The 144,179-nt window shown below is 29.3% G+C and overlaps 2 protein-coding genes across 2 annotated transcripts in view; one reads left to right on the plus strand and one right to left on the minus strand.

Annotated features, from left to right (window-relative positions):
• The first annotated feature begins 12,059 nt into the window (after nt 1-12,059).
• Nucleotides 12,060-92,520, plus strand: LOC129964294 (corticotropin-releasing factor-binding protein-like). Its single transcript, XM_056079066.1, has 8 exons — nt 12,060-12,372; nt 62,851-62,923; nt 71,843-72,003; nt 74,754-74,964; nt 76,908-77,089; nt 85,682-85,790; nt 89,041-89,200; nt 91,925-92,520. The coding sequence occupies exons 1-7, from the start codon at nt 12,304-12,306 to the stop codon at nt 89,190-89,192; spliced, it is 957 nt and encodes a 318-aa protein (XP_055935041.1). The 5' UTR covers nt 12,060-12,303; the 3' UTR covers nt 89,193-89,200; nt 91,925-92,520.
• A 3,757-nt stretch (nt 92,521-96,277) lies between these two features.
• Nucleotides 96,278-144,179, minus strand: part of LOC129963851 (mucin-17-like) — a 155,218-nt gene continuing 107,316 nt past the window's right edge. Inside the window, exons 3-16 of the mRNA XM_056078427.1 lie at nt 139,580-139,684; nt 136,880-136,972; nt 135,469-135,710; nt 118,997-133,205; nt 117,791-118,171; nt 116,449-116,577; nt 111,920-115,774; nt 110,649-110,776; nt 108,608-108,890; nt 108,072-108,212; nt 107,110-107,185; nt 106,941-106,987; nt 99,659-99,906; nt 96,278-97,751 (exon numbers count right to left, since the gene is read on the minus strand). Coding sequence (XP_055934402.1) covers nt 97,578-97,751; nt 99,659-99,906; nt 106,941-106,987; nt 107,110-107,185; nt 108,072-108,212; nt 108,608-108,890; nt 110,649-110,776; nt 111,920-115,774; nt 116,449-116,577; nt 117,791-118,171; nt 118,997-133,205; nt 135,469-135,710; nt 136,880-136,972; nt 139,580-139,684 — 20,111 coding nt within the window. The 3' untranslated portion in view covers nt 96,278-97,577. The remainder of the gene's footprint in view (nt 97,752-99,658; nt 99,907-106,940; nt 106,988-107,109; nt 107,186-108,071; nt 108,213-108,607; nt 108,891-110,648; nt 110,777-111,919; nt 115,775-116,448; nt 116,578-117,790; nt 118,172-118,996; nt 133,206-135,468; nt 135,711-136,879; nt 136,973-139,579; nt 139,685-144,179) is intronic.

Genomic DNA, 144,179 nt, shown 5'->3' on the forward strand with positions numbered 1-144,179 from the left:
TAAAAAGTTAGAGAAAAATTTTAATATTAAAAAATAATGAAATAGAATAAAAAAGAATATTAGATTGAGATAAATTAATGTTTAATACCGAATCTACTAACGATATATCAGGAAAATATTATATAGATAAAGATACAAAAGTTTTATTGCCTTTTCTCTATTCTAACACCTTTTTATTAACTCTCGTTCTTTTTTTTTTTGTCTGTCTGTTTGATACAAGTTTTGCAAAGGATTTTAAACTAACTTACCGATAAACGAGAGATCTGATATTTTAAACATAGCACAAAACGAATGGCATTAACGAGCTGTCTAATGAATTTTTTAAAATGACAATTACAAATTTACAGTACAATTTATATGGAGTTATATATTTATATGAGACTAGGATAAATTATTTTATGCTTGTTAGTCCCTTTAAAGATGTGATATATATATATTCATAGGTCATTGTGTTTTTGAGTCATCTCAATTTACATACTTCTGAAAGTACAGACCGACAAACGGTCAACCTGTCTTTGGATTTGGTTTAAAATATGATAGGTGTTTTCATTATAGATGTTAAATCTATGATACCTTGTTTTAATCGTCGGCTTTTCCTCGTTTAATAATTATCGTGTTAACTTAAATTCGAAAAATAGACAGACGCACTTCCTCTGAAATAGATTTTGCTCAAATTTGTCTTAAGTGTATTTTATAAATTTGTTGTAAAACTATATTTATGCTAAATTTCATCCGTCTAGCTGGCTCAAAGCGCTTTTGTGTTAGCTTTGTCACAGAAAAACAGGCAGATGTACGGGCACTTGCATACAAACATAATAGCAAAAATGTGTTATTCGAACTCAGAGAGATCTGAAAAGAAGAGATTCGTCGAAATCTAGAGTTTAAATATTTGATGATTACAATATTATCTCTATAATTCGTATGCCAAAATTAAAATTATAAAGTTGTGTCAATCAGGGTTCAACCTATGCTTCGTGAAAATTTATCGCTTTTGGTGAGAGCGCATTATATTTAAATCCAGCCTTAAAGAGTTTAAATAGCCTATATGTGCATTTGTATTAGAATTACTTGGTAAACCACATGTGAGAAAACAAATCCCACTGAGATATATTGTGATTGTCATAATCACTCTAACATCTAAGAGCTCTAGCTAAACAGAAGAATTTCAGTTGTAACCTCAAAATCCTCAAATTAAAATTGGATATAATGGTATATTCTTGAAATTTCAATGTTTTGTTGTATTTTGAAATTATAAGCTAAAATTTGCAAATTATAAAAAAAGAATGTAGATGAATTGACATATAGCTATAAATAACACGTGCTTATTGCAATTATTACTTTTATATTTTTACCTTTACAACAAAAAAGCATTTTTATTTTAACAATCGCTGGATGGGGTAGGTTACCGCTGGTCTGTTTGGAAAATCCCAGAAAGCCAGAACACGTAAAGAAATCCAATGTGCACTTTACTTCCATAATTAGTTACATAATTATTTTTAAATACCATTCAAAATTAAGTTTCTGATTTCAGAACTCTAAAATGAATAATTGTTTCTTAAAAGGTATTACAAACGCCAAAAAAAAGCGACTGTGTCACTTATAGGTATTAATTAAAATGATAGGTTAGATAAACATTGTGTTTTATATTTCAGATTCCGTGGGAAACGTTTGGTCGAAAATATAGATAACTTTTTTAAACAGCGTATAAATATCGGTCAATCGAAGCTTCGAAATATTACGTAAGTAATTTTTATCAACTTTCGGAATGTGCTTAAGCTATGAAAATCTATCTCTCATTATGCGCCAAATGTAGAAGAATAAGCCAGCTTAAATATTTGTTAAAAAGAAAAATTTAAGCTTTCATTGCCCCTCTGAGCTCCAAAAGCAAAGCAATTGTAAGGTAAAGTGGTATAGTGGCTCCATGTCGCAGTAAAAATTTACCAGCGAAAACATTATGAATAAAAAAATTACCAAGTAAAATAAAAGTATGAATTTTTAATTATACTATATAATTAAGGCAGTTTGCAATGGCTTTCGTTTTCTATTTTTTTCTGTTTTTATTGCTGTAGTTTTTCTAATTTTGTGGTAACAAAAATATATATAGGAACAGTTTTGTTATAATTGTTTACTCTTTTCCTCCAATACACAAGTTAACATCGAATAACCATACTGCGAAGATCAGAGCATTCAAATACATACATATATATACATACATATATATATATATATATATATATATATATATATATATATATATATATATATATATATATATATATATATATATATATATATATATATATATATATATATATATATATATATTTGTAGAAAAAGCACGGGCCTTTATCCAACTCTTCAAAAATTCTTTCAGTGCGTTTGAACTGTATAAAAATACGATGTATCGGTAGAAGTCACGGAATATTTCAGACAAGTTTCATGATCAGTTCAAAATATTTTCTTACCGTTTGACGTTCTGTTCGAGGGTAAAAAGTATGCTCGATTTTCTTTCATAAATATCCTGAGCGTGATTAAATATCGCATACTTTAAATTTATAAATAGAAAGTTATGCATTAAAATTTGTAAATAGAAAGTTCTTCACTCAAATTTGTAAATAGAAAGCCGTTCAATCAAATTTCTAGATAGAAAGCCCTTTATACAAATTTGTAAATAAAAAGTTATTCGTTGAAAATTTCAAATCAATCTTATTCAAATCTGTAAATAGAACACTCTTCATTCAAATTTGTAAATAAAAAGCTTGCAAATAAATAGTGCGAAAATGAAATCAACGCATGTAACGTCACAGCCGTGTGACAAATTGAGGCTCATATATTATCTACTGTCAAAATGCATTCCATTTTAATGATGCTTTATAACATCGGGTCCTTTTCTTCCAAACAAATATCAGGTGGATTTCAAAATTACTTTGTTTTGGCGCATTCATCAGAAATAAAAAAAAAGAAGAATTGAGTTAATCCAAGAGAAAATAAAATAATAAAAAAAATTTACATATTAGAAAATGTTTTTAATGGGATTTGCCATCATATTAATTTTAAAAAGCAAATTAATACATTGTAAAGTATTTTCATACATTCAAATAAGCATTTTGCTTTTAAATTTAGCAACTGAGCATAGTATTTTATCAAAATCACATTTAGTTAAAAAAAAGTTCGTAATATTTTTCACGTATGGTATTCATTAAAGACTTTTAAACTCTCACTTTTTTTAACGGTTTGATACTCTTTCATTCAGAAGATAGTCGATCTCTGTATTACATAACAATAATAATGAAATAAATATTAATTATTATTCTCATAAAAATGATATATAATTAAATCAAAATTTTCAAAAATTATTTTACTAAGAATTTTTTTTCTAATTTTTTAAATCTTATTCATTTAACTCACCTTTATGTAGCTGCTGCGTTTATGTAAAAGGAAGAGCAAATATTGGATTTCGTCTTCGAAACAAAGCTTGCAAATCTCACTTTGTAAACAAGCAAAAATTATTTTCCGATGGCCAGTCTTCGGCTTTCATATTTTTGTAGGCTCTTAATAAAATTATAACCTTCCTAACAAATTCTTTGCACATACCATTATGCGAAACAAATATTTAAGGACTTTGTTCTTGAAGTTTCTCCTGCGGTTTCTTTAAAAATTTGTAGAACCAGACAAGTATCTGCACATGTTAGATTTTAAGAATTTTTAGTTCCTAGTTCTACCCAGTTTTCTAATTCTCAGTTTAAAAAAAGAGTATTTCCAGTACTCATAAAAATAATTCAGAAAAAGAATATAATGTATGTTAAATAGTGGATAAAATATGGGATGTCGTTTTAACTAAATTTCAATAAAAATTAAATAATATATCAAATACATTGGTACATGCTTATTTTTTATTGTTTTATGCCACAGTAGATACAATTAGAGTTAAATAACATGTATCTTCAACTCTATTTCGAACCACGGATCATTAATCTGGTTTTATAAAATGGTACATAAAAAGCGTCTCAAGATTAAAATTTTCCAATTCATTATTATGAAGGTAAAATAATTCAATGAAGTGTTTTTCTTCTAGATAATAATTAAAATTCTTTTATGAAACAATAAGTAAATAAATAAAACTTATGCAAGGGGATCATTATGTTGATTTTCCCTAACTATTTTCCATGACTAGTTTGGACATGTTTCATTGGCTATATAATGGTTAATTTTATTTCATTTTAGAATATTACTTCTTTTATGTGTATTGAATGTCGAAATTTGTTTAAAAAGGAAATCTATAATTCGCATAATTTTACTTGTTTTTCATTACTTTTTTTAAAAATGACGTTTTCCAAATGAAAATGAAGACAAATATATCTAATTAAGGGGAAATTTGATGAATTAAGTTTTTTACTAAACATTAACCAAATTTCTTGTCAGTGCGTGAGCTTTCCAGAGACATATGTAAAATGCTTTTCTTCAGACATGCATTTGCTTGGAAAAGTGAGAAGCAGTAAATATATTTCATTTCTATGAAGGAAATAATGAATGTTAGCTGTTTCATAATCGTAAGTGAACTGAAAATTCCCAAACAATTACATTTTGTATGTATGTAGCATGCACGATGATGAGAAATATTCGCTTATATTTCCAGATTAACGTGCAGTTGGTCAGATATACGTAACGTATATTAACGAGCATCAATGCTCGCAATAAGAGCCATCTAGCGGATCATCGAGGCAAACAGTGTAAGCGTGGACCGTTTGCAAAAGAAGATTTATAAATCTGATTTCAAAGAATCAAAATTCTTCGAAAACTGCAAATTGTTAAATAAACCACATATTATTTCACGTGTCTAACCATGATACCTGGAGAAAGTTATATATATATATATATGTTCATAATAAGGAATAAGTTACTATTGTTTTGTGCCGTTAAATCTGCAGTTGATAACATGTGAAGTGCCTTTATTTCTTAGTCAATTCGACTACAGCCATATGAAAATAGGTTGCCTAGTACGAGTTAGTTAGGAAAGCGTAATACATCCTTGTAATTCTTATTCAAACTGATGAAAAGCATAAAAAAGTATTAATTTATATGCATAGAATCTGTCCAAAAATATCTTTATTTTCACAGCGTGTTTTATTTTATTGCAAAAATTAATAGTCTAGATATCAAATGAATCGTGAATAAAAAATAACAATTGCAAGTAATGCAATTGTTCCACCCTACAAGTAATGCAATTATCCACCCTCTTTGAAATAATGCAAAGAGGGTGGATATAAAAGATCCAATAAGAAAACGCTCCTCAAAATTGTATTCTTAAAATCCAGAATTGTATAGATGAAAAGCTATTCGAACTACTTTTAAAGTTTACATTTTATGTAGATATATATGTACTGGAAAAAAAGATATCTAAATCATTAAATTGGGTTATTTTTTATGTACATGAAACCTGGTATATCTTCATTTTGTAAACTTGTAAATTAATAAGTTTTGGAATTTTTAACATTACATTTGCTGGTTATTTCTTCAGAAAAGCAACTCAATCCTGTAGAGAACTTGAATACGTAGAATGAAATAGCATTACAGTTTATAAAAAATATCCTGATAGTAGTAATTTAATTTTAGCAAATATGAAATGTCCATCGACACACTTTTTAATAAATTACTCTTTTATCAATATCTTGTCTATAAAAATGAGATATTTTTTTTATAATTCTGTCGTTAAATATATGAAAAAATATTATTAATCAGTGCTTTGTAAAAAAATTACTAAATGATCCCTCTTGGACTTAGCATATTTTTTGAGCACTGAAAGCTTTAGAAAATTTAAAATTGTTCGGTTTACAAAGTCATGATTTTATAAAAGAAATAATTTCAAACAAAATTATAATTGTTATCAAAGCATAATAAATTTAAAAATTTTATTATCTTTAATATACACAGATCAGTATCATTCAGATTCATATATTTGAATTTTCATTATAAATATTTAATCCATAATATGTAAATACATTGATGCAATGACTTTTAATTGTTGATTTATAAAGATTTAAAATGTAATATTGAAAAGAATGCAAGTACCATAAATATACTAAGTCTAATTTGGCAAGAAAAATTTACATATTATTTCCTACATCGAATGACACTTTATGCAGAAAAAATTTTATTATGCAGCAATAAATTTTCTCAAATAAAGTCTCTTTTCTGTTTTACATTTCTCTTTTTTTATTTTATTAAACAACAAAGTCTCATAAATTAATCTTTTCGAAAGAAAAAAAAATAATTCTATCCACTCTGCACTGGCACAAATTTATAAAGTCGATTCTCAAGCATGCTGTCAAACTACCAACCTATTTATTAATTTAATAAAAAGAAATCTAATTTTGCTTTAAAAATTAGAAAAAAAATTAGTTCGTTAAAATTCGTGTAGAAAAATGCTTATTTTCGTGCATTTTTCTATAGAATTAAAAATATATAGTTATTTTAACATAATCACACCTTATTACATTAGGATATAAAAAATTGAATTCTGGTCATCTTGGAAGGGAATGTTATTTTTTTATTTCCTATGAAATTGATATTAATTATAAAATTTGAAATCAAAAGTTTGTTTTTCTGCAAAAGGAATAAATAGTTTAAAAGAAGTTAAATATTTTAATAGAATAGTTAAAATAAACAGTCTAAACAAAATAAAATGCAGTATTCAGTTTTGCGCGAAATCTGGTATCTCTTTTATTCTCAGTAATATATAATGTTACAAAGGACTAGTTACAGTATGAAAGCAAATGACAGCAGGATTTATGCTCATTTCTTTTGCCGAAACTTTAAACATTAAGTAGAAACTCTGTATTACCGTTTGAAAGCAATTTCTAAAATCTTTATGAACATTAAAAAAACATTTTCAAATCATAGCATCTAAAAAACGTTTTTGAAACAATATACCACATACTGCATATTTTAAAGGAACGAACAAAACCATTTTAAAAACATGATCCCCTGGTTTTCTGCTTAATCTTCAGCAAAATGACGCCACTTACTTGTGCAATGCACGTGCTCTCCAAATTCGTTGCTCCCCTACATAAGCACAGATGCTGTTGACACTAATAACATAATCTATATTAGGAAGAGACGAAGGAATTAATAGGAAGAAAGAATGCTGAAGTGGAGGCTAAAATCAATTTCAAATCCCTCTCTCGCTTCCCCACAGTAAATGAAGCTTTCCTTTTTCGGAAATGAAGACCTTAACATTTAGGAATATTTGCTTCTTATTTGTTATGCCTGAATCAAAATTATACGTCATTTCATAGATAAAATATTCTTAATCAAAAATATAATCAAGTACTTTTAGCCACATCATCTTACATGCAAATTTTACGTGAATATCCTTTATGCATAACATAACTTAGATTTATTCTGTATATATTCGTCATGAAATATATACATGGTGCATTTTGACATGTGAAAATTCAATACTGATATTTTAGCAGCTCTCATAGAGTTAGACACAAGAATACGTCATTTTTTTTTGCGTTAAATTTGCTCTGCGTTCATTTCATGGGAACAATTCCTATTATTTAATCTTAATTTTGTGCGATTTTCATGCTATTTGTGTAACTTAGTTATATCAGTTTTGACTTTTTCTTATACAAAGCACAGAGAAAGTACTAGAATCGACAAAAAATTCGAAATGGAAATTGTCTTGAATCTCCACGTTTCAGCGCCTTCTGAGTTCGAAAAACACGATTTTGGTATTGTGCTTACCTTTGAACATAATAACTCAATAACCTTTTGATCAAGCTGGTTGAGATATGTATTATGGTATTACATGACCCTATTTGTAGATTTCATATTTGGAAGAAAGTTCTGTCATAGGAAGTCTGTCTGGCTGGCTGTTCGAGTACATGTGAATTCGATAAATACAAAACGCAAATACTGTCCAAAAACATTTGGACACAAATGTATCATCTAAAAGATAGATACTTGTTAAATATTGAGTCAAATCCATCAAAAGATTGACCGTTTACCTATCTATACTTTACATGCATGCGAACGCAATAATTCAGAAGCGCAACGACTTAAATCAATGAGATTCAGTATGATATCCTGTGACTACATCTAAAGTTTCGGGTCAACTTTTGGTCTCAATTTGCCGGAAAAAGTTATCCAAGATTTATATTCTCGAGATAGATCCAATAAAAATGCTATATTTGCGCCAAAAATCAATATTTTGTAACTATCATTCGCCAATTCCATGCAAGATATTTGCGGTTTTAATCCAGATCGCAATTTATGCAGGGACAGGGGAATATTACCTTTATTAGAAATATGTCAGAAAGCTGCGGAAAGACCATTTTCGCTGATTTTTTAAAAACAATATATTGAAAGAATGGGAAACAACTGTCTTCAAGAAAAAACACGCTACCTTTCGTAAATTACTTACTGTACAGCAATCTCCTGAAAGGAATTTAAGATAGAAATCAGGAAAGCTAAATCGTCAGTGTATGGCTTTGACTTATGAATGATATTGGCAGAAGAGAATATTTGCATGCGTATTTCCAATCATTTGCCCATCTAGTGAAGAAAGGGTAGAGTATAGAAAACAGCCTGACTTAGCTTTTTTGTATGCAGCATGTTAATTACCAATTATTTTTTGCTAATTGTTATTATTAGCATATTTCATGACGAATATGTACAGAATAAATCTAAGTTATGTTATGCATAATTTAAACAATAAATTAAAAAACTTATTTCTTATCAAATCAATAAACAAAAAATATCTTTAAAAAAATCAATAAACGAGAACAATATTGAAACAAATTAAACGTTTAACGTTAAGGTCTAAGACATTCCTTCATAAATTATCGAGTAAATAAATAATCTGATTTAAAAATAATCTAATTTAGATAAAATAATCTAAAATAAAAAAAAATCGGTACTTGGGAAACAAATAAAGAAAAAGAAATTTCGTTTGCACACGATGGTTAGAAATGAAGCGGGATCTTCTTTCGAGATCAGAATGTATTATTGAAGCAGTGAAATCATCTTAAAGACAGCTTTGTAAATGGCGTTGCTTTGATAAAATAGGACATTGAATAGGTAACAGTTTATTATGATCAATTTTTGGTCCTCAATTTAGGAGCACAATTACATAATAAGGACAAACCCCTTTTATGTAACATTTAGTAACACTTAAGTTGGCATGCTTTTTGATAGAAAATGAAATATCGCTAATTGTGAGTAATGAAGTATTGCAATAAATGCGTAATAAGTGAGACATTTGGCAACCAGAATAGTGGATGAGCATTTATAAACCTCAACACAATCCTCTTGTCTATATAATTAACCATTCTGTCACTAAGATAATTATCTCCTGGATTGAACTGTAAATTAATATATCACTGTATTTGAAAGCCATAAAAAGTATACGTACAAAACATTTTATTTATATTATTCCAAGGCAAATGACAACTTTCCACTTTCTTCCATTTAAGATCATTTTTTTTTTCTTCAATCACGTATTTGTATCGAGTATCTTGTATACAGACAAACGATTCTATATTTATGAAGTCAGGAATATTTCAAATTACAATAAGAGAAAATAAATTTCTAAAATCAAAAATGCGAGATATATAGAATCCCAGTATACAAGCCATAAATTTTTAACTATTTCCTACATGAAATTTTCAATTTTTCATTCATATGTCTAGTTATACTGGGTAAGGTTAAATGCATAATGGGATACCGGAAAAGTTTTGAATAAAAGTTTATGAAATAACCAGCAAGAAATGACCTTTAAATCATTTATAGTTGAATTAGTTTAGTCGAGGTAGTATTACAAAGCAACCAAAAAAATAAATAAATAAGGGGATAAAAAAAGAATTGGTTGACATGATGCTGATGCAAAATTATTTAAAAGCTGTTTTCATGGTTGCAATAATTCAAGAAGTCGAAATCTGAACTCTTCCGACTGAAAAATTCGAGATTTAACAAGAAAGAAATTCAAGATTTCACATTTTGATTTCAATCCTTTCGCATTTTGTTTCATCTCATTTCAAGAACAGGAATAGTTTCGTTAACTATCGTTTCGAAGGCAGACTAATTGGGGCACATTTACCACTGGTTCATTTCTACCGTCACAGCTGTCATCGGGACAAGCATCTACATCTTAAGTTGCAACTTATTATTAAAAAAAATATTATATCTTAAGTTTTGATGGAATATAATCATAGAAGAGCATTCTGATGAGCTAACCAAGCTTGCAAATTGGCCTAATTAATTGACGAAATCAGCCTAGCTGATGAGTTTGAAGTTCTGTCAAAGCTTTATTCTATAATACATCCCAAAATCAAAAAAAAGGAGAGACAGGGCCATTGATAATTCATCTATTGTTATGAAATAAAGTGCTATAAAAACAGTACAATGTTTGTGGATGGGGAAACTCTGTCATGGGTTTTCCCCATACAGCATGCACAGAAAAGAAGCTTTTTTTTTTTAAGCATTAAAAAATATTCAAGCAAATAAAAGTTGGAAAAAATTGAAGAAGGCAGGCAGTCATTGATGATGCAACTAGAAGTCATCAATTTTAGTATGAATTAAGCCAGCGTCCTAACATAGGGGTAGTGCGCCTTCATCTTGATCTATGCGTCCTGTTTCGAGTCCGGGTTCGGGCATGGCTGCTCTTCTTCTGTGCTCCATCTGAGTGGTGTGTAAATGTGTGTAAATGTAAAAAGGGGTTGTGCAAGCGAATGTGATGCATGAAGTAGCTAAGTTCTACACATGACTTTAGTTGGCGCTACTGAAAAAATAAGAGACGCTCACTAGACTTAAATCGCTGACAGATAACTTGTCAGCGGGCTTGTAAAGTGCCATAAGTCACAACACAATAGTATGAATTAAAAATTGACTAAAATGGATCATTGGTTGGAGCTTAATGAATAGCTCTTAGATCCCCTATTTTTTTTTTAAAAAAATGCATTCATTATACTTAATTACTATACATAATAAATTACTGCTTCCCCGAATTTCGATAATTATGTACTTTTCGAGGGGAAATGATGACCGTTTTGTGCACAGCCATTTGATAGTTTAAGAATACATTATAATTAAGAATCTCTGCTCATATGGAGATGTTCAAAAACATCAAAATACGTTGTCTATGTATAAATAATATTCAATACATAAGTAGAAAAGGCTGTTTTTGCCAACAGCTTAATCCATTTTATAATAAATTATTACTGTATCTTTAAATGTTGGATTATATAAATATAAAAGTCAACTATAGGAAAGCAGGTTATATAATTCATTAATACATTTTGCAAATTTCATGCTTCTTGTTCTTCTATTTCGAAATATGTATTGATCATAGATTTGAAACAAAAATATTCTAATTTTCCTGAAATTCACTGTATTTCATTTCCCTCCATTTAATATAATATTAATGTGGCAAAAATTTCAATTTAAAAATATATGAAAAATAGTACGGGTGAGGTAAGAAATCCAATGAAAAAGATTTTATCATTTGAGGTTGCAACCGTGAATGCATTTTCTAAATGAACAAACCCCCATCTTTTGCCAAAAATAACATCATATTTGTTGGAATATTGTTTTTACAGAAATAATGTTAGAAATTTTAATAAATTGAAACAAAAAAAATGAAATAATTTTTATCGTTTTTTTAGATTGATTAAATAAACTTTAAAGGGAATTTATGATTCCAGCATTATTATGTTTTCTTAAAATAGAACAGAAAATCACCAAGTAAAAAAAATCAGGAGTCAAATTTTAAACCTTAGAAATAACATCTATCCGTTAGGAAACTTATGATTCTTAATTTAAATATCAAATCTCAAAATAACTTTTTTTTGGGAACCAATTTGGCTATTTATTTGACACAGGAGCCCATCCATGAAAAGTACCTTTTCGCGAAATGACAATTTGTGAAGGCGCATTCTATTTTTAGAATCACACTCCCCCCATTGGAAAAGTAGTGGGTGGTGGTAGAAGTTCATCGCGATTCGACAATCCACAGGTTGCGCGCACTCTTTGATAGGGTATAAAAGCCGCTACACGCAGGCTCAGCCCTCCTATCTCGATTGCATCCGACGAACCCGGTGGAGAAGAAAAAGTTCCAAAGACGAACGTTCGAACATTCGAAAAGGGAAGAAAGTTCATGGGGACATTCCATCGTTTGCAGTAAATTAAAAAAAAGGAGAAAGGAAAGATTTCGAAATTATTTCCTAAATTTAATATTTATTCACAGAAAGTGCAGTTCGCAATCTTTTAATTTCTCTCTCTTTTGGAAGAGCGATTTTCGTCATGAAAGTTCTTGTTTTTGCGCTCCTTTTCTGCCTGGCAATCATGGCTTCGACAACGCCGATTTCTCAGGTAAAAATTCTTCAATATTCATTTAACTCTCAAATGTATTTGCTTATAAGTATTTTTTATTTGTTATTGGAAGAATTATTTTTAAGAATGATTAATTAATTCAGTCCAGATTGACTGAAGTATGTTCATATATTTAATTCTTTAGTGTTTATTCGATTTCAATTGTTTTTGAAAGAAATTATTTTTTATGATATGCGAATTTAAAAGTATATGTAAGTTCAATAACTAAACCATAGCTCAGTTTTAATTTTTTATCCTTTAATAACAATTTAATATTAAACATTTTATAGAGATACGACTGAATGAAATATATTTAAAAGAATTTTGAAATTTATCGAAGATTTTTGTGTAATTGCTTATTTAATTGGCTTGTATTTTATTTAACGTTTTCTATAAGTATTTATAAGCCTTTAATTTTATATATTTTTCTTTTTCTTATCCATAGATCTTCATAGATTCGATTAAGGTTAATTTGATTTGGTAAAATAGTTTCTTTTTAACTTTCTTTTTACTCTTTCACTAAATTTGAATTGCAGATCGCTAAGATTATAAAAACAATTAAAACCTTCCTCTTTTCCTTTGAGGTTTATTAAATATGCGATCGATTGAATTATTTTAAAATAGAATCTGAAATTTATCCACTGGTTTTTGAGCGATTTCATACTTAATTCACTTTCCTTATATTCATTCAAAGTAACTATGTATGCATGCTTAAACTTCTAGATATTTTTGAAAGAAAACTACATTTTTTTAATTAAGCAAATTGAAATCTTACAAAAAGTTAATAAAAATAAATTAATGTCTTTAAAATAAAAAAAAATTAAGCTAGATATTAGCTTGCTTTGACTAATGTAAGAGCTCATTTAGAGTTATAAACTAAAAATTAGAGATTTTAATATTTTTTTTTGTAAACTAAAAATATGTAAAATTTCGTGGATGAAACTAAAAATCACTTTTAAAATAAAACGTTTTTTTTTAAAATTTAATATTACAAAAATATATTTTTTACTCTAACTGCTTTATCCGTGCGTTTTCACAACGCATCAAATGCATTCGGTCAAATACTCAGAGTATATAATTCAAAATTAGCTGAAAAGGAAATTGTCATTCTAACATGTCTCGCTTAAAAATTATAGACTATTATGTAAAAACTTATTTAAAATTATTAAAAATACCCGATAATTTAAAAAATTATTTATAAGTGAAGAAACTCCATAATTTTTCTGAAAAGAATATAAGAAGCATGAAATTAAAAAAAAAATTGAAGATATTACCCGTTTCAAATTTTATTTAAATAATAAAATATAGAAATCTATCATTTTATTTTCAGATGATTTTTTTAACTTTTTCTAATTAAAATCAAGCGAAAGTGTTAGTTTGAATTTATACCATGTAAATAACGTCAAAAATTTACCAAGGAAAGAATCGTTGCTTATATGCAATGTAATTATAACGCAGACCATAAAATTTTGGAATTATGAAAATTTTGTTTCTACTAGTTAAACTAGTTTGAAGCAAAAGAGTTCATTCGAGAGCTAGGAGCCCAAATTCCTAAAAAGGCTTATCATTAATCGATTGTAGACCTAAGAGCCTCATATTAATACCGTGAATAACGTCAGCTGAAAAGGAAACGTTAGCTGAATTATTTTATTTATTTAAAGGATTGCGATTTTGATTATCATTTATATGTATGAGAAAGTACAAACTGAAAAACAGTCAATCACTTAACGAATTTTATTACAAATTTGAAACAAATCAACATTTGAGGTGCCAAACCTATGCTTTAGGTTTATTTATCTAGTTTTTTATTTTTTGTAGTCATGTTCAGTTGTATTCGGACAACCGTGCAGACAAAATTCCTCTAAATAGAATTCGTTAAAAACTGTATAGAAATCCAGATATCTGGAGTAAAACCAATGGACCACATTTCATCCATTTAACCCAAAGCAATTTTGAAAAATCGTGTTCACAGACAGATAGACGTGATTTTAAAAATGCGCTTTTTGAATTCAGAGAAATCTAAAACCCGGAGATACGTCAAAATCTTTAGTTCAAATTTTGGATGCGTATTATATATCATTTTCATGTATTTCGTATACTGGAAAGTAAAAAAGAAAACTAGATGAAGATGTCTTCCCAAAACTATCACGTATATTCTCCAATAAAGAATTTCCACAACATAAAATTGTGGGCCTTGGGTAAGTTCACGAATATTTTGCAAGACATTGGTGAATGATAGTTACAAAATATAGATATTTGGTGTAAAGTTAGAATAAAAAATCTTGCAAATATATATCTTAGATGCCTTTTGCAGTTCGATATACATCAAAAGGTGATAGAAAGCAGTTGTAGTCACAAGAAAACATACCGAATCTTACTGATTTGAGTTGCTGCGTTTAAGAATTATTGTTTTTTCATTCACACGAAAATATTGATCGACAAATGGTTGATGCTTTGATGACTTAGTACAAAATGTGTTAAGTATCTGTATTTTAGATGTTAAACATGCGTATCTGATTTCATTTCTCTTCTTTTTGTTATCACGTTAACATATTCGGATAGATAATCGTGTTAAATTAAATCCTCTGAATGGATTTTATTCAAAATTTTATAGAAATCTACATCTTTAACGTATTAGCCGTATACCAAATTTCATCTGTCTACATGAAAGCGTTTTTTAGCAATCTTTTTTACAGATAGAGTAACAGGCAAACATACAGACATAATACCAGAAACAAGTTTTCCCAAATTCTAGGAAGACTGAAATGTGGACATTCGTCAAAATTTCGAATTCGACTTTTTCGAAGATTGCAGTATTTTCTTTACATTTCATATACTAGAATCGAACCTCATTAATTTTAACCTAATTAATTGACTTTGCTTCATTAAACTTTTACAGCATCCTGCACATATTTGGAAATAATATTTCTTTATATCCGTTGCACAAAGTACTTTTAAATAATTGATGCAAGTTGCATCAAAAGACACTTTGTTAAAGAAACAAAAGCCTTTTCTTTGCTAATCCATTTATTAAAGATTAATTGTATTAATTGTCTGCGAACGAAAAGCATTTTTTAAATGAAATAAGTATCTCCCATTATCATTTACGCCTTATAGAATTCAATGCTACAAAAAATTTGATTTTTATTCATAGCGATGCACCGGTAACAAAGATTTTCAATAATATTTAATCATGTGATTATATTAGACACTGCTTTTTGTAAATTGGAGCGCAGAATATAATTTTTTATTTAACATTTCTTTCTTTTGAAGTTTTTTTATATCCATAAAACTCTATTTCTTTATTAGCTGTATTCAACTTTGGCCATTTGGTTTTTTTTTCTCTTCTTTCAGTTACTGAACTATTTAGGAAATACTTTTGGTGCAAAATGTTTATAGCTCGACTTTTTAAATCGTAATTTAATTTCTCTATATTTAAATTTATTTTAGCTTATTGGCTCATAATAAAAGACTTCCAATATACAAGAATATATTTTTGAATAAAGTTAAACTTTAATCTTTTCTTTAACAATATTTTCATCATATTTTTTTCTTTCTTTTTTGGTGCACTATTTTTTATCGATTTCTATTGCTTTCAATTAATCATAGGTCTTTTAAAATTTTCTTCCTTTTTCTCCTTTTCCCTGCTATATGTCTAAATGTTTTCAATGTTAATTAGGTGAAAACTGTTGAAACTAAAACTTTCATGCCTACTTAAAACAAGAATAGAAGAATAACAAAGTTGTGATTGATCTTCACAACAGCCATACCCAATTTATGTTTTATCAAAAAAATAATAATAATAATAATTGAAGTAAAGGAATAAATTCCTTTATCCGTTTGAATCATTTAAATATTTAATATTTGGTAATCTTGGGGGGAGGGGGGGTTGAATCATTTATAGTTTTATCAAAAATTATTATTGATAGATTACAAGGTCTTAATTTGCAACAAATTGGTGACGAATTTCATAGAAAATTTAACTTTAAACATTCTTTTTTCATTCTACCATTAATTAAGTGATTTTACTGGTGATACGGGGCGTATTCAACAGTTAAATTCATTAAAGAACAGCCCAGTTACTTTGCTTAAATCCTAAATCAATAGCTGTAATCTCTGGAAAGGTCTGTAAATATTATGCGTAAAATATGCATGGAAACCAAAGTTTCCATAGCTGTGCCATTGGAATGCTAAAAGGAAGCTAGAAATTTTGCAGAATGTTTAATTAATATCCTCAGGCGAGATAAGTCTAAATTATTTTAAATAAATATTTATTTGATCAGTTTTTTCGTAAATTTTTAATGGATTGAAATGGAAATCTTTGAAGTTAAAATAAAATATAACATATAAACGTCCAGTTGAGATATTATAATTAATTATTACGATATTAAACATTCCCAAATTGCTTAATCTTTTTAAGTATTCAATTAATTTAAATGCAGTTTTATATATCATCACTAATAGAGTCTCCGAATTTTTACCTGAAGATGTCTAAGACTTTGTGATTTGGGAATGTAAAATTTGATACCGATTCTATGCAAGATTATCCATACATACAAGACTGATGCAGACCTTCATCATAAATGAAAATTGTGTAAAGCGTTCCAGATAACTCACCTATCATATGAAAAACTGACATTAATTTAAAGACAAAATTACATAATCAATAACATTGGTTGAAATTCAATTTAGAGAGCAGATGTTACACATTTTTTTGAATACTGTATTTTACTATGAATCTTCAGTAATATGAAATTGCAATTAATAAAACTGTCAGTTGCATGACATATGGTAGCCTAATTCTTTGGAAAAATCATAGAAATGCATGAACATGTGTTTCATGTCAAAAAGATGATTCAGTCAACTGATATCGTTGAAGCATTAAACTTGATCTTCAAGTGACTTTTCTAGATAATTCGAAAATAAACTTTTACTCGAACGGGGATGCAAAACATTTTGCCATGTACTTTTTCGTTCAACTTCATATAAGAAAAACACCCATGAAGATAAAAAACATATATAATATTTTTGAATAGATAAGTTTTCTATTCCCTTCCTTACTTGAGGTATAAATCTGAATCGTAGAAACTTTTCATATTTAAAGACAATATAATGATCTTGCCGTTTAATATTAAAAAGAAAAATTCAGATGTTTCATCTATTGAGTTTGCCCTTTTGAGTACCATCTGGTGCAGACGCTTCATCATTAAGCCATATGATTTATTTATCGAGGTTCAATTTATTCCTAGCAAAGTGAAATGTACTCCATGGGTATTCAATAGTTACATATACCTTTATTTAAAAAAAAAATATTTTTAAAAGAGAGTACAAGTATTTTCTTATATTAGGAGGGGGGAAGATTTCTTTTTCATGCAGATATTTTAAAATTTAATCCTACCACAGTTTAAAGATTAAAATAATGCAACATTTCATTCAGGAACAGTTTATTTGAAATATCAAACCACTTTAAAATTGATCGCATTTGCACATGATATTTCATTGGTGATGGACAAAAAACATGATTTATTTTGAAAATGTTACGTATTCGGCAGAGAAACCGTCATTCGTTATATCGTCGAATTAAATATTCAAAAATGTTACTATGGCAGACTGGTCATTTTGTTTAAGTTAGCGATATCACTTGTGACAGTTTGCTCAACAATCGTTAATATGGATCTTGTTTATTTCCTATAGGTCAAAAATATTTTTAAGTTTCAAAGCTGACTGATAAAAAATTATATTGTAAAACAGTATTGTTTTATGCTTATTACCTTTATTAAATATTAGTATCTTTACATTTATAAAAATTAAAAATACTAATGGAAGTAGGCTCACTTATAGAAACTTCAAAAGATTTTGTATATTCAATATAAAAATAAAATTTCTAAAAATACAAACATCGCGTTTACTTAACGCGTGGCTGAAACTCAGAGAATTGTTGATTGACTCAAGCTCAGAGTAAATTAAAAACTAAAAATTTCAAAAACGCATTATCAAAGGTTCTTATTTTACTTTCAAGCAACAGAATTTGTAAGTAGCAAAATTATTTATTTTAGAGTGCATGGCCTCTATGCACGCAACTCCGTTGCTACGAGTTTTAAAACCCTAGATCCTATTTAACCTCGTAACCGTTCAGCTTTTTTTATTATATAATTAGGTGATAACCAATTCCTTTCAGAAATGTGTTATCTTGCTGATTCAGTTAAGAATCCATAGAATATTTGTGTATAATGCCTAAATTTTGTATGAAATTGTCAATGATATATAAATTTGTGTTTTATTTAAGTTTTTGATTTTGATTTAATTTCAACTTGTATGTTTGAGAAGCGGCAATTCGATACTTTTATGACTCACGGCTACGATAATTGAGGAGTGAATTTCGGAAAAGATTAAAAGATTTCGGAAATATTTTGGGCTTGGTGCAGATTTTATGTTCCGCATTCGTGCCCATACTATTTTAAAAGCCTTTATATTGCAAATACCTCTTATTCAAAATCCAGTATTTTAATTTGAACTTATAAACAAACTAATCAAATGAAATAAAATCTTATTCAATGAACTCAAGTTAAAAAACAAGAATATAAAGACATATAAAAAATGCAGCTTCAAAATAATTTTTGTCTAATGATAAATCCTAAAGTCATAGTGGAAAAATAAATAATTTTTTTACATCCATCCCAATACTTTAGAAGAGCGTAAGCCATCATTAATAGCACAGTTAATCTTTCCAAGTGTGCTAAATTTCTTTCAAAATCCGTCAGAAAATATGGAATTATAAAATTGAAACAAACAGATATAAGTTATCAGTTTTCTAAATTTAGATTTTACTGAAAATATTTTGACAAAATGAGAATGAATCTTAAGAGGTTGTATATAAAAGATGCACGATGTAAAAATATTTATGCTTGTTTTTTCTTACATACATATAAAATAATTCAATGCAGTGGTGCTGCGGATTTAGAGCCCAGTAGGCTCTAAAATAAATAATTTTGCTCTTATTACAAATTATGTCCTTGTACGTAAAGTAAGAAATCTCTGCATATCCTTTTTTGCGATTTTTAGCTTTCAATTTCTATAGAGTTTGAGTCAATCCCAAATCCTTTGAGTTAGGAAGCACGTTAATTAACGATGTTTATATTTTTAGAAATTTTATTTTCCAAATAAAATTATTGTATTTGTTCGAATTGACAACAATGTATATACAGAACAGTGTATAAACGTTTTAAAATAATGTTTGTTCTTTCTCGAACAAATCGGTTATGTTGTAATGACGATCCTTTCTGAGGATGTTGTCAATGTGCCCATGGGCTTGAACAAGAAAGTTAAGTCAACCTTAAAGTAAAAATTGTAAGGAATTAAAATATCGCATGCACTACAAAGGATGAATTTTTTTTTTTTTTTTTTTGAAGATATTCTATTTGGCAACAGAAAATTGTTGGATATTCTGTATGCCTGAATTCCGGAGGATGGAAAAACGATTTTATTATCGCATGACAAATGAAAAATGGTTCTCTCAGGGTTTTCTATGAGCGATTAAAAATCATTTGAATATTCTACCCTTCAGTATTAAGCTGTTTCTTTCTTTCTTTCTTTTTTTTTTGATAAATTTTATAAATTATTTCAATCTTTTTAGGGTTATATTTTATAAAAAAGTAAATATTTTAACATTCTGCAAAAAAAAATGTGGAAAGTATGAGAAGTTACTCTTAAAACATTTGATTTATCAATCTTAATCATATTAAGTACAATATAAAGCAGGAAATCGAGACACAGCACATGTACTTAGCTTACTTCGTTAAAACATATCACATAGACAACTTTCTTTCGCTTTAGCAATGATTTTCTAAAATCAATATCGTAATAAAAGTTTCATTATGGAGTGAAGGAATGAAAACTCCTGCACGTGTATTATTTTGTTTTGTTTACTTATAATGTAAAAGCTTTTAGCTCTCACGAAATCAGTTTTCCTCTTTTTCTCCTGACTGATGCAATTAAAGCCATTGGATAAAAGGAATGGGTTTTAAAGGTACTATTACTTGTTGCAATCGAATTATTTGGTGGATGAAGGACTCTTTTTGTATACGTCACCAACACTTTACGAACAAACTCGCACCGCAAATGTTTGAATAATGAAGGAATATTGTTTCATTATGGGCAGATTAAAACTGTTTATGTATTTCCCTTTGATCTTTTGTCTACTATCATGGAATAGAGTTTTAGAGAAACAGTAAAAGGTTCTATTTTAAATTTTTATTTTCAGCACAGTTTTCTCACTAAATTTATATTACTATACACAAATTGATTTTTAGCATAAGACTGCTATTGACTGAATAGATTCTTATGAAGATAGATTTCTCTAATAGTATTCATTGAAATTTGATTCTGAAAAATGAAAAAAAAATCTACTTTATTTCATAAAATGAGATAAATTAATTAACTGTTCAGAAACTGCATTAAGAAAACTAATGATTGCTAATATATAATGTTCATCAGAACCTAAAGTTTCATTATTTTAAACATGGACAGCTAAATAATTATTTCATTTGATATTAAATCGCTAAACCTACCTTTTAATTTTCAGACGACGTTATACCATTTGGAAAAAAAATTAATTGATATAAGAAAAAAGTGATGAAATAGTCGTAGGAAGCAATTATTTATTTTTCATGTTATTTTATTAAGTTAAATGCATTTAAAATTAAATAAAGGATAAGACAGGAAGATCTTATTAAAATTTATATAAAACATTTTGCATCGTTATTTCAAGTTATTTGACTTTGAATTATTAAAATAGCGTACCTAATTCGCAAGTAATAGGAGTACAAATGTTTATTAGATAAACTGATAAAATGAAAAAAATTTCCCAAATTTTGTTGATGGTAAAGCAAATCGTTTGGTGATTTTATGTATAAATTTGTTACAATAATAAATAGTTAAAGTGGAAATAAAATGTGAAGCAAAGAGTGAAGCAGCAATCAATGCATAAATTGATTAACAGGAGATAAAACTGGTATGGAACACAAAAGGAATTATATCATTTTCAGCCAACAACTTCAGACAATTAAGTTAAAAGACATTATATTCATCTCAAATGCTATAATGTATGTATGAATTCTAAAAATCTGAAACTCTGGAATGGAAATTATAATGAATATCATAAGACAGAAAATTTTAAATTTTATAATTGCAAATAAATGTGATTAAAATTCCAATTAAAAATTGTTTTTAATGGTTTACACTTTCACTTTTGTATTAAAAGCAAAAGTGTAAGCCGATTTTCGGGAGCTTAAAATTTACAAAAGTATAAATTTTAAAATATTGGGAAAGTTTTAAACTTTTAAAAAACGAAATGGGCCTTTTTTAAAAAAAAGTTTATGTTTTCATTTTATTAGGAATGAAAAGAAATTGCATTTTTTATTCCCAATAAAAAGATGTATTTTCTACTGAGTAGTAACATTATAACATCGTGTTCTTAAAAGATTTTTTTTTTATTTCCTTTTTATGTCATTCATACATTTTAATTCCTAAATATCCATTATTTATCTAAAACCTGTGGGAGTTTTCCCACAGGTCCCACTTACATCAAGTTTCATGTTTCTTACATCACTTACATCACTCACGATTTCATGTTTCTCATTTGTCAATAATATGTAAAAGACATAGTACGTTCCATTATTTCAATTATAATAAGGAGCACAATGTTTAACGTAGAAAACTTTTAACTACTTTTTATACCACTTTACTTTTTACTTGTTACAATGAAAATACAGTACGTGTTGAAAATAATAAGAGCAACCAAAAGGGCTAATTTTTTTAACAATGTAATTTTAAAATTAAAAAGAATGAGCTTAACACATATTACGTTGTAACATGCATCATTAAGTTCCTTTTTTACAGTGCAGTTACTAAAAAAAGAATAAAGCAGAGGTTCAAGATTTTTTTCTTTCATTTTCTACGTCATAAAGAATTCAGACAATTCGTTGAGTAACAAGTAGAAAATAATATTCAGAATGAAATACCATGAATAGTAATTTAAGACACAGAAAGTCTTTATTTTTATAATTGCTGCTGATGTTTACTGAAATGTAATTATTTATTTCAAAATATTTACAAAACAATAGTTTATATATCTCAAGACGTTTTTTGTCTGAAGAGTAACTTTGCTATTTCTGACGATTTCAAAGCACATTTTTAAGTAGTTTCTACAATCTTATTTGAAATAAAAATTAAAACAGATTTATAATTTCAATTTATTTTGGACAATTGAAAGTAAAAATATAAAGCTGTAAAAATTTGTCTTCATATATAATTTTTTTTCTTTTTGAAATGAAGCTATCCAGACATTTCATCAATCGTGTTTGTATTTGTTTTCATGGCGTCAAATGATTTGCTTTTTATTTTGAAGATTGTAATGTTTCGTAGTGTTATTGTTAAAATGCGGTTTATTGTTCTTCATGTTTTTCTTCAAACAACAAATAAAAAATCCAAACTCTACATATTGTCACTTTATTTATTACAATTATTCATTCTTTATGTGTTTAGGATTAAAACTCTTAAATATTAACCATAAGTTATTTTTTAGAAAAAAATGATCCTTGTTTCTTTCATTCGAATATTTAGATAATCTTCTGTATTTGCATTGTAATCCCATGAACTTCGAAGTAAAGAAGCTTCTTTGTGTATTTTTTTATTTGATTCATTTCAAAATGTAAGAGCCCTACGAAGTGAGGTGAATACATATCTAATGGTTCGCCTAATTTTATAGAAAGATCCAAAGATGAAGGCTATATTTGATTCATAACATTTTACCTGAAATTACATACTCTATATAAGTGTGAGAATTTGAGCTTTAGTGAGATGAATCATATATGACACACGTCAAATGGGATTCGTTTATTTAACGAAGAAAATCGCATGTTTGTGTAAAGAAAAAACGATTTAACGCCATAGCAACAGGACATTGAAAACGGTTCGGAAGGTCGGTCTTTTAAAGAATCATGAACTATAAATATTATTCCTGAATTTATGATTTAAAAATCTTGTAAATGTATACATCCAATTGACAAAGAACCTGGTAGCCTAATTATTTCTAGATTATGGCATGAGATTTTATTTTGTACTTTTCTTTACCCTCTATATTTTTATAGACAAAGAAGAGTAGTAAAGTCTTAGGTTAAATAATTCTAAACATTTATTTTTAAAGTGCAAAAGGTTAAATACTAGGCAATGAGGAAAAAGTCCGATGTGGATATGGATTTCGTATTTTGAATAACAGCGAAATTCGCTGATTCAAATAAGAACCAATAAAATGTGTCTTTCAATCAGCGTCTCTTTTAAGACATTGTGTACGGTTTATTATGGGTCACTGGAATGATTTTTCGGTAAAATTTGGCTATTTGGAAAAGCGGCTTTCGATACTGAAGTATTGTTTCTCGCTAAAATGAATGGAATCAAATGTTAAAAATTTTTTGTACCTTATTACTATCCTTGGATGAATTTTAAAATAAAAATGATGGATTAATGGCTTTAAGAACTGATAAGTCAGGAAATTGCATTTTCATGAATTATTACATTAGCTTTCAAGTAATACAGATTAGTAGGAAATGTTTCGGTTATAAAGCAAAGAAACATAGAAACGCTTTAATATTTTAATCACTGAACCTTTAGATTATGGCTTAGAGGAAATCGGGAAAAATCTTCTTACAAGGAGAAATTTGATGAATGAAACAAAAGCTGTTTCCCTCTCTTTTCAAATAAGAATAAGAAAAGTCAGAGATTTCCGTTGGCCGACTAACAAGTTTAGTTTTCCCCCTTTGGAAATTTAACTGTTTTTACACAATAGGATTATCAAACAGGACAAGCGATTAAACGATTAGATATGTGATTATACTCTAAGACTAACAATTGAAACCAAAAGGAAAAATAAGTATTTTGGTTATATGTACATAACATACGTTTGAAAAATATTGAAATGTATGGCACAAATTATTTCCGATCTGCAAATAATGTATTTCTTTGATTTTGATCTATCCATTTCTAAATTTTAAAATAACTTCTGTTAAAAAAGGATTGGTGACAAATATTATTTAACTTGTTTCCCTATTCAGTTTTTTTCTTTTTGAACTGTGCATCCTAGGTAACCGAGAGTAGTGCACAATATTATACAATATTCACCGATATTACACAATATTAAACAGTATTCTAAATATTGTATGATAGCATATAATATTGTGTAATATATGCGTGGTACTGGGGATATACTGTATCAGAATTAATTCCTCCCTCCCCCCTCTCTCAACAATCTTCACACTTGTACTAGTTTACATTTTGTATTTGTAAATGGTTAAGACATTATTCTTTCAGCTACACAATTAATTTTCAATTGATTTAATTGAAATACATGAGACCATTAGTTTTCGAAAATATTTAAATTTAGTTCATTAACAATAAATATTCAGCACAAACATTTAAAAGAGATAAACTTTCAAATTATATTATATAGGAAACTGGTGCACTTTAGAATGTCAGAATAACCAACCACAATTCTCTCCTCAAGATGACACTTTTTTTTATGATTATGAGTGTGCATTTGTCAATGATGCGAATGATTAAGTTAATTTGTTTTCACATACGACAATTTTCATCTCCATCTTATTTCATCACCCCACCTGGGAAAGGGCAAGAAATATTTCTAATGGGTGAAAGGTAGCACATTCGATGGTAGAATTATCGATGATAATTTTCTGTAACAACGTAACCGGAGGAAGTGTTTTGATGCTATGCAGCGAGAATCACTATTTTAATGAGGCATCGTGAGATTTCTTTTTCTAACAAATTAAAGATTCTTTACAGAATAATAATAATTTTCATTCTGGATTTTCACTTATCGACTTACAACATAACTTAGAATTATTAATAACTAGCCGCCTTTGGCGACCAGCCGGTTCGCCAATCTTAATGTTCGTTAAAATTTTCATAATTAAATATTTTATGCAATTCCTACTTTAATAGCTTCTTCATCCAAATATTTTAAAACTTCAAATTTTGATAGGCATATAATTCACTCATAATATTATAAACGCCTTCAGTCATAACGTAATATGTATCTCTCTCATTTTCTGTTGGCTCCCATAGAATTTATACTTTAAATTAAAGTGGAAAGGATTAATCTGCAATTAATGTAATAATATTTTTTACTGAAACAAAATATTTTTTTTGTAATATGATTATTGAAAACAGTCACTGAGTGTTTAAACTTTATGGGCACTAAAGAATATCTTTCTTAATTTATGTAATATTTCAAAAATTTGTCAACAAAATTTTCTCAGATTCATCATGACCAGATTGATTAATTAACAATGTTTAATTTTAAATGCATCAAACACTAGAAAAAAAATAATAAAACGAATCGTTTAAAATAATCGGTTGAAAGCAGGTTAAAAAAAACTACTTAAAAGACGATGGTCTTAAAACTATAAGCATACACAAAAAATATATAACTAACATGAATACACTTTAATTACAAAAGCATGCAACTAATCTAAAAATAATTTAAATCGTCAGTTGATATTGGTTGTCATGTCAACAATCAGAACACAATGCGCATGCGTGAATTTACAACGCTAGTTACGGTAACGCAAATGCGTGAGTTTTTCTAAGCCAGTTGGGGTAACGCTATGCAGAGTAGAAATTTTTATTTCCTTTATTCTGTTTTATTTTAATTCAAAAGTATTTCAGAATTAATCTGAAAGATCGATTAATTAATAATGTTTAATTTTAAATGCATCAAACATTACGAAAATAAACAGAATCCTTTGAAATAATCAGCCGAAAAATCTTAAGCCTAGCCTCATTACTGTTGGGAAAAAAAACTGAAGCCGTACTCATTTGGTGGTAGGGAAAATGAATAATTTTTTGTCGAGAAAGTTAGCTTTTAATTAATAATTAAAACTCTAATTAAAAATTCAAAAAAGGGACCCCAGGTGCACATTCCCGACCTCTAAGGTATACATGTACCAAATTTGGTAGCTGTAGGTCAAATGGTCTTTTCTGTGGAGCGCCAACACACACACACACACATTGAACTTTATATATAAGTATAGATGTTTTTTTAAAGCAAGCGAAGAGGGGAAAAAAACTATTCTAAAAAATTGGGTAAAGCAGGTGTTCTTATTAAGTAAGTAATTTTTTAAAAAAATGAAACGAAAAAGGGGAAAAGTTATTCTATAAAATTGTGTAAAGCAGATGTTCTCTCTTAGAAACTTCTTTTCCCTTTCCAGCTGTGTCCATAGAAACCGGCGCTCAGCTGTTTACACGTTTATGTTTATCTATTCAGATTTTATAACATCTAATCAGAGTAACGGTGAATATCAGTGTGTTCGTGTTCGTCAATAAATGTTAATTTTTTTAATAACATGATTAACGAAAACAGAGTCAAGGAGCATTTAAACCTTATGGGAACTAAAAAATATCTTTCTTAATTTATGTAATATCTCAAGAATTTGTCTACCAGCCGGTTCGCCAATCTTAATGTTCGTTAAAATTTTTATATTTAAATATTTTATGCAATTCCTACTTAATAGCTTCTTTATCAATATATTTTAAAACTTCTAATTTTGATAGTCATATAATTCACTCATAATATTATAAAGGCCTTCAGTCATAACGTAATATGTATCTCTCTCATTTTCTGTTAGCACCCGTAGAATTTATGCTTTAAATTAAAGTGGAAAGAATTAATCTGCAATTAATATAATAATATTTTTTACTGAAACAAAGAATTTTTTTATAATCTGATTAATGAAAATAGAGTCACTCAGCGTTTAAACTTTATGGGCACTAAAGAATATCTTTTTCAATTTACGTATTATCTCAAGAATTTGTCAACAAAATTTTCTTAGATTCATCATGAGCAGATCGATTCATTAACAATGTTTACTTTTAAATGCATCAAACACTAAGAAAATGAAACGAATCGTTTAAAATAGACGGTTTAAAACAGGTTTTAAAAAAACTACTTAAAAAACGATGCACTTAAAACTATAAGCATATACAAAAAATATATAACTAACATAAATACATTTTAATTACAAAAGCATGCAACGAACCTAAAAAAATTTTAATCCAGTCCGCATCCGTTGATAATAATTCGTCAACACAATGCGGAATTCAGAACACAAAGCGCATGCGTGAATTTTCAACGCCAGTTACGTAACGCAAATACGTGATTTTTTTTTCTACGCCAGTTGGGGTAACGCTATGCGGATTAGAAATTTTTAATTTCCTTTATTCTGTTTTATTTTAATTCAAAAGTACTTCAGAATGAATCTGAAGGATCGATTAATTAACAATGTTTAATTTTAAATGCATCAAACATTAAGAAAATAAACAGAATCGTTTGAAATAATCCGCCGAAAAATACTAACCCTAGCCTCATTACTGTTGGGAGAAAAAACAAACGGAAGCCTTACTCATTTGGCGGTGGCAAAAATGGAAGATTTTTTTGGCGGAAAAGTTGGCGGTGGGGAAAATGGAAGATTTTTTTGGCGGGAAAGTTAGTTTTTAATTAATAATTAAAATTTCAAAAAAAGGGACCCCAGGTGCACATTCCCGACCTCTAAGGTATACATGTACCAAATTTGATAGCTGTATGTCAAATTACCTGGCCTGTAGAGGGCCAACACACACACACACATTGAGCTTTATTATAAGTATATAGATAATAATTCTAAGTTATGTTCGAAAAAGTAGTGTAGCGATGGCGAGGAGTATCCTAAGCATTTCTAGCCTCATTTGATATCAGTTTTTTTTTTTCTGTTTGTAAAATGTAAAAGTCGCCAAGTTGTCAAGTAAGTATTATTACGATGGCGAGTAGTATTCTAAGCATAATTTTATATTTTCGAGTCATCTGATATCAGTGGTTTGAAAAGTATAGATCTCGCCAAGGATGTGGTATTAATTTTTTTTTTACTTTATTATATTTAACCTTAAAAAGTCACACACATATGCTAATATCTTGTTTTCATGCCATCCTTAAGATTATTGCCCCAAGTATCTGCATTCTTTTCCCTCGATCTCTATGCCATTCATTCATGGTTATACAAGGAAGATATTTCCCTTTAGTGTAATGAAGAACCTTGATAATTCTATTATTTTCTTGTTAAGAACCACTGGTATGAACGAACGCATCATCTCATAACTTTCCAGAGCTGGATTCCAATCCGCAATTCAATAAGACAGATTGGCTGGAGAATGGACAACTTTCATTTTAATGTCATGCCATTAAAACAAAAGTTGGGGAAATCAGTCCAACTTTTCTCAGTTCTCCATTTCCTTAAAAGTCAATACTGCGAAGGGGCGATTATGTTGTTTACGAGATAAAAGATATGATTATGTCTCAGAGAGCGGAGTCGGTAACCGGAGAGCACTTCGACCTAATGAGTCATAAAAATAGCTTCTATATCAACCGATTCAACAGCAGAGAACGGAAGAAATCTCTTTTATTGATGATGATAGTGAGTTATAAAACTGGCAATAGAGAAAAAGCTGACTCTCTTAGAGATACCACACGTGCAGGCTGTTGAGCTATCTCAACTACTGGCGGAATTCTACTGAATTGCTTGGTAACGATCTTGTTAAGAACAAATTTCAAAAGATAGTTAGCTCAGTTTATATTGGAAATTTTTATGAAATAGTCGATACGTGTTATTGATGTAAGAAATCTATATTTTCTGATCTCATATATTGACTTTCCTTTTAGTGCAATAAGGCCATTAGGAAAGAAATTTTTTTCCAATATTATAGATAAAATTTTCGAAAACTATTTGCTTTTTATTTTTAACCTACCTTTGATGGGTGACACCAGCAGCTTTTTTTTCTTCTGTGAACTATTTGGCAAGCAATTGCACTATCATATAATAATTTCTTTTTACTCGCTTGACTGATCTGAGGAAATATTTTACTTTGCTGTCGATAATATTTGTCTATATTTGTAATAATTAGATTGTTGAGAATTGTAACCATGGAAAAAAAAGAGAACGCATTTTGATTCTCGGTAAATTAACATTTTTTAACTAAAAAAAACTTTAAAACTTTTTAAAAATTGACTATTCTACTTTTTTTCGATTTATTTATTTATTAATGTATTTTGCTCTACAACATAACTAAACCGTCCTCCATAAGTAGTATAAATCATTTTTTTTCGATTTATTTATCTATTATTATCGATTTATTTATCTATGTATTTTGCTCTAAAACATATTTAAACTTTCCTCTATAAGTATAAATCACAGAATACCCGGAAGAACGATCTTTGTCCATTTAGGAAGCAGAACACAAAAGACATGATTGAAAATAAAATTAAAAGATTATTTTTTGGCAGCTTTATGTTTCACATACGTAGGAAGTTACAATAAAAACAGATTCTAAAAAAATTAAATTCTCGCGATTAGACGTCAGATTTTAATTTTTCAGCAATTGTTAAGCCGTTAGATGTAGAGTTTATAGACAATAAATGTAATTCATATTTGCTACTATTTAAACTCCTTAGTCATGTGCAAAGGACTGTATAAAGATGTCATATGTTTCGAAAAAATTATTTTTCCAATCTAATTTTGCTCACTAAATTCTGAAAATTTTAAAAAATATTATTATATTTATTCTTTAGTACAAAATTCTTGAGATAAAATGGAGTAGAATTCCTAAACCTTTGAAGTCTGTCAAATATCAGATGTTTAAAGCGAACTGTCAGAAAATTCACTCCATAGAATTTATTTTAGATTGATTGAATGAATTCTCCTTTAAAGAGTTCTATTGTATTTTTTTTTTTTTGACTTTAAAGAACTGATTTCAAATTTCGTGAAGTTCTATTGTAATTTGAAACTAAAATGTACAAATGATGGAAATTATAGAGAGTTTATTTATATTTTTATAATAGTAGTGTGGAAAAAATATATATGTCCTCTTTATGGCAGAATTTGAGAAAAAAAACACATCTAGATTGTATAAAAAAAATAACTAGTAGTAACTGAAAAATTCTTTAAATGAGCTCGAGATTCTTTGGCTGAACAGTACATAATTTTAGTAAATGTTATAAAAAATTTGAAAAATAAAGGAAGAACCGGCATCTTCAAGCATGTAAGGAAAAAGAAGAGAAGCTAAGCCTTAAACCAATTTGATACTTTTTTGAAAAAAATCAGTATAATTTTTAACTAACTATTAATGCTAAGTAATTCCTGTTATATCAGGTAATTATTATTATTAATACTTTATTATATTTTGTTTCGTTCCTCCAGCAAATGTACTATAATTTTGCAAAGTAAAAATTCTTTCTAAGCATAAAAAAGATTCGTTCGATCCTTAATATCATGACTAATTCTTATTTATCGTACTTCCGCTCAGAAGCGATTAGAATCAAATAATTAAAACTTAGAATGACTTTCCAAGGCATTATTTAATTAAATAATCCTTTGATTAAGTCATTTGATTGAGTTTGAAATCATCCATCGAATATCCAAAGACAGTTTGACTAGAATCAATTAAAATATATTTTAAGTGCTAATTAATTCAATCTAATGGATATTCAAAGGATAAATTAGATAATGATTTTGTTATCAATCATTCAAAACTTTCTAATGAAAACGTAATACCCGTTCCAATTGAGAAGGGCCAAATGAAAGAAGAAACTAGCTTTTTTGGATAAAAGTATAGATTACCTGTATCAATTATATATTTAAATTCATGAGACTCTACTATTACTTTAGATATCGGAATTCAAGTAATGGCTTCATACGCTGCAATAAATTTTGTAAAAACATAATTAATTTGTTAAATAATCGTTGTTATTAAATAAAAATTGTGACTTATTAATATTAATTCGTGAATAATTTTCCAATTACTTACTAAAAATTTCAGTAACACTTTAGTAAATTTCCGGGATCAAAAAATCAGACGTTCGTGATTTCATTGTACACAAAAATTTTGTAAATCATTTAACAGTATAATTTGAATAGCATTTGTAATGCATATTGAACACAAAAAAATTCAATGCGGTATATATAGTTGTATTTCCTTCTTAATATTCAACAGAAAAATATAGATTACATAAAATATCAAGCTGTTCATTTCTCTTAAAATGTATTCATATTATTTATATATCTTATCTTTATTATATTTTATATAAATATGGAAATGGAATACCTCAAAATGTCAATAAAAAGTGTAATTTAAAATTTAGAACACAAATGATTTACTATTTCCCCAATCATACTGATGTGATAAAGCTATTAAATGCATTAACGACAAACATTTTTCAAAATTGTCTTTCGAAATTTTAAATCTGTGAAAAAACTAATTCTTATTCATCATGCACCAAGTATAAATCTGCAGTTCACTTTCATTTTGAGTATGAAGTTGATTCTAATATTTCTTTCACATACATTTTCAATAGTTTAAAATTTTCTATAAAGTTCAATCCATGATTAATCTCTTGAGTATCATGATGTTCTATGCACGAATTGGATATGCTCTTTCCCCAACTAATATATAGCGCAAGAGGTTTAGTGAACAACATTTTATTGAAATTTGTCTTTTCCTGTTATTATTCTGTCAACCAGAATATCAGAATAACGTTTTTCTTTTCATTTCATTCTTTTTCCCAAATCAGCATTTCCTGTTCGAACGATATCTAGTTATACGTAGAACAATTGGTTTTAACAATACTTCAAAAATGAAAACTTTTATTTTCTCTTTTTGACATATGATTTTAAATACGTTTTTACCAGTATAACTTATCACTTTTTTTTAAACTTCTTTTTCATTTGTAAAATTTGAATAGTATGATTAATTTTTCACTATATTCCTGGAATTATGCACTTTTTGGTGCTCTCCTTGAATATATTGCTATTATTTTAGTAATTTAATCAAATAATTCTAATTATATTTTTATTCTAGATTAATATTTTTACAGAATTTAATAGTTACTGAATTCTGATTTATAGGAGAAAAATACATGAGCAAATATTAAATAATTTATATAATGGTATTAATGTATATTTTGTATTTTTGTCCTATAAAATAAATAAGTGACATTTAAATGTAAAATTTTAAAAAGTTGTATTTTTAAATCTGATTTAAGAATTGTACTTCTTGTCAAACAACGTGTTTTAAAGGAAATTCAATCAAAACGCTTCATAACACTTCGAGATCATTTCATTTATTCTAGTTTTAATTTGATATTAAAATATCCTTTCAACAGAAAAATAATTCGAGATTAGTAGACAGCTTGAAGGAAGTAAAAATGTATATTTATCATTTTGTTTCTTTTCGTGTTAAAAAAATTGATTGAATTGTCATATTTTTATTAATTTAAATTCTTTTCCAATAATTAAAGGATAAAGCATATCTATTATTTACTTTTTCCTTCTTTTGTACTTGAGTTCTGCTGTTTTCCTATTCTCGTTGAATTTTCCGGTTTCGTATGGTAATATCAAGAATAGAAAATGCTCACCATTAACTGCGAAATGCAAGTTTTTTCTATATCAAGCTCTTTTTTTTTCCCTTCAAGGCAAGTTTCTAAAAAATCATGCAAGAAAGCTATCTAGTCTTATAAACTTCAAGATAAGTCAAACTTATACTTTGGATAATATATAGTCGCTTTGAACAACAAACAGGTGCTAAACGACTGTGCCACGTTTTTCCCTTTATCATATGTCCGTCTTCAAAGACAATCCTAGACATGTGAGATGTATTAATATTAACAAATGCAGAGCATCTGTAACTTCTTTAGGAATAAAATTTAAATTTTGATTTAGAATAAAACAATTGTTGTGTACAAAATATACATGTAAGCAAATGAATATAAAAAAATCTTGAATGGTTTTTTATCTCTCTAATGTAAAAAAATATATATATTCACTTGATTTCGATGAAGAATGCTTTCATTCAAACGTTAACAAGAGCCAACGAACGGCAAGAAATGAGTTTCCTACTCGCAATATCAGAGATTCGATTTTTGCGATGTCAAACTGTTTTGTAGATAGATATTGACGACAAAGTAATTTATATTGTCATCGACTATCAGTTCTTCTGTTCGAGAATGGTTTTTCACAGTGACATATCTGACAGCTCTGGAAAAGTTATTATATCTTTTGCAACATTTTATTATTATTATTCGGGCAGTTCTTTTCTCCAGGTGGCGAATGTCAGAAGCGTCAAAAAGTATTTCTCGATTCTCTATTACAACCATGAGTCTTTGTTTTTACTACCTTCTTGTAAGAAATTGATTGACAGATTTTGAAACTGTCGATATTAGAGTGTAATGATATATGACATCGAACTGAAAATTGTGGACTTATATTTGTGCGTATGTCATGTGGGTCAATTGTACTGAGAAGTGGAAATGAGAATAAATAAAAAAGGGAATATTTTTATGATTGGTTTGGAGTACAGGAAAAAAACTAGTATATACTGCATCCTTGAAACACATAATTTTTTTACCTCCATTAGTGCATAAATAATTGAATTCAGAAATAGTACGAGTTAATTTCTTTTCAAAAATGGCTTTAATACTAATTTTGTATTCTAAATATTAAATATTTAAGTAAAGTCTTGTAAGTATTTAATTTCCATTTGGTAAGAGAATTTAATGATTTATTTTTTTTAAAAAATTACTTGGTTTTTAATTTTTCACCATTTTAATATTTTTGCCTTATTTGACTGCGACATTGAACGATTCACTTATACATTTATTCGTTCAATAAATGAGTTCATTCAGTCATGAAATATATTTATTTAACAAATTATTCTTGTTTAACTATAGTTTTTGCGTTGACAATTAATATTCCTACGATGCGTTTAATAGATATTAATGAAGAATATGGAATAATTCCTCTTGAGAAATATATGGTATGAGTGCTAGTAAAATTGATTTGAGCCACGCTGGTTTAGTGTTAAATCTTCATTACGTACATCTTTCAGTTATAAATCGAATTAAGAGAGTTGCTTGGTTTTGCGAGTGCACTTAACGAACTTATCGAACTCTTATGAAGAAATAATATGCAGGTGTTTTAAATAGATCTTTCATACATTGTTAAAGTGTTCTAAACTATGTATAAAAATATTCTATAATACATATAAAACTTCAAGGGTGAAAGATAATATTTCCTATATTCATATTTTTAAAAAATCATGTTTTTTTTCAGCGAAAAAAAAAGGTTTTGCAATAGCTGAAGTTTAATCATTTGTTACAAATTAATGTTAAACTTTTAGAGGTGGTGCCAAAACAATTAGGAAAATGCAACGCAAAATGAACAGAACTGTGTAAAGCTTTTAAAATAATGTTATGACTTTTGAGTTATATGACTATTAAAGTCTGGTGCTTAAAAATATTTTGCTGAAGAAGCCGTTCGGATCAAGTTACAGAAAATATTTAATTGAAACTTTAACAAATACTAATCAGGGTGAACCAGCTGGCCGTCAAAAGCGACAATCTTTATTAAATAAGCACAACAAGAAATATAATTAAGGTAAAATTAAGATTATACTTAGTTTTTGAAAATTATCTTATTCAAGATAGAGTATTTATAAGGAATTTTTTTTCCTTCTAGATATCTAAATAATATCTGAATTAAAGTGAGAGTAAAACACTTCTGATTCTATGAAACAGACATGATGAATTCCATATTGCCTTATTTGAAATTTTGCATTTGAATTTGAATATCTCATCATATTTTGGACCTAACTATATTCGTGTGCGAATCTTGAGCTGCGACTAAATTTCATATCACTTTGGTTCATAAGAATTCCACCTTGAGCCACAAGGCAAATCCTGCAATGAATATTTAAATGTTGAAATATTCTAGGCAGTGCTCATGCTTGGATCTCTTGAGATCTCTTTAAACTCTCTTATTAAAATAGTGACGTTTGATGAAAATTCTTAACGAACTATGCAACTTGAGATTATTCGTAAATTTTGCATTTCTATACTTCATGCTTTATTTGAAATGCTATTTTTATTAATCATTTGTAGACTGACTCTACTTATAGTAGTGAAAAGAATTATTTTATCTCACTTATATATAATTTCATTTGAAGGGTGTTTTCGCTAAATATTTATAAGGTTAAAATTTTGTAACTGAATTTTTTACTCACTTTTTTAATATAAAATTTAACAAATTTTGCCCAGTTGCATATTTCTTACAATAATATGATGTATTCAAATTTTTTGATAATTCAATTTTTATTACATGCAAATTAATTAAATTAAAATTATTTTTCAAGTAGAAGACAATATTTGGTTTGAAAAATGATTAATATCTTTAAAACATTATTATTAATATTTGAAATTTATTATAGTTTTAAATGTATTAATGTTTCTAAAAAATTAAATTTTGATTTCATTAATATTTAATTTTTATTATTTGTATTTTGAAAAATTAAGGATATATAATAATATTATTTTTAATAGTTCTGAAATATATTTAAATAAAAGCAATTATGAATACAGAAAATAGAAAAAATAAGTTCAAACATACTCTTTTGATAATATACCAAAAATGGAAAATAATTTTCTTTTATCCAAAATATGGATATTAAAGTAAAATAGTGAAAAGGAAGGGCTCAAAAAACAATACTTTAAAGAAATTCCCCAACAATACGTGCTCTGAAATTAAAATATATTATAAATGTAAAAAGTCATATTATATTACAGGATGTCCTCATCTAAAGCACCCGATTCAGGGTCACATGCAACCACATCAATTCATCGAAAAAGAGCAAAACTATATAATTTACTTTAAGAAAACATTGGTAAAACAGTCAGCAAATGAAAATAAAAAGATTCAAATTTGCTCACCAGAAGGAGTGTTACCTGGTCACCCTAATGCATATCTACAAACATTAGCAGAAGATCACAGGTATTCCTCTCTATCATATCAATGGAAATCTTTGCTTTTCAAATGACTTCGAAGACGTCCAGTCGAGGATAAATGATGTTGAAATATGGTAATGAAAATTAAAGAAACGAACGGTTTTCAGTCATCCTGTGTGAAAGAAATCCCGTTTGCACAAAGGTTGCAGAGACAGTTGCCATTCTTAAAGGATCTCTCAAGAATATTAACCGTCAACTGATACCAACTTATCAATGCTGACCAGTTTTATAATTGCGATATCACGGCTGAAGAAAAAGTGTGTATGTGTGTTACGGTGTTGCCTCCTCATATACGAAGTATATAAAAAGTATTATAATCGTGAAAAAATTTGAATTCCAGATTTTGACGAATGTCCAGGTTTTAGACCACACCGAGTTCGAAAAACGACATTTTTGGCATTCTGTCTGTCTATTCACCTGTCTATTTATCTGGCACAAATATAACTCAAGAACTGCACTGACTTGATAGCATGAAAAGTGATATATGGTCTTTACAGCGTATTTGTAAATTTTAATAATATTTTGAGCTAAATCATTTATAGGAAATTAGTCTGTTCGACTGCTCGAATATAAATTAAGGTGGCAACTACAAAATGAAGATAGCTGGAGGGAAAAAATTCGGTACTCAAATTTAATATCTATAAAGTAGATACCTTCTAAATTATGAACTAAATCCCACTAGGGATTGATGATCTGTCTGTCTGTATTTTCAGAAGTCTGGAAATGCGATAACTCGAAAACGGAACGATTTAAATATATCAAATTTGGTATGTAATTTTTTGACTACAATTATAGTTCTATGTCAATGTTTGGTTTCATTCAGTAAGGAAGAAACGCGCCTAAAAGAAAAAATCGATTTTCATTAATCGCCAGAAAACTCGCTTAGGATAAAACAATCGATTCGGTGAAAAAGAAAAATTCGCATCATAGGTTAATGTCGCATGTCAGTTATACATCAATGCTGTTCAAGGCGTTCTCTATTCAGACCCAAGAAACTCAATACACTAATAAAAGAAGAATTTAATTGTTTATTTTTATTGATTACATAGACATTTGAAATTTAATTTTTTCTTTGAAGTTAGCATTCATTTACGCAAATTATATAATACCTGTTATGTCGATTTCAAATGTGCTATTTATTTTCTGTATCACATAGGAATTATTTAGAACTGTGAAACTAAATATTACGAATTTGAAAATTATTTTAAAATATTCCATTGATATGCATTAATATACATCGTACAAAATGTTCGTTCATTTATTCATCATTTTAATAAAAATTGACTTCTAAACTTTCTTATGGTAATTAGTTTATCAAAATTAGATAAATTTATTTTACCTTCATTCAAGGGAGTGCTTACGCTCTACAGATATTAAAACTAAGTTTATGTATCTTTCAAACCCTCGATAATAATTTTCAGTCATTTTCAAATTCCAATTTTCGTACTATGGTTTTTCAGGACTTTACTAGTTTCATTCATTATTCATTTCATTATTCCTCTTTCAACACACCAAAAGTTTCAGAAAAATATTCAAGATGGGGATATAAAAAGTGCATTATTAAATTCGTGTTAAAATTCAATCATTTTCCTGGTTTTGTTGTTTTTCTTCCCCCTATCATTTGCTTTGTTTTAACAGCATAATACTCAATGCAACCAGCTGGCTGCTGGAATAAAACCTAAAAAAATCCAGCTATCTTTTTCATGATAACTTACGAGTCAGTAGCTAACTCAAGTCAGATCTTTACCTCAGGTGACTTTAATGAATCATGACTAGATATCCTATAAAAGATACGATCAATGACATAAAATAATATTTTTTCTTAAATAAATTAAACTAATTAAGCTAAGAATATTGTCTTTCTTTCCCCAGAATTCCACACCACACAAACAAGATGTTTTTGGGCTCACGACACCTTAAAAATATACATTTGCATTGTTCTTCAAAACGATCTGATTTGAAATTCTCAGCGCAGATATCTTTAAGGTACAACTGACAAATTCGTTTAATAGGTTATTATTTTAATAAATTTATTATGAACATTGTAGAAGAATATTTTTACTCCTTTAAGTGCACGTATTTGCTGATATTCACTGCATGTATCATCTGCTGCAATAGTCTTCAAAATTCTTGCTTTCCTGTCAGACATTAAATACTGATGAATTGAAGAACAATGTATATAAATAACTTCCTACAAAATACGCCAATAGCGGAAAACGATTATCATCCGTTTTCGTCTGGAAGTCTCGCTTTCTAACAGCCTGTTTATCGTTTGAGACCACTTCTCTACAGCCGATTTACTCTACCTGTTACATTATCCGGATCAATTTTCGATTCAGAAGTACAGGGAGAAGGGTTGTTTCAGTGGGCGATATTGCTCCGGAAAAAAGAGATTTAGATTTCACTGGAGCAGGAAATAACCATTTTTTTATTTTTTATGCGGGATTTGAGACGAGATGATCGCTGGGACAGACTTGTCAAGAAGAAAAAGTGATATTTTGAAGTCTGAAACGGCCTCATATTTTCAAACAAAAGAAGAAAATGGGGATTTCTCTTCAGTTTGGAATCGTCTGAAAAGAGAAATTTCGTTTCATATTCAAATTCGATTATTCTCTGGCGTAAGATGTTATTCGAGAGATTCCGTTGAAATTGATTTAAGAATGAATGGTATTAAATGCAATTTGAATATATTTTATAGATTAAATTTTTATATCTTTTTGTATTCAGAGAGATTCAAAATGAAAATGGTTCCGAAACTGATTGAAACATTAATCGATTGCGTCTACCTCAATTTGCTATGTCTGATTTTATTTTTTGTTCGCTGTCTAAAGAAAATGATGGTGTATACTAAATTATTTAAGCGAGCAATTGAAAGAGAAAAATGTAGGAAAAAAATTTAAAATATCATTACAACTTTATTATTAACTCAAATAATCTACAGAAAAATATAAAACAAATTTTCAACTTTTATGCAAAAAATTAAAAACAGCAGAGCGTGTGCGTCAACAGCATGATGAACAGAACTAAATCAATTTTTAAAATAAATGAAATAATTTACTTTAAATATGATTGCATTAAATAATTTAATAATCTTGAAATAAATGCCATTTTATCGTAATATTTGCTTAAATTGATTTCCTTCTTCAAAATTACAAAAAAAAAAAAGCATATCATGTAACAGCACCTGGAAGACCGAGTTTCGCTGGCAATTTTTTTTTTTATGCAGATCATATATAAACCCATATTTAGTTTTAAAATATAATAATATTAATTATAAAAAGAGTGTTTTTTGTGTGTAAAATCGCGTTGTTTCAAAAATAATACCTATATAGAGAAACTTAAAAAGCAAAACCCTATCTAAATACATATCATGTAATATTATAGTGTAGTAAATTTATATGGTGTGGTAATATGGTTTCTGAAATCTACTTTACTCGTGACTTTTATTTAAGTAATTCCTAAGTAAACCAAATGAAGTAATCTAATGGACTTATATCTGGGGATTACGGGGACCACTCCGATGACATTACTTCTAAATGTACTTATGTCTGGGAAAATGTGTGGGTGAAAAGCTTTGTGAGTTAATACCACCACTTACTTGCCCCGTAATCAGCTAGCCCCTGCTTCAAATAATTGGATAAAAGTACAGATAAAATAGCGGTATGTATGGCAAACGTTAAAGCATCATCTAAGAAAAATGATTCAAATATTCTTACAAATTCTGTACCAACTATTCGCAATATAAATCACTTGGGACCAATTTTGTAGTATGCTAATATAATTTTCTAGCTGCCAGGGATGTATAATTTTTTTTAAATTTCAAATCAAGATCTCCTTAATAAAAAAAAGAATGTGTATTGGTTCCTTATACCTGAAATATTATTGCATCTAATTAGAGCTGTCACGTAGTTATACTCTATAAAGTGTTAAATAAAAGGGTAAATAAAGCAGACGTATTATATTTGATCCAAGAAAATATTTTATTATAAAAGGTTTTTACGAAGATAGTAGTAATACTTTCTCTTCAAAAGTAATCGAAACAATTCTGAACCTAATAATTCTTTAATGCGAAATTTCAATTTGCATACTAATCTCTGATAGAGTTCTTGGGATCTCAGAATTTAATTGTACAAATCTTGATATCAAAACTTCCTAACATAGTGAATTTATTTGCAGAGGGAGGAACTTAGACTAATGACTAAAAGACTGATTTAACTTATGAATGACTAATTAATTTAATCAAATATAACAAATAGAAACAGATGACTATATAAAAATTTAATTTTTGTATTTATTTCAGAATAACATTTATTGTCCCTAAATAATATAAAATAAATTTCTTTGCTTGGTTTATAGCCTTTTTTCCAATAAGATGTCTGTGCCTATTACCATTTGTTAAGAAATTAGCAACTGGGCACAATTAGATTATTCACTCTGTGTGAATATATTTGAAACAGAAACATCTAATATAATATGGCTATATCTATCTCAAATTAAAATTTCAATGAAATTAAAAAATGATTTTTTTCGAAAAAATTGAAAAATGCATGGTTATTAATGCTTCAGTTTTAAAAAGAGATTCTTTTTTAATTTTTGACTTTCATTATCAAATTTAAAATTTCATGGAAAATATTTTTTTAACGGAATATGACAAGCAAATATAAATCGAATATTTTTCAGTTTTTCTGAATAAATCCATTTCTGTTGAGTTTTTTTTCCAAATAAGTAAGAAAAGAGACAGCATTATTTTTTTCATAAAAAGGACTTACTCATTTTTATTTGAAATAATTCAAATCTAAATAAAAAATATACCCCCCCAATAAAAAATTTAAATTTTCTTAACTGCTGCTGAAAGTTCAAATAATCAAAAATTTGTAACCATCATCAGAAATCGAAATCGATATGAATAGGAATATAAACATAACTCTCTTCAAGTTTGAACCGTATGTCTAAGCAACAATTATAGCTAGATGTGGCAAGATTGTTGTGATCCATGTTTGAACCATAACTCTTTTGAGAAAATTCCTCGAATACTACTTTAAAGTGGGTCAGACTAATTTATTTACCAAATTAATTTTTAGATTTAATTCTACATTATATTACTTAAATACAATAAATAAACGAAAAAGGAGTAAAATTAAGCTAAATTTATTACGAAAGAAAAAAAAATGCAGTATTCTGCAATTACTTGAAAAGTTTCTTTATTAAAGTTATAAAAAGTTTTTTTACAAAGTTATTAAAGTTATTTTAAAGGTTATTGATGCTCTATAGTAGAATATTTTTACTTCTCAAGATAATTTTTCTAAAAGTTTTAAGTAATGTTGAAACCACCAAGAGGCTGTTTTACCTTTTCTTATAAAATGCTAGGAAACGTGTAAACACACGAACTGCAGCATCAATCAGAAGAATAAATATCAGACAAATATCGCTTAATGAACATTTCGCACAAGCAGTGATTAGCATAACTAGCAAAACAAAATGTAAAAAAGTGGCTAGCTTAACGAGCGTTGTTTCGCAGAACGAGTGACGAGAAGACATAGTGATGTCACATGCAGAATTGTCTTGTATCAGTCTGTGTTGAGCACTTTTTTGAAAAGAAACCTTTTACTGACATGGAAGAAGTTTTGGCCGGATAGCACGTCAAAAACGACTCTGAAGGGTTTGAGAAATCACCTGTGAAGATTTAATCGAGGAAATTGTGTGTCTAGTCAAGATTATGGAACTAGATGGTATAGCAACAATATCGATAATTCGGTGAAAGAATATAGCCAGAATTTCCAAAGAGAGTATGGGGTTGCATTCTATGTCACAGTAAAAAGCTTCGGAGGAGACTGGTAAAGAGGAGAAAAAATAATAGATGCAACAAAACAAATTTATTGTAAAATAAAGGTGATACTGAAAACATGGGAAATCATCGCATCGCATGTTGAAAAGCCTCTCTTTGATAAGGCAATAACTATACATTCTACAAATCCATTTAACGATAAAACTATAATAAAATAGATTATATATAACGATAATTTAGGCAAATTTTAAATCTTAGCCAAAGATAAATGTGTTTAAATGATTTTTTATTAGAAAGCATGAATTATAAACAATAAATTGCAATATTATAAACTTGTTTGAGTATATTATTCGGAATGCAAACGTTTTATTCTTTTTTACATGGATTCTATATAAAAAATTGTTTCACATTACGAGGAACAAATGCATTATCATGGTAAGTTTTAGTTGAACATTCTTTATTTCCACGCTATACGTGCTTTGTCTCTAGTGTTTTGTTACGTAGGTTGTGTGAGGCGTCATATTAAAACATCCAACTTTTACTATCAGAAACAGCTATTAAATATTATAGCAGGAATCTAACAACGATGCGATAAAATAGGATCAAATTGTAGGTTCCAATCTTCTCTTCTTTCAAGTTATCCATCTATTATCCTTCTACGGAAAGACTGCCATGAATGACAGAGCACAAATATTTAATAATGCATGCTCTACGCGGAAGTAGCCATGCTGTATAGCAGCAGAAAGAGCGTTTATTTATTCCGGACAGCCTTTTTGTGCGCTGTCTACTTACTATGTAGGTGTAACATTTCAACAGTTGATGGAGTAGCTAACTATTCCAGTTTCCCTGTAAGGTTGAAATAAACTAGTTGTAAGGTTTCTGTAATGTCGTATCTACTATGAGAAACTTTTTTTTTCTTAAGTTCTATACATCAAAGAATGCTGTGAATGTTTTATTACAGAAAAGTATTTTCTTTTATTGCATCACGATTTAGAGAACGCTTTTTCTTTTTCTTTTGCATGACAGATTTGCTATAGGTGGCTAAAATTTTGTTTTAGCTCTTTCAAGATAGGAAAAAGGCTGAAAATAATATTTATTCTATCTTTAAGGATATTTTACTCAAAAACAATTTGCTTCCTTGAACGAAAAACTTCTATGGAATTAAATTCTTTTTGAAAGATTATTATCACAAAGATATGTATGACTTGATACGTTTAGAGAAAATGTTAAAAAAAATGAGAAGAAAAAAGAAAATTGCATGTTTTTATTTAATGAATTACGTCTAGAGAAAATGTTTTTTTTTTTAATTACTCATCCATAATGGAGTAGAAAGTTGTGTGTTTTTACTCAATAAATTATGTCTAAAGTAGAATTTAAAAAAAAAAACGACACATGAGAACAAAGAAGAATATTAAGTGTTTTTATTCAATTAATTACGTCTAGAGAAAAAAATTTTAAATAATGACCCATGCAGAATGTAAAGAAGAAAATTGAATGCTTTTACTCAATGAATTATTTCTCTCCACGCATCAACTATTTTTTCATTTTTTTTAAAACAAATACATCTACAATAAAATATTCTTTTTTTTCTTATGATAAACCTTTTAACGTTCATGCATAATTTTTTTTCCTCTTCCATTTGGGTTCCAAAATTTACAATTATTCTCAGAAGATTCGACCGTTGCGAAATTGTTTCCTTGTTTTAGAAAGTGATTTTTGAATTGCATCGAGTGTTTTAAAGAAAAATTATGTGCGAAATGTCCGGCTCCCAAAATTACAGTATATACTGTCAGTTTTCGTGTGAAGGTGTAGCATTTAGCAAATAACAAGATTTTATATAAATTAAATATATGCATTTCATGCTAATCAAGTGCTATTTGCTGTATTTTCATAAAAGAAAGAAAATTTTCGCTTTTCTGCTATAAAGCATTACGTCATTGATATTAGTAATATATTGTTGTTGTTTCTAATAGCACTTGCCATGGACAAGCTCGCTAACGAAATCAGCGATTTTAAGCCGCGGATGCGTCTCTTGTTTTTTTAGCAGCGCCAATTAGGGCCAAGAATACGTCTTAGCTAATCACGCATCACATTCGCTTGCATAGCCCCTTTTTACAGGGGGGGGGGGCACATTCACACATCGCACAGAGAGAACAGATGAAGAATAACCATGCCCGAACCGGGACTCGAATCCAGGATACCCAGATAACGGGGAAGACGCGCTACTCCTATGCCAGGATGCCGGCTAACAGCATACTAATTTCTTATTTTTAAAAAATTATGCTCAAAAGTATAAAAATAATTCAGTGCAGAATACCTGAAAAATTGAAATGATTTAAGTATAGAGCCATATGCATGAAAATAAAATAATGCTACGAGCAATGAAAGAAATGATTCATTTTTAGTGCAGCAACATATCCGAGAAATGTAAAATATAAAATAGTCAGAATAAAGTGTCAATGATTTAGTTATAGGAAATCCGTATGCATATTATTAAAATAATGTAATGATTGAGATTAATTTATTACATTTTATGAATTGTATAATTAAATTGTATGAATTGTAGATTAATGAAACCGAAAGTATGCATTTTAGTATAGAAAGATATAAATAAAATTCATTTGCTGTACCAATACAAAATGTCAAGGTTGCCAATTTAGTATAATAGAATATCATATAACTGTTATACAAAATCGATGTCTTAAAATCAGAAATATTGTGAATGTTAAAAATTCTTAATAGAGATGGTACTATATTTGTATTTACATTAAATGCATGCTATCATCAAGTTGAATTTCGTACTAAAATATTTTTAATGATATTTTAATAGGAATATTAAGTTAACTTTTCATAGAAAGCAAAAACCTAGGATAACATTTCTGACCATCTCTGTTTACTGAATGCAACATGGTTGCTAGTCAAATACAATAAGATGTCGATGTGTTGTTTTATAAGAACATAATCAATGCATTAAATTTATATTTTTTATGGGGATTGAAAATTCTTTAGTTAAACTTAAATTGTATATCATATATACTGAAACAAATCCTTTTTTACTATAGACCTTTTGGTCACAAACACAGAAAGACGAAAATACAGTAGTTCTTTGTAATAAAAACAAGGGAAAAGAATGCGCAACCGATATTTGGTAAAATTACAATATATATTGTATATGGTAATTCAATGCATAATAATGTTACTGAATATTTGTATATGTTATTATATATACATATTAGAATATATATTAAAAGCATACAATACCATGAATAATAACATTACAATATTACAATAGTAAGTAGTACACAATATTAATTGCAAACTTTTAATAATTCAATGTAATTTCTGTCCAGAGCAATATATGCCTCATATGTTGTTATTCGCCGGGATCCTGGCATAGGGGTAGTGCGTCTTAGTTCGAATCCCGGTTCGGGCATAATTGTTCTTCTTCTGTGTTCTATCTGAGAGATGTGTGAATATGTCCCCCTGTTAAAAGGTTTGTGCTAGCGAATGTGACGCTTGAAGTAGCTAAGTCGTACTCTTGGACCTGGTTGGCGCTACTGAAAAGATGCTCATTCGGCTTAAATCGCTGACAGTTATCTGTCAGCGCGCTTTTAAAATATCATAAATCACAACACAACACAACATGTTATTCAAGCAACTGTTTTAGTTATTTTAGAAGCGAGGATTTTGAATTTATATCCCATTAAATATATTTCTAAGATTTATCTGCAGCATACGTTTCCTTTGTTAGAGCGTCTGTCTTTTCATGTTTTGATATAAAAATTATTTATTTTTAATGTGTGTCCTACCCTCCGAATTTGTCTAAGGACTTTTTAATCGTGTGATATGTAAAACTCAATGTGTGTTAGTCTTTATGTTTATTGTATCTGCATTACTTTTAGATGGCTGCTGCGTTTTTGATGGAATTTGTTACGAACTTTCTACGTTCACGAACTAAAAATATGATAGAGTTAAACGAACTCAACTCTATTAGCATTAGATATTGTGAAATATCTTCACAATTTCGAACCATATCGTGAAGATATCCAAACAAGTTTATTGGGCATTTTATGCTAAAAGGGAATTTATCCCTTCCTGAAAATAATGAAGAGTCTCTAACGCTTATAACAAACGAATCATTTCCCACAAAACTTATTTCAATATCAAAGCAGCCGAATTCAAAACTATAATGGAGTTAAACCAACCGTCAATGTTGGTGACATCCTCTCCCTTTTGTGTAGAGATAAAGTGAATCGTATTAATGCATATGACATTATATAATTATATTGTATAATGAAGTTTAGGTCGTGTGTTCTAATCAGTCAAACTAAAAATATGACAAAGTTGAATTTCCTATAATGAATACCTTAGGATGATAACTGCCCTCAAGTTATGTAAAAATGTTTCTCAGAATGGCTAGAGCAATTTTGATGAAATTTATTTCGAATACACAATGTACGACTAAGTGTACTGTAAGGGTAACTGATCCTTAACTAAGGCCTCACTGGTGAACGCAAGATAGAAAAAGAATTTAATAAATGAATATTAGCATGAAATATTATATTTCTTGTTTTTATGTGGTTTTTTTTAAAAAAAATTAGACCTAAGAATGCAAGAAAATTCTGAATTGATTTACTCTATATTAGCAAATGAAAAAATTATTCTCTTTTTTATTTATGAATTATTTTATAGAATTTAAGGAATATTCCATCCATGAAATAATATAAATTATATCCAAGTATTTATATTAATATATAATTATCCTCCTATCTCTCACAAATTATTGAAAAGAAAAACATCGAATCATCTGCTGGTAGTTAATATTGTGTTTTTAACGATATGAAAATTTCGTAGAGGAAAAAAATAGTTATAACTATAACGTTAATAAAACCAAATTAGATAATAAATATAACTTGGAGAGAAAAAGGAGAATAATAAAATAAGTTTGTTTTTGGAAAAATAAAGTAGCTAAATATATTAGTCAAAATGTTTATGCTACAAATGCAAATTTATTACTTGCTTGTAGGTACTTTGAAAAAAATTATTTATACTTCGAAAAAAATTGTTGCTCAAAAAAAAGAGCAAAACTCCGTGATAAACATCACAATACTCTGTTGTTGTTTTTTTGTTTGCTTTTTTTTTGTTTTTTTTTTTTTTTCAATAAGTTTGACAGTCATTTCCTTGTTTTGCTTGACAGTATAAAAAACAAGGATGAAAAAAAAGAGTATTAAGAAAAGGAAGTCGTAGTTCTTAATGTTGTTTTTCCCATGTCTTCGAATTCCTTTTTTTTTAATTCTTTGGTACTTTGGAAGCCTGGATATTCTATCTAATTGTTTTTCTTTTGTTGTAGTCGATATTTTTTCCAATTTATTTACATGCATGTATATTTCAAACGAGAATGTTATTATGATTTTTATTTTTTTAATAATTACTATCTTGTCAGGAACTAAATAAAGAATAGAAGTTCGTTTGCCAAATAAATTGGATAAATTCATTAGTATCTGGTAAGGATGAGATTCCGTCACTTTTTAAAATAAACTATGATTATGTAAATTACATAAATAATTTGTGTGCCAAATTATTTCTTTTCTTTAATTTACAAATAAAAATGAATAAAATAAATATTTCTTTATTTTTAATTCTTTGTTACGAAGGGGATAGGGGATCCAGACAGAGACGAGCCTTTAGAATCAACAAGCTAAGAATTCAAGTTTAGATTAGATTAGCCTAGTATAGATTAAATGTATCTGCGTGAAATATTCTTTTTAAATATCCTATAAAAATATATAATTTTTTATCAGTTTTTGTGTATTTTTATTTGGTTTTGCTTGTTTCATTTTTTAAAAAAATTGGAACTTACCAATCGTTTGTCAGTGCCCATTATAATGCGTTAAAATTTGTAAATTCTTTACAATTATTTGTTTTCGAAGACAGTATAATATCAAAATATTTTTAGATTAAAGTTATATGTTAAACAGTTGAATTATTTTAATACTATTCTATACGTGTGTGTCATCTAATAATGATTTAATAAAAAAAAATTTCAAAAATTCGTTAATGTTTATTATAGTATTTATTATTTAAACGCTATAATAAAGACTAAAAAAGAAAGAAAATTTTTAAAAATGTCTACTTTTTACTACACAATTAAAAAATGGGATTTTTAAAAAGCATTTATTGAACTCTAAAAGCATTTGTTGCCTCTGTGGTAGGCAATTTAAAAAAAAGTTGGAAAGGCGGTATGCATTTTAGAATCCCTATTATTGGAAATATCATGTAAGCAGTTGTTAGAAATGCTTACGGATTGTCTGTCCTTTTATTTTTCAGCGGAGTCTGTTATTTTTTTCCAACATTTTTCAGAGTCGTCATGACAAATTTCAACGCCTTATCATTAGTTTGTCATCATGCTGTAAAATTTTTAATTTGGCATATATTAAATGCTATACCATGTCAAAACCATAACAAAGACATTGAGAGGACATATGACGCAATGGAATTGATTCTAAAATGAAGAAGGTCATCTTTCTTCTGATCAACGTCTTACAGCTTTCAAAATCAGTGGCTTTGGAAATGCGGATTTTGCAAACCAATCTCGACTTCCCTGATTCTTTTCATGTGTAATTTGAGCTGGCATATAATAAATAAATATATTTTTCTATTTTAATCTGTATATTTTTTTTAATGTAAAATTTGATAATTTGCTTAATATTCAAGTTATTACCTCAAAACGTGTAAAAACTTTGAGTTTTACTGTCCACGTTAAGAATTATTTATTTGGAGATTAAAAAGAAATATGCATTTTATTTTATAGTATAAAAGTAATGTTAATCCAAGTAATTTTATTTATCTGTAAATTTTATACATATGAATAATAGTAATCACAAATTATATCAATGATATATGCCTTTAAATCTTTATCTATGTATACAGTGAAATTCTCAAAAGCGACCTTTTTTACGTAACTGTTACTTTTCTTAATAGATGCTTTATTTGGCTTAGAATTTTCGGCGCATAAACATAATGTAATAGGTAGACACCCGTCCGGCTGCTTTGAAATCTAATTCTTTCATCTCCTTGACCTCTTTTTTTTTTATTGAGAGAACACAAAAGAAATAAAAGGGAACAAAAAATAGATACAATCAGAAGTAACACTGGAAATCAAATGGAAATTGATCATTTTTCCTCGAAAGTGTAGGAAACTGCAAATTAGAATCTAAACCATCGCCTAGAAATTCTGCTTCAGCATGACAGCGGCAGATTGGTAACAAAATTTGCCAGATCTTTCAATTGCCAAAGAAAAAAAATCATAGCAAAAAATGTGATTTTAAAATGGTATTAAAATTTTGTTTCGTGGTTTTATGCAAATGCGACATGAAAAGTTTATTAAAAAAAGCTCAGGTTTCATAATGCTTTATAAGTGCTAGATCCCAGAAAATTCATGTTAATGGATTTAGGCTCCCTAATATAAAATTATTCTCGAATACTTTGAATAATGAAAATTTTCCAACCAGCTATGAATTAATAGATTAATAGGCTACTTCATTCTACAAAGTAAACGAAGTTAAATTCATTATGCAGCCAATTAGCAGGTTAATGGCGAAATTACTGAAAATGAATATTATGACACATTCTTGTGCTTAATGAAGAGAGATTAAAATTATTCGATAATTGCTTTTCTTATTAAATAATAAAATTTCAGAAATTTGTTTAGGGGAAAAAAGTTAAAAATCAAGGCAATTCAAATCCTATCGTTTTACAAAAAAAGTTTAAAAGTTTGAAATAACTGTCTTTCTATTTGGTACGTTGCGCAGTACTCTTGTCATGGCTTGAACAAAGAATCTTAATACCGTGTAAAACTGGACGATTTCCTTGAAATTATGAAGATTAAAAACTGTTAAAGAAATCTACGGCTGCATCTTCAAATCATGTTTTACATATATTTATACAGAAACGTTAAATAAGAAAATAAGGACATATTATTTTAATTTTAGTATCAAATTATTCAAATTATCTTAAAATCCATCTTAAATTAATGAAAGAATTTCTATTTTTAAGAGCGAATTATTTTAAAACCGATTATATATATATATATATATATATATATATATATATATATATATATAATTTCGAGAAGGCAGTTGTAAAATTCAGAATTTACTTGCAAAAAAGATAGACTCAGAGAAATTAAATATACAATATTTCGAAATGCAATGTCAACTTCTATTTCCTATTATTCGGACTGATAAATACCGTGTTATGCTTAAAAATGCATTAAATGCTTTTTTCGATCTAACAATAAGAAACTGTAAAAACATTTTTTAAAAATATTTATGCTGTATACTATTATATTTATTCAAATGAAATAAGAAAATTTCACGTCAACTAAGAATTTTCATTTGTTCTGAAAAAAAATGTGACTGTACTTTTAGATGCTTTATATATTTTTTAAACAATAATTGTATATAGCAATTTGCAGAAATGCTTTAATATATTTAAAAAATATATTGCATTGCTGAAAGTCAATTCTTGTAATATATTTTTGTGTATTATTAGATGCATATTTCACAAACTCGTTACGAAGTGCAATGAATTATATGATTCAGCAGCTATCAGACCAACAAATTGCCAGACAAACAATAGCGCTGCTTTATTGAAGGATCATTCAAGATAAACGCATCTTTATACCAAAACCATTATTTATTGGATTATATATTAAAATATTATATTGTCTATAATAAATAGTACAAAAATATAATTCGAAGTCCGAGCTTTTTCATTCATGCCTCGCCAAGTTCATTATCATCTGTTTTGGTTTTTTTCCTTGATGTTCCCACTCTTCCTTCGGAAAATATTGGACTATTGGAGAAATTTGATTGGTTGGAGAGAGAACTTTGTTATTATAACAAATATTTGGACAATAACCAAAGATTTACGAAACGCAGAATTGTTCACGTGTTTAAAATTTCAATAGTATGATTAAAAATCAGATAACTAATATTAATCATTTCTATTAATAGTAATAATTTATTGAGCTCTTTTATATATCTTGCGATTCATATATCAAATATCTATTTATCTGTATATACCAATATACAGATAATGCTCTTTTAGTGTATTTACATGTATTGATTTTTTTCATATATCAAATATTGTTCACTCTTTCTTTTTAAAATGCACTTAACAGCTAAAAGGACACAGAATTTCGCAGATTTTTCCTTTTCCCTTTCTTGAATTAGCAAAATGTCTGTTTGTTAAGCTTAATGTATTCTTGCTTAATGCGCCATCAGTACTACGTATCAAATGAAAGAGATATCTTCTGTACCCTTTAAAATAATGACTATCAAAATTTGAAGCTTTAAAATATTTGATGAAGAAGCTATTAAAGTAGGAATTACATAAAATAGTTAATTATTAAAATTTTAACGAGCATTAAGATTGGCGAACCGTCTGGTCGCCAAAGGCGGCTAGCTTATAATAAAGCTCAATGTGTGTATGTGTGTGTGTGTGTGTGTGTGTGTGTTGGCGCTCTACAGGCCAGGTCATTTGACATACAGCTATCAAATTTGGTACATGTATACCTTAGAGGTCGGGAATGTGCACCTGGGGTCCCTTTTTTTGAAATTTTAATTATTAATTAAAAACTAACTTTCCCGCCAAAAGAATCTTCCATTTTCCCCACCGCCAACTTTTCCGCCAAAAAAAATCTTCCATTTTCGCCACCGCCAAATGAGTAAGGCTTCCGGGTTTTTTTTCTCCCAACATTTATGAGGCTAGGGTTAGTATTTTTCGGCGGATTATTTCAAACGATTCTGTTTATTTTCTTAATGTTTGATGCATTTAAAATTAAACATTGTTAATGAATCGATCCTTCAGATTCATTCTGAAGTACTTTTGAATTAAAATAAAACAGAATAAAGGAAATTAAAAATTTCTAATCCGCATAGCGTTACCCCAACTGGCGTAGAAAAAAAATCACGTATTTGCGTTACGTAACTTGCGTTGAAAAGTAACGCATGCGCTTTGTGTTCTGAATTCCGCATTGTGTTGACAAATTATTATCAACGGATGCGGACTGGATTTAAAATTTTTTTAGGTTCGTTGCATGCTTTTGTTATTAAAATGTATTTATGTTAGTTATATATTTTTTGTATATGCTTATAGTTTTAAGTGCATCGTTTTTTAAGTAGTTTTTTTAAAACCTGTTTTCAACCGTTTATTTTAAACGATTCGTTTTATTTTCTTAGTGTTTGATGCATTTAAAAGTAAACATTGTTAATGAATCGATCTGCTCATGATGAATCTAAGAAAATTTTGTTGACAAATTCTTGAGATAATACGTAAATTGAAAAAGATATTCTTTAGTGCCCATAAAGTTTAAACGCTGAGTGACTCTATTTTCATTAATCAGATTATAAAAAAATTCTTTGTTTCAGTAAAAAATATTATTATATTAATTGCAGATTAATTCTTTCCACTTTAATTTAAAGCATAAATTCTACGGGTGCTAACAGAAAATGAGAGAGATACATATTACGTTATGACTGAAGGCCTTTATAATATTATGAGTGAATTATATGCCTATCAAAATTTGAAGTTTTAAAATATTTTGATGAAGAAGCTATTAAAATAGGAATTGCATAAAATATTTAAATATAAAAATTTTAACGAACATTAAGATTGGCGAACCGGCTGGTCGACCAATTCTTGAGATATTACATAAATTAAGAAAGATATTTTTTAGTTCCCATAAGGTTTAAATGCTCCTTGACTCTGTTTTCGTTAATCATGTTATTAAAAAAAATAACATTTATTGACGAACACGAACACACTGATATTCACCGTTACTCTGATTAGATGTTATAAAATCTGAATAGATAAACATAAACGTGTAAGCAGCTGTGCGCCGGTTTCCATGGCAACACAGCTGGAAAGGGAAAAGAAGTTTCTAAGCAGAACATCTGCTTTACACAATTTTATAGAATAACTTTTCCCCTTTTTCGTTTCATTTTTTAAAAAAATTACTTACTTAATAAGAACACCTGCTTTACCCAATTTTTTAGAATAGTTTTTTTCCCCTCTTCGCTTGCTTTAAAAAAAGATCTATACTTATATATAAAGTTCAATGTGTGTGTGTGTGTGTGTGTGTGTGTGTGTGTGTGTGTGTGTGTGTGTGTGTGTGTGTGGCGCTCCACAGAAAAGACCATTTGACCTACAGACCATTAGAATTTTAATTATTAATTAAAAGCTAACTTTCTCGACAAAAAATTATTCATTTTCCCTACCACCAGATGAGTAAGAGTTCAGTTTTTTTTCCCCAACAGTAATGAGGCTAGGCTTAAGATTTTTCGGCTGATTATTTCAAAGGATTCTGTTTATTTTCGCAATGTTTGATGCATTTAAAATTAAACATTGTTAATTAATCGATCTTTCAGATTAATTCTGAAATACTTTTGAATTAAAGTAAAATAAAGGAAATAAAAATAATACAGAATAAAGGAAATAAAAATGTCTCATCTGCATAGCATTACCCAACTGGTTTAGAAAAACTCATGCATTTGCGTTACCGTAACTAGCGTTGTAAATTCACGCATGCGCATTGTGTTCTGATTGTTGACATGACAACCAATATCAACGGACGATTTAAATTATTTTTAGATTAGTTGCATGCTTTTGTAATTAAAGTGTATTTATGTTAGTTATATATTTTTTGTGTATGCTTATAGTTTTAAGACCATCGTCTTTTAAGTAGTTTTTTTTAACCTGTTTTCAACCGATTATTTTAAACGATTCATTTTATTTTTATTTTTTTAGTGTTTGACGCATTTAAAATTAAACATTGTTAATTAATCAATCTGGTCATGATGAATCTGAGAAAATTTTGTTGACAAATTTTTGAAATATTACATAAATTAAGAAAGATATTCTTTAGTGCCCATAAAGTTTAAACACTCAGTGACTGTTTTCAATAATCATATTACAAAAAAAAAAATACTTTGTTTCAGTAAAAAATATTATTATAATAATTGCAGATTAATCCTTTCCACTTTAATTTAAAGTATAAATTGTATGGGAGCCAACAGAAAATGAGAGAGATACATATTACGTTATGACTGATGGCGTTTATAATATTATGAGTGAATTATATGCCTATCAAAATTTGAAGTTTTAAAATATTTTGATGAAGAAGCTATTAAAGTAGGAATTGCATAAAATATTTAATTATGAAAATTTTAACGAACATTAAGATTGGCGAACCGGCTGGTCGCCAAAGGCGGCTAGTAGCAAATAAATGTTCAATGCTTTGCCTTCTAATAATAGGAGCTTTGTTGTTGCTTTTGTACTTAAACTGTCAAGAGATTTTATCCGAATTATTAGTTGATTAGCTTCAAAAAAGAATATATTTAAAAAGAATTAAGGAGAATATAACTGAGTTGAAATTAGTTTTCCCTTAAAAGTATTATTGAATAATGTTGATTTGAATAAATCATAACTTGTGTTTTTGGAGGTTTTTTTTGTTCAAATTTCTTTAAAGTTTGAAGAATTCTTTTTATAAAAATGACATTATTATGGCACCAGTTTATTTACTTGTCTAATTTCTGAGATCGCTTTCAATGAATACCGAAATTGAATTGATTTTCACTATTTTTCATTTGTCATTCTTTCCATTTATATAAGTAACTTTATTTTCAGAAAAAAATTTGAATTTTTTGCATTTCTTTTTTTTTTAATATTCTTGAAATAAACATGTTTAAAAATAGCTGAAATGGAAATAAAAAACTCAGATATCCATTGAATATATTTAACGAATTCTATTGTAAACTCAGATGACTGTTTCTGACACTTAAATGCACTGATAATTGTTATAGAACAAGCATGATTTTATGCTTATCAGCCATTTAACGCATTCATTTTTTTATTCCAGTGCTTATAAATATTTGCTGTGAATCTTATTTACTACAAACATTATGTTAATGGATGTCATGAAAGGAAAATTAAAAAATGTAAATCGAATGACATAGGGTTACAATCAAAGTATTCTTCTTTAGAACACCGTTGAGATAAAATCTCCAAGCTTTGCTGATGCATTTCAGAATACAGATTACGCACAGTTATATGGATAAATAAAAATATATGAATGTTAATGACAGAATCTTTTGCACTCCTGTAGCATTTACAATTCGTAAATAATGTGCACTGTGTAATTATGGGTACCATAGGCCCGAAATATTATGCAACTACTAAACTAGGTAACTAGGGACGAAATATTTTACAACGGTATAAGAAATTATTTATTTTCTATAGCAGTCTTCGCTTAGGAGCACCGCGAGTACATGAAAAGGAAGTCACTATTCTCATATCATTGGTAAATTCTCTCATATGACGAGACGGACATTTTATAAGAAGTGATATGTATCGGCCGGTGATGGCCCTTAGGACTTAATTACAGGTCGCCCCCAAGCAAGAAAAAAATATTAGCTTAGTTTAGTCACTATAATGTCCCGTTTTAAATCCACACTTGAACTATTTTGAACTCGATCAGATGACGAGGGCGATACCTGAGCTGGCACCTCCATCTCCAAATGTCCGCACTACACCAATGGCAGAATTTTTAGCCACCTGTACGTTTAACGTGCTCCAGACCCGCTTACATTGTGATTCATCGGTGGAATCGAATTTCGAACTTGACACTCGCCGGTTCCGAAGTCGAAACTTACCACCAGATCATCACCCCCCCCCCAAAAAAAAGGATAAGAGATGATTAGCAGTGCTTATAAGAAATGTTGGATATGCCGATGAGTTTATGTATTATTATTATTCTTAAATGATTTAACTCATAGTCAATTTTTTGTGGTTTTATAATGAATAGTTTTAGTTACTGATTTTATAATGGCTACTGATTCGATTTGCAGTGTTTTTCAGTTTTTTATTAGGTATATTAATTTCATTGTAAATGCCAATATTAAATGCAAAAAAAAATTTACTATTTTTTTTCCCAAGTGAGAATTACGACTTCTAAATGATTTTCTACCTCCAATATTACCATGGTAGTTGAAGTATTGCTAATTTAAATGTCTACCTCCATTTATCAATTGAAGTACTCGGAGACGTTAGATCTGTGGATGTTTAATTATATATGTTTAGTTACATCAACGTGATATGATAACAGATATGATAACAACAATATGATAATTATTTTGAAGAGGACCTTATAATTGTGAGGCTCCATCAGACGATGAAACCTGACGCGGCTCCTCCTCCCCGAGCGCCCTCCCCTTTATGAACGTTAGCTCAAAGTCAGATTTAATATGTTCTGAGTCCACACACATGATGGATGTTCCTGGATTGGAATTCTCTGAGGACGTAAGAGCAAGAATAATGAGAATTCAGCAATAGTTTTATATTATGAATTTCATTCACATCAGATCCATAATTAATAAGAAATAGAGGATGGTTAATATTATTTAATAAGGAAATAATAAAGAAAAATATTACTATAAGGAAGCAAACAAACAAGTAGTGTACAAAAATAAGGTTTCTATATTCAATAAAATTATCACCTTTATTTTGCTGAAATTATTCAGAATATTTTAATTTGTTCATCCTGTTCTTCTCTTGTTTTTAAGCTTTTATTTATTTAATTTTTTACTTTCTTTTAAAAGTACAAAAGTTATCCCAAGAAAAATATTAAAAATGACTATTTATCATATATTTAACTTTGAATTTTTATTTTTTATTATTTATTCAAATAATTAAGCTGAATTTTCAATTTATTTTAAAAGTTTATTCGATCTTTCTTCTCTTAAATATTATTTATTAAATAAAATCAATTTACTGTGCTATTAAAAGTACATTAAAACATAATTTTATCAGCGGTTTTCTAAAAGCCAAAACAAATTTTGTTATAAAAAGTGCGTTAAACGCAAATTTTATGCAAAAAAAAAAAATAAATAAATAAATAAATAAAATAAAAAATATCCTTTCAAGGGTAATTATATTCATTTACAGCTTTCAGCTTTGAATACATGATAGTAAAATAAAATAAAATGAAATTTTCATCATCTGATTTTATTTTGAGATCTAACTAAAATTATTTCTGAAAAATTCCATTTAAACATAAGATACATTTTTTATTCATATCGGAATCATATATTGAATTTCGGCACGTTTATAAAGGAGGTAAAAATAATATAAAAGAAAGGAACCATCGCTGTGAGATTAGAAATGCTAAAAGTAACTGACAAAACACCTGGATATTGGATAAGAGGAATTTATTAGTCACGTATTCTTCCTTGATTCGAAATCTCTTTTTGGTGTGGAGAGGAAAAGATTGCGTCATCTATCTATTTTGTTCTCTGTTTCTTTCAATCGTAAACAACGTTTGTCCTACTGAACTTCCCAAGGGATACTTTCCTGATAAAATGAAAAAACGAGTTTCAATCTATTAGACAGAAGACAGCGTTTATCGAAAGGAATAAATTGCGTTTGTATTTTTCCAGCATGGTTAATTTCTATTCCATATTACTCTACTTTCATTTGTCTCAAAAAAGAAAAAAAAGTCATACAGCGATACATAAATGAACTTGTTGAGAGAAATATAATTGAAACTGAATGTTTTATAGCACAAGCAAAATAGAAGCCTTATTATTTTGTGAAATGTCTGCTTACGACTATGAAATAATTGTATTAATAAGCAGCCTGGAGATTTGAAAGATTGTTTCGGTCATATTTTATATCATAGCATATCAATTTTTATAGCATAGCATATTTTTATATCAGTGCGTTTAGTTCATTCTACAATTCAAAGTAAAATCTACGCTAATTTGCACTATATGTAATTATGTTGATAAATTTTAAAAAATCTTTATTTCAGGCAAGAAAAACGTGCAACAATTACTATTATTAATTAAACTATTGTGAAAATAAATAAATAAATGTACAGTTTGGTATCCTCTTTCGGTTTCGCTCTTTCTTTAAACCTGTGGAATTAGTAGTTAATTCAACTATAAAAGATTATGTTTTACAGATATTTGTAGTTGCTTCCTGCGCATTAATCATCAAGTGAATCTTTTCATTTTTTCTAATGCAGCAGAATAATTAATTATTTCAGTTAACGTTTCATTTTTATCGGTGTAACAAAAATATAAAAATATTCTCATTTCGAAAGAGATTTATAGAATAAAGATATATACGCAGTCTAAGTGTGAAGACTCGGGTAAAAAACGCTTTGCAATTACCTTTCGCGTCAAAATTAATTATCTTTAAAGGTAATCCATTTTACTTCTTATCTAAGGGAAGTTCACTTTCTACATCATCATTAAACTTTAATAGAGCATGTCTTATTTGATTAAAAGCTGATGGTATCTTATTCGTACTAGTTAAGTGTTAATAAATTAATTTTTATCGCTACTGCTGTGAGAATAAAAATGCCACTAAATTAGCAGGTATACATAAAATGAATAATTAATGTAACTTGCTAATACGACTAAAATCTATAGAAGAAATTATGGCAAAAATTTTAAAGGCTTCATGAATATTCTTTTTAATTGACATACTTACATGAGTATAAAAGCGGAAAAGCGGTTATATACATAAAAGCGATAATTATTATTACGTTTATATTTTCAGTATGTTATTTTTAAAATAAATTGTTTACCACACACTTCAGATTTATGTTTATTATTTTTGAATTTCACCATTTTCAAAGAAAAATGCATAACTCCAAGATTGATTTATATTAAAAGAATTTAATTCCAAGGAATTGCAAAAATATACAGGTAATAATAATATGAAAAATCGCTTATAGGCTTCACATAATGGGATTTTGAAATTAAATTCAAAAATGTAAAAATTTGGAGCTGAATTTTCAAAAATAAGAAAATTATCTTAGTTTTCTTGCTAATTAAAATTGTTTAGAAACCATTTTAGTAAATAAGTGAATTTGTATGTAACGATCCGTTATAACCATAAAGAAGCTGCTCAACCGGATACCACCATTAAACAGCTTTTAAGAAATGAATTTTATTGATATCTTTTAATGAATTGCAATATTCGCACCAATGTTATTTGAATCGCGAAGAAGTAAAGTATATATATATATATTTAAAATTATTTATTTTGTTTCTTCGAATTTTCGTTTTTAGTTCTTTTAATTTTAAGTAAAGATGAGCAATTATTTTAATATATTCATAAAAAAGTAATAAACTATTTTCTTATGTGAGGTACTGGAGCTTTAGCAGTAAATTATTTACTCATTTATGCAAGAAATATCGAAAGAAAAAGATATTTCGACGTTGAGATTTTGATGAATTTCCACATTTTTGATTTGAATTTCTGAAACATCATTTAGACATAAAAATACATTTCTGAATTTTTATTTACTTATCTTTATTGTCTGAAAAAGGGAGAAACTGGGTACGCGTACTTTAGTATAATGTCTTCAAATTAAATCTGTAGCTTTGAATCAAATTATGAATGAAATCTTATTACCTATTCGTACATTTACATGAGAATAGAATAGAATATCTCAAAAACACATTTCATTAGATGGATAAAATTTGATATAGCTGTTTAATGACGTAAAGTGTAAGCATACATAAATATTTACAAAGAATCTAAATATAATTTAGCTGTCCATTGGGGATTAAATTCATGTGTTATGTTTGAATGTTAAAATTTAAAAATATAAATAATTAAGGAAATAAAAATGGATATCTGTATTGGACATTAATAGCATAAACCTCTATCAAATTTTTGTCGCAGTCCTGCAATGGAAAAAAAATCAAAAGCAGATAAACTGTTTTCTTTATACCAAATATTCAATATTGCCGAAGTATACAATAAAGCCGAATGGAGAACTTTCCTGCTGGTAACTTATGCTGTACCTCTAGCACACTTGGATTTTATTAATTCCCAGTCTTCTAGTCACCTGCAAATAGTTTTACTTTTCTGACGCACTGGTTCGTTACGAATTTTCAAGGTTTTAACTTCTAATACCTTTAAAAGCAAGAAATCTTTTTTTTTTCTAGCAGCTTTCCTATTTTAAAACGATATTTTGTGACTTCATTCATCCGTGTCTGTAATTCATTACCTAAAGTACATTATTAACTTTCCTTAAAAGGTAGAGAAATATTTCTTTCAATCCCTTCTCTGTAAACAATGGAATACAGTAAATAAAATATTTTAATTAATACAAATAAAATGATCTGCATCATTACTTTGGAGCAAAAGTATGGAAATAAAAGAGGAACCCTTCACTTAGAAACGAATCTCTAATTAATTGGTTTCCATTGATCGAAAACATTGGCTAAAAAGGAAAAAAAAAACTCAGTTTAAAGGAGTTCTTTATTTCGATAAATTAAATCACTTTTGCTTACAGACTACTCGCAATTCTACTTTTTTTAAAAAAATCATTTCATTTAACAGATTAAAAAACAATTAGATATTTATTTGTACATTATCGTTCAAGATAATACAAATGCACTAAATTATTTCCCTTTTTGTTTAAAAAATGCATTATTTAAATGATAAATGCAGCACTGCATGGCCGCTTTTCTCTATAATAAATTGTTTCTCTTTTACTTCTAAGTATGCTGATTTTTCTTATTATTTGAAAGCTTGTTCACGGTTTTTTTTAAATTTCAAAATATTTCAAAGCATAGGAATGATCAAAGTATTTTTACTTTTCTGGATAATTCTAAAAATATTTTTTATTATTAATTGGAAAGAACTATCGTTTAGATATATTTATAATAATCTTCTATTTTCCAAAATATTGTATTTGATAAATTATCTAAAGTTTTGCAAAATAGTTGAAACTTTATATTGTATATTTTTATGAAGGGTGCAATTATTTATTTTTGCACATTATTTATTTTCCGTTAAATTTATCCAGTGAAATTTTCCTAAATAAATAAATTTATATCTAGGTATTTTAATCATCCTACTTAGAGATGGAAAATAAATAAATGAATAAAAAGAAAAGAGTTCTTCATTTAAAAATATCATTATATCCGACACTGAGCTCTTAAAGTTAATATGAACTGTGGCGTTCCTTCCATTCGATTCTTCTCTTACAAAAAGTAATGTATGCTAAAAGTGGCTGACTATGCAGCTAAATCATTCTGATAGGCAGCTGCCTAAGACCACTAAACTAATAGGAAACTGAAAGCTGCCTGAAAGAAAAAATTTTAAAGTTAATTTTCTCATTCACAAATAAATAAATTTATAATAAAAAAATACAAATTCTATAAATGATAAAATAATAGAATAATGGTAACACGTTCACTGCCACGGTCTAGCCTGATATTTTGACCATTTATCGAATAAGATGATTCGCCATCTCTTAATTATACTAGAGAAGGAGGTCATCTAATTAGATACATGGTACAGAAAGCAGGTGTAACCCACGGGTGATGCGCATGGGTCAGCTTCGTCATCGTTAGCATGCGTCAGCTTCAACTAAACCATTTTCAAATGTGAATGGTGTATTGGCCCATGTAAATATATGAAAAAAAAATAAAGTTTCACACAATTAATAAAATAAAATCATTAAAAAGTAATAATTAAATAATAATGAATCAATATGCTGATTAAGCTAAAACTGTGTTGAAATATGAAACTAGATTGAACTGTTTATGAAAAGATGTATCACATAATAAAATTTCGAGGCCACAAAATACCTAAATCCATAAATGAAACGCAGGATTAATAAAAAAATTTTAAAAAATATAATTTATCAATTTTATTACACCCTCCACCTAACTTAAGAAATTTGACTTACAATTTTCCATCAGATTAGAAATGGCCCAAAGATTAAATTGAAAATGCGGTTATGAGAGTTGGCCATGCGGCTTTGAAAGTAGTACTTAGAACCGTTTATCGTTTTCTGCGTTTCCTGGTTGGAAATAGATAATTAAAATACCTTACTCCATTAATTTATTCCTCGTTTTTCGAACACGCATGAAAGGCATTTTACAATACTACTCTTTTAAAAACAATTAAAAATTTAAGTAAAAAAATAAAAAAATGAAAATTGCTGAAATAATTATTGATAACATTTTAGAAACAATTTAGCAATGTGAAGTTCACATTGAATATTTCTTTCATATATTCTGAAAGTGTTAAGGTAACAGATTGTAAAGTATCGTGAGATATCTTTTTTATGAACTGAAAACAAGCTTTCATATTTTGCTATTGTTACGTGATATGGTTGTTGTATTATAGATTTAAAATCTGAAACAGATGAATATTAAAAATCAATCAGTTTTAAATGAACTATTTTGTTTCGTTATTTTATTATTAACAATGTTTCATGTTATTATTAACCATCTTTAGTGAAAATTACAGACCATTGGGTACACGCTTTCAGCAATGTCTATAAGCAATTAAATTATGTTATTACAAATTAGAATTATTAAGTGAACAATTTTTATGGAAATTCAGGTTATCTATAATTTTTATTGAATCAATATTAAACTGCATTATCATTTTGTATTTCATTTTTATGTATATATTTTGCTCCTTTATATGCTAAAGGCGAAAAGATGCAGTGCACATTGTATTAAATTCTTCCATTCATGCATTGTTTATCAGGATGATTTAAGAATTATTTTTTAGGAATTAACTGTATATTCAAAAATAAAAGAAGATTACTTGTGAAAGATTGCACATATTTTCAGATGTGATAAAAATATTTTGATAAATAATATTTGTAAAAATTGCTAAAAATACAGATTTGCTAAAGCATTTATTTATTTTTTATTTTCAGTTTGAAGATCCAAGAATAGAGGATGACATAAATTTACTTGAATCTGTGCCACTGGAAGTAGATGAAGAAGGCCGTAAGTGGAATTTGAATTGTTATTGCAATTAGAAAACTCAATAAGTTAAGATTTCAATAAAGATAATAAATACGATATTAAAACCATAAGCAGCAATAGATTTGTTTTGGTTTGTCCTTATAAAAAACATTAAATTTTTTTTTGTACATTAGATTACATTTTTCATTTATTGTACAAGGTGAACGCAAAAATTTTTTTCAAGTTTAACAGGCACAGAATTAATATTTATTTGCATATTTTGATACAGTTTATATCTATAGCTCACGCAGCTTAAAATACTTTTTTGTGGGTGAATTCGATTTCTAGATAACAATGGTGACAAAACTAACCCCCAAGCAAAGGCACTGGTAAGGGTTAGAACAAGTAAATTTTAGTGTACATCAGGCAGATAAAGGGAAGTTTTATGCCGATGCATTCATTCCCCAATCCCTTTACAAGTGGTTTAAATATTTACTGAGACAGGGTGCATACGTAGTCAAAGGAAAGGATATTCCTATCAAATAGTTGTATCCGAAAACATTTTAGAAAATGTGAGAGAAGTACTTCAGAAGAAAATATCCCATATTCTGTAACATTCACGACTTAACGTACTTCATGCCTAATTAGTTTTATAATACGAAAACATTCTTCTAGAGCAAAAATTTTCTTTCTTAAAGAATTTTATTTTTATCTGAAGAATTTTGTTTTGATCCTTTTATGCTAAATAATTCTTGCACATAATTTTCTGCTTTTGAAATTGAATAAACAATTTATAAAAGTGGTTTATCATAGCAATATACTAAAAATATTTTATAACTATCTAAAACCAATGGCTTGTAAAGATTGAAGAGAACTGGAACGTTCTCAATGAAAATTGCCAAATTTCAGTTATTAATAAAGGGGATTTTTTCGCAAGTAAAGCTCGATATCTGATGGAAATTTTAGGACATAATAAATAATGATTTATTTTAATTATAGAACAGTAGAAAATATTTTTTGCTTGAAGCATCTGCTTTTTAATCGATGATATTTTATGTATTGTGATGCGATAGTTTTCGTGATTTTAACTATGAATCGGTACGCTCAGAAAAGGTAATTCTGAATAAAATCACTCCAATTTAGCCTAATATATAAGTATAGGTTTTAGAATTATCGTGAATTTTTTTTTGCATTAAAAATTCTATTAATAAGAATTTCAAAAATAATAATGATAAATATCGCGTAACTTGAAAATATAAAAAAATATATGATACTTATGCTTTCTATGCTTCCTGAAACTTGAAGAAATTGAATAAAACGCGCTTCAGGAAAAAAGCAAAAAAAAAAAAAAAAAAAGAGAGAGAGAGAAACTGAAGTTAGAATCAGTGTTAAAGGATAATTTATAAACTTTCAACTTTTGACTTTTCAAAACTATCCAAATTACAACATTTCTGCAATCAGCGAAATGCCCCATCTACAAATAAGAACCATCATCGGTTGAGACTCAATCGTTCGAGTGCAAAGCACATCCTGTCAGGGGATAGTCGATCCCACACCATTTCTGTACCAACTCGGATTGGTGAGAACCAAACACCATGTCTGAAGCTTATCATACTCACATCTAAGGTGCCTCTATGGGAACTCTATTAACATAAAACATAATTTTTTAGATTATTTAAAGCATTTTGCCAGTTGCAAGAATATGCTTATCTCTAACAGTTTTGAAATTCACTGTTATGCATAATTAAAGTGGATAACTTGTATAATGCCAACTAAAAATTAAATTTCCAAAAATGATTCTCTCTTGATCTTGAAATGTAAATGCTTATAAGTTGCCACATAAACAATTAATAAAGATAAAAATTAAAGACAAAATAATTTCATAAACAATTAATTTCAAGCAATTAAACATAACAATATCAATTAATAAATAAACAATTAATCTCATGCTTTAATATGGTTTCTTCGAAGTGAGCTATGCGAAAGCTTAATACATCTTCTGCCAAGCTCTTTAATCCTTGAAAACGAATAGAATAAGAAATAAAATTTTAAAAAAATCAATCAGAGAGATGGCGTATGTATTTAAGTTTCCAAGCATAGATTCTCAATCTTGGATAAAAAGTAATTCATTTTGATTGCTCCAATACGTTAAGAAAAGGAAGAAAATTCCATCACATCTTGCTTGATATGAAATCTGAGTAACTTCAGGTGGGGATTTAGAACATGTACGTGGAAATACTGTTTTATTGTAAAAATGATTTGGAATACCGCTTTCTGTCGGATCCTGAATGACGGCAAACGTTAGCTTGGAAAATTGAATCTGGAAATCTGTTTATTCGGAAGTAAAGAAAAGAAAGTGTTATTTCTATTGGAAACAAATTTCAGATATTTCGTTTTCCTTGTATCCGTATTCCCACTGGCGCAAATTACTTGAAGAATTCGATACAATTTCCCATTAGATTGGGCTGAAAGGCTGTTACTATTTTTGGAAATGGTAATCTGAATCAATTTTCGTTTTTCATTCAATAAATTTCAAAATGTTTCTGAATACAAATTTGTCTTTTGTATAGATTTCAGAGCGACATTTACATATAACTTTAAAACATAATAAATATATTTATTATTTAAAGAAAATGTCATAAATATAGAATATTTATCCGAAAATTCAATCTTGATTGAATGACCTAAAATGATAGAAAATATTTATTTTAGATTTCTTCGAAATTTTAATGTAATTGCTTTGACATAAAAATGAAACGTTGTTGAATATATATAAGAACCTATATTTTTCTGAAAATGCTGTTTCCTTCTAACATACTTTAAGAGCTGTAAGAACCCACTTTTTTAGTTAGAGCCTACTAGAGCATTTTTTTGTAAATATTGATTCCAATGTTTTTCTTCAGTACGGCATTCGATCAATATAATTTTAAGTTTTACATAACGAAAAAACTATAATTTACTGTAAAATTAAGCATTCTATGAATGCAAATTCCATAAACATGGTGTAGAAACGACGATTCGACACATAAAAATATGTGCTACAGAGCAAACACAAAAATACATGATTTCTATATAAGATCAAACGAATTAACTGTGTTATATGAGAAATAAACGAATCTTATTCATTCCTATTGATTTATCTTTCGTATAAAAATTTTTAGCGCATTATTATGTAGAAGCCGCAAAAATAAATAAATAAAGAGATAAAAAAAATTTACATTTTTAATTTAAAAAATTTTTTCGACTCATTTCTTGATATTTTTAAAAAATAAAACTAGCATTTTTAGTTTCTCACATATGAAGTACCAGCCTTTACCCGCCATTTCGTACGTGTGAAAATAGATTGGAATTTATAGCATCAATAGCTTTATTTTTTGTTACTCCTGCTCATGCGTGAATTTTCGACGCCAATTGGGGCAACACAAATGTATGAATTTTCTACGCCAATTGGGGTAACGCAATATAGATTATAAATTTTTAATTTCCTTTATTCTGTTTTATTTTAATTCAAAAATACTTCAGAATGAATCCGAAAGATCGATTAATTAACAATTTTTTTATTTTAAATGCATCAAACACTAAGAAAATGAATAGAATCATTTGAAATAATCGATCGAAAACATGTTAAACCTAACCTTTTTAGCGTGGGAAAAAAAACTGAAGCCATACTCATTTGGCGGTGGGGAAATGAAGACTTTTAGCGGGAAAGTTAGTTTTTAATTAATAAAATATTAACCACTCAATTAACCGGAATAAATAGTAGCTTATGTCCTATTCCAGACTATAATCTATCTCTGTGCTAAATTTCATCCAATTCCGTTCAGCCGTTCTGGCGTGATTGACTAACAAACATCCATCCATCCATCCAAACTTTCACATTTTTAATAGTAGTATAGATAGAGGAAGTACTGCAATCGTCAAAAAATTTGAACTCGAAATTTGGACGAATCTCCACTTTTCAGAACTCCCCGAGCCCGAAAAACACATTTTCAGCATTATTTCTGTCTGTCTGTGAATACGATAGTTTAAAAACGCTTTGAGCTGAAAGGTTGAAATTTGGTTACTGATCACATTAGTAGATTTCTATCAAATTTTGAATGCAATCCATTCACATGAATTCCGTCCACCCGGCACTTTTTTTTTGCAAGTGAATTCGACACTACAAAAAGCAATGAGAAGGTTGATAAAATTTGGCGCATAAATTTAACATCTAAAATACATATATTTATAAAATTTTGTATACCACAGCCATCAAGTGGTTGACTGTCTATCGACTTGTACTTTCCCAAGCATGTAAATGCAATGACTTAAATCAATGAAATTAGGCATGTTATCTTGTGACCTACCATTGTAATTTTGCATCAAATTTAATTTAAATACACATTTTCAGAATAAATTTAATATTCATATCAAAGATCTATATTCCACCAAAATACAAGGTGAAAAGATAAAAAAGGTGAACGATTTTATCAATGCCATTCAAAATATTCGCGATTTTACCAAAGGTCCCCAATTTTATACAGAGATAGGGAAGAAAAGACTTTTATTGGAGAATATATGAGAGAGTTTAGGGGACAACACTCTCGTGGTTAAATGGATATGACATCTACAAGTTTAAAGAATACAGAGTTCAGACCTCACGACAACTTATATTCATGTTTTTCATAATCATATAATTGTTTGAATATTTTGGATTTGGTATGTTTCATTTAAGCATGAATTATTTAAAATTACAAAAAATAAAATTGTTACATCAGAATGCATTTCACTAAAAGGAATGAGATACTAAAAGCTCAAAAATTTTATTATAGTGCTTAAATGAAACAAATTTTCAACTTAACAAAAATCAAGAAATTTCATCAACAGTTTATTACATTAGATTATTTATACTTCCAAAGATATACTAAGAAATTAAAGAGGTTAATTAAAATGACTGACTGCATTGTTGCAAGCTTTAATTTAAATTAAATTAAATACGGTTTTTAAAAATAAGGAAGTGTCGCATGAAATTGATTTTTCAGTTCTTGATGTACTTGAATTCTGAAGTTTTAGACAATATGTTTTCAGTAACAGTATATTTATTTATTTTTTAAATTAATTATCGGTTAATCGATTAAATTTGATTTAAAATCAGTTATGCTATTAGTTATTTGAAGTGAGAAAAATAATCCTTAAGAGGAAATAGTTGTAAAGAAAAGATTTTATGAATCGTAAATAATAATGAAAACCAAAGTAGTTGTAAAAATATTTTCATTATTAAAACTGATACTCATTCTAAAATATTGACATTAAAATAGTAAAACCATGAGTTGCCAAAATAAATACTTTAAAAATTCAATTTGATGAATGTTAGAAGCAATGAAATATTAATAACAAGGAATAGAAATGAAATAGAAAGAAAATTCTTAAGTATTGAGTTGAAGTGAAAATTTAATTTCGATTAAAATTCTAATTTGTTTGGCGTGTTTATAAGATTCTATTTATTTTGATTCTGTTTTTTGTAAGATTATATTTATTTAGTGCATATCCGAGCCTAATCTTTTATGGCTTTGTTCAGAAGTCCGTGTTTTCACAAAAGGGACGACATTTCAACTTTTTTCGCTAATTAAAGTGTGCTTATAAAAATTTTATTTTTGTTATTTTCTAATATCATGAAATCTGGCACAGACAAGTAAAAAACATTACAGCTATGTATCCAACTTTCATGGTAATGTTTTAAACCTTTTCTTTAAGACTCATTCTTCGCAAATTAAATTAGCAATAGACGCTTCATAATATGATTTCAATCGTTAAAGCTACTAAAGCCGAAGATAACGATTTGTACTGCTGTAGAAACATTTGCTGAGAACTTTCACAGATATTTGGAAACTTGCCTCGTTTTAATTCTGTTTCAAATAAAAGCCTTTCAGAAAGTAACTATCTAATAATTGAAATCGACTTAATCTGATTTCGCTTGTGAAATCCCCCGTTTTCTCTGTCTTTGCAACTGAAAATTCCTCGCTCGTTTCGAGTTGAATTTAATTATCTGAGCACCGTTTTCTTCCTTCGAAACAAAAGAATTGAATAGAGTAGATTCTTGTTTATTTAGCGAAACAATGGTTTATAGATAATTAGCAGCTGTTTAACGGCATTCACGAGTCTTCCTGAGCTCAGCATTCGGAATTGATACGGAATACGGGAAATGAATTAATCGCCCCTGTCGCTCATCAACGTCGCATTCTGGTTATTCAATTAAATAGACTGCATGTATTATTATTTTATGTTTTCTGATAATTAATATTCTAAAATGGTGTATTTGTCAGTAACAAATAATTCCGACAGATTTACATTCATATGACTAAGCCTAGTGATATCCATTTTATATCAATGTCACGAGAGTTTTAAGGGAATTGAAAATTCTAAAATCAAATCTTTCGGTGAAGTTTCATCCGCATTAATTTAATTTCTGTCGCATTTTAAATTTTTCATTTGTAAATATCAAATCTTATAATTGAGTTTTTATACATTCTCGATGTGTTAGAGTATTGTGATTTGTTCGCCATAGCGATATAAAAAGTTCAACATTCGATATATATTTATTTATTCATGTATAGTCATTATTTGTAATTAAAAGATCAATCAGTAGATTCATTTAATTACCAATTCAATTAATGAATTTAATTTAGTTCATTTGCGAAATGCATTCTGGCAAAGAAAAGGAAAACGTAACTTCAAATTATTATAATTAGAAATAGAAGTTGCCTTAAAAACAAAAAACAAAAAAACAAAAGAAAGAAAGAAAGAAAAAAATTACCTTAAAAGAATTTTTCGAAAAAGAACAGTCTTTATCAATGTACCAAAATGTAAAATTATATTTTTATTTAAAATCTGAAGTCAGATAAAAATAATAAAGACGTGAACAAAGCCTGTAGGCGAAGAGTTAAGAAAATAAAAAGATACTTTTAATATTTATCAAAAATTAAAACTATATTTAAAATGTGATTGAAATTGCAGTTTACTTAAAGTATTTCTCTCAACGCCTTTAGTTTTTATGGATTTCGTTTTGATCCTCGGATCTTTAATAGAATAATTATTTTCTATCATTTAGCACATGTTCGTTTCTAATTAATTATTTTTATTTTGTAAATTACTTTTATCTTATAATATTTCATGAATATTACTGGAAAATTTCTATCTCGATCTAATCAGAATGATTTTAAAGCAGAATCATTTTTAAATATTAGCCTTTATTAATTTCATTTAGAGACATATGTACTGTGTTATCTTTTTAATTCTATAGCAGTTTAATGAGAAACAAATATTGATTAATGCATAGCAATGATATTTACAAAGAAAGTACGAAAATGGATGTATTATAAAATGTTAACGGAGACTGAAATTATTAGGAATTATATATTCATTTTCTGTTTTCTCTAATTATATTTTTATTTTATATCGCAATGAATTTTGAGTTTAATTATTTGGATATCGAATTTAACAGTTCATTTAAATTACTTTCAATCGCTATAAATCTCTCATGACGTTCTCACTTAAATTTCCCAATCGAAATCAGCTTCCTTCAGCTGTAATATCTTTTTATCTTTTACAACCGAAGCTATTGTTTCTATGTTCGTTTTATTAAAATGTTTCGATTTTGAGTCATTTCAAATGAATAGCAGCTTTGTAATTTCAATTAGAAATAACATTTAACATAATAGCAGTTTCTAACGTAATCTGTAGATGGTAATTTTTATTAACATTTTTGCAAAAATATGGCATTTCAATCATTATTCGTTTTCAAAAATTTCTGAAATTCAATTTAATTGCACTAAAGAGCTTATTAATTTTGAAACGAGAAATACCTTATTCATCTTCAGTACAGTGAATATACTGTGAAAATGAAATAGAAACGTCGTTTAATAATTCATTTTTAGTTATAGATTTCAGTGATTAATATCTAGCAGAAAGTGTTAGCACTTCAGTATAAATTTAAGTATAAAAATTGAATGCACTGAAATAGCTGGATATTGTTGGAAATGGGATTAAAGTTTATTAAATATCTAGTTATTTCGTTTATACATTATATTTCTTAATAGCGCAAATGATTCATTTCGAACTAAATATATAAAAAACAAATTTATAATTTGAAATTCAGATCATTCAGATGAAAAACATTATTGTTGAGGTGCAGATTTTTGATTTGTTCAGTATTTCCCTCTTTGTAAACAGAAATTTTAATTAGCTTGCATTTATCTTTCATTATGATCAGTTATCCAATTGTTGCATTCTCATTCATATAGCATAAATCGCTTCTGATCACTTCAAGATGAATATGATTGCAACACCCAGGATTTGAATATGTTTCACTAAAATGTCCTTTATTGTTTGGCTGGGTATTTTAAGTTATCTTTACATCTAATAGCAAATCATTTTTTTTGCATTATAATTATCATCGGCTTCATTCCCATTGTATGTTTTGATTAGTCAATAGTTTGATCGTTTAATTTATTATAGTTTTTATCATTTTAATCGCTCTTCTGATGTCAAGATTTCTTTTTTGGTGAGAAAAAGATGGTAATAAAAGTTTCCATTGCATTCTAAATTTTAAATAAAGAATATATTTTTAATGTTCTCAAGACATATTTTTGGGGAAAGAAATGTATATCACATTCAATAGAAGGGATTGGGGGGGGGGAAAGAAGATAAATCGAAGACACCATACCTCGCTATTATAACATAAAAATGTAAGGTTTAAAAATCCCCTCTTTAATTTTTAAATAGTAGTGATATATATGTTCTTCCATAAAAATAAAGCTTTTTCCTAAAACTTCTTTTATTCAAACGGCATACAAATATTTTGGAAAAATATATATCCTACTTTAAATCCTATCATAACAGAAGTTATTCTGACGCAAATACAAACAGAATATTGTATTTTGAATTTGGAGTCGCCTACATGTGTGTGTTTTCTTTTCCGAACAGAATGCGTATTCGTAAAATCCGAGGAGGGACTTTACTCTTTCACCTCCCCTGGAACGGGCGACCAAGTCTGCGGATTGTACATCATAGCGGAACCCGACAAAGAAGTCGAATTTGAATTCCAGTCCTTCGATATATCCTGCTCAAAAGGAGGACTTATCAGCGTAAGTTTTTTCGGATGTGTATTATTTTTCAATACATAGGCTGTTTAGTATGAAATATACAATGCAATGTTTCTTATACAAAGACCGAAAGTAGAAGAATAGAGTTAAAAATATGAAAAAAATAATACCTAGAGAATTTATATGCATCTGAACTTGGAAGGAGACGTTTTCATATTACTTGGCATTTTTATTTGCTTGTAAAAATGGAATTTTGTAATTGACTTTTCATTCACTTCATGTTCTTCTGAAATTTTGTAATTCGGATAATTAATAAAATATTTTTATATTTTCAGAATTTAATTATTTGGTTAGTTTAATTAATGGTTCAGTTTTGAATAAATGTCACAAAAGTTATCAGACAGGGAATTTAAATATATATATATATATTATAAAATTCCTAGATAAGATCTTTAAAAATATATTAAATATATAAAATATAAAATAATAAGAAACGCAGTTATTTGTGTGCTAAAAGATAGAAAATAAATGTTTAGTCAAATGCATGGAAGGTCAGAAAAAAATTCTAAAATAGTATAAGATGCTAAAAACAATATTATAAAGAAAAGATGAATCAGTTTCCGTATCATAAAGGAAAAAATTGTTAAAAGTGATAGTATAAAATTTCAATTTTGGGTAATTATTCAGTACCTCATTTCAAACTTTTACAATTTTATTTTATTCCCCAAATTATTTATAAAAATATGGTTCGTTTTAGAGTGAGTCCTAAAGTTCATTTTTTATTATCTCTTTCTTGTTTGCTACAAAAGATAGAAGAAAATACTTTATATTGAAAAAAAAAATTCATTATTTTGCAGAATAATTTTTTTCAATTATATAAATACATAATAAGGAAAATTTATTGGTTAAAGAAAATATGGTTTCAACAAAATTTTGCAAATGAAATATTACATTCTTTTTGAAAATATAAATAGATTTTTTAGCCTTACTACCAGAAAGCATATCTGAATCTCTATGCAAATATGTCCTATATTTGGGAATTAGTTCAGTTTTCAGTTGTTATTCGCCGATCGTAGGTCAAAAGAGCTATTCCATTTTAATTTTGGAAACGACTGTGCATTTTTAAGGTGGAAAAACTGATATAATATATTGCAATATATATTGAGTGGTGTTTGTTAGTTCAGAAATTAGAAGTGATGCAAAATCTGTTTATTAAGACATTGTAATTTTTATAAAAAAATAAAAGCTTCTTTACCTATAGATAGCTTAAACTATTTAATTTGTAATACAGAAGTGAAATCTGTTGCATTTTAAACCGTAACCAGTATGTAATATAAACTTTATCAATAAATAATTATATAAATGACATTTAGAATTATATAAATGACCATTAAAGATTTAGCAGAAAAAAGTATCAAGACCCACCCCTCACAGAAATCATTCTTGCCTAAACATTTCGATAAGGCTCCTTAAAAATGATTAGTAAATAATATACAACGAATGGCTTGAAACCTTAAACGTTTTTTGTAAGCAAATATTAATCATAAATTATCTATCTTTATAGAAAGTTTCATTTGAATAACATTTTGGAAAATTAAAACCCGATTCATAAGCTTCTAATGAAATTCTTGATAAGTGAATTTTGCTTATATGTAACTGAATATATTTTGGGACCAATTTAACAGAATAAATAAAATTTGGTTAAAATAAAAATAATAAATAAATAATAAACTATAAATAAATAAAATGCAATAAAGCTAAATAAATGAAAAAAATAGAATAGAACAAAAATTAATAAATAAGCAATAAAATATAATATAAATAAAATAAATAAAGTAGAATAAAAATGAATAAATAATGAAATATAAATAAATAAAATTAATAAAATGCAATAAAAATAAACATTTGGAAATAACGAGTAAATAATAATAGAAAATAAATAATAAATAAGAAGATTTGGTCTACACAATTATCCTCACTTCCAAGTTTATAATCTTGAAAACAACATAGAACCTATCATCTTGCTTTGTTCCAAATACGCAACTCATGGGTCAAATCTTTTTGCAGAATTTAATTTTGATCTTCATTCTTGTTCTGCATTTAAAGCATTTATTCAAAACGTTGGTTCTAATAAACAGTATTTTCGGATTCTTCTCCAATCTCTGAAGTATTTTAACGTCTATTGAATCAATTCTTTTAGCATTAGGGGATAATGATCTTTGTTGCCAAAAATCTCATTCTCATCCCCTTGCAATCAATAAAAAGAATAGGAAATAATAAATAATGTACAATAAATAATATAGGAATTAAATCAAATAAATAGTTGGAAATAGAAATTTGGATTTTTTTAAAGCTGTGGATTGAATTGTGACAGAAGAATTAACAGTTTAGTTTTTTATTTCGATAAAAATGATTTAATTCTCTTTTTTTTAATGAGACGGATTTTTATTATAAAAATATTTAACGGGAATACATTTATCACATTATTAATAATTACTGCTCATAGCAAAATCTCTAATATATAGATAAGATAATACTTTCCTAGATATTTAGTTTTTCTAAAAAGACTTTTCGCCATTAGGTAATAAAAAATATTGAGAAAATACAAAACGCCTTTCACAAATACAAATTGAAAACAACTTCAAAGATTTAGGAATCAACTCCATTCTCCTGAAATTCAATTTTATTCATTGATTGCTTTCTCTGAATTTTTATATTTATTAAAAATACATTATTTAATTAATTTTTTTCATTTTCTGAAAATAAAATATCTATCATTATTTTTCCTTCAGGTCATCGATGGCTGGGAACTGAACGGGCAGTTCTTCCCAAGCCCACACGACCACCCCCTGCCTGCCGAAAGGAGATACACGGAATTCTGCGGAAAAGCGAAACCCAGGAAAAACTTCCGGACGTCCCAGAACGTCGGCCTCATAGAATTCCGAGTCCCGACCAAAGGTCAAGGTTTCTCAGTCTTCGTGCGATTCCACTCTAATCCGAAACGTAAGCAATATCAATGAAATTTAGATAGCTGAAATTTTTATTGATTGTTGTTATTGTTACTCTAATTAAATGAAATCCCGACATATAACGGACAAAATTTATATTTAAATTAAAAGTTTCTCAAATTGCTAACGAAACTTGAATGTTACATAATATAATATTTTTAATATTTATTGAAATACAAATATACTGTTTAAACGATTGTTCGATTTAGTGTATAATTAGTTATAATACTAGAGTTATAATATTCCCTTGCACATCCAACGTGTATTTCTCGCTGCTATTCCAACAACAGCTGACGCATACTCTACGCCTAGGCATGAGTGATCATTTTCAGTCCCGTTCCAATCTTAATAATCGTCTGGTTATTTCGTGTTGATTGTGTAGAAATAAATACGGGAACCAATCCTATTCTAGATTATTATATTATTTACAGGAACGGGAAAAAATATAACACATGAAAACGAATCAAGTCCCTTTCGCTCATTGCGAACCACACCACCCTTGCTCGTCTTCCCTCGTCCTTATGTCTAGTCCACTTCCTGTTCATCTCTCTCCCGCTTCACCCCATCGGATACCACGTGAACTTTCCCCTCCTGACTGGCTTGCAAGCTTTGTCGTTGGGAGCGGAGGAGCGGGTCTTACAACTAGTATACTTAAGGCTGGAAAATATCCGCAGAATGATGAAAATAAAAATGATAAAAATAAAATTTCTAATCTACATTTTTGTATTCTTGTTTAATTTTTTTGTATTTTATTAACAACATTTTTTATTATTATTAATTTTTTCTTCATTTTCTCCTTAGAACATGCTTGAATTTCTTCCATCTGAAAGTTTAGTACTGAAAGGGAAGGTTAGCTCTTTTCCGTTAAAGAACAAAAGCCTTTTTTTTTTTTCCTGCCTCCCGTTATTTTTTTTTATTTCTCCTTTCCCCATAAAGCCACCATTTTTTTCACTTTGTTTAAAATACAAAAAATAACAAAGTTTATTAAAATGCGAAAATACGTGGAATATTTAAATTAAAATACGATAAATAAATGCGAAATGAATTAAATTCAATTTGCTTTTGGTCTCTAAAATGGGAACAAATTGGTATATCGTATTTAGCTTATAGTCATCAGACTAGAGATGGAAAAATATGGATCTTCACGTTCATGTAGGTGATTATCAAATAGAAAATAAAACTGCGAGAAATAAAACTTGAAAATAAACGAAGTGGAATGAAAATAAGTAGAAAGAAAATAAAAAGAATTGTCATCAAAATAAGTAGAAAGATAAGAAAAACAAGTAGAATGAAAATAAAACTCTCATCGCATCTTAAACTTTTAAGCATACAACATATTCTTTTATTCTTTCAGTGATATTTTTAAAAACAAATACATTATATCAAAGCAAATACAGTCGAAACGCATTGTTATTTAAAGAACGACATTTTGCTTTTGGACAATTTTCGCTATATCTAGTTGTATGTGACCTATGGCCCTTTATAAGCCCGCTGACAATTATCATATCTAGTTGTTTCTTGACGTTGAAGAAATTAATCTTTGCATCTGCACAATGATGTGTCCAATCATTTCTAATATAAATATCCTCAAATATAAGTCTAATAGTGACACAAAATTAAAACAATACCTTTATTTAAAAATTACTAATTCCAAACGTTACATTCGAAAATTCAAATTATTTACTTAAACTGACTCACACTAATAAGATTAAATTGATGTATAATTTTTTTTAATATTTTAATGCTGAATAATTAATATTATTATTTTATCAAAAATTAATATAATGGTATTTTTCCGGCTTTTGAATAGTTGTTGAATATTTATGAATAGTTATGCGTAACTGTTTCATCTCAAAAAAATGCTAACTTCTTTAGAAAAACATAGTTCTTGATTTTAAATTTCTTTTTCAACTTCATCTTTTTCTTATTTTTTTTTAGCCTGCAACGCTGTTCTCCAAGAACCCCAGGGGGCCTATACTCTACGGAACTACAATCGCAAGTCCAACTGCAGCATCTCTGTCATTTTCCCTCTCACGGTCAACATCCTCGCAGTTTCGGTGGGAGTGCAGAGCGGGTGGCCACAAAAGACTCTTGACTTCGAAACGGGACTCCTCACTAAGGTAGCGAACATTTAAATGCTTCTGGGCTGTGAAATCTATGTGTTACTTGTATGTTATTAGCAAACAACTGAATGACATTCAAAATATTACCCTTTCAGTTATTATATTCTTTTGTAGAATAATGTTTCTTTCAGGTTCGTAAATATCATGCTTGAAAAGATTTTGCAATAATGGTGTGAAGAAATAGTGTGCTAGAATTTTTAATTTTAGTATAGTCGCGTGTTCTAAAGAAACAAGGAATATCTTATATTATCAAAACTTAATTGTAAATTAGTCTATAAAGTTGAAATAAAGTTTATCTGAATGAGATAGTGGATTTAAAGGAAAATTGTAAAAAAGGTGCTGAAACAAATAAAATATCGATATAGAAATATAGATTACAAAGAATAAGATACCTTTTAATTAAAAATCTAGATATCAAAGGAAAAATCATATTGTCAGGCATTGGAAACACTGTGTTAGTAAAATTAAGGTTCTATGAAAAGCATTAGAAAAAATTCTTAAGCAATCCTAAATTATTTAAATGTGAATGAATGTAAATAAAATTTAAATTTACTTAAAAGTATTTCTATCAGCTCTTGTTAAAAATTAAATTCTATCTCAATATACTTTTAAAAACATGCTTCAGAAATCAATCACTTTTCTGTAATTATCTGCTATTTGAATCGTTCAGATAAAGAAATAATTTTTTAGTCAGAAAGTATTTATTTTGAGAAATTAGTAATCTGGAGTGAAATTGAAATCCTCCAATTTTATCCCTTTTCGCTTTATATCTTAAAAATATTCTTTATAATCGCTATTTATATGCAAAGCTTACAAATAAATCCACGCATTGTTTCCATAAGATAAAATGTTATTTATATGCAATGCTATGATTGATAGAGTCGCACGAAGCAAGAAATGCAAATTAGTTTCGTATTTATAGAATGCACCTCATTTCATTATTTCAAGGAGTGTTATTATTTATTATCAATTCTATTATTTCATTATTTGCAGAGTGTTTATAAAGGAATATTTCAACCCCGCCGGGCTAGTAAAAAAATGCAACCTTGATATCCATCGAAAATTACAAACAACTTTTGAAAGTTTATATTCAACACACTTATGAGTATTTATTGTAAGTTCCTCATATCATATTAAAATAGGTTTAATACAATATATTATCAATTAAGAGAAACAAAAGATTTTTGCATGTCTTGAGCAAATTTCTCTTCGTATAGTGAATTTTCAACTTGAGAAATTCTGCCATTTTATAATTACTCTATTGCTGCATACTGATCTCCAGAATAACAATAATTGAAAAACTTCTGTGGGGTAGGAAATCCTAAATTAATGTAGATTTGGTTTGCATAAAGATGTTTCAATGTTTCGTAACTCCTTTCACTGCTGTTTAGTTTAGTTATACTACTGTGGTTTATGAATCTGAAAGCAACAATGGACTATTTGGGGATTTACCAAGTGAACTTGAATACTAGTAAGATGAGGAGGACGATATCTGAGTTGGTACCCGTCTCCAAATTTCCTCAAAACTGTGTGAGGAAGTGGATGGCCCACGACGTCAGATTTAGCTGACTTATCAGATCCGCATACGTGACGTTTCTTTTGGAGAGGACAGGTTTCGAACTTGAATCCCTCCGATACGAGATTCTTACCACTAAACCACCGCCACCTTCTCACAGCGCGAAGAGTTTTTGCTATTTCAAAATTGTATATATTAATAGTCATTTCCTCTCATACTTATTCCAATGGTAATATTTATTTGATAATAAACTTTTAAAATCACACGTATTTGACTAGCTAAGTCACAAATACATATAAGTTCTTTTGGATAGCACTCTCCGAATAACTAATGGATGGCTACTTCATTCTATTATATAGTTAAACAAATAAATGATAGAGATATAGTCAGTCAAAAGTTTGAGCGTAAGTGCGTTTTCTTGTCATTCACTGTTTGTAATATATTTTCTTTATCTTTCTTTCCACAGCTTAGTCGATAAAAATGGAAGAGAGCATAGTGAATCGATAAAAGTAGTTCTTTCGTTATTTCATAATTTATTTGTCTTACGCCTGGGAGTTGCTTCATCTTTTTTTAAACAGTTTAATATGATTATATTTAATCATTTCTATGATTCCATTAACTAAGCAGTGTAATGGTGTTTTTTTTTTCTTAAACGAAGTATATGAGCAGAATCTGAAGTCATCGTCAATAAATTTGACCTCAGAATTTTGAAGTATCTTGTCTTTTTAAACTTTTAAGAGTCCGCAAAATTCTTCTTTATTTTCTCGTAAACGAAATATACAATTGTAAAAGTCACAAAAATTCGAAATTGAAATTTTCATGAATCTTCGAGGTTCAGATTTCCCCGAGTTCGAAAAACACATTTTTGGAATTACGTCTGTTTTTGAATACGATAGCTCAAAAACCCTTCAAGCTGGGAGAATGAAATTTGCTATAAATTTTATATTTTTTAGATTTTTATCAAATTCTAAAAGAAATCAATTGAGTCCGTCTGTATGGTTCTTCGAATATAATTGAACATGATAACAAAACGTAGACAGATGTATAATATTTTGTGCGCAGATTTATCATCTAATCTTTGGATATGCATCAAATCTGGAACCCAATCTAGCAAGGTGCCACCTGTCTATCTGTCATTCACAAGCATGTACACGTGATGTCACAAAGCACAATAGTGAAATTTAGTATGGGATTTTGTGACTAGAATTGAAGTTCTTTATTCCATTTGAATTTTAATCGGCCGGAAAAAAAAAAACATCCAAGACACTTATTCAGTTTTCAGTGCTTGTACATGAGCCCCATTTCAGCGATAAATCGCCAAATATAGCACTCTAATGGGCTCTTTAGTAACTTTTGTTGCTGATGGCATGCGGTTTATAAAACACAAGCACATTTATTCGAGAGTACATAAAAAATTTCGAAAGAACTATTCCCGCTAGTTAGAATTATGTCTGCGCCCATAGACACGATAACGGAAGAAATTTGTCTGAAAGACAGAAAAAATTGGTATCCGATCTGTGTAGAAAACATATACTCGAGTCTGCCCTGCCGTACACGCAAGTTTACGAATACACTAAAGTACCGTCTTTATGTTTCTGATTTATATGTACTACGCATTTATACATTGTTCAATCACAATCACAATGAATTCTTCACTTTGTAGTGATAAAGTATTTCCATTATAAAACACCTGTTTTCAGTTATATATGCCAATTTCCTCGTATATTTATCAATCGGATGTGAACCGCAATACCGACATCATGATTTCAGAATGATTCACAATTGATGAAATAATCGAAGAGAGATAATTTGATGCTAGTTTAAGTGATCGTGAAGAAGAATATGAAGAAATGATTCCTTCTTCCTTTAAAAACGGAGATAATTAAAATCGAATTAATCGAATTTCTGAACATTTGTTGAACTGCAATTCTATTTGCTTAAAGGGATTTAAGCATGCAATCAAAATAAAGTTAGGATATTAGAGTCGCTAAGAAAAAACTATAACGGACATTTTGAAACAACGGAACAAAAGAAGCAGAATGAATCTATGCTCACTTTTTGAATATGAAATAGTTCTTAGATAACATTTTATTAATAACATATGAATCATTATTTAATTCTGTAATTTTGTTAATAAAGTTCTGAATGATTTTGCTCAAGGCCTGGGCAAAAAAGAAGCGGAGAAAACAGAATAATCTTTTCTCATTCTTAGATCGCTTTGATGACGAATTTTACGACTGGTCGTTAATTGACTCGGGCCAATTAGAGTTTAAGAGATTTTCACTCACTAGTAGGGCCATTTTTTGGGATATGTTAATTAGACTGCAACCTTAAAATTTACTATGTTGATTTTATTTTAGTTTTGATCATAGCAACTTATTATTTATAATTTTAAATGCATTGAAAGTAAAAATATAGCAAAGGGTGTAATTAGATAGACTTCGATTGTGTAATACCACATAAACATGTATATCAGACCAAAAATAATCTACATAGTCGATGTATAAATATTAATAATTAAACGTGTTTTATAATTAAACGTCCAAAATAAAAGTTATATGAAGTTTCCTTTTAAAACATATTTTAAAAAGAAAAATATAAAAGACAATTGAGATATAATTTCTACAATTAGAAAACATTACATACTGCACAACAGAGTTCTCCCCGCTAAATTTTTTTCGAATGCTTAAATTCAAATTCTTTTCAAAATGTTGGTTAATTTAGTGAATTATATAAATCAATAATTATTTTATAGCAATTTTTAAAATCACTTTAATTAAGATATATAAACTAATAGCATATATGCTTGATCTTTTTAAATCAACAAATGTATGCAGAATTTTTAACTACTAATTCGCTTTTTCCTTAGTTTCTGTTTTTACTGAAGTGTGAGGATTTTTTATAATTTAAAATTACATAGATATAAAGTAAATCGGGACAATTTTTTTCGTTACTTTATAGAAAAACATTCCGGTTTTATTCGACAATTACAGCATTTTCTTGTTGATACAGTTTTCAAATACAATATTTATAAAAGAATGCATACTTTAACAAATGTAATTTATCTTCCATAAAAAAACATCAGTCGCTTGATTTTTTATAATAAATGAAATGAAACAATCTTCCACATACATTCTGCCATATTTCAATATTTTAACGTAATTAAAAGCAACACTCAATTTTTTTCATTTATAATGGAGGAACTAAATGAAAAAATTCTTTCAGTTTGTTTTTAATTCGCTATTTTCTGTAAAATTTACTTAATTAGATAAGAATTTTGATAAACAATACGTGCTTGAAAGTATCTCTAGATTTTAATTTTTATTCGTTATATTATCTTAGTATAGCATGTTTATGGAGAAAGAGAATGGAACATTCTACTTATATTCCAAAACATGAAACTGTCTAGAGTTTGCTTGACGCCCTCAGGGATAGAATTAATTGGTTATTTTTTAATTATTCTAAATAAATGGAAAGAAAAAAGGCTTTGCAATTATAATGAACATTCTACCATCGTAACATAACAGAAGTATATTTCTTAAGAGGGAAAAAAAACCAATATTTTCCACGATGTTTCGAATTCTATAAAGTAACATTTTTTAACATAAAACTTTTGAAGAGCAATAGTTCTGCAGTACGGTTAAGATTCTAATTACTGGTGCATCATCCTAATTTATTAATTCCATAGCTCTAAAGCATAAGCGAAAAGTGCATCCGTATTAAAAAAAGAGTTGCTCTCATCCTTGTTGCAGATATAATTTTTAAATATTTATTCATAAGATTTCAAGATCGAGACTACCTATTAAACAGAACAGTCAACTTAAATTAATTTGAGGTATTTTTATATCAAGCCAGGATCTAATAAATTAGACGCTTATTATGTTTAACTCTATTCTCTTCATAATAATGAAAGCTGTATGTGAAAAAATTTAGTCAGAAATAATATCTAAGAATCTATAAAACTTTAATACAAATATCCTTATAAATTGTTTTGTTCATCTAATACATTATAAACTTATGAGCTGTATTTTGCAGTGTAGAAATATATCAAATGAGATTAATAAGCTAATGAATAGATTAATCTCACAAATAATTATTTCAATCATTTATGCTATAAATAAATCAGACCGTCTGCTTGTATCCTGTATGTTCCAAATTATTTTTATTTCGATTTTCGTCATTAAAGATGGCATATAAATGTGTGCCATTTGTCCTGAAAACTCCTTGATTCAACAAATTCAATAAGTCCATTTATATTTTAATCAGGTAAATCAATTAATAAAGCTTTAAGCTAATACTTTGGTCAACTATACTGTTACATCAATTTACTCAAAATATTGCACGTGAAAGCGTCTAGGCACTTACAGTATCGAATACTTTTGAAGCATTCAAACAAATCTTCTAATTAATAGAAAGCAAACTTTTCAAATCACATTTCCCAATAAATCTATACTAATAGACCCGCCAATTCATCGCAATATTCATAGCCATGTGTGATTCATGTTATTTAACCTGATATCTCATACCATTAGACTAACAGGATGAAATGACTGCTATTTGATTATTAAGCCGATGCATGGGAGCTGTAATAACTGGACAGGCTTTTGGACCTTTGTGCTTGCTAAACGATACGAACAGCAAACGCAATTAGCAAGCTGCCGTCGGAATGTATGATTAATTTTCTAATCAAAGGGAGTGCGTTTGATGATTAATTTGTGGTTTCGATCGCAGGATAAATTTGGATGCACTTCCATGTCTCCCGGAATGCTGTGAAATCCATAATTATTATTAAACTCTTTGAAGACACAGAGTAAACAGACAATAGTAAACATCGAGTCTGTTGTTAGAGGTCGATGGATGTTTGCGTTTTGGTGATTTGAATGAAGTTTTACTTGTGAAGTGCTGCTGATGTAATTTACATCGGAGATCATTTCTCTGAATATTTTGGTATTTATTGTATCTTGAGAGAATTTTAAAACCTGTGAATATGACTTTCTATCTTGGTTTAGTTTAATTTAATTATATTAACGTCCCATTTTAAAGCGACACTAGCACTATTTTGGACGGACTTCTTCATTTTGAACAGCGGTCAGATGATGAGGACGACACCTGAGCTAGCACCCCCTCCAAACTTCCACACCAACACTTTTTTTTTTGTAGATAAGTTGCTATACTTGTTGAAATTATTCCTTTTTATTAAGGTTGGTGCATATAGCCTAACCCTAATTTGCTGTATATCTATGAATTATATGTCACACCCACTCCCAGAACGGATCTGTCTGTTTCCTAATCACACATTAGATAGGGTTTATCTTTATCAGATTGTGCAAACTTTCTAGGTATATAGGATTTTTCCCCCTTTTCTTAATATATTGAATTTTATGATTGATAGTGTTTCTCTTTATCCTATTGCAGTTTTTTCTTCTTTTTCTATTGTATGGTTAATCAAGATGTAGTTTATCTTTTTATGCTACGGTCTAGCATCTTATACAGTGCTATATTTATTAATAATTCGGTCGTGTTCAGAAATAATACCCTCACTATGGATTGAAATGAAGCTATATATCTTGTTTTAAAGGAACATATTATTTGTTGTTATCTTCTGAGAAATTTTGATTTCAAAATTAAATTATGAATTTTCATCCCATTTTCATCTATTATTCAAACTATGATATTCATCACACCATCAAAGTTTGCAGAGTCGAATTAGTCGAATTAGCATAATCGAAGCTAATTCGAGAGATGTTAACATATTGTACCAACATCGTCGATTATCATATTATAAATTTATTTTTTAAGATGTTTTTTCCATTGAGACTCCATTCTCTTAATATTGTGACATATCTTCTGGATACTTCAAATTTCTGTATGAAAGGCCCTATTTTAAGATCTTATTTTTCGAAAAAAAAATATGAACGCAAAAATCGCCTTATTTTAAAAAATCACTTTAGTATACGGATTTATTATCTTATTTTTTATGCCTCCTAAATATTTATAAATGTAAGAATTCAATCTATATACTATACTCTTGTAACATCGAAAGTAGGATACATCCTTATAATGCTCATTAAGTAAGAAAAGAGTTTTTGAAAAAATAATAACATTTCTGAGTCTTGAATAAAATAGTGAAACCAATAATTATTCCTACAATTATAAATAATTTTATGAGTATCTATATCATTCATTTTAACTTTATTATTTTCTGATAATTTAATAGCATGTTTTGAATAAATATGAAAGAAAGCACAAGCAATACAAACATTTTGTATCATCTGATAGAAAACGGTTTTAAAATCTAAAAAGGGCTAATAATGCAAATAAAATGAAAGAAAACAATACTTTGTCAGCGCCAATGCAGTTTCTGATGCACTAAAATATGAAATAATTTTAAATGTTTTGTTTTAAAACAAAAATATTTGTCATTTCCGATTACCTGCTCCATAAACCATATAATATGTACACATCGTACTCTTGTACAATTCACAAGAGGATGCTTCTATATCAAGTCACATGCCAATATAAAAGTTGTGGAAAACTGCACCTACTTCATAAACGAAATCGAAACGAAAGTACATAACTAAGAGGTAAATCATTCCTTGATAAAATTTCTTTTATAAAAAATACTTTCAAAAAAAGCATTTTAATAAATGACTTTTCAATTAAAAAAATGGGTTTCATGCCGAAATAGGAAACAATCAATTGTTCCTCAGAAACTTAGAAACAAAATTCGTACTTTTTATGTTCATCTTGTCTCCCATTTTATTTCAATGCATTAGGTATCAAACAACTGTTTAATGTCAATTGCAATGGATTATTTAAAGGTTGGATGGTATGATTATCTGCTCTATTAAAAATAAGGATGGTTAGGATATTCAGATGGTAAAATTTTTTTGTTAGAAGCGTCACTGAGAGTACCATAAAGCTCACCTGAATACTCCCCTACCCGAAAAGTGATTCAATGCCGATGTTTCTAGCTGTATTGTTAACCGCTACAATATCAGTGCCATAATAATTTGCAGTTCAATGTTGATGAATTGTTTATCATCTTTTCCTTTCTTTCTTTTCTTTTCTAGTGCCATAAGAGGGGCATTCATGATTATGTAGAGATTCGTGGAGGTGATGGCCTGGATCCTAATCTCATGAAATTGGCAGTCGATTATTGCGGACTCAAATCTCGTCCAAGTGAGTAAACGTTTAATCGCATTTTCATTAAAATTTTTCATCAGCAAAAATACTGGATTAGAGAAATGTAATGCCTAAATCTTTATATGGATAACTATTAGCAAAATAAATAATAAAAAAAAGATAACGTACTTGAACTGTTTTCTAATTCTCAATCCTTCTTGTGAGGAAAAATATTTCTGTTGAGTTCTGTGTCCATAAATAAATTTCATGAATATTTAAAATGAATGAAAGCAAAAATGTGCGAATATTTTTGTCTAACTTTAATTCAATGAGAATGACATTTCTAAAAACGTTTTATTGCAAAGGATTTTTTTTATCATGTGAGAACATGACGTTGTTTTGGTTAGAGGGTTTTGAAGCTCGAAATCGCGTAGGCAATGAATAAAGCGTAAACAGCAATTTTCATCATCATATTTTAATCGCATATATTTTTTTTACCTGCTTTTACCAGTATTGCATTATTATGCATGCTTCTTTGAAAGCAGATGCGTTTTTAAAAGATTTACCTGCTTTTACCAGTATTGCTTTATTATTACATATGCTTTTTTGACAGCTGATGCGTTTTTCTAAAGTTGAAGTACAGCTATGACATCATAACTGTTATTTCGTCTCGAAATCGGTGGAGCTCCACAACTTTGTCTGCCATCTAGAAAAATTGAATATATATATATAATTTAAAAAAATTATATATATATATATATATATATATAGAGAGAGAGAGAGAGAGAGAGAGAGAGAGAAAGAGAGAGTGAGACAGAGAGAGAAAGGGATAAAGACCGATAGAGAAGTGGTTTTAAGCCGGTTTAAACTGGTTAATGACTTAAATTAATTAAAACATATAATGACTTAAAAAATAATAATGTTCTCACATGATAACTTGAAATTTATAATCTTAGATTTCATTCTAATTTTTTAATTTTTAATTATTTTTTCATAAAAGCGTATTAAAATTCTTATATTTTCTAATTAGGATTAATGGTACGATACATTAAAAAATTCATTTAATAAAATTATTACTATTTTATTATAGTCTTTTATACAGTAGAATTTAACTATTTTCCGATTGTTTTTAATTAGAATTTTTTCTAATTCCTTGAACTTGAAAAGTTGTTTTGAAATCTGTAAGTAAAATCTATTTTGGTTCATACGAAGTCAGAACTAAAAATTATAGAATGCTTCTGTTTTGTAGTTATTTAGTTTGTTAAATATGTCTTAACATTTTCAACTTAAGAATCGTAAGTGAGTAATTTTCTTAAATTAATCGAATTAAAAAAAATCTAAATGTGTCCATTTATTTATTGTAATTTTTCAAGAATCAAAATTTTATTCATAGTTATTGTATTGCTTTATTTAGTAAAATTATACACTGTTTGTTTGTTAAAACAATTAAATATTAAAATAAAATACTGCCATTTTTAGTTAATTAATTGTCGTTATTTCTTTCTATAATCATTGTCCAGTTTTTATTAATTGAATTCTTCGATGAATCGTATTTTTATTATAACTTCGTCATATTCCGTTTCGCCAGGTTCTACTGTATTATAATGAAAATTTTCAATTATCATGCGAAAATAAAACTATGAAAGTCAACATTTCTTTATTTATTTTTGCAGATGTATTATATCCTAAGAGGAAACGAAAACACTCACCTGTTACACCATTTATTTCATTTAAATAATTTAACTTTCATATTTTCATTTGTGCATACATTCATTTACTTTTTGAGTTTAATTTTATTTAACCTAAAGCACATTTGGTTCTTTTGAAAAATCTCACAGTAACTTTAGATTCCTTTACAATCATTTCTCAAATAATACCGGAAGTTACAAGGTAACGTAAATTAAAACGTATTTTATGCTTTTATTTTCATTCTATGAAAAATGACGGTAAAAGTTTATGCATAACAAAGGTTAGTCAAAGTTTATAAATGAATGAAATTTAAATCTATTGTTATCTTTTTAACATGGAAATTTTATTAATTTAACTAGTTCCTTGTGTATAATACTATATTAGACAAAGATATGCAGAATTTCAGCTGAATGAAATTGTTGTTGTTTCACTTCGCAGATAGTTCATTCAGTTCACTTAGTGAAGGTACTGTGTTTTAATTTAGTTTTCTTTGTCTTTTATATCAAAAAACTAAAGTCCTTTTAAGAGCTTTAAATTCAAAACGGCTTCTCATATAACAGTTGTGCTGAATTCATTGAAAGCTGTTTCAGCGTACCTAGAGACAAAATAAGGAAGTTACTATAATAAATTAAACTAACCAAAAAGTCCATTTAGAAAAATTTAAACATAATACATTTATATAATAAATGCATATAGAGTTATCTGCAAAATTCGTGGATATATCAGCGTTTGAAACTATGTACTTTGCGTTTCCTAAAAAGGGGTTTCTTCCAAAAATGAAAAATTTACTTTCAGACTCCCCTCCTTCCTGCGATTGCGCTTTTCAAATTTTTTTTAAAACTTCTTTCGCAGCTTAAATTTTACATCTCTGTTGCTTAATTCCGAAAAATTATATGATAATACGGAATAATACATTTTTCATTTTCTGGTCTAACCTTTTTCCATACCATGGAATGAAGTTAAAAAAGTAACATTTAGAAGGTTAGATTGTTTATAATGTTAATCGCAAATATCTCCGTCAATTTTACAAATAACTCTATGAAACTTATTCCTGTATTTTTATCACGGTACAGCTCACATTTTGCTATTGGACTTTTTGGCTGATCTCCTTTATTTTTGAGTTACTTTTGTAACTTCCTTGTTTCGCCGCTAGGAGAGCTATAAACACCTGTCTCAACAAATTCAAAAAGCTACTGTAAATACCGATATATATATATAGGAGTATTCAAAGAACTTGACTGATTCTTTTGTATTGCATATTATTTTAACTTGGACTAAAAAATACCTAAAAAATTCCGAATACTTTTTTTAATTATCTTTTTAAAGCTTTAAGAATCTGTTCATTGAACAACATTTTAATTCCTTTTTCATTGTTTTTTTAGGAACAACAGTTCACAATGATTTTTAATTTTAAATTATGCACATACACGCATCACATAAATGTATTGCACATGCACAAATCGTATTCATGTGTAAACACGAAAAATCGAATATTTTCCTTTCTGAAGTTTAACGGAACACATTTTTCAGATGATGTTCACTTTTTCGTACAAATTGATTTCTTGTGTAAACATGATTTTTTTTTTTTTTTTTTTTTTTTTTTTTCCTTTTCCCGAAGGTGAGCATCCAATCAGCGTGGCTTGCGGGAACACAGCTATCCGCCTGGTCTCCAGCGGCCACTTCGAGAATTCCGTTACTTTCACTTTTGGAATACCGACGGATTTGTCCTCTCTCGATCTGATATGCCCCTCCTTCCTCTCGGCACTGTGAAGCCATGAGTGAGTGCACCGTTCTTTTCCTCCATAATGAATCTGCGAGGATTACTTTTCGCCGTTTCATAGCAATGCTTAAAGGCAAAACAAATTTCAACAGCATTCTCAATTCCAGCTTTGTTATACCATAAAAAAATTTTTCAACGAATTCCAGTGATATGGCGATGAGAAGTTCAAGGGGTGTATCGATGCCGCAGGAGTTCGTTTTAAGTGTGTCTTGGATATAAAATTCTCATGCGTTGTTCGTTTTATTTTTTTAAGGCCAAGCAAAAGGTATTGATGGAGAAGAAAGAAGAGAAAGAAAACAGGCATAATAACTTTTTTTTTTGGAAATCTTTTTTAACACGTCCCATATTTTTGAAAGGACTCCAAAATCTTCAAACAAAACTTTTATTGTTGTTGTCAATCACACAGGGGAATTTCGAAAAAACTATATAAAATCAAAGTATTCATTTTCTTTTAAAAAAATTAACTCATTCAGGAGCTTATTGTGGAACGACCTTTAATAAACAGTGTGGAATAACGACGCCCTCCACTTTTTTCATTACCTCACCATCCTTACTACTTAATAGGTTTTGCACTTAGTATTCACATTCATTAACAGTCTCACTTTTCCTTTTAGAGTTCTCAAACTGCAAATAAAGTTCAGAGAAAAAAAAGATTCGCCTTTCTTCGTAGAAACTGAATATTTCTTAATTAATTATCTTTAAAAACTCAATGCCGGTTTCATGCTGTTACGCATAGTAAAAAAAGAGAAAAAAAAGCACAATCCTTTTTAATTACTGCTTATTAAAAAAAAAAAAAAAAAGATGCTGTCGAATGTACAGTTCTTAAGTACAGAATGTTAGCAGCGGGATTTTAAACATTTTCCCATCAAAATTTTTTTCCCCATAAATCTAAAATATGAAATAAATATTAATCAATGTTGAAGATTAATTAATCAAAAAGAGTTGCTTTAATACGTTTCTTGTAAATAAAAAAAAGAGTTAAGTACTGATTATCGTTTCTTATTTTTTCTTTATATTGATTATCGTTTCTTTGTTACGTCATTTCATCACAATCCCATATTGTTCGTAAGAATTGAAATGACATAATATTTCAGTCATACGATATTATATTAAATTCAGTTGTATACCATTCTTCGTTTTCTAAAATTTACAAATTTTTTATCTATATTATCATTTCTCCATTTATTTTAAGAGATACAGTAATAATATTAACAGGTCTTAGAAATATACGTATTAGTAAATTTACAGAACATAGATTATTAAATGCTAATCTAAGCAATGAAGAAAAAAAGAATGTGGACAATGTCATATATATATATATGTGTGTGTGTGTGTGTGTGTGTGTGTGTGTGTGTGTGTGTGTGTGTGTGTGTGTGTGTGTGTGTGTGTGTGTGTGTGTGTGTGTGTGTGTGTGTGTGTGTGTGTGTGTGTGTGTAACATTATTTGTTGTGAAGCATGATGCAGTTTGAAGACAGTGAAGTTAATTTTTGTGACGTCGTTTTATTTCATTTTGAAGAAGCAAGCATATGTACAAGCGATGGGCATACAGAACGACACAGAAAAGGAATGAGGGAAGAGCTCTTGGACATTTTATCCCTGGTCTTATATAACCTATGATTTTGATAGGGAAAACATTTCTTCACAGTACTAATATATTACGAGATTTCGATAGGGATTTTCGTTATATGCGCGGAGAAGGTAGGGGAATCACAGGGAGATTTTAAAAAAGAATTTGCCTGATCAGCAGTATTTTATCTCTTCACGCGTAGTGTGGGAAAGTTAGTTTTAGCTGATTCAGCAGTTTAACAAAGCTTCTCTTGAATTAATTAAGTAGAAACAGTGGAATTGGATCACGAAATAAGAGAATATTTTAGAATGAAGTTACTATGCGCTAAATTAAGATAAAATCTTTAAAATTAATTAAATTGAAATTAGAGTTAAAATATCATTACATATATATATATATATATATATATATATATATATATATATATATATATATATATATATATATATATATATATATATATATATATATATGTGTGTGTGTGTGTGTGTGTGTGTGTGTGTGTGTGTGTGTGTGTGTGTGTGTGTGTGTGTGTGTGTGTGTATGAATATTTTTAGGCACAGCATATTGAAATTCATGTTTTTTCAGGAAATTGAAAATTTATTGTCAAAAAATGTCAGGTGCAAATTTATTAAATTCAAGTATATATTAAAATTATATAAATACATAATATATTATAGATCGAAATCTTAGGTAAAGCTGTACGAAGTAATATTGGGCTAGCGAAGACTTCAAGGCTTTTCAAAACTTAGGCTTTTTTTTTAATTTCTCGATTTCCACAAGAAATAAATGAAAAGTCAAAAATATGCTGAAATGTAAAATTAAATTGACCCTAATGTTTTCTGATTTGGTCTCAAAATATCAAAATCTACCATTGATTACAGATAAAATAGCTTATTAATAAATATTCTCGTCAGATATTATTTTAGAGACTTTAATTACTTTTACTGTCGATAGATGCCACCACTGTTGTTTATGTTCTAACACAATTTCTAAGTGTCAATGAAGTATTTAGCATTTTTGAAGCATAGTTGAAATATTAGCAGGCATTTTTTTTAGAAATTTAAAAAAAATAATGTACTGTAAAATATAACAGTTCTTTTAATTAAATTATTTGAATATATATATGTTTCTATCTTTTTTTTTTTTTTGCAGGGTTTTCACATTCTGTATGGATACGTTTCATCCAAGTGATTTCACATCCTCAAAACCTTTCGCCAAAATTAAAGAAAAATACTTTTAATACTACTCGGATAAATGGAATATATGAAGAGAAAAAAATCCAGTAATTTATTTCAGACTTTTCGTCATGTAATGATTCTAAATTTCTTGTAGCACATTTTGAACCAGTATTTTTTACGTTGTCGAACATCTCCAGACATTTTAAGCAAACCTTTATTTCCAGCGATAGAAGCATGTGTAAACGTTGGTTAAAATTCAATGTCTTAGTAAATACTCTTTTGTGGATGCATTAATTTAAAGCACATGTTTTAAGCATTGAATATATAAATGTTCATCCTGTTACTAATGTTTACTTTCAAATAATTCATTCTAGTCATTACGAGAAGTATTTATTGTTTTGTAACTTTATCGTACAGTTATCAATTTTTTAGAATCCTGTCCATAGTGCGACGTGCTGGTTCTGCATTATACGTCAATCTGTGTATGTATTTGCGTTAGACTGTTTGTTCTGAGTTACTGTTTTATTAAAATGTTTCTTGATTTTCATGATAAAGAAAGCAATTTGCAAATCTGTCTGCTTGTCTCATTTCTGATTCCTTGAAACGAAAAACACTTTATTTTAGCAGTAATAGTATCTTCTCACTGAAACCTTTCAAGACAAAAGTAGACATTCATGATTTGATAAACAGAAAACAGCATTTTGAGTTTCACGTGAAATAGAGTCTGTCAGTCATCATAGGTGACTGATGCAAATGAGTGCGTAACTTAACGTTTAATTGTACATTATCGTTCTTCAATTGCGATAATACATTCCTCTATTTTATAAAAAATAATCAATAGTTTAAGTAACTAAATAGCCCCGGCATATTTTATCTGTGTCACGTGATCGTAAATTCATTCCAGAACACAAATAACACACATTTGTGCAACATTGTATGGTATTGAACAATATTCGTAATTAGGGTTTATACAAAAAACGACTTTTTGAAAAACCAGTTTTCGAATTCGATATTTCTAAAAAAACCGGTTTTAGCCGGTTTTCGAATTTTTGTCAAAAAAAAATGAATATGGAAAAATAAAATATTTTTCCCTATTCTATTTTTTTTTATTTTATTTTAATTTATATAAAATAACAAAAAACGAAATCAATATCAAAGTCAAAATATAAAAAACAAAATTAAAGATTACATATACATATTACTTACACAAAATAACGAAAACTCAACAAAAATTTCAAATAATATTTATATTATTTTCACTAATTTTAATTTCCTCTATAGAAAATAGGATTTTGAAAAACATAAAATATCCACTGAAAGGTGGCTAAATCTCATTCTTATTTTGGACACAATATTGCATGAAATTTTTTGTTCTTTTATTCATTTGTTCAAATAATGAAAATTCAGCTTTCAGTGTCTTTGGATTTGTAAGTTTTTCTTCAGGGTCTTCAAGAAATTAAACAATTATATTATATCCGACAATTATTTTATGAACTGCTTTCAAATGATTATGTAGATTACTCGTAGATAATCCTTTGCAGCTCAACATTTTATTACAATAATTTCAGATTGCCTTGTCTATCCCGAACTTTTTGAAATTATCCCAAACTTCCGACTAACTTCCCAAACTTTATCTAAAAATGAAATTAAAGTTATTGAATAAATATTTTCGACGTTTATTTTACAATTTTATTATTTTAACTATTAATATTAATGCAATTTAAAATAATCTAATCTATACATTTTCTAGGAATTTTGAAAAAAAAAAGTAAACACTTCTTAATATAATTCCGATGCTTGCTAAAGACATAATTTATGTTCAAACGTTGCGAAAGAAAATATGGAATATTTTAACACCCTGTGTTTAATTTAAAATTCCAATTTTATTTTAATTGAATATTTCATATTGATATGGCTAGTTCAAGTGGTGTAGTAAAAAAGCTTTCAGCAGTGGTACGAAGAAAATTTTATATGATATCATTAAATACTGTGATCAGGAAGCAGAAAACGGGGAATTATTTATTCCTTTCACACGTTCTTCGAAACGAGCCAGTCAAATTGCTGACGTTTCTATTAGCACCGACTTCATACCGATAGACAAAACATCCGACCAGAAGCAAGAGATGAACTTTATCAAACTTTTGTTTCACCTAGAAAAAAAAAGTGAAAAGGGATGTTCATGAAAAACATAAATTGACGAATGCGAGGCGCAACTGTGCAGTGCACAAGCACTGGCCAACGCAACTTGCAACGTTGAAAAAATATGTTTGCTGCCCGTTGCATAGAATGAATAGCAAATCAAATAAGTTCAAAATTAATTTTTACATAATAATATGAATTCTTAAAACCGGTTTTCTTAATTTAAAAACCGGTTTTCGATTGTGATAAATTTACTTTAAAAAACCGGGTTTGAAAACCGTCAAACCCTATTCGTAATATTGTAGAATATCGTTAAATATTGAAAAATTTACTACAATATCGTACAATAGTATGCAACATTCTGCGCTTCCTGGGTAGTGCTTTAAGTACACAGAGATCATTTTCACTTTTTGTCTCATCTGAAAAATGCCCTAGATTTTTATAAAACACCATAAGCTGTTACAATATCGCTATATATGTAAATATCTAATATTGGCAACAATAAATATACAAATAAACTTCTTTTCCGATGTTTATTTTATAAAATGTTTTTCAAAATACAGCTTATTAGCTATTAAGGAAGGAAAAAATCATTAAATCAAGCTAAAAGCACATAGGAATACCTTCATACCTGTGCATAAGGAAGCTAAAAAGATACACAAAAATACAGAAATGTCATGATTTTAATGGAGGAAAACTCTTTCCTTAGTAATGTTTAAAATCTGGACAGTACGTGCGCGTGTTTAATTTCAAAATAACTGCTTTCAATTCTCATTATTTGCAGGGGACAGTTGTTCGAAAATAACAGACATTTCGTGGACATTTGTTCGAATTAAAAATTCTTACTACTAAGTCAGTGTACTTATACACGCCTACTCAGTGTACTTTATTGGTTGCTTATTTTCCAATAGTAGTTGATACTTCAAATGATTAACACTACACTATTGTCTCTCTATTTTCACAAGACATTGTATAAAGCCGTTCGATAATCCAAATAATTTTGTATTATAACGTGAAGATATTATAAAAATATTGGTGAGAATTTTGGACGACTTCTGTGCAATATCTTTAAGATATTGTAAGAATACTGGAGGGCATTAGAACTTCCCTAACAATCTGTGCATTTTATCTTTTGCTGCAGCTAGTCATCTCTAACTGAAAGCACTATTTTTAATAAATAATACAAATTTAATTTGGCACTTGAAAGACTTAATTTATCGTACCAAATGACTGTTATTATTAATAATAACTGATACAACTAATATTCATAATAATTACTGGTTATTTTTCCCAATCACCACTAAACTTATTGGTGATTTTGAATAATCACTGGTATTATGCATAATCACCGTATTAATCATATTTACCGTAACATACATATCATCACTCAGTGAGCAAAACGTCGTGTATAAAAGATAAAATTTGGCTGAAATCCATTAGGCGGTATTCCTAATGGATTTGTTAAATAGAATTCAAGTCGCCAGTACCGACAGATGCGATTGGCGACTTAGAAGGATTGGTGATGCGATCATGAATGGGCTACATTAACGGCATTAATAATTGGCCTTAAAGGAATTAAGATTAAAGGCAGAGCTGCTAGAGCCAGTAGCAATACATGTCGCTGATCTCAACCAGTATTATCTTGGAGATAATATCCCATTACACTGATATAAAACCACACCGCACTAACTGAAATTTGACTTTGAAATATCACCTCGAAATTAAATATGTTGGTAATGGGGAAACTGATTTCCAACCAAATGAAACCATAACGAACGCTTTCAAGGAACTGAAATAAAAGTGGGTTTCTATACTCTAAATCTTAAGTGCAAAATTGGTTAATGTACAAAATACTTATGGCGATTTCCCTTACAGAACTCAAACAGAATTGCCATTTTTTTGTTGTTGTTTCGGAACTGAAATTACACATTAATAAATGCCTGGGCGCCGAATTTGGTTGTATCGAGTTCTTTTATTCGAATGATTAAGAAAAAAAACCCAACTCTCTTATTAATTTCAGTCACTTTGCTATTAATTTTAAAGTTATAAATTTTTAATATAAATGTGAATGTATTGATATATTTCTCAGAATTTAAAATTTATTATTAATTAATAATACGATAAAACTAACGCATCACAGAGAAGTAAAACAAAATAACATACAAACAAAAACTTTATTGAGCACTGAGATACAAAGACGGCCAGGAAATTGTTAAAAACTATACAGAAGGTCTCCAAAATATGTTATGTTACAAAATTGTTCTCTTTTCATTCATTTGTTGAAAAAGTCGAACAATATCCTCATAAAACTCTGAAAATGGCAGCCACAATGCTGCTTTAATATAAATGTTACATTTACCGTCATTCGAAACGTGAAATCGTATTTTAATCAGTAAGAAACACATTGTGTCATTCAATAATGAGATAGAAAGAAGCTTACTTTTCTTAAAAAGACTAACAACAGATACTTTATTTACAGTTTTATTTATTAGTAATAAATAAAGCCAGTTCTTCTCATACACATATGAATGAAATATTTTTATTAAAATGAATAGCAATAATCGTATATAAGTTTAACCATTTATAAATTCATAAATTATGCTTCATTAAAAAAACATAAAATATAAATTATTATATAACTGCCGTTCATAGTACGGAATACTGATGAAAAACAACAGATACATATTCAAATGGTGGTTTTAAAATATATATAAGCCAAAACCTCAAGAAAACATTTATTAAGGATTTTTCTAATTTTTGAAGAAATTTAGCAAAACAAAATGTCATATTTTTAATATGAGACGTTAAAAGCATAATGGTTTAACAGATATTTTACATTTCAACTAATAAAAAAAATCTCTTAAAATAAAAATTTTTAAAAATTAACTTCATTTTTTTTTGTATGCATATTTATTCATTCTTTATGTATCGCCTCATAATTAAAAAAAATTGAAAAACTATTGGAAAAATTATTTTAAAAAATATTTTAACGATTGTCATATAAATTTTACTATCCTCTTTTATTTCTTCGAGTCCATTGCTAGGTATAACCTGATTTTTTTAAAAAAAAATGGACAAAAAAAATCCTGAGAAATCTTTCCAACCATCCCGATGTTAAAGCCATATTACTGTTAGAAATTATAAACAGTCTCTAATCTTGCACTACAAAGTTTGGCAACTGAAGTCTGTGAGATCACTCAACTTTAAAAGTCTCTGTTTTGAACAGAAGTCGATAATCGCCACAAGACAAATATAAAGGAGCACAGCTAAAGAAGTCCATGCATCTTGGTAGTCATTTTACTTCAAGAAACAGCCATCGGTTTCCTGTCCATAGAGTGAGGATCTTTATCTTGGCGATGCTGGTTGGACTATCTCTTTTGAAAGACAATCCCAGCAGACAAACAAGATGCTCACGTGAAGCTTGAACAGACAATGTTTTTAAAAATTATTCCTATTTGTGTTAGACGCCCTGCGCCTCATTGTTTCTTTCACCAGACATACACTTGGCCGTCATACACGGTATAGTTCATTGGCTTTTGACCCGGAGGCTGTTTAGCCCTGGGAATCATGACTGGGGGCGAAGTGTAGCCCGTGGATAGACTCCGATTGAGACTCAGGTCACTCCTTCTGCTGCCCTTATGGGGAGTGACATCACCACTTTCCTGAAAAAATAATAGAAATACATTTTTAAACATACTTTTACTAATGCACAAAAACAAAAACAAAAGAAAAGAAAAGAAAGAAAATGAACACTAATGACTAATGATTGTATTGTACTTGTCAGTCTTTAGTTTACTATGCATTGTATAAATATTAAGGAATCAAGACCAGATGTCATTACTCCAATAAAATCAAGATTTAATTAAATTTATCGATAAATTATAAAATCATTAAAATAATAAATTGTCTGTTAAAACTTACAACTGTACAAAATTTCTTAATTCTACCGTTAAAAATTTTTTTTAAAAAAAATTTGATTGCGAAATTTAATCTTTATAAACATAAAACATACAAAATTTAAAAATAAAATCTTGATTCAAAGTTAAATATTCTGCAGGGGGGGGGGGCAATTCAGACATGGGGATGAGAAGCCTCTGAAATGGTGGTTGATTCTGGCAAACGTGGTGGATGCAGAAATGATGTGAGGTGTCTACCCACTAACAATGACGGAACGTGTCTCCTATGAGAGGGGTTGTGCCGTGACCAGCGATGGCTTTTATGACTCTCCGCCAATGCTTTCACATCGGGTTATTCATACAAATTTTTCTATAGACTTTTGGGTGGGTAGGAAAAATGAATTTTGATAATTAAAAGTTAAATGCATAAAAGAAATTATTTTATTTAGAGAGCTCCATACCTCTGTTCACATACAACGGTCTATGCGCATAAACCCTGCAATTGCCAAGTCTTCAGAGCAACCTGCTGACTAATTTTATTTTTTTCTTAATTCCTTTTTAATACAAAATACTTTTAAGAAAAAAATGAAAAAAAAAAAAAAAGATACTTTTAAGAAAAAGAAAAGAAAAAGAAATTTGGGTGTGATCTTAAGCTCATAATTCTAGAACACATTAATATTTTATAATTCCATCAGATTGTATTAAAATTGAATAATCTCTAAAAAGAATAATTCAAAGATCATATATATCAGATTTACGTAAAATCCTATATAATATATATTTTAATAAACTGAATTTGTTTTATCATTATGTATTTATGGAGCAGATTACGCTTGTGTCATAATATAATAATGCATAGAATACAAATTACAAAGACTTGGTGAGATTTATTTTTATCTTGATAAGTTTTTTTCAGTTCTATTATCAAAATAATATTTTGAAGATAGATTAAATTGTACAATTAAAAATAATATTCAACATGAAGTTTAAAATTGTAATTCCAAATGCATATTAATCAAATACTATTAATGATTACTATTATTATTATTATTTAATAAAATAGTTATAAGTTAAATTACTATAAGTTTTTAAAATCAAGTTATATTAAGTTATTAAATTATTTTTAATAATATTTTGATAAAATATAGAGTGATATCAACATAATAACCTAACTTCGTGAAGTTACATTTTAGAGATAAAAAAAATTTTAAAACTAAAATGACCTGCATCAATTTCAAAAATAACCTTCTAGAGTTATTAATTGCATAAATTCATATATATTCATACTGGCCAGGTTGAAATATCTAAGCAAGAACTGTCAAAAGTCAATGTTTTAAATATCTTCAGCGTTGTTAGTAGTAGTAGTGGGGTAAAAAAAAAAATTACCCCACTACTTTCAGGTACTACATTAAAATATATTTTAGTTCAGAGGCTAGTTGTAATCTGCTTTGCGGCCGCTCCATCAGAAACAGACAAAATGCCAGCATATCAAAGAAATAATTTTCATTAACAGCAGATTATTGAAAGAAAAAATAAGTTGGAAATTTCACCTTTCAAAAATCTCTGAACAATAATTTGTTTAAATACACTTTTAATTGTTTGATCCTAAAGACTTTCAAGTGAAGATTTTCATAGCAATCATATTTAAAAATAACAAAGTCTCCAATGAATACCTGATATCCGTCGAAAGGAATTCCTTTCCTCCCATGCTCTCCGCTACTTTCACTAGAGGTATCAATCATGGCCTTTCTGTCCAAGGTTCCTTCCAAGGGGCCTTTCAGGGCGATGCCTCGAAAGACACTTCCAGGATCCCCGCCGTTGGGGGAGGGGGTTTTCTTCCGGCATTTGCGACAGCAGCACAACACGAAGCACAGAAGAACAACCACTACTGCAACGGCAGTGGGCAAAGCAACAGCCAGCACTAAAGGAACGCAATAAAACGAGATATTAATCTAACTAAACTAAATAAAATATGAATAATACCGTTTCATATGTGGGGGAGAAAAAAATACATACATCGCATCAAAGTAAACACAAAATAAAGCTAGAAATAATAATGGTTATACTGACATTGTAAATTCCTGCTTTTAAAAGTGAACTCAAATACGGATTACGGGAGAAAGGAGGTGGATTAGAAGAGAAAGTTTTGTTCACTATTACTCTTGTGGTTATTATTAGAATGTCACTCTCCGTTAAATAAAAAAATCCTTATTTTAATTTAGATTTCATATAGTAGAACTTTGATCAGATGAAAGGAGAGAACAGTGCAACAGAACATGATAAATGTATTCATATTCGAGACAAAGCTATTGCGTCTCCATATGACATTTTCTACCCCACTAGCATTCATTACTTGGATATCCATGAAAAGGATTCATTGATTAAAAGTGCAGTCGTGTTTAAATTTTATTCCGATTATAATCCCAATCTAACATTTTATTAAATGAAAATACTTCTACTGATTCATTCTTCCTAAACTTATTAAATTAATTTACTAATACTCATATTTTGTAATTTTTAATAATGCTATTAATCCAAACAATGACAAAAGTATTAATAAATAGGAATAGTGAAATAAAAAGTCATATCTCAAATCATTACGAAAAAAAATTATTTATTGCTAAGAAGGTATTAATCTCCTTCCCTGCTTCGAAATTGTTCTTGTTTCTATTTTATTCCAAAAACTTTCAAAACAACTCGGAAAGGCTTATTTTCCCATTCAATTATTATTTTTCAAATATATGTCGAAGTAATCTCGTTAAAATTTATTAATGAATACTTTTGCCATTTTTATAATTTGAGTTTTAAGAGAAAATCTCTACATTACTTGTTAGTATTTCCTTTCAGAACTAGTTATAGATAGTTATTTTTGTTTGGAATAAATAAAGTCTCCAGTCATATTTCTTGCCCTTTAGCCTTCCTTTCAATGCCAATTAATACAACTGAAATCAGACGCGACAAAAAAATTAGGTTTAAGGAGGAATTCTTTAACATTTTTTTGAAGAAGTTCTGTCAGTTCTTATTAATCTTGCATTTAAGAACGACGTGAGCGCCTCTAGCATATAAGTATGTAAAGTCAATCTTCCCTATTAAAATATCATTTATTTTTGCAGTAATTTCCATTTAATGTTTGTGTGAATGAATTTTTGATTTGAATTAACGAGCCTCTTGACCCACTTAATATTTTTGGACACTTTCATCTCATATAGTTTTGATTTCTTTTTGTAAGATAGATATAACTTTGAAGGAGTTCATAAAAAGCAGCTGATACTAAAAAAAGAATCCAGCTAATAACTTCAGAAAATTTTATTATTTAGCGATTCAAATAATTTGTGCTTTATGAATAAATAAAAATGTAACTAGCTAATTTAATTGCGTGCGGGATATCATCATTTAAGCACACGCATTTCATACGTTAATAACAATAACGAATATTTTAGGTTCATTTTCAAGTAATTTAAATTTAAAATAAGACTGCAATGCCGAAACTTTTTCTATCAATTTTTCGTTTCCTATCACAATAGTATATACAGGGTGTTTCAGTGAACCGTTTCAGAACTTCTAAGAGGGATAGGGTACATCCTGACAACTCGAAATCATATAGTAATGTGGGGTCGGAAATGCTTTCCTGAAGCGGTGTTGTACACAGAAGCACCATAAAGAAAAGAGAGCATAAATGAGAAATCATTTTAATAATACATGAAAAGAAGCAAAAGGTACATGGATTAAAGTAAATGTTCGAAGTTTTTACCACGGGCTACAATGCATGCCTCACATCTCCGACGCATGGACATCCGAACATTCTGGAATACTCCAGGCATATCTCGAATCTTTCCGGCAGCTACTGCGACTCTTGCAACGAGCTCCTCAGCAGTGTCAACAGGGGTGTCATAAACTAGCGATTTCATTTCACCCCAGAAATAAAAATCAAGACATGATAAGTCGGGTGACCGAGCAGGCCAACGCACGGGACCCCCACGTCCGATCCACCTGTGACCAAATGTGACATCCAGGTAATTACGAACATCTCCGCTATAATGGGCAGGGGCTCCATCGTGTTGGAACCACGTTGTCTGTTGTGTCGATGCAGAAATCTGTTCATCTCTCAAAAGTTGTGGCAATACTTGCTGCAGAAAGAGCAAGTACGTAGGTCTGGTTAGACGACCCGGTAACAGGTAAGGTCCGATGAGGTGATCTCCCACAACCGAAAATCGATTCTACGCTGCACGACGTGTAACTCTGCAATCATGTAATCATACATCCTACTAACTTGGCGTTCTGGTGCGAAATGAAGATTCCCTGCACGAAAGCTCGGACTTTTCGCACAACGCCACCTACCGCGTTAGGAAGGCATTTCTGACTGCCCATGGGTATATGATTTTGGTTCGTCAGGATGTACCCTACCCCTCTTAGAAGTTCTGAAACGGTTCACCGAAACACCCTGTAGAGATTGTTGTGACTTTGCCCAACCACTACTGTATGTGCTAACAACAGGCGGCAAAATGTGAAAGTTTTTTTTATTAGTACAAATATTAACCCTTAATTACTTAATTTAACCCTTTTCGGGGCCCTGGGATGTATACTTGCCCCCCCATTTTCAATCTTCGTTTGAAGGTATGCAGAATGGCATGAGTGCTAACAAAATTTTCAGTAACAGAAGATTGGATGCTTCAGTATCTTATCTTACACAATGAGATGCGTGTTGATTTATTACTCAATTATTAACTAACCAAATTAATAAATCAAATTAAATTTATCTAATTAGCTAAGGGAATTACTTTTCTTAAAACCATTTCAATTTTAAAAATATTTCAATATAACTAGGAAAAAGTGACTTTATAAAGAATTATCTTTTTGCTATTTCCAGAAAGGGATATAAAAATATTTATCTGATTTCACGACTAAAAATTGAGTTTACAAATATAATACTTTGCCACGAGCACTTTTTGGTAGAATTAAGAAATGATATAAGTGCACGGATACTATAGACAGACCAGTAATTTTATTTCTGCAAACGTTGATTTTTCTATTTCAAACCAAATAATGAGTTATAGAAATTTAAATGTGAAAATGTACCCTGCTGTACTTTTGACCACCATTATGTATTGTTCCTTTGACCAGATGACAGGTACAATATTTCTTAATTAGAAAAAATAGAGATACTTCTACCAACATCATTTGCTCAGATTGTAAAGAATATGGTGATTTGCATATGCCATCTCTATTTGACATTTTATCTTATGGTCTATCGCTAGAGATTTCCATTCCAGTCTTTTAACAAAATCATTATAATAGCGGGAGTGTAAATATACTTTGGAAGCCTCAGATAAATTTTCAATCTTCATTTTTCTGCCTTTTGGAAGTTTACTTTTGAAAGAAAGATTGATGAAAATATTTCAGAGTGAGTTTTAAACATAGTCCAATCTATCATTTGATATACGAAGTTACCCAATATCTTAATTCTAAGTGGTTTAATCTTTAGATTACTTTTATATACGATAATTTTCTTAACAGATAGTTTCCGACTCTTAAATTACATTCCGAGTTCTTACTACATTTCTTCAATTTTTTAAGGTCTATCAATGTGCTGATAATCTGTATTGTTACTTCTTGCCTGTTATTAAGATGACAAAAATGGCTGTGAATATCATAATCGTTCAACCTCACAACAATCATGGAATGCATTCCTAATCAAGGATGAATTTGTCCCATTCAAAAGTTATTACAACCAAGCAACGAACTAATGGACGTTAACTTCAAGTAAGAGAAGGAAATGAGTTAAAATATACGATGTGACTAAATTGGATTACTAAATTTGGTTCCAAATCTTATCATAGAAGTGCTCAACTATATTGTTTATAGATTCATTGCCTTTAATGAGGATTATTTTTACTAATGAAACTTCTGCTTTCATCTCTAATTGACAGGCCAGAGATTCATCCATATCTCTCTCATACATGATTCAGCCATTTCAGTTTTGTCAACACAAATCCTGAGCAAAATTCTTCAAAATAGGAGGCCTTTTCTTATAGTTGCAGCAAAAAGTAGGAACAAAGAAAGCCAAATTTAAATAAAAAATTACCACTTACAGTCCTGAAAAAAAGCCTTACAAACATTGAAATCAAATGATGAACCCAAAATTAAAAACGAAACGCAAACAGAAAGGTACTCAAAAGGATCTGTTGTTTTAACAAAAAAAAAAACGGTTAATAAAAATAAAATGAAAGTAATGATGATTTTTTTTCAAATTATAAAGTTTAGTAAAGATTTTCCTCACACTTTAAATGATAACATAATGAATATATTTTAAAAATTGCAAATTCTTGTAATAAATTGTTTTTTTGTATGAAAATTTGAAATTAATACAAAATGATGAATGAATTGAAAATGTGAATAAAATTTATTTTGTCATTTATATTTGTTTTTATAATAATTACCGGCCAAAAGCACAACCATTTAATCAAAGATACAATATTATCTTTTACCTTCGGCCATCAAAAAAGTGTTTTTTTAATAATTAAAAATGTTAAAATTGAAAATATTGTTGTTGTTTTTTAAAAATATAATAAATGCAAAGTTAAGATTGGCATTTGCAACAATGAAATTACACACGAAGCTTATACAAATTTCATGCTGAAAATCAGTCAAAAGTACTACATTCTTTCCTGCATAATTGACCCCTTCCAAAAAAACATTTTTTGGATCAAATTTATGCCTTGAGGTTCAGCTGAAAAGTTCTTTTTGCTCTTCAAAGAATTCAGGATTAAATTTGTGCAATGATAAAACCTTCCATGAAAAAGAAATAAGTCTGAGAAACGAAATTGTTTCAGAAAGTATCTTGATTGAATATGGGATTACATCTAAAATCAAATTACTTTTTCAGCTTGAATTATTTTCATATTATTCGTAAATGAGAAATCCCTTCATACGATAAAAATCTGATACTTCTGCAAAATTATTATTATTATTTGGAATGACTTTCTTACGTGTAATTTATATATCAAATCAGCTTTAAAATATTGAAAACTCCAATTTTTTTTCTTATTTTTTAAATTTAATTTTGAAAGGAATGGTCTAGAAAATGTATTAGTCTTTAAAATTTCCATTTGAAAAAATACTTTCCGAAATGAAAATTACTTTTCCAATTCATGAATTCATTAATATCATTATCATAGAGTTCTATGAGCAATATTTTAGAAATTTATATTTATTTAATTATATTTTAATTAAAATCAAATTACATCAATTCATTATCATTTACTGTTACATTCTTCTATTACATTAATTACAGAACTATAAATAAACCGTTAATTGTATCTCAGCAGAATGTTAATCTTCCAAAATTACACCCAGTGTTGATAAATGACAATATCAAAAAAAGTTTAGTTCAAGATATCATTACACGATTCGGATATATTTTGCAACGGATCAATTTATATATATTCACTCTCCAGGTGTTCCGTTTATCAAATATTTTTTAATATATCACTCTTGCAGGGAAGGATTTCTAACAAAGTGGACTAAGCCTAGGGTCGCCGATCTGAAGTGGGTGGGGGGAAGAGATGCAGACAGATTGATTAAAAAATGTTGGCCTCTCTATCAAGTAAACAAATTTGTAAAAAATACAAATTGAAGGAATTATAATATATTAGACTTGGAATGTGTGTTTATATTGAGTTAGCAAAATTATTACAAAACAAACGAAACATCAATTAATTGCTTATTTATAATATATTGGAAAATTAATTTTTCATTTAACTGATTATGTTATATTCCAATCCATAGATATTGTAAAACAATCTTTTTATAATCGATTTAAAATTTATTGTTTCCTTACAACCTTTCCATATGATTCAACGCTTTTATTTACGAGTGGTGAAATAATTAACTAATAATTATTTTCACTTTTTTTTCAAAAATGTATTTATTTAGCGATTTTTTTCATAATATATATATTAAAAAGTAAATGGAAATATATATTTTTACAAAGTTAGTGAAATAAAAAATTAAACTAAGATGATTCATTACATGTTTATTAAGTTAAAAATGTGTTGAAATCTGGAACTAATACAAGCAATTATATAAAAAAAAGATATCATAAAGTGCAATATCTTATGTTACAAAATGGAAATATGTATTTTTACAATTTTTATGATTCATTACATGTTTATTAAGTTAAAATTGTGTTGAAATCTGGAACTAATGCAAGCAGTTATATAAAAAAAAGATATCATAAAGTGCAATATCTTATGTTACAAAATGTAAATATGTATTTTTACAAAGTTATTGAATAAAAAATTAAACTAAGATAATTCATTACAAAATTAAGTTAAAAATGTGTTGAAATCGGAAACTAATACAAGCAGTTATAAAAAGAAGATATCATAAAGTGCAATTTCTTATGTTACAAATTCCTTAAATCAGCCACTAATCTCTTACACCTATTGATATATTCTTTTTCTTGTGTGAAATATATTTTCACAACTCGTTATCCAATTTATTAAAAATAATTCTTATAAGCTGCTTATAATTAAGAAGGGACATTAAATAATAAATGAAAGTAACAAAATAAAAGGCACTTAATAGGTGTGAAATATTAAAAAGAATTTTTGCCAAAGATGCAAGAGATTATAGGATTTTATGAAAGTAAAGGAAAAATAAATATAAATAACGCAGGTAAAAAAAAACTTTAAGGACAATTTTTTTTTCATTCAAATTTAATCATCATAATTTAGATTTCACTGATCTTGAATTAACGTAAAAGTTTTTTTATAAAGGTTATTTCTTTCATTTATTAAATTTTTAATGACTGAAAAAATTCATATGTTAAATGTGGCCGGTAGAATTTTTTAAAGATCAATATTTGTGATAAATTTTAATTAAAAAAAAAGAATCATATCAAATATTTCACCATCTTTAAATATTATCAAAAGCATTCTTGGTTATTCTACTTACCAAGTCCATTTATTTCACATCTTCGACCTACAAACATTGGTTGGCATCTGAAAGACAGAAAATGCAGGTTATATTTTTATTTTTATTCTCAAATATATATATTTATGATTAATTAAGGCCACTATATAATAGTAAGGTATAAATTATTTATAAAAATTTAGTATTTTACCTGCAAAATGTCTTATCGTCATCTCCTCTCAAACAATCTCCTCTTCCATGACAATAATTACAATTTTCGGTTTTTGCTAAAAATATGAAATTAAAACCAAATTAGCTAAAGTTCTTTTGCTATAATAAAATTATAAATGGCTAAAGCTTTTGTAACTTATTAAAAGTTGAAATTTAATAATCTATTCCATTTGTTCAATTTGCATATTGCATTTATATTTCTTGCCATAAACACATTGTCAGTTACATGCATTATACCTTAAAATATTTTTGTGCATGATGACTTCTCACATACTGATATATGATCAATTAACTTGCACAAAAATAATTTAGAAAGGAAACGTAACAATTATTCTTTGTTAACAAAAAGTAACTGCTAACGATTTCAAAAAAGAATTCAATTTGTTTATTATGTTTACATTTTAAATTATAGTACTTTGTTGTTTAAATTAGGAAGTGCGTTTTCTTTTATTTTTGTTTTAATTAAAAGGTGTGCTCATCTAAACGGACTATTATCCTGCTTATAATATCTCGATATTATTGATGAGATTTTCTACTACAACTTTTGTTAGTTAATCTCTTACATAACAAACTCTCTTTTTTAAATTGCCGAAAGAAAATGTTAATAACAATCTCCAATCTGTCCATGAAGGAAGAATAGAATGAATCCCCATAAATATGAAATAATAAAAGTAGCAGACCTTAGTTTATTATTCTGGAGTTAACCTCAGTTTATTATTTACTATGCTGAAATATTTTTTATTTATTCCAGCTTAGTTTTATACGTATACCGATAAAACAATCAATTGAAACATTAAGAAATTGTCTTTGTTGCAAAGCTCTAAAAAGAAACTAGAACTTAACATCCAATAATGAAGCAGACGAAAAGGGCGGGGACAATTTTAACTTCCCAGCGTTATAGACTGCGGTAGACGATTATACATACAATGATGCGTAACTTACCTAAACAAATTCGTCCGGGCAACAAGCGATCCATGTCTTCATATCCTTCCTCGCACTGGCACGTGAATGAGCCCTCCAAGTTGATGCATGTAGCTCGAAGAGCGCAATCATTTTCGCGAGCATCGATACATTCATCGTAATCTGGAAGAACCAGAACACATATTATTATTAAAATGGAAAGAATAAAAAAAGTTTTTTAATTTTTTGATATATATGATGTATTAAATATTAGAAAACAATGCGAAGAAAGATGGAACTGTTTGGACAAACACACACAATACACACAAAATCAAATGCAAGGCTCAAGAATGAGAAGAATAATGGAGACAGTTCATGTGACATCACAGTCATATGACAACTGTAACCGCCATGCCATTAAGCATGATTCCCAAGAAGCTGCTTCACTTTCGGGAAGATATGCTATGGATTTCAAAACTAAACTGGCGCTTCGCACTTAGCATATGTCATATAAAGAAATGTCTTAAGTTGGCATGACAACTATTGGATATCTATTAATATTTATAATGCAATATTACCTTGAACATTTTGAGACAAAGGAGCGGCCAGCAGGGAAGAGTCTCCAACCCTCATTCCCAGATTTTGTAGCGAACGCGTCAGTTCTTGCTCCAGTAGATTTCCACTTACACTCTTACTAACTTTGAGGGTGAGATTGACCAGAACGCCTCCTTCTTCTGGTGTTGAGGGGGTCAGTTGCTGCATGAATTCTGAGCTTTGCACAGTATCAGCGGGCAAGATTTTATTGACTTCGGCTTCCCAGATATGATCCTTGATGTTCGTAATGGAATAAGCATCCGAGATCTGGAAAAAATGGTATGTATTTAATTACATTATTAGTGGATTAATTGAATTGTGTGAACTACAATGCTTTTCGATGTTATATTTAAAATAAACTCAAATATATCTCACCAACACATAGCTGTTGATTAATTTATATGTAATGATATATGAACGCATGATGATCAAAATGTTCCAAACTTCACAGATTTGTTCTAGTGTTCAAAGAATTATGTGAACATAAAATCGTCTCACGTATTACGTCATGAAATATTATTTTAAATTACATAAGTATTTACGTATAAAATTTATATTTATTGAAAGAATCGTATTTTTATAGTAAAAATGCAAAATAATTGTTTCACCAAAACAACAAAAGAGTGAAAGCTCGTTTCCGCATCTATCACTTCAGACACTAAGTAAATAAGATCTCTTGTAAGACGATCTGATTCAAACACTGTATTATGAAAAAGATATTTAATTTAAATGTGAAATAATTAACAGCATTTTAAAACCTCTTTGGTTATTCATTTCTAAAGACCAAAAAAAAATGCATTGAAAGATCATATCTTTGCAAATGTATTGTAACAAAACATCTTTATAACAGCCGATGGCCTTATGATTGAATCTCGATTTCAGAACCATGAAATCGCATATTCGAAACGCATTCCTGTTAAATATCTATAGTGTAATTGGGGATCTCTTATTGGTTTAAAAACCTTCTAATTGGTATGGAAAGGAATTTTGGGAAAAGAAGGCAGCTCTGTTGTAGTATTCGTCATCTGAATACTATTCAAGATTATTCGTCAATTAGGAAGTAAGTCTAACCAATCAATACGTGGGATTTGCCTTCCAAGAGTTTTAAACTTCAGAAATAAAATCATATTATATAAATGCATAAAGCATATTGCTATACTGGCTGTTATAACAATTCATTCTTTGTATAAATAATAAATAAAATAACATAATGAATGAATTTAAAATTAAAGTCATATGGCTAAAAGTTATATTAACGTTGTCATTCAAAATATAGATAAATAAATTATTAAAGATTTTTTTTTTTATTTTTATCGAATAAAATTGATATTGCAGTACTTTTCTTTTGGGAAGATCCGGAAATGAGGTTATTAAATTTTTTTTAATAAAAAATTTACAAATATTATAAATTAATATTTTAAAGTTTAATCCCCACCAAAGCATCAAAAATCTGCTTCACCTATGGGATTTTCAAAATGAGTTATCTAACATATCTTATAAAATATATCTAAACCTTTTGTCAAGAGTTAGTTCTGATTCCTGATCCAAAATCAAAACCTTAATACAATTTTCTATCATTCATGAGACAGATTTAACTATGCTGGCAATAGCAAAAACAATTATTTTTCTTCTTTTTTTTTAGAATAAAATTTGACGCTTTAATAATAAAATGAAAATCGTCATAATTTGATTCATATATAAAGAGGACATTGAAAAATGAGTAAATATAAAATTTGATGTATAATTTAATATCTATATAATGACTCCCGACATTTCAAAATAAGTTTGTTTTTGCATGGAAATAGCTAAATTGGCAGCAATTGTCGCTACGCATGAATTTTGACGGGGAATATTACTTTTCTGTCAGTAAAACCGTTGCCAAATTGCTCGCCTAAACCACCATTTACAATAGATTTAGTTACGGAATAGAAAAAACAAAATCTGCTTGCCTCAATTTATTAGTTTTTTGGAAGGGATAAAAAAAATTTTGAAGATCGGAATAAATCAAAATAAAGAGCAACTTACTCCTTCTTCAACATTTCTAGCAAAATATTTGTATTCATCAGAATCGTTGTCCGAAAGTGGCGAGCTGAAGTTCAGACTTTCATTTCCCATCTTGACTACTTTTAAAAGCATGACAAATGTTTGGATCTCTGCAAAGAAAATGAATTTAATTAATTACATTTTTAAACCCAATTTTAATATCTCTGAACAGCAAATATCGTTTATTTTATTAATTTTCTTCTTCTTAATCTGGATATCTGGTTTTGTTTGAATTCACTATAAATAGAGCCACTAAGACGAAATCAAAATTTAATTTAAGTAGTGGTTACAAATAATTAAATTCTGAATGCAGTAAATTAGAGTATTGTCATCAAGAATATGTATATGACAAAAATTTCAGAATCTTAGATAATCAGGAAGTGAGTAAAAAAATCCAATACAAATTTCTAGATTTATAAATAATAGAAATATCAAGCATAACATTGTGTTGAAAAATAATAAATTCAAAACTTTGCAATTTAAATTGAATTTTATTCAAAGAATTTAATAAACAATGGAAATCTCCACAATGCATTTTCTTATATATATTTTTTTAAATGCCTAAATATTATTTTTTAATTTTCATAATTGTTGATACATATAGAAAAAGTTTTGTTTCAATGGTTTTTATAATAATTTTTATAGGTAATTTGTCTTTGTGACGCACGATGAAAATTATCGTTCATATTTGCTTGTTGATGCTGAATATCGAATATTTCCAAATATTTTAAAATAACAATAAAAATTTTGTTTTTTTTTCTAGATTAAGCATTTAAGTTATGCTTCCATAAAATATTTCCATTTTACAACTTTGCTTCAATTGCATGGAGAAAATTATGTTACGGTTAATATTTAAATTAGCTTAAATGCACAAGAATTTTCAATTCTAATTTAAAAATAAAGAATTGTATAAACTTACAAATCCTCTAAATGATATACTAAAGCTATAACTTATGTAATATACGGTATAACTTACAAAATAAACACTTTTTGTAGACCCGTTAGATTTCAAAACCCTATGCAACTTATATCTCTAAATAACTAATCTAGTAACGACTTGCACTTTCCTCTGTTTATAACATTATTTCTTTGGTTCATGGAAACATGTAAAAGAGGGATAATATTATATTTGAATTGAAATTGACGAATATAAACGTAATATATGTAGTATTTTGTCAGCACCGAAACAACATACCGACTAAAATTTTGCTTAATATCTTAAAGAAATTAAAAACAGCAGAAATATTAATTACCTCTGCAAACCTCGTGGCTGTCTCTTCTCGCATGACCTGGTCTACACTGGCAAGTCCATAAACCTTTGTTTTCCTTACACATTTCCTTTTTGTATGGTTGGCATTTAGGATCACATACGCCGTTTCTTCCATTCATAAACGGATCATCTTCTGGTTTGGGCTTATCCGTAACGACGATTGGTGGTCTGGGAAGGTTTTGGTCTAATAGTACGTCAGGACGAGATTCATAAATTCTTGGGCCTGCTGCTCTCAAATATGTTTCATCTCTTTGTTTTTGCACAGGGTTTACCATGTCAGACTTTTCTGATGATTTAATTAAGTTTTCATCGCTGATTGAAGTACTGTCACCCACTTCTGGAGGTTTAGCTGGCCTTTCGGTACCTGCATTGAAAACATTTGCTTCTTGAGAGCTTGAGGCAGACGATGATGCTGATGTTATTGTTTTCGTTGGTACTTCTGTGGGTAAGACTAAGGTCCTAATAACTGTTGAAGGGATGGAATTAAAAATCAATGTCGTGGTAGTAACTGTTGTTGTGCGCTCGGAGGGATTGTGAGTTTTGTGAATTTGAATTGTTTCGGTTGGTTCTGGTAAGATACCAAGTATTGTTCTTGAACCTATTATTGTCGAAACAAATGTTCTTGGAGGAATAGTTGTAGTGTAGACAGAAGGAACGGTAAGAGTAGAATCCCTAGTATAATAAGTTTTAGTAGTTGTAAGAGCTAGTGTCCTTGTAATACTTTCCACACTTGTGATATAACGTGTTGAAATGATAGGAGCTGTATGCTTTGGAATTTGTCCTGGGAAAAATATAGTAGTTGCTCCTGATGTAGTTCTACTAATAACCGTTTTGCCATCTTTCGTTACAGTAGTAAATGTTTTGGGTTTCTCGATTTCCATGTTTGCTCTTCCTAGCACGGTTTCTGTTTTACTGTATTCGGAGGTTTGAGTAGTTTTATCTGCACCCGATCCAAAGAAAATTGTTCTAATTCCACTGATAATACTTGTACCTATGCTTGGTTTTAAACTTGGAGTTTCAGCCGTAGTACTCTTTTCTGAAGAAGTCATCGAGGAATCTACTACAGTGTCATCCAATATTTCAATTCTAGGAGTTCTATCTTTTGAACTAGTTTCAGAAATTACGCTGTAGCTGTCTTTGGTTGCATCATCATCCTTAGAAGATTTCGTAGGAACGATGAAAACAGTTCTTGCACCAGTAATAACGCTGGTGGAAACAGAATGAGAAGAACTCTTTGTGCTTAATTTTATGCTCTCATCTGATGTTTCAGTCGTAATTGAATAGTCAGGCATAGGCTTAGATGTTTCATCTGCAGTAGGTACATATACTGGAGCAAGGTCTTCAGACTTACTTGATCCTTGATCACTTGCAGATTTATCAGGCAGAATGAAAACGGGATAATCAATTTCTTTAGAATCCATTCTGATGTGCTTTTTGAGATCCATTTCTGTTGACGATTCAGTTGTAGTTTCAACTTTTTCAGTTCCAGTAGTATTGTCAGATAATTCGGTTTCTCTTGGAGTCGTTTCTGTTGTCTTCTGATCTTCTGTTGTTAATCTCTGATCTTCTGTTGTTAAATCAGTTACAGCAATATCAGTCGTAACTTCATCTGTTTCAGTTTTATTTTTCTTTCCTGTTATACGGCTCACAATATCTTGGATGGCTAAGCCTATATCGCCTCCTAATGCAGTATTACCACCAAGTAAATCAGATAATTCAATCACTGTTGCAGGTTTGATTTCAGATGATGGACTAGGTGTAGCTACTTTGCTAGGAGGTATATAGACAGGAGAAAGAGCAACAGAATCAAATTCTGCAAGCTTTGTAACAAAGCCGTCAGTACCAGTTACTAATATCAATGTATCGCTAGGAGAAAGAGATGTTTTCTTTCCATCCACACCAATAAGCTCCGTTTCTTTTGTTACAATACTTGTTGACGTAACAGGTAAGGATGTGCCTTCAGTTTCAGTTGTAGTTTCACTGCTGAAAGGAACCAAGACAGGGGTTGAAACGGATGTCGTATCCGAATCTTCAGATGGCGTGAAAGAGCTGCTAATGTCTACAGGACTACTTGTTTCTTTTTCTTTAGAAGAAATGATTTCTGGAATTGAAAATAAGGGAGTAGATCCAACTTCTGAATGAATTTTACTTTCTACTTGAACCTTAGTTTCAACAGTTGATGAAACTTCGATTCCTGTTGCTATAGCACTTGATACTCCAATTATTTCCATTTCTTTTACATCATCGCCTAAGCTACTTGCAATTTCACTACCAACAGCTGTAGAGATACCGAGAATAGTCTCGATAACTGGTGTAGATTCTATAACTACTTCTGTGGTTGAAGAAATAGATGGTGGAGCTTCAATTGTAACGTACTGTGTAACAACACTTTCACTGGAAGTAATAATAGGATCCGTTCCACTGAAGCGTGTAGTATAATATGTAAATGTTGTCAAGAACGTTAAGACAGATTCATTTGTTGTAGTTGTCTCGGCAGGTGTTGTCGAAGATGGCGTTATTGTTGCTGTTATAACTTCTGGAACAACATGCTCACTTGATATGACAACAATTTCATCACCGCTGAAGAGTGTAGTATATAATGTGAGAGTAGAATAATCTGTAGTAGTGAATACAAATACGGAAGGATCTGTAGTAGAAGTTGGTTCAATTGATCTTGAGGTTTCTGTTAAAGTTGCCTTTGTTGTTGTAGATGTAGTAGAAGACGTTATTAAGGAAGGAGGTACAAACAGAGTTACGTAACTTGTTAGTACTTCTGTTTGGCTTGCAACAATTGAGCTTGTATCGCTGTAATATGTTGTATAGAATGTAAGAGTTGAATAAATTTTCCTAATGGAAGGAACCAGTTCTGGATGGTAAGTTTGAATTTCGGAAGTCTCGGTCTCAGTCTCAGTGGTCTCTGTTGGCGAGGGTGACTCAAACACATAACTTGGTAATTGTGATGAAATCAAAGTAATTTCTGGTGATGAAGTTAAGTATGTTTCAGGCGAATATGATGGAGAAGAGGATGGTGTCGCAAGCTCTGTTACGTAAGTGGTAACAACTTCTTCGATGGATGACAATAAGCTATCTCCATTGTTAAACAAGGTCAAGTAGTGCGTCTGAGTACTCAAAACTTCTCTTGTTGTATAGCTTGGGAAACTTGATAGTAAGAATGTTTCAGAAGTTTCTTTAAGTACAGAAGATGTAGGAGTAATTTGAAAGGAACTGGCAGCACTTTCTGGCACTGTTAAAGTAACGACATTCGACACTGTTTCTTCAAGATTAGTAACAACTGTATCTGTACCTTGGAATAATGTAACGAAATTTGTAAATGTTGTGTATAATGTTTGTGTTACAACTACAGATCTTTCTTCTTCTGTTGTTAGAGATGTCGTTGGTATAATAACAGTTGGTTCCAGGGAAGCCGATGGTGTTGGAACTATGGTCCTAGTAATTGTATAAGTTTCAGTTATTGTCTGCAACTGTGTTTCCACTTCTTCAATAGGTGTCACAAATGAACTAGTATCAGAAAATAGTGTTGCGTAGAATGTTACTGTGTTATAATTCGTTTTCGTTACAACTGTTTCACTGGTATCAAAAACAGTAAGAGGTCCGATAACTTCTGCTTCTATTGACGACGGCTGAATAACGTCAGTGGTTATTGGTACAGTTACAACATTAGTTACAACTTGCTCCGAACTGGAGACCACAGCATCAGTACCAGCAAAGAAAGTAGAAAAGAATGTATAAGTAGTATAGAATGTTTTAGTTTCGTACAATGTATTTGTTGGTGTTATGGAATCATATGATGGCGTTCCAGTTATCTGCTCTTTGAATGCTGAAAATAAAGATAGAAAATTATTTAATTGGGGATTTTGAAATCATTTTTTTTTTTCATGTTTCATGAAATTTCATTTTTTACACAACTTACTGTAGACATTTCTGACTGAAAATTTCAATCATATTTATCAATAATTTATAGACTATAAATAATTACTTTCTATCCATTAGGAGTTTCGAATATTTTAGAATTTAATATGCATGATGTTACAGACAGGAAATATCGGGGAAGAAAATTCTAACCATTGGTAATTAATTAAAACATTTTAAACTTAATAAGACAATATTATTATTTAATGAAACTGACAATTATTTTTATATAATATAGACTATCAATTATGTTAAATTTAGCAACAAATAAATAAAGGCAAATTTTTCATACGAAATAAAATTTTCATCTGATATTAAAATAATTTTACTAATACAATTTTAGGCATGGAATATTTGATACTTAAAAAAATATTAAAAAAGGGTTAAGGCACTTAAAAACAGTTTCTTTATCTTTTGAATTTATTTTTGAATTTTAAAGGATTCGATCTAAGCATTATATTGTACCAGTAGGGGTTTTTTAGAAACACTAACATTAATCAGACTTGCAGTCAAATTTTATCATTTCACTTGTATTTTTGTAATTTTAGCTTAGTTCCTTAAGTTTCCAAAACATAAACTTACCAGAAGACAAAGTGTGAGTAATAGGACCATCAAAACCAAATTCAACACTAGTGATTGGCAATATTGTTGGAATAACATTGTCGAAAGATGGCGTTCTTGTAACTGTTGAATATGACGGTGAATCTGCTCCTGTAATAAAAATTATTTTTTCAAATGGAGCTAACATAAAAAAGAATAATGCTAATTCGATCTACTTTTTTCCATACATCAATGAATCAATGAAACAATGAAACAAAATTCATTTTTTAAAGATGCGGTTTCCACAGCAAATTAAATCTGAGAAAAACGTATTTCAATTTTTGAAGCAACATACATTATTATAATTTCGACTCCATAATTTCTGTTAATATTTAGACGAAAACAAAATTCAAAGACATTGATATTATATAATATATTCTGTTTTCATGTAATCGATGTTCACTTCTTTTGTCTATTGTGCTATTCCTCGCATCAATGATAGATCCATTTTAAATACATCAAAACTGAGTGTAATGTATTCAATTTTAAGGCTGATTTAAACATTTACATAAATGCTTTTATAACAGTCAACTTCTGAAAGCTAAAATAATTCCATATCCAAATTACTTATAGGCTGTCAGTTGTATTATAATGAATGTTTAGTAAAAATGTAACCAAATTATAATTTTATATGTTAGTAATTTCTCACCAAAATAAAATGTTTGCTGTCAAATTCAAATGAAGTGTGTTAGTAGTAAATTGAAAATAATTATTGTTTCATAACTCTTTATTATTATACAACTAATTCTAATTTACTATTTTTGGGAGATCATATTAAATGTTGATTGGATTCCTGTGTTATTATAAAGAGATTATAGATGATAATGATAAAAAAAATGTATCTTGTAAATCCGAGAAACTGAAGCAGGAAAAAAGAAAATTTATATGTCTTGCTAATTTCAAATTTTAAACCTTGTAAAGGTAATAGAATTTCGTTAAAGGAGTTATAATTTTTCTCACAAAGTTAATATTTTTCTTACTATAACATGCAGATCTTATATCAACATATTTTTGCTCTGCATTAAGTCTGGTACAAACACTGCACTATTAAAGCAGCTGTAATTTACATTCCAAACAGAAATGTTTCTTCAGTCATGTAAACATCTTTAATCTCATATCCTTCGATATCATACCATGTACGATCCAAAAATTTATTGTTAATCAGAAAATATACAAAAAAAGTTAATTCTGAGACCTATCAAATCAAAATTGCAAATCTCAGCTTCGAATGATTTAAAAGCAAGGAAATCACATTCTTGATTTGAAAATGTTTATTCCTGTAATTTGAAAATTAAGAGTATATTCAAAAGTTGAATTTTCTTACCTAAGGTCTGCGTAACTATTCTGGAATTGGTTTCTTCAAGGGTAGTGAAAATAGTTTCGTCGCCAACAATATACGGGATCGTAAACGTTGTAGTGGTGAAGAACGTCAGAACAACAGTTGAAGGAGCGATGGCAGTTCCAGATTCGAATGTTGGTGTTGGTACGAACGACACAGTAATGGGAGATGAAGTTGTAAGCAAAACATTTCTGTAACTGGTATCCAGGCCAAAGATTACAGGCACAGAAGTAAGGGTTGTAAATGTATCGTAGATAACAGTTGTTGATGGTGGAACCAAATTGTTATCTGCTGTTGTCGGTTTCAGTTTTCTGCTTACTTTCACAGTAAATGGTCGCTGAGTGTTGGAAACAACGCCAAGTGCTCCTGAAAAAAGAATATGAATAAAATTATATTTTTAAATTGTATAAAATATTGTAATTATTTAAAATTCTCTTGAACAAAGATTTTCTTAATAGATATGCAAAAAATTCAAATTATTCTAAAATTTTTTAGATATTATAGTAATTGGAATTTGAGACACTATCACTCCCTTTTTCGAAATATTTGCATAAGATGAGGTATAAAGATAAAAGTATGTGCAAGCGAGGAAAATAAATAATTTTTATTAAACAATGAGGAATTTAATAGAAAAATAAATGAAGGTTTTAACACTGAAGTATTTATTTAATAATATTCAGTAAATGAATTTGGAAAAAAACATATTTTCAAAACAAAGCAAATCATTTAGATTTTTCTCACGCAGTAGTACAACATTTTACAAATTTTCGAATTTTTTTTACAATTTTTAAATATTTTTTTTCCTTACAGCTTTTTTTTTGAAGAAAATTCAGTTAGCCATCTAAATTTAAAAATGAAAACAATGGAATCATTTTGACCAATCAAAAAAACTTTTTATGAAGACACTGTTATAAACTAAATTTAAACCTTGAGTTAAATTTAAAATGCAGAAAAAAATAGTTGATTTTCAGTTAAGGACTCGTTCTTAATTTGAATATAATACTTATTAATTTGAATTGTATACTTATTTTAATATGATATAATATAATATTGAATATAGTATAAGGTGACTGATAATTCATAACTTTTGTCAAGCGATCAAGTCAAGTTTATATGATTATGAGCTTCCTACTAACATTTTTTTTTTTATTAAAGATGCACAGAGAAATTTAAAGACACATATTTATTTACCTGTTCTAGTAACCACATAGAACCTTGGCCTGCTGGTGATCTCGAAACGAGATGGAAGAACAAATCTTGTGTGAGTTCTGCTGATACTCTCACTTTGAGGTCTTCTAACAGTAACCTTTAACTTCTTCCTAGTAGGTGCGACGACGCCATCAGATGAAGGATCAACTTCAACAGAACCAGATGCTATTTCGTTATCGTTTCCAAGACCTTCGGATGGGAGCAACATAGTTGTGACAAATGCATCTTCAAGCACTGGAGTTGACATCACGCTCATATGAATGCCAGGTGGTATATAATGAGGTGATGCTAGTGGCTCGTATGGATTCTCGGTCGATAAATCATTAGTATCGAACGAAATATCAAAAGATGATGCTAAGTCGCTTGGTACTAATCGTCGTGATACAACTGGGCGTACTCGAACTCTCACTCCTGGTCTGGGCTCAAAAACTCCACTTCTCAAAGGTCCTGTTGGTTTATGGATCACAGATGTTACTTTCACAACTGATCTTGGGACTCCTACAATATTTGAAGCTTCATCAAATTCGCTACTGTATAACGGTGTTGTTTCTGAAGTAGTGGATTGCTGACTTGTATCATAAAGATCATTAGCTGAAGAATAAGATGAATCAAGCACCACTGATTTTGGTGATTCAAAAGTATCGACCGTAGAAGATGCCACATCGGGATATGAAGTTCTGGATGGTGTGATGTATTGAAATTGCTGTGTTGGTTCCAAAATAACGTTTCTAACACCATCGATTTTTATCAATGTTTTCAATCCTAAATTAACTTCCGTCGTAGTGCCTTCTACTTCACGTGAGCCAAGATGGAGAGTTCTAGTTTCTGACCCTAAGATTAAGTGACCATTTGCGTCAATCGAAGTTCCTATACTTTCAGTAAGGTATGCCAAAGGATCTGAAGCAACATTTGTCATCGTTTCTGCTCTAGTAGATTCTCTTGTATTTGTACCATCAAAAAATGTGTAAAAATAAGTAAATAGAGTTAAATATGTTTTAGGTAAAGAAGCGATAGCGTTAATAGGTGTTCGACTCAAAGAAACTGGGTTCTGAGTACGAGTAGGCTTTATGACTGTTGTGATAACTGGGCGTGTCATTTCACTTATTAATGCGAAATTATTTAAATCTCGATAAACTTCACTATTGTATATATTCTGCTGTGATGCTAAGTTAACTATTGTAGTGGTATCTCCTAATGTCCTTGAAGCAAGGTGAATAACACTTTCACCATTTGTGGGTGAAATTCGTCCATTGTTAGATTTAAATATTTTGACTAGATTTGGATTAAGGGTTTGATCAATAACATTTGAAAAGGTCGCTTCTCTACTTGCATAATTTACATCTGGTCCATGTAGGAAAGTAGTGAAATATGTTAAAGTTGTAAAATATGTTATCGGATATGTTTTCGTAGCATAGATTGATAATAAGCTAAGGGTATCGATACTTCGGCTATTTGGAATAGGATCTATTCTATTAAACCCATCTAAGTCGTTCTCACTATTATGCAGCTTTTCAGCTATCAAATTATTATCAGACGCTGGTCCTCTTCCTTGGGCGAAAGGTGCAGAATCACTGTTTCCAGGTCTCCTGCTTACTACAATACGTCTTCTGGCACCAGTTTGTAAAGTTTCACCATTTTCTGGCTTTCTCAGTCGAATAACTTTCTTTACTGGGGGCTTAAGTGGATCGACTGCATCGGGAGTGTTCAAATTATCTGTGTTAGTTGCTATTTTATCCGCTCCAGTATCTGAACTTTCTTCTAGAACGACTGAACTGGGAGTTGGTTCAATAACTTCCTCAATTGATTCTGTAGTGATAGAAGAAGGTAAATTTTCATTTACTTTTGTCCTTCGAACAACGAGAGGACGTCTTGGACCACTACCATCGCCAGGAACGAAAGATGGTTTCAGTCTTTTAATAACTGTTCGGCGACTAGCTATGTTTTCACCAGCAATATTAAGAGTTTCTTCTACTACTGGAGATGAAGCATCATATGGTATATTATGAGTATTATCTTCTAAAGCATCGTCTTTGCTTTCATCTGCTGTAACTGAGTCTTTAGAAATGAAATCCATAGATGGTTTTATTTCATTTTCTATATTTACAGAAGATGCTTCTATGATGGGTGATCTTATTCGAGTTACTCTTCTCACGCCGGTGTTTAAAGTATCTTCTGGGTTAACTGGTCTAGTGACTCTTAGACGTCTTGGTCTGACGCTGAATCCAGGCGGTACAGGAGCGGGACCATCATCAACAGAAGGACCCGGTCCACGTCTTAGTCCTGGAGGATTGTTCAAAGGTCTAAAACCATTGGATACTTCACTTTCAGTCGGAGAACCAACAAATCCGTTAAATGAATTGAAGTTTCTGTTCTCTTTTTCAAGTGAACCTAACAAATCTTGAATTTTCTCAACGTCATCTAAAACAGATGATGGCTGACTAGGTACTATAGGAATTGGATTGTCTCTTAATTCATTGTCTAAATTAGATGGAGTGAAAGGACGCCTTTCATTGATAGGCCTGAAATTATTAGTGACTGGTCTCCGAACTGGTCTGCGTGCAAAAGATCCTTGAAATTCGTTCCTAGGAATACCCGAAAAATCATTATCAATGGTTTCAGAGGGAGGACGTCTGTTTGGAGGACTCGAGCGTGGTCTTGGAGGTATTCGTTCTGTGGGTCGAACTTCAGGTCTACGTTCAGCTGCAGTTGCCAAAACAATATTTGCCGGAGGTCTTCGCAATCTGGTAAAATCTCTTTGTGGTCTAAATATAGGCTCCTCTTCAATAAATTGTTGAAGTTTGCGAAAGCTATACCGTGATTCCAATCCATATAATTCCTTACTTCTTTCAATTTCATTATGTTTTAACTTACTTTCATCTGTATCTAGATTGACTGTGACTTTTTGTTCATATATTTCTGTCAGTGGCCCTTTAGATATTGTCGTTACGTCATAAGAAATAATGCCAGGAGGAGTATTTGAAATTCGAGTGCTGTCTAACGGCTCTGTTTTGAGACTAGTACTTTGAATTTCTCCCAAATCATTAATTTCTTCTAATCCAGAACTCAATAATTGATCGTAATGTGTGTCAATGTCCACATCTCTGTCAGACCCTCTTCCCAATGAAGACATTAGTTGGATATCCATAATGTCGGCAGTTTTTAGAGTATGTTCTGAAGGTAGACTCTGTTGCAAACTTCGAGCAACTTTAGTGTGGAAAACAGGTTGTTGGTATAGAGGAACCGTAACAGTAGTAACAACAGGTTTCAACTCTCCATGTTCACCTGTCACATAAAGTGTGAGCAAAGTTGTCAGAGGTTGGAAAGCAAAGTACGGTTGTGGTATAAAGTTAGGTTGAGGTTGAGGTACTTGAGGCACCTGGACAGTTTGAACTACAGTAGATTCAGCAGTTGAAGTTGTAGTTAATGTGCTTAGGATTGTTCTTCCTCGCAAAATAATTGGAACCACAGTGGTTGAAGTAACTATCTGGGTAGTGACAAATGAATTAGCTGAAGCTACAAGTCCAAAATCTGGATTTTGAGGTCCGAGTTGAGGGTAGAAATTTGGTTGAAATTGTTGAGGAAATGCCGTAGGTTGAGGTGTATCGGGAGTTAATACGCTAAGAAGAGTTGATAAAGTAGTAAGAACTTGAATATCTGTTATAGTATCCGTTCTGGTACTAAATCCAATTTTTATGGGAACTAATTTCACTGATTCTAAAGAAGTGGTTGTTACAACGACTTCTGTGATTGTTGTATGTAGATTCTCTATACCATCTGGATATCCTGTCTTTGTATAAAAGACAGTTTTTGTTATATCATCGCTAATTACTTCCGAATATTGCGTTGGGTGAATAATACTTGTATCAAGTGCAGTTGTTGTAAGAGTAGCATACGAAGTTCTAAATCCATGATATATTGGCAAAGTTTTTACAGTTGTAACAACAGAAGTAACAGTTAAATATGGTTTCTTAATAGTTTGTGTTTCAGATGCTGTTTTTGAAAGTCTTTTAGTTCTTGGATTATATGACGGTCTTCTATTGCGGTTATTGTTGCGAAGACGATTGATAGGTTGAAGGGATTGTGAATCATCATCTTCGTCTCTACTAACCGAGTTAAAAGAAGCTTTTAAAGATTGAGAATTATTTCTGTTGTATCGCCCTCTCGAAGGCTTTCTCTGATTGATTCTGTTTCTAGAATTTCTGTAGTTCGGAGTTGTGGAATCAAAGTCATCATTTTCAGTTTCTTCTTCTTCCCTATGTCGGAAAGATCCTCTTTTATTTGAAGCACTCCGTCTTTCACCAAATCTTGAAACTCTTGATGGTGGTCTGCGAGTAGACCGGAAATTTCGATTTCTGTTAGCATCCTTCTTTTCGGATATTTCGTCATAATCATCAAAATCATCATCTTCAGTCGTGTTTTCTTCATAATCAGGATCATTATCTTTTACAGACGGAGTTGGAGATGGACTTGCTGAAGTAGACCTACCAAATGGCCGTCGATTTCGACCGATTGATAAAGGTCTAGAAGTTGTTGTAGATGGAGTATTTCTTGAAGGGGGTTGAAACCTGCTTCCTCCAAATGGCTTTCTTCTACTAAAGGATATCACTTGCGGTGTTGCTGTTGTTACTACGGCTTCACTAGCTTCAATATCCCCTTCCTCATCTTCCGAATTCAACTCGTCATCAAAATCATTTTCGCTGTCAGATCTATGCCCAAACGCTCTAGAGTTCCGTGTACGACTTGGCCTCCTAAATTGAATTGTATATGACGCCTTTGTGGAAGATCTTGTCGTTGTGGTGAAAGTAGGTCGTCCTCTGCCTGTAAATGGTCTAATCCTTATTGAAGATGAAGGTGTTTCTTTTGATGATGAAACTTCAGAAGTTGTTTTAGTTGCTTTAATTGAACTTGATTCATCTTCATGATAATCGTAATCATCATAATTTTCATAATCTTGATCATTGTATGCATCAGTCTTTCTTTTGGATTGTCTTGTATTCTTAAAACGCGAAGACGATAAACTTGGAGTTACTTTTCGATTTCGCTTCTTCTCGCCGAATTCATCATAATCATTATCAAACTCATAATCATCATATTCATTATTTGAATCTGAGGTTCTTGACGAAGATAACGGTGGCGTTTTGTTTTTCCGAGGAGAAGTTTGCTCTTGACTATTAGGTTTTGATGTAACAGATTCTTTGTCATTAAATGTTTTGTTATCATTGTAATCATTATAGTATTCGTCATCCTCTGGTCGTGAAGATTTTGTTGTTTTCTCAGTTGTTATACTCTGGAGATTACTCTCTGTTACAGAGTCTTTCAGCGGCAAAGTTGATGCAGTGGTACTAATAACAGATTCGGTTGTAGTAATTTCAGGCAATGAGCTTTCCATTATTTTTGTTGATAAATAAGTTTCGATAGATGAAACCTCTGAAGTCAGAGTAATTTCGCTACTATTTTCTAGAGTTGTGATTTCCGAATTCAAAGAAGGACTTAGCAGATCTATACCAGAATTTAGTGGTGATTTAATTTCTAAATCACCGTCATCTATTAAGGAAGCAAATTGATTGCCATTGCCTAACTCATTTACTCTAGCCGTGTCTAGATCATCTTTTGCTGTTCCACCCAATAATATAGCTTTCGATTCTGTTTCAAATAAAGTTTTTGTGATAGCTTCGGGGTATAACCGAGAAGCATAAATGACAGAAGAAGTCTTTTTTACCGATTGCACGTACACACCATCAATTTCTGTTCCAATCACACTCGTTCTATGTAGAGTAGTATCACCATTGTTTATTTCCGTTAACGTAGTAGCAGATATCACACCCAATATTTTACTTGATGTCTCAATTGCAGCAGTACTTGTAACAATATTCGACGTACTTCGAGCTATATGTGCATAAAATCCATTAATTCGTGTGCCATAAATTTCTGTAGTATGCAAAGTTAATATACCGTTATTAATTTCGCTGTTCGTAATCACAGAAATCAAACCAGTATTTGGAGTCGATGACGTTGGTGTTGGAGTGATTACATTAGATGTACTACGAGCAACATGTGCGTAAAATCCATTTATGAAGGTACCGTGAATTTCTCTTGTGTGTAATGTTGTTGTTCCTTGGTTAACTTCTGTCCTTATTTCTGATGATATTAAACCTTCTGATTTAGCATTTGTAGTTGATGATGGTAATGGTTCAACAGACGTGGTGGGTGAAGGAGAGAAAGGTAGAACAGTGGATGTTCTTCTTGCTACGTGGGCATAATAGTTTCCAACATAAGTACCATGGACTTCTGAAATATGCAAAGTTGTTGTACCGTCATTTACTTCTGTTTTGACGCTTGAAGAAATCAGGCCAGTTTTTTGTAAGTTTTCTGTGCTCGGTAAAACTTGTCCTTTGTTTTCAACTTGTGTTGGCTGTATTACTTTTGATGTAGATTTTGCTACATGAGCATATGCATTACCAATATAAGTTCCGTAAATTTCATTAATGTGCATCGTTGTTGTTCCAGAATTTATTTCGCTACTAACAGTACTAGAAGACAGGAATCCTGTTTTCTGCTTAATTGGCGTAGCTGTAGGCTGTTGTGTTTCAGAAGTAAGAAATTTATATTCCGTTGAAGTTCTGGCTAATTGAGCATAGTGTTGACCTAAGTATGTACCAAATATTTCAGTTTTATAAAGTGTTACTATATTTTGATTCACCACACTACTTACAATAGTTGATATAAGGCCAACTGATCTCGAGCTCTCTGTGCTTGTTGGGGCAATGATTTTAGATGTTGTTTTTGCATGCTTTGCGTAATGCTCACCTATATAAGTACCATATATATTGGTGACGTATTGAGTTGTAGTACCATCCCTCTCTTCTTCTGAAACTATGGAAGACAGCAAACCTGTTTTGTAAGTTTTAGTTGCATCAATAGATCTGGCTGTGGGCGTTGGTGTCTTAAATGATGATTCTGTGAATAAATTATTTTGAAATGAGGAAAGTGGTTGCACTGCTAGAGACGGTTTCGGGTTTACAAACACATTAGAATGTGTTGAAGCAATGTGTGCGTAATAATTGTTTACATATGTACCGTAAATTTGCGTCGTCCAGAGCGTAATGGTACCAAAATTATCTTCAGATCGTGTGACTGAAGATACCAGTCCCGTTGGATATGGATTTTGTGTTGTAGCAGTTGGTTGAATAACATTCGATGTTGTCTGAGCTAAATGCGCATACACTTCTCCGATATATGTACCATAAATGTTTGTGGTATAAACTGTTGTAACACCATCCTTCACTGCTGTACTTAATTTAGAGGAAACTAAGCCAACTTTGTTGATATGAGTTTCAGTATTTCTAAATGAGTTTAAAGATGGTGTAGCATTAATTGGCGTTTTATCAATTTCATTTGATGTATCTGTATGTATTCTCACTTTGGTTTGTGCTACTTGAGCGTATACCCCATTGATAAATGTACCATGAATTTCTGTTCCATAGACTGTTGTTACTCCGTTATTTATCACTTTAGATTCCATTGTACGGATGAGTCCCAACTGATGTTCTTGATTTTTTCCATCGGGAGAGGAATTACTTCCACTCGAAATCAAATCATTATGCTTTGATATTCCATCAAAAGTTTCTTCGTGGTTTGCAGACATTAACTTCCTGGTAAGAGGTTTAATAGAAAATTCCGACTGCGATCTATTAATAGATCTACGTCTTCTTTTAGCTGTCTCCTCATTTGATGTAGAAGCAGGAGTTGTCAAGGAAGGTCTCACAGGTCTAATCCTTTGCAAAGGATTCGGCCTGGGAGCAAGACTTGGTCTGCGGTATGAAAGTCTGGTTGAATTTCGTCTATTAAACGATAAGGGAGTTCGTGTGGTAGTTGTTTTCTCTGTAGCTTTGGTTGACGGGGAGGATGTTGATGAAGTCGCAGAGCGAAATGATGGTCTTGGTCTATAAGTAGGTCTATTTCTTCTTCTAGAGAATATTCCCCGCTTTGGTATTTCAACAGTAGTTGTTATTTCAACTGGTGTAACTTTGGTGGTAATTTCAATATCTTCTGATCCTTCTGTTGTATTCAGAAATTCTGTTTCATTTTTAATATTGATATGATCTGATGACTCAGTTGTCACTGAAATATCATTTATAGAATTATTTGTGGTTCCTTCTTCTGTGGTCGAAGTTTCTGTATTCGTCGTTTTATATAATTCTGACTTTTCTAGCATCATAGTCGTGCTTTCTGAAAAATTGCTAGAATCACTGGAGAGACTTGAATCAGTGGTTTCTTCTTCTTTTACTTTAACATTCTCATCACTAGTATTCGAGCTTATTTCAACTACAATCGGTGACGGACTATTGTCTATTTCATTGAGAATTCTTATTTCTAGTTCATATTTTGGATTAGAGGTTGATGATTCAGTTTCATTATGAATTCTATGACTTTTAACAACATCTGAAATTTTAACTCTTGGAGAAGCAGGCTCATAGTCAGAACTGGGAGTAGGAAGTATTCGAGTTGAAGCAGCGTTCTTCGTAGATAATATTGTTGGATAAGTGCTTGTTATCGAGTACTTCTTGACAGTTTCATCTGAAGATATTATGGTAGCTGAATTTTGAATCGGAGCTTTTATAACATTTGTAAGAGTCTCATACCGTGTATTGATAATGGGTTTATCGCCATGATATCGTGTTGTATAATAAGTATAAGTTGTATAAAAAGTATAAGGATATCTTGTTGAAAGTGAGCAGCATGACTGGGTGTTAGAATGTATCAGATTGTTCATACCATTAAGATCGTCTTTAACTGTTGCAGATGCAACTACTTCTCGTGTAATAAAGTTAGTTCTACCATCTGAATCAATGCTTGTTTGAGCATAAGTATGAGTTGTGTAATAAGTAATTACTGGTGTTGGGTGAACTCTTTTCTCATACAATTCTCCTTCAGCTGCTTCCAGATCTGAAGTTGTTTTCATAAATTTTTCTGTTGCTGTGGGAGTGGCAGCAATTGTAATTACATTAGTTGAAGTCTCATATCGGGTATTGATGATCGGAGATTCATTTGAAAACACTGTTGTATAATATGTAAAAGTAGTATATACTGTATTCAATGAAGTAGCTATAGGTAATGATTTTGTAGAGGTGATTGGAACATTGCTAGTAGATGAAGCTTCAATATCTTTTTTCGTAGCTGCATTATTAATTACGTTAGATACAACATGAGTCCGTGATTGTAAAACTGAGGTTCCTTCTGATAATAGAGTTGTGAAGAACGTGTACGTAGTATAGTGAGTTATGGGTGCATTGTTACTGGTTACGAAATGTTCTTCAGGATTAGGAGATGAATCAACAGAACCATGGATTGATATTGAAGAACTTTGAATAGTTGACAATGTAGAGCTCAAGGAGTCGTCTGGAAAAATTGTTCGACTTTGAAAAATGCTTTCAGTGACGTAATTAGTAACTGTTTCCAGTCTAGTTGATACAGATGGTTGTCCTCGAGACAAATATGTAGTGAAAAAAGTATATGTAGTATAATATGTGTTTGTTATCGCAACAGTTGGTTGAATATCATACTTATCAGATGGCAAAATTGGTGTTACAGCATGCACTATCGTTGCAGGTTTATTGCCATTTTCAAGAATTGTAACTTTATTTGGAACATCTTTTTTCTCCGACACCTCGTGTTCACCAGAATTCAAAATGGTGGATAAAATGCTATTAGTTGAATAATGTGCTGTAAGAACTGGACTTTCTCTGATTGTTGATTTGAGATCTGGTGATGTTGTTTCTAATGCAACAACGTCCGTCAGTGTGCTGTATACTGTACTTACAGAACGAGTACCTCCATTAAATAATGTATAATAAGAAGACAAAGTCGTATAATATGTAGTAAAACTTCTAGATGGTACTATAGGAGTTGATATGGTTACAGTAGCAGGATTTTCAGTGATTAAATTTGTGATTGTATCCTCTCTAGTGGAAATAACTGAGCTACCGTCACGTAGGTAAGTTGTATAGTAAGTATAAGTCGTAAAGTAAGTTTTCACTGTAGGTGCAGATACTATTATTGTTGGAGAATCTGTTCGAGTAATTACTGGAAGGTTTGATGCTGTTGTGTGTTTACCTAAGATATTTGAAACTGTTTCCTTCCTCGTGCTCACAGTTGTCGTACCATCTTTAAGAAGCGTTGTATAATAGGTGTAAGTTGTGTAAAACGTTGTCACTATTGGGCTAGATGTAATTTCTTTACTTTCAGATGTTAAAACGGGAGTACTTGTTGCCTCAATTGCTCTAACATTAGATATTATTTCTTCTCTGCTAGACACAACAGGGTTACCATCTCTTAAATAAGTTGTATAATAAGTGTAAGTTGTAAAGTATGTTGCTAATTTTGATTTTCCTACAAAGTTGCTGTCAGTACTTGTTATTTCATGAACGTCTGTCGTTGGAGTACTTGCTATAGATTCAGTACCATACAATACATTACTTATTGTTTTATAATTAGTACTTACGGAAGTGGTGCCATCTTTATGAAAAGTGGTGAAATATGTAAAAGTCGTGAAGTAAGTTGTCGGGGTCACATTGTTTGGGTATATTGTAAGAGGCACTGTTTCTGTGATGGAAATTGATTCTGGTTTGGAGCTTTTTCCTGATAATGGCGAAATAACATTCGATATCACTGCTTCATTACTTACAATTTTTGTAGAACCATCTTGAACAAGTGTAGTAAAATAAGTCAATGTAGTGTAATAAGTAGTAGGGTAAGTCAGTACAGTTAATGAAGATTCAAGTTCTGGCATCGAGGTTGAAGTCTCACCAAAAATATCACTCTTAGTTTCAACATTCGAAGAAACAACTTTAGAACCATCTTTGTAATATGTCGTAAAGTAGGTAAAAGTTGTAAGGTCATCTGAAGGATCAATAGATTTAGTAGGTTGAATCTGAGGCATAATTATCGTTTCTGTTGGATTTAATTTTGCTAATTTAAGTTGCTCACTGTTGGTGTATACATTTGAAAGGGTTTCTTTTCTACTCGTAATAATTCGTTTCCCTTCAGCTAGATATGTCGTAAAATAAGTTGATGTAGTAAAATATGTTACTGGAAAAGATATAGATGGTAATATTTCTTCAGCATTCGGATTTTCAGTTGAAAGGAAAGCAATATTTAATGCTTTTCCTGATCTGTTGTTCTCATTTTCTGACAGATCATTTGGGACTTCTTCTTTTTCATCTGAAGGCACAATACTCTTTGACGGTTTTATGTCTGCATCTAAAATAATTGTTTTTTCTTCATTTCCTGCACTACGACCACCTGCAAGTTCATTTTTATCATCTTCGTCTTCTGTTAAGAAATTATCGGCAGTCAATAAAGCAGATGAGGGTAAGACATTGATGGTAGATGACTGTGATTGTGGACTATTGAAGCTCTGCGCTACTCCAGGAAGTATAAAACCATCAGTTAAAATACTTAAAGATTCTGGAGTGGAATTTGTTTCTTCTGCGGAATACAAATTTTCATTTAAATTAGATGTCGATGGTAATATGAAGTCTCCTGTTATTGTACTAGAAATAGATTTATCTTCTGTGCTTACTTCAGTTTCGTATTCAGTAGTCATGCTAGGTAAAATGAAATCACCTGTCAAAAGTACTAGACTTGATGATGTTTCTTTTTCTCTGGGCCCATTTTCGTTATAAAATTCCATTGAAGTTGTACTTGTGTACTCATTAGCTGTTACTACTTCCGCGTCTGTAGTTGAGACAGAGCTCTCAGCATTATTGCCTTCTTTGTCGGAGCTTGATGAAATTTCAGAAATTTTACGATTCACTATTTCCAGTAAATCATCTGTAGTCAGTGATTTAAGATCTTTAGGTTCTCTACTTATCTCCTCTGTATTCAGTAGACTCGACGATAAAGTAGGCTGAGGAGCATCTGGTAGTATAAAGCCATCTGTAAGAATATGTATTGCATCATCTTCAGTTTTCTCCAAATTATGTGAAAGAGTTGTTTCTTTTTCATCTACATAAACAACTCCAGGAGAAATATCAGTTGATGAGATTTCACTTAACAAATGGACAGAACTTCCAGAAGTGATTGTCTCTGAGGATTCCACTTTTATACTGTCTTCATTATAAATGCTTCGAAGACCTGGTAAAATGAAACCTGAAGTTAGAATTTCTAATTTCGGTGTAGCAGAAATTGAATCTTCAGATTTAGATTTGGAGTTCATTGCCATAGAGGATAAATCTGATAAAGATGATAAAATTTCTATTTTATTTTCAGTTGATGATTCCAAATTTGTTGGCGAAAAAGTTTCTTCAGGGAATGAGCTTGTGAATCTGTTTTCTGATGTTTCACTTTCTGTTAGCAATGTTTCTTCGGGACTTGCGGTTTTTGAAACAGTGAAGAAAATGCTTGAAGTACTTTCGATGACGTGTGCATATGTATTATCGATATATGTTCCGAATATCAAGGTTGTCCAATGCGTAGTTGTTCCATCGTATATCTCAGTACCTGTGATAGAACTAACCAGACCTGTAGGATGCGCTGGTTCAATATTTTCGTCTGTTCCTTCAACGCTATCTACAATTTCACTGATATCTAGAGTCAGAGAATTATCGTTTAGCATACTGTGTTTTTTCATAGATTGAAGATTTAAGAAAAGACGTCCATCATTAACTGATGCAGTTCTTTCATTAGCACTTGTATAGACTGTCGCTAAGTCTAAAGGCAATGTTTCTGCTATTACAGTATCGACCGTACTATCAACCTTTCTTGCTCTGCTTCGATCATCTGGTTGTTTTGTCATAACTGTAGATGTGAACATAGTTTTTTGAATTTCAACTGGTTCTTTAACTGTTGAGGTAAACATTGATTTTTGTGATATGAATTCTCTGGTTTCAGTACCAAATAACGGCTTTCGAAAAAAGGCTTCGGGGTTATCTTTGTTGGATGCATTTGGATTTTTTGGTGGAATTGATACGCCACTTGAAAAACTAGTTCTTGTTACTCGAGGTGTAAATGTCCGAGGCCTAGTGGAAGCTGGAAGAAATATGTAATGTGTTCCTGATATCCTCGTACTGAATTCAGCGAATCCATATAATGTAGTGGTAAAGTCTTCATCATTCGATTCGTTCTCAGTCGATGATACTACTTTAAGATTTGCCTCGCTTGATGATTTGGAAGTACTATGTGAAAGACTGAGATCGTCTACTTCATATATTGGACCATATAATCCAACAGTTCTTGTAAGGCGCTTATCTTTAACTACAGATGGCTTTACAAACCTTCGCAGTTGATCTTGAACGCTGAATCCGTCAACATTGTAAAAGGCATTGCTGATATCTCTGTTGTAAGCTACCGAAGTATCTCCCACCACTGAAGTTTCTACTCTGTGCCCGGGGAAAAAGAACTGATCTGTTATGATTGTAGCACCACCTTGTCCTACTCTTCGACCAGTAGCACTTGGATTATAAAGTCGACCTTGTCTGTGATATCCCTCATGACCTCTAAGAGTGGTTTCCTTATTTGGCCTTCTGATTGTTCCTACTACTCCAATAGTGTTTCCATCTGCAACAGCTAAAACTGCCTCTTCTGTTTCTGGATAAGCTGATGGTTGAACGTAACGAGTGACTGCTACAGGTTTTACATCTGGTCGCATTGTAGGTAGACTTTGGTAATATTCTTCACTTTTATTTGAAGGAACATAGAAAGGTCCTGGAAAATCTCCATTCACATTTGCATCATTTAAAGAATCTTCAATTACGTCATTTCTCCTACTAATTGAACCCTGAAGTCCACTTTCTTCTGCTTCATATCTTTCAGTGGATTCAAAGACATTTGCAGATGCTGTGGGTAATATTACTCTTACATCAGATGTAAGCGGACGGTTTCCAAAGAAAAACTTGTATGTTGTAGGATTTTCTAAACCACTGATATATGAACCAGTGAAAACTGGATACGTCATGTCAGCTGTGGGGCCTCTTTGGACAAAAGTACCAGCAGTTCCTGTAACGACGATGATCGATGAATCGCTTTTTGCTGGATATAAAGTCCCGATTGTTTTAGCAGAAATATCTAATCCAAAGTGTTTCGTTGACATGAGTCCGGCAGGTGGAAGAAAAGTTCCAGAAACTTCGATCCCAGAATCAGATTCTAAATTGCTTATTGATGATCGAGGTTCATTTACAGCTGTGAGGTACACCTGTGCATAACAAATGTTCAAATTAATTGAATATCGATACTGAAATACATATTATAAAAACTATTTAATTTAATTACTTATAGAGAAAATATTAATTTATTTATTATATACAAAGCCATTTTTATATCCTATATTAGGCAAACATTTCTCATTGATTAATATACTTATATAAAAGAAAATGCAAGGTACAGAAAATTTAATCAACTGAGTGCGTTATTAAATGAACATTGAAAATGCAGAAAATAAAATCAATAGATAGTGAATTACAAGTATTGGAATATGTGATGCGGTCGATTATGATTTTTTTAGATAAGATTAAAAAGCTTACTAAAAATCAAGAAGTTGCAAATTTTGAACCTCAAAAAAATTAAATATGTAAATTGCAAAGCTAAATATATTTAGTATTAAAACATATAAAATAATTAGCCTTAAAAATATTAAAACAACAAGGATTAAAAAAAAGAACGTGATAAAAAAAATATTAAAGTTAAAAAAAGTAAGTTCTTGAACATAAAAAACAAAAACAAAAAAGGGCTTAAATTTAAAACAGTAAGCACTTTAAGTTAAAAGATATCTTGTTTAAAAAAATGTTTAAAAATTTAAGAGTTTAATTAATTCAATTTCCAAAATTGTAAAAACATATTCGGAATATAAAAATGGTAGATATTTGATTTTAAAAACACTAAAAAATTTTGATGAATATTTCATAAAATTTATGTAATTAGATTTGAAAAATGCATTCTTAAATAAGTGGTTGACTATTAATGTTCTGGCTGGTACAGTAAATTGTATAGAACTTAGTATGTCACCGCAATCAATCCTATTTTGATGACTATATAAAAATACAGGCCAATCTCAAGCAAGGTCTGAATTTCAAGCAAGGAATGTCAAACACATTGCGTTTATCTTATGTATAAAAATTATCTCTTTTTACAAAACAAATAGTGCATAAATTTAACGCATTGTACTTGCTCAAAGATTTCGATTTTATTTTTAAGATAAGATAAAGACTGCAATATTCATTAAGCATTGGGTAACACTGAAATAACCAGCCCTCGAAGCCAGTTCATTAGAAAATTCTTTATTTTTACATTTTAGAAATCCAAGCAATTCATAAGCCTTTGAGATTGTGCCATCAATACATTTTAAAAACTCAAATGTTATGTCGAAAATTATTTTAAGAGCCAGAAGTGGATTTAAATTATAAAAAATATGATCGTTGATTTGATAAGAGTAAATCAAAGATTGAGAATGTAGATAATGTTGCTACCTTCCTCAGTCTTTAAATATAAGCTGTGTCCATGTGCCATTAAAAAAATAATTTATACAATCTTGAAAAAGAGTAAGATCTGTATGAGACCGAACAAGCCTAAACAGCTTCAAATAGTCAATAAAGTAAAAATATTCTTATAATTTTAAAATACAACAAAGATTATTATTAAATCAAATATATTTCTAAAATATCATTATAAATGAAAGAAAAACAAATATATAAAACTTTATTTTTTGACTGCACAATTCGTTTGCTTACTTTATAATTTAAAAAGCTAAAATTTCTCGCATCACTATATGCTCCCGCAAACGTAATAAAACGGTAACATTATCAAACTTCTGTTTCGATTGATTTACATTTCTTACTAACTCTAGAATTTTCTTTTTGATGCGCAACATTTCTATGAAGCTACTCAGAACAGAAAAGTACTTCAAAACTATTTCATGTAATGAATGAAATGCTGTCATTTTTGAAGTCATTTTAATTTCATAAACTTCGCATGCATGTATAAGTTCTTAAAAAGAGCATGAATAAGTTCTTAAAAAATATAAATCTATTCTATTTGAAAGGCATAAAAATAATTTGAAAAGTTAAGCTTAGTCATATTCTTCTCCCTCCCCCCTCCTTCTCTCACTATACTCCTTCTCTCTCTATATATATATATATGTATTGAATAATAGAGTATTTAGAATACAATATTTTGATGAACATCCTTAAAAATAAGTGTCTGTTTCGTTCTGAACCGTCCCCTTTTATTCTCATGTTTAGTTTACCATCCATCCCCACCTTTCCTCCTAAATGATGAAATATTTCTTTCAGCTTTTGCAAAATTATCTTGACATTGGGGGAAAATGCATTTTAGATATTAGTATTGGAAAGATACAAAATGGAAACGCATCTTTACTGGGATGAATAATAAAATCAAAAGGTTCAAAAAGATCATCATTTCTTCATGAAAAAAATATTAATGCCGATTACATATTTTCTTACCTTTCCAGAATTCAGAGACCCAAACCGATGCACGTTCGTTGTCGATTCCATTCGTCGCTCGTCGTTGAATGTCGGAGTGGGACTGATCATAGAAGTAGAATGCAGAATTTCGGTGTAGCTGCCGTCCACGTAGGTCCTGTACAGTTGGGTAGTGTGATAGGTGGTCCTGTCACCATTCACTTCTGTACCGATGAAGGCCGAAATGATGCCAGATGGATATACGACAGGATCGTTCCGATTATCTGAAAAAAAAAGGGAATTGTTATTGTTTTAACTTCATAAAATTAGATTGAAAGGAAAGATTCAAAATTGTACCTCTATAATATTTAAAAGATATATTAATTAAATTTGATTTGACATTAAAATTGTTTTTGATATTTATTTGCTGATGCAATATGGGTTAATGTTTAGTAATTAATAAATCCTTACCAAAAAATAAAATCTGAAAAAAAAAATTAATGCAATCGACAGTAAAAGGATATATATATATATATATATATATATATATATATATATATATTGTTGCAGACCATTTAAAGAAAAATGAATATAATCCCATAATTTTTGTTTCTTGTATCTTTGAAATCAGAATTATTATTACAGGAAAACAACATAGAAATATTCCCTTTTAAAATTAAAAGTTAACGTTACTAAACATACGAATGGCTTATTTGAAACTATATATTGGAAATGAAGAACATTCCAAATGCAATGATGACATTATTTCGTGAACTAAACTATTTCATAATAAGTAATATTCAAGAAAACTTCTCATGTGAGTCGAAATGTGAAGTGTCTTTATATTTTAATTCTAAAAAAGATGATAATGGAGGCCGAAATAGAAAATGCATTTCATTGTTCAGTACCTTTGTACTATGAGATGAGGCAAAAATATAGAACAGAAAAACCAACACAATTTTAACTGAGTTTTCAGTACTTGAATTTCATTTTAGTGAAATTTAAATGAATGTAAGAAAACTGAATAACATTTTAAATAATTGTAACATTAAGTTTCTTAAAGGCTATTTCCCATTTCTTGTTCATTTTCCTGATACCTGGAAACTTCCAAAAACCTAAGAAACTCTTAAAGTATCATTTTTAATGAGGTTTTTATAATTTAAATTTTTCGCTGAGATATCAAAAAGTGTTTTTAAATTGCAATTCAAAAAGAGCAAATAATTTCGTGATGCAGAGAAACTACTAAATATCAAATGCAAAGTAATAATTTTTTTAGAAATAATCAGATTGAATGAGCCAAACTATTGTCATTTCAATTTAATATGTGTTATATTATCTTTTAATAATTACGATTATATAAGTAATCAAGTCCAAACTGTGTTTAACTATTTCTACCTTACCGTATTTTTCAGTAGAGTGTTTATTTGATTAAAACAATTATAAAGTTTCTTACGAGGATTTCTCCTTCGTCTTTTCTTCATTTCCACTTCGAATGGATCCTCTCCACCAAAGGATTCGGGGCACAGGTGGTTACCTGAATCCTCGCCTGCATTAGAAAAGTACTAGAATTAATATCAGAAAATGTATATTACAAACAGCAGAAATTGCGAATAATATCTTAAAAGGAATTCTTAACGCTATTAGAGTGCAAAACTGAACTGCATTCAAACATTTTTTTTTTTAAATTCCGTAACATAGTGTAAACCGATATTTGATTATTAATCACCGATGGTTCGTGAACTCAATAACAAATAGTGCAGCATGAATATAAGAATTCAACAGAATACAGTACAGTTTTATAAAATATCTGTAGTTCCAATCAACCCAAAAGCTTAAATGGCAATAAACTAAACTGCATTTAAGAACATTATTCATGTATCTTTATCGACGAATTACTTCTATCAAAAAAAGTTAATCATGTACTGTGCAGATATTAAAAAAGAACCAAAACCATAAAATACCAAAAAAAAAAAAAAAAATGGAGAAAATTTAACTTTGGATGGGAAGGAATAACTGGCCAAATGCTATATCTGAGTTGCTGAAATCTTTGAAGATTCACCATAAGATTCAAGGAAAGAATAGCGACCTTTCCCTTCCTTATCTGCAGACACGTTTTTACGGAAAAATTGCAATGAATCCTAAGCTTGTACATCCCCATCATGTTGATATCATTCTTTCATTCATTCTTCTCTTATATTGATTATTTTCAATTTTTTGAACTTTTAGCGTGAAAAGAGAACTAATTTTAATTATTTAAACTATTAAAAATAAAAAGTATTTAAAATAACAAAAAAACATTTTTTAAAAATAATATCTTGGAGAGTGCAGCTACCACTGCATTTATCAATTTAACATATTATAAAATGCTATTAAACATGTCATATATAAGACAAGTCAAACAATTTTCCCGATATTATCTGGCATATTTATGGGAATGAATGAATGAATGAATGAATGAATGAATGAATGAATGAATGAATGAATGAATATCTAACTTGACAGTGTTCGTTATAGCATAAAGCAGATAATGGCACTATGACATTTAATGAGAATTCTCTTTAAAAGTATCGAATTTTTTTAATAGCTAGAATTGTTTTTTGTATTGTTACGTTTTAATGGCTAAATGAAATATTTTTCAATTAAATTCTTCGACTTGCAGTTAAAGAAGTCCTTCAACGCCATTCAGGCGATAGATAATAACTAACAATAAGAAAAATTGCAAAAAAAAAAAGGTATTGTACTGTAACGAAAATGTTTGTGTATTTCTTCTTAACTACCATAGTCAGATTGTTTGGCATTTTTTTTAAATGACAGGTGATTTTTCAACTACAGTAGTCAAACAGTTTGCGAAAATATTTTATTAACAGCATAATTATTTTGGGTAATCATGGGCTGCTTTTTTTAAAAATAGTATTTATCGTAATCATAATTTTAATTAATTAATAATACAGAATATTATTTAAAATTTCATATATGTGGTTAAATTGCGCTAATATTGACCTCTAAAAAATTGTGTAAACTTCTAATGTAATGTTTGAAATTAGAATGCCTGTAAATGCTGTATACATGCCATTTATGATAGGCTCGGCCTTAAAGTCTTATAATCATTTTATTTACATTTCCGGAAGTTTAGTAGAATCATAAGGGTCAAAGAACATTAGAGGATTTCCTGAATGCATTTTATCAACTGGAATGACAACATCTCTACATATAAACGTGCACTCACTTGAAGTATTTAGATGAAAATTATAAAATAATAATTAATTGCGTTGAGTTAAATAGCCTTGTTTAAAATAAAAATCTTTTATTTGAAGACTACATGTTTTTTTTTTATTATTATTTTTTACCTATTTGTAAGCATATAATTATTCAAAGATTTTTTTTTTACAAATATTGGCATCCTGATATACCGTGCTTTATTTCACATTTTAAAATAAAATTGATGATATAGGTTTATATTCAAAGGATACTCACTCGCTCACATATTTAGTAAATACTCAGATATTTAGTAAATAAGAAATGACAATCAGTAAAAGGTAATATCACAGATATATTGATAGAGAAACAAGGGCGATCAAATAGTGTTTTGTATTCTTCCCTCCTCCCCTCCCCCTGAAATTCCAAAATTAAATTTAGTTCAAAATTATTTCAGGTTGTTAGAATTTGAAAAATATTTCTTCTTTTCTTTTGTATATGATATTTATAGAAATATGTTGTTGTTTTTTGTCATCTAATTTTCTATTTCATAATTATTATATCATTTTTATCCCTCGTTTCTGAAATGAAAGATGAGCAATACATTCTGATGGAAAGATAGGTTCTGTTTTTCACAAAAAGGACGTAACCATTATTCAGTTTACAATGGTATATAACAATTGTATAAATACAGAGACTAAGTTATGTAGGGAGAATTGGCAAAGTGGGCGCTAAAACTTCTATTCATTGGTATCACTTTAGAGGTTCTTGAATTAGTAAGTAACATGATAAATTTCAATAAATGTCTTTAGCTGTCAGTCAAATTTTAGCTTAAGTACCAAAAATATAATCGCATTACTTATCTTGGGGGGAGGAGGGGGATATAATTTTCAGCTCCATTACTGATTATCGAATATTATTCTCAAAAACTTTAAAACCCACATAACACAAGACTTACCTTCATCTGAACCATCTTGACAATGTTTTATGCCATCGCCTACTTTATTTCTCTCTATACACCTGGGAAGACCACACATACAGCGATGCATGCCATCTGGACACTCTGCATTAAAAAAAAAGACAATTCTTATTACCATTCAAAGATAACAAAGCCAAATAAATTTATATACACGAAACCATCTTATTCGCTTTTATCCCGATTATGGTTAATTTTATTATCAAAAAAGCCTTGCTCAGTTTCTTGTATTACTAATTACATTGAAATAATATCTGACTAATATTGGCATTTAATAAATTTTAATAAACCATCTAGATTTCATTCCTTAATTAATGAACACATTATTTTTATTCTTTAATTAATTACATAAAATGCATTGCTTGTTTGGCTTCTTGGAAGGAAACATCTATCTGATTGGGTACTGCTACATATATATCATCCTATTACTTGACGAGTTAGGCTTTATATGTAATGTGATTGAATAGCACTAGATGGCAGCACAGTATTGTTGTTAACGGTAATTTTTTAATTACCTTACTGATCTTAGGTTGAAAACAAATGTCTCCTCATTCTTATTCAGCTGCTATAATTTGTAGATGGGTACAATTTTAATAAAAGTTTTATTAATACAATTGTAAGTGTGTGTTTTCTCGCCATCTGCGGAATTCTTTCAAGTAAATTCTGTTGCCTTTTTGGACTTAGCGCATAAAGCAAGAGTTCTACAGTGTTTAAGTCTCGGGAAAAATGTACAAAAATTAAAAAAGAAAAATAAATAATGAGTCATATTATAAAAATTATATGTGTGATTCATTCATTAGCTCAGAATCATCAATTAAGATATCACAGATTCAAACACACCAGCAAGAAGCCAGTTTAACTCTTTTATTTTTTCCCATCCTTTTTAAAAATACTTTTCTTTATTTCAAAAGAATCAAAATGTGTCGATTAGCTACAAACGAATGATTAAAAGAATTCAATTGGGTAAAATTACAATACAGATCAAAAATCAAAATTTTCCGAAAAATTTTATGTTTTTCTGGTATTTTTCAAATCTTTGAACCAAAATGGCAGAATTATGAATGACTTTCAGAACTTGAATGATTTATGTAGAACCCACGCAGTTCAGTATTCTCTATATCTCATTCAGTAAAAGAACTCTTGATTATTTTCTTTCAGAAACCTGGTTTTTCACAACAATGTTTTCAAAAAAAACATTTTCAAAATATTTACACTAATAAAAAAAACTACTTGTAAAGATTTTTATTTATAATTTCTGATATTTCTAATATCATCTGAATATATTCTATATAGATCATTTAGGTTCTTTACAATACATTTTTGACCATATCTTCCAAATTTAATAACATTTTCTTTTCTTTTAACTTTTTTTAATTTTGCAGAAAACTGTTTTTAGAAATTTAACTTTTAAATATATTGTAAAGAATCATCGAAAGTTTTTTTTGTAGTTTCGAAAGTGAAAAAACAAGACTTTATTAACAATATGAGATTGGTAAAAGTTTTGAAAGGTCGCATAAGTGCCATTATTTAATAGAGCGTGAAGCATTTCTTTTCTAATAGATCTTTAGAGGAAAACCACAGAAATGTTTCCTTTTTTATTTTGGCATAAAAGATACTGTAGCATGAAAGAACAGATTCTTATCACTGAAAAATAGTAACCCCAAATTAAAGAGCACAATGAAGCCTGGCAAATAACAAAGCATCTTATAAAGCAAATTTTATAGCTTTCTGTTTTCATTAGAAATTGGCTTGCTATGATAATTCACCGTTTATTGGATGTCAGAAGTAATTTTTTTTTTTTTACTGTTTTACTTGTGCAGTGATAAGCAAACAGTGTGTAAACCGTATTTCTAAAGTAAACATAAATTGTTCTGCTCTTCAAGAACACCTAATAAAGAAACTTAATTGGAAAAAGTATTGTCATTTAGAAATTTAAAGGAAAAGTGGACGTTTCATTACTTTAGATATGCCTGCTCATTTTATAGATTTTGTGAAACAATACATTATAATATTTCATGCCTTTTAGCTCAAAAATTTTGAATAGAATATAATAGTTATTAGATGTCATTTAAGCATATTGCAATAATTCTTATACACTAAAAAATAAATTATGTTTAAGAATATAAATTTTTGCAACAAAGCAAAGTTCTAGGCTTTAATCTATCATAATGCAGAGGGAAATGAAACTCATATCCTTACAGACGAATGCGGAAACGGCACATGTATAGTTTTGAATATATTATTATCAGAATCCAATAAAATGCATAATGATAAATGTATTCAAATAATATTTACTTATCATGTTGATCCATAATAGCAACAAATTCATGGTAAATTAATAAATAGAATTATGAATTGAAAGCTTGCTGCATTATTGTACCTTGCTGTTCTAATACAATTAAGAAAAAATACATTTCTGGTGAGAAAGACATATACTCTATGATTTATAGTGATCTGGTTTCAATATAAAGCTGCATGAAAATAGATTAAAAGGCAGATTTGAATATTTTATTTTAAGGCCATTGGAGTTTATTTACTTTTTTTTGCACGGTTTGTCAATCGCCAAATGTTTGCTAAAAAATGCGTTTTTGAAAAGGTGAGTTTATCATTAATAAATCCGTATCGTAATGAAAATGTAAAAATAAGAAGATAGAAGCGAACATTCTGGTAAAGTGAGGTTCTAATAAACATAATACGAAAAGAATGCTCCGTCACGCTTGTTACCAGCTTAATGACAATATCACTGTCAAGTCACACTCGAGTGACGAAACAATTAAGAACGAAAACGATTGAGTTTATTTGAACAGTTTGTTGATCATGTCATTTGAATAATAATACAGCGACAAATGATAATATCAAGAATGAATTAATACACAATTATAAAATTCCTTTTAGCTTCGTAACTAATTGTTCGTTTATTTAACCTCCTCATTGACAAGCTTCATTTCAGGTGCATCATCAGCTCTGAAGAGGTTAAAAGAGATTCAAAACGCAATCGTTATATTTAAACATAAATTTTAGAAACATTTAATCTAATATATGTAATATTTAATTTCAGAATTATTTTCATGATTATTATTTCCATGTGTCCTTAAATAAATTTTGCATCGTTGGCATGATATTGAATTTTGTTGCAGATGGAGATTTAAGTTCGAAATGTTTCGAAGCAAAATACTAAAATTCTGTGAACCCTGCAATACAAGACTTTGAGAATTGTTTTACATTTCGCATCTTTATTTGATGAAAATTTTTTTAAAGGAGCTATATTTACTGTGGTCTGTAAGATTCTATCTGAAAATGAACTTAGATGCGGAGGAAGTATTCAGAATGGATTGAAACGGGTGGGTGCCTGAAACTGGCTTTTTTTGTAAACTGCCTGACTATATTTAACAGAAAATTTCTCTAAACATAAAAGAATTTTTTTTTTTGGAAAAGCAAAAGAAAGTAGTTGTTTATACAAGCACGGAAAAATTCTCTAAATTTTAAAAAATTTAGAGAATAAAATTTAAATTTTTTTTTCAAGGTGCAAATTGATTGACACTGTCTGAGAGTAACTTTTAATTGATTTTCGAATTTTTGATTTTTTTTTTCTCTTTCAGTGCAATAACAAAACTTTTGTACTGGACAACTACTAGGTATTTAATTTTTAGTTTTCAGTGTATCTAGAATTACCATTGGATATTTCTCGCATTTTCTTATATTATAATTTCCACCATATTTGCAAAATAGGCTTTTGATTTGAAAATAATTATGAATGAAAAAAAAAGGCATATTAAAAATCAATTCTTAAGACTCACAAAAATGATAAATAAATATGAAATTAGAATGAAAAATAGAATGGGCAAGTTTGAAAACGTTTTTGAATCGTGCTGGATGAACCCTCCAGCTGTTTACCCCGTGATTTCCGCGGGTTGAGAATCTGTCCATTTTCTATTGCATCCCGCGTTTTTTTGCAGTTTAGAGTGTTTATTTTTACAATCACAGAATTTTTATATCATATTATTGTTGTGTAACATATAGTATCTGTCCACTTTGTTTGCAAAATATTTGAACTTTCTTGCAAACATCGTATCTAAATAGCGATTTTAAAATATTACTCAGTCAGAGGACTAAAACCATACGACTGATCACTCCTTAAGCAACAGATTTAATAAGTGATATTGTCTGAAATATTTCTTTAAAAAGATTCGCGTCTCTATTTTTTTCTATAATGCTGATTAAATTAAAATTATGCTGATGGGACTTATTCCCTTGCCTTATCCATATCGTTTTTCTAATGTTCAAATGCTCTGCATATCGAAATAAATATAAAAAGCATATAAAAGGGATAAAAAGGGATTTTAAATGCTCTGCATATAAAAGGGATACTGCCAAATCAATCGATCAAACTGTGCAATAATATCAGTGAGAATGATCTCTCCTCCGTAACCTGATGGTTAGCCGTCACTATCTTGCACCACTTTTCGCCAGATCTCGCTAAGTGTCCCACTTTTACCTTCGGCCGATTCCCACTGGGACAAACAGTCGTCTCGAAGTATAAAGACCTGCCACTTCCTCGCTGGCATTCACTGAAAAACTGCCC

The sequence above is a fragment of the Argiope bruennichi genome, chromosome 3 (assembly GCF_947563725.1).
Source record: "Argiope bruennichi chromosome 3, qqArgBrue1.1, whole genome shotgun sequence".
In the NCBI taxonomy this organism is placed as follows: domain Eukaryota; kingdom Metazoa; phylum Arthropoda; class Arachnida; order Araneae; family Araneidae; genus Argiope; species Argiope bruennichi.

What these genes read in the sequence shown, in the direction of transcription:
- LOC129964294 (XM_056079066.1), top strand. Translation starts at nt 12,304, where the DNA reads ATGAAAGTTCTTGTTTTTGCGCTCCTTTTCTGCCTGGCAATCATGGCT. An exon ending in CAAAAGGAGGACTTATCAGC is followed by an intron (nt 72,004 to 74,753) that starts GTAAGTTTTTTC and finishes TTTTTCCTTCAG; the next exon opens with GTCATCGATGGCTGGGAACT. An exon ending in ATTCCACTCTAATCCGAAAC is followed by an intron (nt 74,965 to 76,907) that starts GTAAGCAATATC and finishes ATTTTTTTTTAG; the next exon opens with CCTGCAACGCTGTTCTCCAA.